The 142,053-nt window shown below is 50.8% G+C and overlaps 2 protein-coding genes across 3 annotated transcripts; one reads left to right on the top strand and one right to left on the bottom strand.

Annotated features, from left to right (window-relative positions):
- Positions 1–20,782: 20,782 nt before the first annotated feature.
- Positions 20,783–34,411, bottom strand: RSPH1 (radial spoke head component 1). Its single transcript, XM_060009770.1, has 9 exons — positions 34,250–34,411; positions 31,656–31,769; positions 31,448–31,553; positions 29,320–29,410; positions 28,482–28,617; positions 24,847–24,918; positions 22,674–22,830; positions 21,759–21,902; positions 20,783–20,955 (listed from the first exon to the last, which is right to left on the bottom strand). Exons 1-9 carry the CDS (start codon positions 34,301–34,303, stop codon positions 20,903–20,905), a joined length of 927 nt encoding a protein of 308 aa, XP_059865753.1. The 5' UTR covers positions 34,304–34,411; the 3' UTR covers positions 20,783–20,902.
- A 16,331-nt stretch (positions 34,412–50,742) lies between these two features.
- SLC37A1 (solute carrier family 37 member 1) lies at positions 50,743–117,814 on the top strand. Of its 2 annotated transcripts, XM_060010276.1 has the most exons (20): positions 50,743–50,853; positions 57,823–58,012; positions 66,353–66,434; positions 74,369–74,501; positions 75,150–75,228; positions 78,843–78,978; positions 80,652–80,728; positions 81,642–81,808; positions 86,575–86,612; positions 92,616–92,696; positions 97,651–97,782; positions 100,993–101,083; positions 102,759–102,821; positions 103,248–103,333; positions 103,836–103,884; positions 104,972–105,045; positions 107,762–107,840; positions 113,389–113,486; positions 117,184–117,248; positions 117,677–117,814. In XM_060010276.1, the coding sequence occupies exons 2-20, from the start codon at positions 57,957–57,959 to the stop codon at positions 117,690–117,692; spliced, it is 1,602 nt and encodes a 533-aa protein (XP_059866259.1). In that variant the 5' UTR covers positions 50,743–50,853; positions 57,823–57,956; the 3' UTR covers positions 117,693–117,814. The 2 variants fall into 2 exon arrangements, with proteins under 2 accessions (XP_059866259.1, XP_059866260.1); XM_060010277.1 differs by lacking the exons at positions 117,184–117,248; positions 117,677–117,814 and adding an exon at positions 116,821–117,172.
- The last annotated feature ends 24,239 nt before the right edge of the window (positions 117,815–142,053 follow it).

Below are 142,053 nucleotides of genomic sequence, written 5' to 3'. Positions count from 1 at the left end.
TCAGTGATGTTGGGACAATAGGGTCGCCATCCGGGGAAGAGAAGGTTGGAGTCGTTCCTCACTCATTGCAAGGAAAAAAAAAAAATCAAAGGTTTAAATGTACAAAGTAAAATTGTAAAAGTACTAGAAGACACCATGTGAGAACTTTTTAAAAGTATCTCAGAGTGGGGGGAAGGCCTTTGTAACCATGACACAGAAATCTGGAACTATAAAAGGCAAAATAGATAAATTCAACTAAAATATTCTTCAAATCTGCTTTAAAAAGCACCTTAAACAAAGTTTAAAAGTACAAACTGGGAAAGTACAAAATTTAAAAGTACTACAAGTGTAACCCTACCCCCAGCCCACCCAGCCTCCTCCCTCTGCACCGCAGGGACCCCGATGCCCTTAGCCATGCTCTGCCTCGCTCTGCTGTTTGCTGTCACTTGTTTGTGTAGACATTGCTTATTTCAAAGGGTGCAACCGTGACCACGTGCCAAGTTCACCGCAAGCCCAGGACCTGGGCAGGGAGTGGCACTCCGTCACCTCTGTGACAGTGATTCACCTGCGAACCTGCTCCATTTATGTGGTCCAGGGTTTCCCAACCTCGGCACTGCTGACACTGGGGAGGGATAATTGCTTCTTGTGGGGGCTGTCCTGTGCATTGTGGACATCCAGCAGCATCCTTGGTCTGGACCCAGTAAGATGCCAGAAGCACCCCTCCTCCCCATGATGATGACCAGAAACGTCTCTGGACATTGCCAAATGTGTCTGGGGGAGCAAAATCACCCCAGTTGAGAACCACTGATGTATCCCCTTCCCAGAGATGCCGAGAGCCCTGTCCCCAGGTGATGACACGTGAAGTCACCCGGGCTCCCCAGGACCCACACACGTGTGCGGGTGGAACCCCTGCTGGGTACACGTGCTATCATGGAGACAAATGCCTTAACCAATAGGTCCCTATCTTGAGCTGAGCAGCTTGTGTTGCTCTGAAGGGCAGGGCTTTGTGCATCACAGGACAGAGGAAGCCCGGGGGTACCTGTGAACAGCTGTGTGAGCCTGGGGGGCTGCACAGAGGGGTGGCCGAGACCACCAGGGGAGAGCTCTGTCAAGTGGGTCTTTCTGTCCGGGTGGCCGAGACCTGGTGACAACCCAGCCTTGTTTCTAGTCTTTTAGTCCATTTGACCGAGACCCCCAACCAAATTCTAGAACTTGAAAGTCTGTTTTTGTTTTTTTTAATTTTTGCTTTATATTGGAGTACAGTTGATTTACAATGTTGTGTTAGTGTCAGGTGTACAGCCAAGTGATTCAGTTATACATGTACATATATCTATTCTTTTTCAGATTCTTCTCCCATATAGGTTGTTACGGAGTATTGAGTCCCCTGTGCTATACAGTAGATGCTCATTGATTTATCTATTTTATATATAGTAGTTATGTATGTTAATCCCAACCTCCTAATTTATTCCACCCCCCACCTTTCCCCTTTGGCAACCATCAGTTTGTTTCCTAAGTCTGTTTGTTTTGTAAATAAGCTCCTTTGTACCGTTTTTTTAGATTCCACGTATACGTGATACTCTATGAAAGTCTGCCATGAACGCCCAATGGCTGTAGTCTTTGGACACAGTGCATGGTCCCAAATCAGAGTAATCTTCTCAATCCCTATCCCGTACTTCCTCCCTCCCCCAGGCCCCAAGGGCCAGCAGACAATGGATACACACAAAATTAATAGAATGGCAAGAAATAGTTTCCAATAACGAAGGAGACGTTAATTATTCAACGTCACCACCAGCATTGTCCGGAGGAATTAAATTGGGTTTGGGAGACCCGGGTTTGAGCTCCGATTCTGTCTTTTACTCATGTGACCTCGGGTACCATTTCTGTGTGTTTTGCGTGCACCACTGTGACCTGGCATTGGGTAACAGCATCCTACCCGCTATTCAGGAGGAAGTGGCACCCTCTTAGCAGTGAGCACTGGGCGGCTGAGCTGGGGTGTCTGTGGAGTTTGCCCATTTCCATGATGCAAATGCTCCTCCCACCGTGGTGGATTCTGAGCCATCATCAACGTTTTAACAGTCGGTTTACAAAATGCCTGAGAATTTCAAAAGCCGCTCTCCTGAGCTGGCGTGAGCCGGCTCCAGCCCACCACTGCTCTGTGGGGAGAGGTCAGGGTTAGTGAGAGGGGCTTCGACGGGCCTGCGGGCACCGTCGCAGCCATGTGCTTCGGGCTGGTGCCCACTTCCTGCTAAAGAAAACAAGCCTCCTTCACAAAGAGGGGGACGGGCAGGAGGAGGGAGCCAGAACAGGAGAGTGAGGAGACCATGGCCCTGGGCTGGGAGGAAAGACTTGGCAGGAGAGCCGGGCCAGGGGGTATCAAATGAGATGCTGTGTGCTGGGCTCTGGACAGACGTTTGGCTCCTAGGATCCCTCCAAGGTTGTGTCTCTTCCGGGTTCCGGGTCCAACCAGCGACTCTGGCGCCTGGACCCTGCCTGGGGGGAGCCCCACCGCTTGCCTGTACCCAGTCTCCCTGTTCAACTGGGCACCACCTGCTTCCACCCGCTCCTGACCTGCTGTCCCCCCTACACACACACGAGAAAACCACACACTTCCTCCAAGGCAAGACAAAGCCTGCACACTCCACGCGCTGAGTAAAGTCTGGGGGGTGGAGATGGCAAACTACCAAAGCTGAACTTGACTTGTAGAGACGTCACAGGTTTTACAGGCTTCTCCATCGCAAAGGGTAGTAGGAACTCAGCTGTGTCGAAAGGTCTTCGCAAGTCTCCGCAGAAAATTTCCAGAATCCTTAGCTTCTCATCCCTGTTTGGTTCCAAGTAAATGCCACTTCCAGCTGTTGAATACCATTTGCTTCTAAAACTGAAGCCCCCCCAAAAGCTAAGAATTAGACACACACACACATACACACACATGATCTCCTCAGTGGAGCAGAGACGTTCTTGGAGAAATCATTCCAAAAATGAATGATCTGGAAATGTCAGATTTCTCCTTCTCCCTCCAAAAGTGTTTCTTTCAACTGGTAACTCATTATCTTTCATTCTGTTCCACTCACAATAAGGTGAGAATCTGTTAGTGCGATAAGCAAAGTGTTTTCCCAAGAAGCTACAGCACATAAATCCCAGAGGAGAAATGCTCTGCGTGAGCTGCAGGTAGGCTCTCCCCCAAAACCCTTCCCAGAAAGGCAGCCCAGCTGATTTTAGCGGTTGAGTCTGGAAAGTACACGTTTTACTGCCTTCAGTGATCCTTGGACCATTTTGCTCTCCTTGCTCGGGGTGCTGACGGAAGGGAGGACCCTCTACCCTGGCTCACGTCGACATTACTAAAAACCGGGGGTCCCAGAGCTTATTATCTGGGAAAACACAACCAGTCTTTGAGGAAAAGCAAGGAACCCTGAATAAGCCATCTATCAGCTTGCTTCTCAAACATGCAGTGGGATGGGCATCACCTGGGCGCGTGTTAGAAGTGCAGCGTCTCAGGCCCCTCACTCACCTGCTGGGTCAGAAGCTGCATTTTGACTCAGTCCCCAGCGGGTCTGCATGAAGTGAACGTGAAGAGGTGCTGTCTGCCTTGAAGAAAATATATTATGTCACGTGCCATGCGAAGATGAAAAGGGACACAGCAGAGAAGGGAACACAGGGATGGTGACACAGCATTTGTGATGGAAAGGTGCCACCACGCCCTGAGCCTCTGAGGTCCCAGTTGACTGCTCTAGCGTCTTCCTAACTAGTCCTCTTCCTTCCTTCCATCCTTCCTCAAGATAAGTGAACCCAAAGAGGACGTGGTGCATGTACACGATGGACTACTACTCAGCCACGAAAAAGCATGAAATAATGCCATTTGCAGCAACGAGGATGGACCTGGAGATGATCATACGAAGTGAAGTAAGTCAGACAGAGAAAGACAAATATCACATGGTATCACTTATATGCGGAAACTAAAAAAACGGTACAAATGAACTTATTTACGAAACAGAAAGAGACTCACAGACATAGAAGACAAACGTATGGTTACCAAAGGGGTGGAGGGATAAATTAGGAGTTTAGGATTAGCAGATACACACTACTATATATAAAATAGATAAACAACAAGGACCCACTGTGTAGCACGGGGGACTATATTCAATATCTTGTAATAACCCGTAATGGAAAAGAATCTGAAAAGAATATATGTGTAACTGAATCACTTTGCGGTACACCTGAAACTAACACAACACTGTAAACCAACTGGACGTCAATAAAAATAAAAGATAAGTGAACCCAGATTTTACCACTAGCGGGAAAGCTTTCTTCCGCCCTTAAGACCTCCTCGGAAGCCTCAGAGTTTATGTGAGATGAACATGGGCATCATCTACATGGGCAGCTGGAGGCCCTGGAGACAGAAACTTAGACTCAGTCCCCGCCGTGCGCAGGACATGCATGGGTGAGCGAGCAATGGGACGTCATCGGGGCGTGCGGGGGTCTGGGGAGCCCCAAGGAGACCGCCTCACCTGATCAAGTCTGAATGGGCACATCTCCAGTGCCCATTCGCCGTTACATAAACGTCATCCCGGTCGTGTCCTCTGGCTCTGCAGCCCAGCCCCACCGAGGAGGCCTGAGCAGCAGCGGGAAGATAGCCAACCAGGAGGCTGGGAGAAAACACTGGTCACTTCATGTGAGCTAGAGATGAAACGAAGCTCAAAAAGAGAGTCGGCCCCCAAATTGAACCCCGGTGAACTGAGTACAGCTGTCCACCCCAGGGGTTATAAAGAAAGAAAAGTGGACCAAGCAGTCCTTGTTCACAGCAGACTGGTTCTCGACTCAGGATGTAAACCCAACGTGGTCCTGGGCCCTGCTGGGTGGATGGACTCATCTTTCAGGAGCAGTGCAGGGGACAGGGGCTTGGTTATCACACCTGACAGTTGCCTGAAGAGGCTCAGGAAGAAGGACACACTGGAATCTGTGGGCTGGATGGGTGGATGAGCTGGGCCAGGCCTGCTCCGGGGCTGGAGAGCTCACCCTGGGCTCTTACCCTGCAAGAATCCAGGCCTCCAGCCACCCTGCCAGCAGGCGCAGGGGACAAGGGAGGGAAGCAGAGCTACGGCCCGGCCAGGACGTCATCTGGGGAGGACATAAATCATCTTGCCATGTCTATGCTTCTTGAGTCTCCTGTTCCATCTCGCTTGTATAGAGCACGGAGCAGGACACTGGAGCTGGGGAACCTCTGTGGACTGTTTGCAGTCATGATTGGCGTGGGTGACGTCAGAGCACGTGAAGTGGCCCAATCTGGTCATTAGGTCACGGTGGTGCAGAGGAGCTAAAAAGAGCACAAGTTTCAAGTCAGAAAACTCTGAGTTAAGCCCACACTTGACACTCACCTACTTTGTGACCTGGAGTCATTTAATTATCTAAACTTCTATTTTCTCACCTAAAAAATGGACATATGTTAGTACCTCCTTCATAGGATCGTTGTGAGGTGAAGCTAACCAATGTTCTTTACATAAAATATTTAGCATAATGCCTAGAACACAGTGATCTCAATTTGTGTTGGAAGCTCTGTTATTTTTTATGTCGTAGCTTCGATTACCAATAAAACCACTCAGGTTTTTGCTAGATTCCCTCCTCCACTCTGGCCCTGTGAGCCTAGATGTGGAGTGTTTAAGGGATATTTGCATGGGGTATTGTGAACCGAGAGGGAAGCAGGACCTAGAGCTTGAGAAAATTGATTTAAATCAATTTTTCTATGCACTTGGATTTAAAAGAATTATATACAAAAAGGTAAAGTAGTCATTTGTTGTAATCAGAAAGTTAGAGCAATTTAGAAGAGAAAATGGCTCCTGAAAAGAGCAAGATGACAACTAACAGTAGCTTCTCCAGAATGCTTTTTATTTTCTTGAATCATTTTCTATTCTTTCAGTTTATGCTTTTAACACTTTATAAGAGGATGAGTAATACCATCTCAGTATTAGGGAAAAGGTGTGGCTTTTCAAGTCAAATACCTCGTAAGTGATGGAGCCCAGGTGAGAAGAGATGGGTACGGGTTTAGAAACATTTAGATCCAGTATCAAAAGTGAAACTGGGTCCTGGAAGTAATTGCTATGGCCCTCGCCTTCTCACCATGAACAATGAGAAGGTTCATCAAAAATATATGAAACAGGTTTTTCTCAGATGTTGGACAACGGGCAGGGCAGCAATTGTCCATCTTACTGACTGAAGAGAGGGTTTCCAGGTCAGAGTACAGAGAGCGAGAACCTAGGTAAGCCCAGTAGGCTGCCTGAGTAGATGAGGAGGGGTGAGAGTTTGTAGAGACAGGGCAGCAGGGATTCACCAGTACCAGACAAGAGAGTGGCACAGAGAGAGCTCCAGGGACATGTGGATGGTAAACTTCAATTATTCAGCAGAGCACTTACTTAAGTCAAATTTCTTGAGATGAAAACTATAATGACTGAGACTTAAAAACACATTGGATAGAACGGCAGAAGAAAAAGATTGGTGAGTACGAGCACATAACAATAAAAACTAACCAAAGTGAAACAGAGAGAAAAATGACCGACAATGAGATGAACAAAGCATTGGTGACTTGTAGGACAATATTGAGCAGGCTAGTACGCGAAGAACTGGAGTCCCTGAAAGGGACAGGGGAAGAAGAAATATTTTTGGAACGCAAGAGCCAAAATGTTTTAAAATCTCATGAAAACGACAAACCCTCAGCCAAGAATCTCAACAAACTCCAAGCACGAGAAATATAATGAAAATTACATGAGAAAAAACTATAATCAGATCATTCAAAACCAGGAATTAGGAGAAATCTTAAAAGCAGAGAGAGTAAAAATAGACAGAACAGACAGAGACACAAAGTTAAGAATAACAGCAGACTTTTTGTCAGAAACAATACAGGTAATGTCGAGCAGCATCTCTAAGTACTGAAGGAAAAAACTGCCAACATAGAGTTCTATACCCAGCGAACACGTGCATCGAAAATAAAGGTGAAACAGAAACTTCTTCAAATATAAAAAGCTAAAGAAATGTATCACCAGTGAACTCACAGGACAAGAAATCTTAAGAAAATTCTTCATCAGAAGGAAAACGATGCCAGATGGAAATCTGAATGTACACAAAGGAATAAAGAGCATCTACAACGTTAACTGCATGGATAAGTATATAATATTTATTCTTATTGTTATTTTTAAGAGACTGTGGGATACATAAACAAAAATAATAACAATGTAGGATGGGGTTTATAATATCTGTAAATTAAAATATAAGACAACAGTAGCCTGGGAAGAGAGAAGTAGAAATAGGGTTCTTATACTACACAAGAACTGGTATACTATCACTTGAAAGCGGAGCGTGAAGAACTAAATATGTGTACTGTAGACCCTAAAACAATGACTAAAAGAGAAGACAAAGATTTATATCTCATAATCCAAGAACAGAGATAAAGGGAACCATAAAAACAATCTAAAAGAAGACAAAAAGGGGGAGAGGGTAATAAAATGACAGTTGGTATTTAAACCTAGTCACATCGATGATACCATTAAACATCAGTAGTCTAAACATACCCATTAAACAGCATAGCTCAACAGATAAGATAAATAATCAAGACCTAACTGTATGCTACCTACGTGAAACCTCTTTTGCCTATCTTTAAAAATTATTAGAAGTAAAAGAATGGAGAAAGATATACCCTGCTAACTCTATTCAGAATAAAGCTGGAATGGCTATATTGATGTTAAACATTTCAGAGCAAAGATTATGGCCAGAGATAAAGAAGGAATTTCATCATCATAATTAATGAGTCAACTCATCCAAAGAATATAGCAACCCCAAACATTTGTACTACAGATAACAGAGCTTCAAAAACTGATAGAACTGCAACTGTGGAAAAATCCACAATTCTAGTCATGGATTTCAATCTCTCTCATAATAATTGATAAAAACTAGTAGATAGAAAATAAGTAAGTACATAGAATTTGGCAACACTATCAACCAACTTGGCCTAATCAATATTTATAGAACACTCCACCAAGCAACAGCAGAATTCACATCTTTTTCAAGTGTGCATGGGCCATTTACTAAGATAGACCATACTCTAGGCTAAAAAACAAGTCTTGGTAAGTTTAATAAAAGTACTCAAGTCATTAAATGTATGTTTTCTTACCAAAAAGGAATTAAATGGAAATTGATAACAGTAAAATATCTAGAATATTTGGAAACTAAATAACCCATCTCTAAATAACGCATGGATTAAAGATGAAATCAAAAGGGTAAATGGAAAGTTTTGAACTGAGTTAAAATGAGAATACGAGGTATCAGAACTTGTTAGATGTCATTAAGGCACGATTTGGAAAGAAATTTATAGCACATTAAATGTCATTCTTAGAAGAGAAGTAAAGTCTAAAACCTATGAGCTTAGCTTCCACCCTAAAAACTAGAAATATAACAGCAAATTAAACCCAACATAAGCCAAAGAAAGGAAATGATATAGATCCAAGGGTTTATCAATGAAATAGAAAACAGAAAAACGAATAGAATCAATGAAAACAAAAGCTGGCTCTTTGAACACATTCAAGAAAATGCATAAGCCTCCAACAGACTAACCAGAGGGAAAAAGAGAGAGAGAAAAGACAAATTACCACTATCAGGAGAGGTGACATCACTACTGAGTTGGCAGATATTAAAAGACAACATTATGGGGCTTCCCTGGTGGTACAGTGGTTGAGAGTCTGCCTGCTAATGCAGGGGACACAGGTTCGAGCCCTGGTCTGGGAAGATCCCACATGCCGCAGAGCAACTAGGCCCGTGAGCCACAACTACTGAGCCTGCGCGTCTGGAGCCTGTGCTCCACAACAAGAGAGGCCACGATAATGAGAGGCTCGCGCACCGCGATGAAGAGTGGCCCCCGCTTGCCACAACTAGAGAAAGCCCTCGCACGGAAACGAAGACACAGCACAGCAAAAAAAAAATAAAATAAATTAATAAAACTCCTACCCCCAACATCTTCTTAAAAAAAAAAAAAAAGAGGAAAATAACAAAGACAACATTATGAACAACTTTGTGCCAACAATTTCCAAAACTTAAATAGAAAATTTCTTAAAGATGCAAACTGTCGAAGCTCAACCAGGAAAAAATAATCTGAACAGTCTTATATCTAATAACAAAATTGAATTTGTAGTTAAAAACCTTTCTACAAAGAAAAGTACAGGTCCAGAAGACTTCACTGGTGAATTCTACCAAACAATGAAGGAAGATGAACAGTCTTATATCTAATAACAAAATTGAATTTGTAGTTAAAAACCTTTCTACAAAGAAAAGTACAGGTCCAAAAGACTTCACTGGTGAATTCTACCAAACAATGAAGGTAGATGAACAGTCTTATATCTAATAACAAAATTGAATTTGTAGTTAAAAACCTTTCCGCAAAGAAAAGTACAGGTCCAGAAGACTTCACTGGTGAATTCTACCAAACAATGAAGGAAGAAATAATACCAATTCTAAACAAACCCTTCCAGAAAATTGAAGAGAAGGGAACGCTCACCAACATATTCTATGAAGCCAGCATTACCTTGATAACAAAACTAGAGAAAGACATTTCAAATCAGAAAACTACAAATAAATATCCCTCATAAACATAGTTGCACAACGTATTAACAAAATTTTAGCAAATCAAATATAACAATATATAAAAAAGGTGATATATCCTGACCAAGTGAGGTTTATCCCAGAAACTGGGTTTATCCCTTTGTTGATGTCCTTATACCCTATTGTTATTCAGTCTAACTTTGCCAGAACCTCTCCCAGCTTTGTATGTGATTTGAGCTGTCATTCAACATAAATGTAATCAATTCCATGAAATCCTACATCTTTTGCAAGATTCAAATTTTCATGTTGCCATCTGTTGGTAATAGACTCGTATTGTATTGTGGAAAATTTGACAATCAGAAAAACTGATTGCCAGAAGTGTGGGCATGATGGTCAAGGGCAGAAAGATGCCGGCACTGACCAGGGCTGGGTGTTGAGTGAGGATGCGTTCTGGAAGTGGCCGCTGCAGTGGCAAATACGGTCAAGGAAGCCAGACCCCTTTTGCTTCACTGTGTAACAGGGGGTCCTAGGAATAAGCATCCCACTCTAAGCCCCACCTCCAACACACTACCTGGCAAGCGGTTGGCTTTCAGGAAGTATTTGTTGAATGAATGAATTGAAAATTATGAGAAATGGCATAAAGAAAAACAAAAGAGTGCTAGGAGATAGGACATTAGGAGGGGCCTAAAAGAGACTGGGTCAAAGAAGGCCTTTGTGAAGAGGTGAATAAGGGTGGTGTGAAATAATAGAAAATATATAAATTGGTCTCTGCTCCCGGCACAGAGCTCCTGAAACCCTAGTCATTTTCTAGGTGATAAGATAAGGTGAACTTGTTGACAGTTTGTCAACAATTAAGACAACTAGACAATTAGAATTTGTTCTTATATTTGGTCTTTGACCGCAGAGCTCCTAAATCCCTTGGAATTTCCTGGGTGATAGGAGTGTCTTTTGTTCTAATGAGGTGACTCTGGGCTCCTGAATGGGGGCTGGTCTCACCAGAAAGACCAAGCCATGATTAGAACCTTGGAATTTTTAGCCCCTTTCTCCTCAACATTCTCCAGAGATGGGACAGGGGCTGGAAACGGAGTTAATAATCGATCATGCCCTTGCGAGGAAGTCTCCATAAAATCCCAACAGTCTGAGGTTTGAGGAGCTCCCAGTTTGTGCATTTGGAGGGTGATGCACCCCAATTCCATGGGGACAGAAGCTTCTGCACTCAGAAACCTCCCAGACCTCGCCTTTGTATCTCCTTATCTGGGTGTTCATCCGTGTCCCCTATCTCATCCTTTAATAAACTGGTAAATGTAAATAAGTGTTTCCCTGAGTTCTATGAGCTGTTCTTGCAAATTACTGCATCCAAAAGGGAGGCAGTCAGGGGAACCTCCGATCTGTAGCCAAGTCGGACAGAAGTTGTGGGTCACCTGGGGACCCACTCCTTGCCATTGGCATCTGAAGTGTGTGGGGGGCAGTCTCGTGGGACTGAGCCCTTAGCCTGTGGGATCTGATGCCATCTCCAGGTAGGTAGTGTCAGAACTGAGTTCAGTCGTAGGACACCAGCTGGGGTCACAGAAGTGCCGGGTGTGGAGAAACCCACACATCCGTGTCAGAAGTGCTGGGAGTGTGGCAGTCATGGAGAGTAAAGGAGAAATGCAGGAGGTAGACGGAGCTTTTCCTAACACGTGTGGCTTTAGAGGGGGCGTGGCAGGGGCTAAAGGGTCAAGATTCAGCAGGTACAAATCAGAGACGGGAGACTCAGACTCCGCTGGTGAGGTACCCTGGTGGCGTTTGTCTCTGTAACTCGCATGATGGCAAAGGAGACAGGGAGCAAACACGTTGCACCCTCTGAACCAGCCCCGCACCCCTGGGTCCACATGCTGCCCGAGGAGAGTGGCTGAAAGATCATGCAGCGTCCAGGGTCTGCAGCCTTGCTGGAGGGTTTCCAGAATTCCTGTGCTGCACGCTCTTTTTAGGTACGGAAATAGATGGTTTTTGCTGGTGAGATTCCATTACTGTAGACATCCAGCAGCAGCTCCATTCACCCTCCATGCCTCTCTTTCTACAATCCTTTCCACCCTCTTTCCCTTCTCTGCTTCCTGCTCATTCACAGCAGCCTCGCTGAGGCCCTCCTCTTCCCCTGTTCCCCTGCCTGCCCACCCCAAACTGGGACCAAACCAAATCAACAATCCAGAACCAGTGTGCAGGCACCTGGCAGGAGAGCCCAGGAAGCTGGACCCCCGGCTAGAGAGGAGGGGTGAGCCAGCATCCAGACCACCCTTCTGGGCTGGCGGAGAGAAGAATGGGTAGAGTAGAGGGGCTTCTCTGAGGTGGGCTCCCAGACACCTCACTCGGGAAGGCAGTTATGCAGGGAAGGGCCCCGGGATGGGCTCCAGCAGAGGGGGCAGCTCTGAGGAGGTGCCCTGGGCTGAGGTCCAGGACACCAGAACCCACGGACAGCCCCGGGTGTCAGAAATCCTGAAATATGAATCACTCACATCTTGAGATCAAGATGAATGTCTTACTCATTTCATTTATGGTAAAGACATTCGGTGAACAAAACTCTCCTCTACCCAGCATTACGCACTGAAGGTTCCAAATTCAGTAAGCTCCTTCCAGACCTAGCCCTCCTGCAGATAACAGGAGATAAACTTTGGAGAAGTTACCAAACAACTATCTGATGCCAATGGAGTGAACAAAAACTGGCCAGGACCTGACAGAGAGCTGCCACCTGGAGAGGAGATATAAGGGTGAGCTTCCATGATTATAACTTTAGCCTGGGGCAGTGGTAGCCACACAGAGTGACTAGATGCCGATAGAAAAGGGCACCTCTCTGATCTGAAGAGCTAGAGGACAGGGCTCAGGGCCACCACAGCTGCTGGAAAGTGAGCAGAAAATCCAGGAGCAGAAAAAGCCAGAAAGGAGGAACCTCAACTTCTGTGGATAAATCTGCCCAAATTAGATCATCAGAATTTCAAACTTCTTCTTGTCAAGGACACTGTCAAGAAAAGAGGCAGGGCTTCCCTGGTGGCGCAGTGGTTGAGAGTCTGCCTGCCGATGCAGGGGACACGGGTTCGTGCCCCGGTCCGGGAAGATCCCACATGCCGTGGAGCGGCTGGGCCCGTGAGCCATGGCCGCTGAGCCTGCGTGTCCGGAGCCTGTGCTCCGCAACGGGAGAGGCCACAACAGTGAGAGGCCCGCGTACAGAAAAAAAAAAAAAAAGAAAAGAGGCCAGCCACAGACGGAAAGCAAACGCGTGTCTGATGAAGGAATTACATCCGGAAGAGATCAAGAACTTCCACAAATCAAAAAATAAGACAAGCCAGTTAAAAACTAGAAAAAATATTGAACAAACATTTCACAAAGAATGTTATGTAAATATCCAATAAGCACACGAATAAATGCTGAGTCGTTAATATTAGCTAAAAAGGACATTAAGGGGAAAAATTGACGAAATTTACATAAGGAGTGGGGATTGGGGGAATCATACCAAATTACATCAAGGTGAAGTTTCCTGATTTGGATAATTCTACTGTGGTTATGTAAGAGAATGTCCTTGTTTCTAAAAAATACACTGAAAAACTTAGACATATCTTACATTCAAATGGTTCTGAAGAAATAGTGTATATATATACTATATACACATGTATACAAATAACAGTATATAATATACTATTATAGTATTAATATACTATTATAGTATATAATATATACTATATATAATATATATAATAGTGTGTATATATATATGAAATAGTATGTGTATAGATATATATAGTATATCTATAGTATATATACTATACTATAGTATATATAGTATAGATACTATATAGATACTATACATTCTATTCTCTTTTTCTGTCTCTAAAGCAAATGGGGCAAAGATGTAAGTAATCAAGTCATTGCTGAGCCAGGTTAAGGAGGATAGGGGAGTTCCTTTTACTATTCTTGCGATGTTTTTGTAAATTTGAAAATACATAAAAATAAATTATAAAAACACTGAGGAAGATGTAATGAAATTTTCAAGGACTAACAGAGTTGTGCCCAAAGGACCAGAAGCCAGCATGAAGAGCTACCACTGGCCAAAGTTGTGTCTGTTTCAGCACGATAAAGAATAAGAATTGTAGTGGATTAAAACACATGGAGTCCATGAAAACCCAGGAGTCCATGATGATGGCTCAGAAAAGAGAGGTCCAGAACAAACTAATCTGTTACCATTTGAAGCATTTATCAAACTAATGTCTTGCTTTTAACATTGGTAATTCAAAGGAAGGAATTAAGTATTTACCCTGCCTTCCCAGGAAGACTGTATTTCATGGGAACCAAATAAATGCACATTTTACAGCCTGATAAATGCAGAAGGAACGGTAGTTAGAAAAACCATTTTTTTAAACCGTAATTGTAGTGGGCTGAATGGTGGCCCCAAAGATAGCAGGTCCTAAACCCTGGAACCTGTGAATGTTACCTCATTCGGAAAAAGGATCTCTGCAGATGTGATTAAAGATTTGGGGATTATCCTAGATCATCCAGGAGAGACCTAAACCTAATCACACGTGTCCTTGCAAGAGAGACAGAGGGAGGTTTGATACAGATGTGAAAGGAGGCATCGACGCGGTGACGTGGCCACGAGTCAAGGGACGTGGGAGCCACCAGAAGCTTGAGCGGCAGGAAGGATCCTCCCCCGGAGCCTCTGAGGGAGCACGGCCCCACCGAGACCTCAGTTTTGAATGTCTGGCCTCCAGAACTGTGGGAGAATAAGTTTTAGTTGTTTAGAGCCACCCAGTTTGTGGTAATTTGTACAGCAGCCCTAGGAATCCAAGACAATAATGAAATTAACTCAGACGAAGGTTATCCACTAGTGTTGAAACTGTCAGGTAAGTGACTGTGGGGAATTGGACAGGCACACAGAGCCAGAATCACACCAGGCACACAACTGAGCAGCAAAGGGGACCAGAGAGGTATCGGCCACTGTGCTGGACCAGGGTCAACCATGACGGCGGGTCAGCCAGGTTCACCACACCTTCTGCTTAACGAAGTGGGGAGTACACACGACCACAAACGGTGAGTCATCACGCCTTTAGCTGTAACTTCTAGAACATAAGAAATATGGGCACAGAAGAACAAGCTAAGAGAATCCAGACACATGGAGAAGGTCAGATAGTCTGCCAGGGAGTGGCTCAGTTTCTTCAAAACCAGTGTTGCTAAAAAAAATTACAAAAAACAAAACCAAAAAACCCCAGCGATGTGAGAGGGACTGTACAAAATAGAGTGTGAAGGGCAGAGGGGATTTATCGTGAATTCAGCTCACCAACCTGGGCCCTTCCAAGACCCTGACTGTGCATTCATGTGGTGACTTTTTTTGTGTAGTTGCGGAAGCGAAGTATTTTAACCATAATCACCTGCGTCCTCCGTCTCTTTTCTCCCGGCTCATTCAGACACGTCCTCACGATGGGGTCACTTGAACAATCAGGGGCATTTTTAGAATCCATTTAAGGGAGCATTGAGTGAGCTGAACTGAGGATAGACTTAGGAGTTTGGGTTTGGTAGAATACATGTATCTGTGTGTGACAGGTTTGCAGTAACTTCCACGTGTAGTTCTGTCATTGCTAGCTGTTCTGGAAAAGCTTCCAGAAACACTCCTGCCAGCCATTTGGATAACTTACCCAGGCTTCTGACACCCCAGGGCGTGGGGTCAAAGGTCAAGTCTCAGGCTGAACTTGTCTGGTGAGTCCAGCACCATAGATGTGGGAGTGGAGAAGGAGTACAGGCTCCAGGCTATGGGAAAGTATTTCAGTCATCAGATGTGCAAAGCTGTAAGGGAGGTTACTACTGATGCCAGATCAAAGCAGAGTATCTCCTGTGGGGAATGTGATGATACAACCCATTCAATTTTTTTTCTTTTTTTTTTTTATTGAAGTATTGGTAATTTACAATGTTGTGCTGGTTTCAAGTATACAGCAAACTGACTCAGTGATATATATATATATATATATATATATATATATATATATATATATATATATTCTTTTTCAGATTCTTCTCCTTTGTAGGTTATTCCAAAATATTGACTACGGTTCCCTGTGCTATACAGTAGGTCCTGGCTGTTTACCTATTTTATATACAGTAGTGTATGTATGTTAATCGCAGCGTATACAATTTTTGAGGGACTCACACGCAGTGGGGTTTATCACAGTGCTTGTTTGAAATGCCAAGCTGGAGCAATTTTGTGAGTAGCAACACGCCCGCAGGGGAAGATAAGCGTTTTGTGCCCCTCGACCATTGGTATTTCATAAACCACGCTCAAGGAACAACTAATTTTCTTGCTAATGTCCCTAGAGAAAACCTTACAAAATTACTGTCGTAAGAAGAGGCAATCAAAGAACATGCCGGCGAAAAAACTGCAGGAAAAGAAATACTAGAGAATTGTATTAGGCAATGAATTAGCAGCAGTAGTCTGACGGTTTTCTAGTTGTGCTATATGTGGATTTGTCACCTTTTAGCTCATAATCATTTTGAAATTTCTCATTCTGAATAAATATTTGCTTCATGTAACTTTATATCCATAGTGCTGTGTGCTGTTTCTTACAGAGGCCCCACGTTCAGGGGCATAACCACCAGATGCGGTGTGTGACCTGGGGCTGGGCAGACCGGCTCCCAAGGACATTTTGGGGTGAACTGGAGACCCTTGCCCTCTGAGTGACTCTGGGAACAGGGGAGGATGGGTGAAGCCGAGCTGGAGAAATGGGAGGCGGGGGCTCCTCCGGAGTTCATGATTTCAGAGCAGTGCGGCCTGAACTGGTGCTGGGAGAGAAAGGCGGGGCCAGGAGGGATCAACGCAGGCAGACCTCAGAGAGACTGCAGGTCTGGTTCCAGATGACAGCAATAAAGCGAACATCGAGGTAAAGCTAGTCACGTGAATTTTTTGGTTTCCCTGTGTATATAAAAGTTACGTTTACACTATACTGCAGTCTATTAAGTGTGCAGTAGCCCTAGAAAAACAATTTATGTTGGTGGGAATGTAAATGGTACAAACATTATGGAGAACAGTACAGAGTTTCCTTAGAAAACTAAAATTAGCAATCCCACACCTGGGCGTATATCCGGAGAAAACCATAATTTGAGAAGATACATGCACCCCAGTGTTCACTGCAGCACTATTTACGATAGCCTGGACATGGAAGCAAACTAAATGTCCATCAACAGACGAATGGATAAAGAAGATGTGGTACATATATACAACAGAATATTACTCAGCCATAAAAAAAAGAACGAATAATGCCGTTTGCAGCAACATGGATGGACCTAGAGATTGTCATACTGAGTGAAGTAAGCCAGACAGAGAAAGACAAATATGATATGCTTTTATCTGGAATCGAAAAAAACTGGTACAAATGAACTTATTTACAGAACAGAAATAGAGTCACAGAGGTGAAAAACAAACGCATGGTTACTGGGGGGAAGGTGGGGGAAAGGGGCAGGGAGGGATAAATTGGGAGGTTGGGATTGACATATACACACCACTACATATAAAACAGATAACTAATAAGGAGGACGAGTATAGCACCGGGAACCAGGGTCCACCATCTAGAGCACAGGGAACTCTGCTCCATACTCTGTAATGAGCTATATGGGAAAAGAATATAAAAAAGAGTGGATACATGTATGTGTATAACTGACTCACTTTGCTGTACAGCAGAAACGAACACAACATTGTAAATCAACTCTACTCCCATAAAATTTTTTAAAAATAAAAATCAGTGTACATACTTTAATTTTAAAATATTTTATTGCTAAAAATTGCTAACCGTCATCTGAGCCTTCCGCAAGTCAAAATCTTGCTGCTGGTGGAGGGTCTTTCTTGGATGTTGACGGCGGCTGGCTGGTCGGGGTGGTGGCTGCTGAAGTTTGGAGCAGCTGTGGCAGTTTTTGAAAGAAGACCCCGATGAAGTTTGCCACGTCAACTGACTCTTCCTTTCACGAATGATTTCTCTGTAGCAGCAGTGCTGTGTGATAGCATTTTGCCCGCAGTAGAACTTCTTTCAAAGTTGGAGTCAATCCCCTCAAATCCTGCAGCTGCCTTATCAACTAAGTTTATGTAACATTCTAAATCCTTTGCTGTCGTTTCAACAGTCTGCACAGCATCTTCACCAGGAGTAAGATTCCGTCTCAAGGAACCACCTTCTTTGCTCATCCATAAGAAGCAACTCTTCAATCGATTAAGTTCTATCATGAAATTGCAGCAATTCAGTCCCATCTTCAGACTCCACTTCTAATTCTACTTCTCTTGCTGTTTCCACCACATCTGCAGTTACTTCCTCCATGAGGTCTTGAAGCCCTCAAAGTCATCCACGAGGGCTGGAATTAACTTCTTCCAAACTCCTGTTAATGTTGATGCTTTGACCTCTTCCCATGAATCACGAATGTTACGAATGGCATCTAGAATGGTGAACCCTTTCCAGAAGGTTTGCGACTTACTTTGCCCAGATCCATCAGAGGAACTATCATCTATGGCAACTACAGCCTTCCGAAATGTATTTCTTAAATAGTAAGACTTGAAAGCTGAAATTACTCCTTAATCCATGGACTGCAGAGTGGATGTTGTGTTAGTAGTCATGAAAACAACGCTAATCTCACTGTACATCTCCATCAGAGCTCTCAGGTGACCAGGTGCCTTGTCAGTGAGCAGTAATATTTTGAAAGGAATCTTTTTCTCTGAGCAGTAGTTCTCAACAGTGGGCTTAAAATATTCAGTAACCCATGTTGTAAACATATGTGCTGTCATCCAGGTTTTGCTGTTGCATTTACAGAGCACAGGCAGAGTAGAATTAGCATAATTCTTAAGGGTCTTAGGATTTTCAGAATGTTAAATGAGCAATGGCTTCAACTGCAAGTCACTAACTGCATTAGCCCCTAATGAGAGAGTCAGCCTGTCCTCTGAAGCTTTGAAGCCAGTCATTGACTTCTCCTCTCTAGCTATGAAACTCCTAGACGGCATCTTCTTCCAATGCAGGCTGTTTTGTCTACGCTGGATAACAGATGTAGCCACCTTCATTAATTACTTAGCTAGACCTTCTGGATAACTTGCTTCAGCTTCCACATCAGCACTTGCTGCTTTATCTCCTACTTCTATGTCAGGAGACGGCTTCTTCCTTAAACCTCATGAACCAACCTCCGCTGGCTTCAAACTTTTCCTCTGCAGCTTCCTCACCTCTTTTAGCCTTCACAGAATTGAAGAGAGTTAGGGCCTGGCTCTAGGTTAGGCTCTGGCTTAAGGGAATATTGTGGCTGGTTTGATCTTCTATCCAGACAAGTAAAACTTTCTCCATACCGGCGATAAAGCTGTCTCGCTTTCTCATCATTCGTGTGTTCACTGGGGCAGCGCTTTTAATCTCCTCCAAGAACTTTTCCTTTGCATCCACAACTTGGCTGTTTGGTGCAAGAGATCTAGGTTTTGGCCTGTGTAGGCTTTCAACATGGCTTCCTCACTAAGCGTCATCATTTCTAGCTTTTGATTTAAAGGGAGAGACATGTGACTCTTATTTCTCTTGAACATTTAGAGACCACTGTAGGGTTATTCAATGGCCTAATTTCAATATTCTTGTGTCTCAGGGAACAGGGAGGCCCAAAGAGAGGGAGAGATGGGACAACAGCCAGTCAGTGGAGCAGTCAGAACACACACAACATTGATCCATTTAGTTGGCCATCTTATATGGGTGCAGCTCATGGTGTCCCAGAACAATGGCAATAGTCATGTCAAAGGTCACTGATCACTGGAATTATCACTCAGCCATAAAAAAAGAATGAAATCATGCCATTGGTAGGAATGGATGGACCTAGAGCTTATCATACTAAGTGAAGTAAGACAGACAGAGAAAGACAAATATCATATGATATCGCTTATATGTGGAATCCAAAAAAATAAGATAAAAATGAATTTATTTACAAAACAGAAACAGACTCCTCACGGACATACAAAACAAACTTATGGTTGCCAAAGGGGAAAGGTCGGGGGAGGGATAAATTAGGAGTTTGGGCTTAGCAGATACACACTACTATACATAAAATAGGTAACCAACAAGGACCTACTGTACAGCACAGGGAACTATACTCGATATTTTGTTATATATATATATATATATATCTGAATCACTTTGCTGTACCCCTGAAACTGACACAATATTGTACATCAACTCTACTTCATTTAAAAAAAAAAAGATCACAGATCAGATCACCACAACAAATATAAAAATAATGAAAAAGTTGGAAATATTGTGAGAATTACCAAAATGTGACCCAGAGACGTGAAGTGAGCAAATGCTCTTGGAAAGATGGTGCCAATAGACTTGCTTGACACAGGGTTACCCCAACCTTCAATCTGTAAAAAAACACAGTATCTGCAAAATGCAATAAAGCAAAACACAATAAAACGAGGTGGGCCCGTACTCAAGGAACTTGGATGTGATGGAGGTGTCAGCCCCCAGCCCACTGAAGAGTGTACACACAGGCCAAAGCCATCTCTGCGGTCAGCCCTGCCCCTCAGCCTTTTGCGGGCACCTCCCGGCAGGGAGCCCCAAAGCCCACGCCGAGATGCCGAAGGCGCAGAACGGATGGGAGCGCCCCCTCCGGCGGCACCTGAGGGTTTCTTACCCAAGCCTGACATGTATTTCTTACGTTGCGTTTTATGAGCATTGCACACAGGAATTCTTATTTTCTAGGTGTTTTCCTGGCTCACTTGAGGGTAATTTGAGAGAGGGACTTCACTATCTAGTCACTCAGCTAACTTAGCCAGAATCCATTTCCATTAACCATCTTCAGCAGAGTTACAGTCCTATGATGTTTTTCTTTCTCCTAGGAGAAAACAGCACTAAAAAAAATCATGGCAAAATAACCTGGTAACTTTTTTTGTTGGCTGCATTGGGTCTTCATTGCTGCACACGGCCTTTCTCTAGTTGCGGCTAGCAGGGGCTGGTGGCTTCTCTTGTTGCGGAGCACGGGCTCTAGGCACGCGGGCTTCATTAATTGTGGCACACAGGCTCCGTAGTTGTGGTGCACAGGCTTAGTTGCTCGGCAGCATGTGGGATCTTCCTGGACAAGGGCTCAAACCCATGTCCCCTGCATTGGCAGGCAGATTCTTTACCACTGTGGAACCAGGGAAGCCCCAACCAGGTAACTTTTAAAGAACTGGAAGCAGAGGCTATTTCATAAACAAAGGATAATGAAGAAATTTATTTGCAACTGTAAAACATCTTAACAAACAACTAAGTAAGAAAGATTAGTGATAGATGAGTAATAACTACCCTGGTAACAGAAGCATCTTTAAGACTCAACCTCCTACCACTCGGGCTTTTGCTTCATCTTAATCCAGCAGCTCTGGCTGTCTGGCTTCCTCTTCTTCAAAATTAACATTTCCTGGGAAGAAAAAGGAAATGTGAGTGTGTTACCTTTTTTCTATTTAAAAATGCATGATTTGCTAGCAGATCTTTTGCAATAGGTATTATAAATATTAAACATTTCTATTTATCAGGCAAAATCATGGAACGTTAAATTTTATCTTATACAGGCTTTTATAGTTTTTCTTTTGGTACCAGTAATAAACTAAGCAAAAGGTTTATTCAGAGTAAATGCTAAGACAAAGAACATCCATGTAAGTGAGAGTAAGGTCCAGCATTATCTTTTGCCTGTGCGCACTCATCAGTGAATAAAATTGCTGGACTATAATTTATAAGTAACACTGTTGAAACTCTGATCTCTGTGGAAGCTGTACTCCACGCTTCCCACCCTCCTCCCACACCCCCGTAAGAGCATTTGTGTATTAATGCTGAAAAATTAAATGGTAAAAGGGTTTAAATTTTGAAGGTGTTTGCTGTATATTATTACACGTGCATTATTATAAAGCGTTATAAAGGTGAAAAGCACGTAGTAAAGTGAAGCCGTGGGATCAATCGACTGGGACCTGCAGCCCGAGGCATGTCGTATTGCTGAAATGCAGATTAGCAAGGACCCAGTTAGAGAGAACATGCATCGCACGGCTGTCCCTACCAGGACACCTAAGAAGGAGCGACATTCCCAGGGCAGGTCCTCTGAGATGTCCCATCCCTCAGGCCTGGCCCAAGGACGGCCTCGGTCAAAGGCAGAGAAAACCCTGCGCCCACCCCGGCGTGCCTGGTGCCTCCTTCCCTCCCGCCCTCCTGGCCCCCAGAGCGCAGGCTCACCCTGCTCTAAGCTGTCGTAGTGGAATTCCTCTCCGTCCTCCCTGCTGGCGTCTCCCTCCTCCTCTCCAGGATGCACTGAATCTAATTCCCCCTCTGACATGTCGTTGGTCAGAGGCTGGACCTCCTCCACCGGCTCTCCCCCGTCTGAGATGGAACAAAGGGAACCGGTATCAGCAGACGCCTTGCCACACCCACCCTGCTGACAGCAGTGCCCGCTTCTCCATCAGGGGACCACCCCCTAACTCAGAGTCACAGCTCCACCCAGGCCTGGCATCTGCTCCCTCATCCCCATCACAGTGATAGGCTCAGGGATGGGCATCACTGCTCTGAAGCGCTAATTCCCAAGGGCTTTTTATTTTAAGTATACAATATATATCCCAAGGGTTTTGATGAGCATTTGGAGAGAGAAGCTCTCTGTTCCCTAGGGTTCTTGAGCGGATTGGGTGGCAATCTGATAAAGTCACTGAGCTTTGGTCGCCAAAGGGAAGAGGATGCTGGCAAGCAGAGCCAGTGCACGGGAGAGAGGACATCCGGGCGCGGAGCCCTGATCCAGCCACACCTGAGGCTCTCACCCCCCCCCCCCCACCGCTCCAGTTGTATGAACCAATGAATTAGTATCAGTATTTTTCCACTTAGGCCAATTGGAACTGGTCTTCAATCACTTGCAACAGAAGGGCTCCTGCCCAGTGTAACCTACCTTCGACACTCCACAGCCCCCTGAGGACTTCTTAGGAAGCCCCCAGCGAGGGTCACAGAGAAACACTGTCCAGATCCCCTTTAGGAAGGACCTGTCATCCCAGCTGCTGTCGGAGCCTTGCCCAGGTCACACCCACCCAATCACTGACCAAGGGGAGGGACTCAGAGCCTGCTTCCCGGGGAGCCCTACTCCATCTGCCCCCCAGGGCCTCCATATACCCTCAGCTCCTGGGGCCTCGCCCTGGCTTGGTCCATCCGCAGCGGGCTGCTCCTGGAGGTGGGGCGGGGTCCACAAGGCCAATTCTGTGATTTTGGTCACTTTCCATTTTGGAACGACAGTTACCGGTGTCTCCTCCTCATCCTCTTCTCCTCTTTCCTAAGTTAAAAAATGTAACTTGACCAACATGCATGGGACATTTAAAGTGAGGGGAGACGAGACAGGTTTTGAATTGCATTGGGGCATTTTTATAACAGGATCCAGTGATCAGAGTAATTGCCAACCCTCCGTAGTATAGTCCAAGGGCTGAAAATGAATCTTGAAAGAACGAGGATGAGACACGAAGGTGAGGGCAAGGCAGTTCCTGTGCTCATTCCGCTGACGGCACAAAAGGCGTAACGCTTCCCAGTTAAGAAATGACCAGGACTAAGCACCCTTTGCAGCCGCTCAGCCACATTTCAGCTCTAAGATTCCTTAAACATAACAGAACAAACACTGAAACTGAGCAGGACCTCGTGGGGCTCCTGGACACCAAAGCCTTTGTGTGCCCCGTTTCTTGTTTTAGGGAATAGGCCCCAGCCTCCATGACCTTCCCTGAGTTCCAAAGGGCAGGTTCAAGCGGTTACTAATCAGGAAAGGGAGGGGATGCAGAGATAAGAGGGGAGGAACCAAGAAACAGTGGTGCAGCCTTGGGGCAGGGTCCTCGTTCTGCCTCAAGGGATACACAAAACAATGTCGCTGAGCCCTTCTGCAGAACTAAAACCCCCAAGAAATGGAAGATGTTCATTTGAAGATGTGCATTTGATGAAACTGGAATGTTTCATCACTACTTGACGAAACATTGTTCATTCCAGAGAGAAGGTCACAGTTTGATAACCTTGAGAAGCTCATCAAGAGACCCCCTGAGGCCAGATTAAAGGAGCGCAGGCCCTGCACACACCCTGATCCTTATCAGCAGCCCCACCCTTGAACCATTGCTATGAAATTCCTCACCAAATTCCACCAGGTTGGGACACACAGTTTTGAGGGCATTAGCCCACTGTGTCCCCCTTTGCCTGGCAAAGCAATAAAGCTGTTCTTTTCTGCTTCACCCAAAACTCTGCCTCTGAGATTTGATTCAGCACAGGTGTACAGAGGCCACGTTTCGGTATCAACATCACTGTAAGAAAAAGCCTAAAAACACACAAAGACATCCATGGAATGACAGGGAAGGGCATAAACCCTGAAGCTCTCGTCTCAAGGATTATGGAGAGAAAAATAAAATGCAGTGGAAGTAGACAAAGTTCATCAGTTCCAAACGTGGAATAATTTATAATAATGAATAATTCCAACAAAGGTTAACAGCCAACATGTGGCAATCTTACCAAGCATATTGGTCTACGTCTCAGTTTTGTAACTATCACAAAACTCCAAAGATTGAACATCAATCTATAAATATGGAAAACTTCACTGTCGCAAAGATGATAATACCTGTGACAAAGAGTGACAGACCCCTGCCTTCCGTTGAGTCACTCAGAAATGCACTGTATTCCTCCATGTCCAAATGTCTGAGTTTCTCCAGGACAGTGGTGCTCAAACTTGAACTGCACCAGAATCCCGTGGAGGGGTTGTTGAAGTCCAGATCGCTGGCCCCAGCCTGAGTTTCTGATTCAGGAAGAATGGGGTGGGGCCCAAAACTCTTCATTTCAAACAGATTCCCAGGTAGGGCCAGAGCTGCAGCAGGGACTGCGCTTTGAGAACCGCCCCCAAGGGTGTCTGCTCTCTCATTGGCTCCTGTGTGATCATGTGACCTCCCCCGCCCTTCAGGCGCTCACTCCTCCAGCTGCTGGGCGTGTTGGCAGCTGGTTGCTCATAACAGAGTTCCTCCCAGGAACTGCCCTCCATCAAAGGAGGCCACATTGTCCAGGTTTCATGCCCCTGTCCACGGGCAGCCCACAGCCGGTGACTGGTCCACATGTGGGTCACAGGTCCTGGCCTCCATTCAGGACACTTTGAAGGGTCATCCCATTTCAGAGCTCCCATGGGGTCCCGTCAGAACCCAGCTTCCCCTTCTGCCCAATCCCCTTTCCTATACTCCCTTAGGGCAATTGGTCCCGACGCAGATCTGTAGGATCAGTATCACCAAGCAGCTCGTTTGCCTATGAACGTAGGAGTGATATAGACTCTGCAACCTACCACATCTGTTAAGCGATATTCCCCGTGCTGTTCACAGCCAATATCAAACACGTACTTTCCAGGGCCAACGGGCTACGAGCAAAGAGAAACCAAGAAATACTTCACTCTTGAGCGTCAACACCCAGTAGAAAGTACAAAATGCTTTATAAATGTGACTTTCATAAAACCTACCCCGAATCATGGAACTGGGGAAAATTCAGTATGGATTAAAGATGCTTTTGTGAACTAATGGCTAATGGAATGCAAAGTATAGGCCCCCTTTTGTTTGTTTTAAAAAAAACTTTAACTACATTTTATCTCTTTATAAAAGTAATGTGTTTATGACAAAAATTTCACTTAGCTGACCTATACAGTCAAACGAGCTAAAAATAGTACTATTGATATTTTTTTTAATTTTACCTAAATATAGTTGATTTACAATATTGTGTTAGAACTACTAATATTTTGATGTAGTCTCTGTAACCTTATTTCTAATACAGAGATTTTTTTTTTAAATAAAAATCTGACCGTAACTACACGTGCTGACTCTTATTCTATCTTTACTTAGAAATAGGGCATGAATGCCCTCCCACATCACAGATATTCTTCCATAACATCAGTTGTCAAGCTGGTATGTTATTTCATCAAAGAATCATAATCTGTTTTACTCACCTACTATTGTTGACATTTGGTATGCTGATACTTTGGCAAAAAAATGCTATGGTGAACATATTCTGAGTTAAATCTTTAGGTCCACCCGTGGCATTTTCCTCGGGGTAAATTTTCAGAAGTTGAATTTCTGGATAAAAGTATGTGTTTATATATATATATATATATATATATATATATATATATATATATATATATATATATATATATATATATTTATATTTATATTTATATTTATATATATATATATATATATTTTTAAACCGGAATAAGGCTCTAATAATTTTCTTTCCCACAACAGCACTTAAGAGCCTCTCGTCCGCAAACCCTTATTTTTTCTGGGCTTAACATTTGTTATACTTTTACATTTTTTATATACATGTAAAAAACAGGACCTCATCCTTTGAAGTCACACCTTTTAAGTTATTAGTAAGGCTGAATTTTTTTTCAACATTTTTGAAATGTAAATCACGTTGATTAAGTGCTTTACAAATTAAATGTTACAAATATCCCAACCCCTTTTGTCAGATAGCTTTTACATTTTCTTTATGGTGCTCTCTAATCTATACTGGCTTATTTTTATCAAGTGAAACCTTTTGGGTTTTCCTTTCTATTTTTGTATAGAAAGTCCTCTTCCTCAATCCAAAGGTCATAAATACTTATTCTTCTATCTGTGACTTTCTTGTTTGCATTTAAATCTTTATTTCTTCTAGTAAGTATCTTCCTCTACATGCTGGAGGACAAACTTTGGTTTTATTTTTTCTCCCAAATGGTCATCAAGCTGTCCTAGCACCATTTCTTTTTTTTTTTTTTTTTTGCGGTACGCAGGCGTCTCACTGTTGTGGCCTCTCCCGTTGCGGAGCACAGGCTCCGGACGCGCAGGCTCAGCGGCCATGGCTCACGGGCCCAGCCGCTCCACGGCATGCGGGACCCTCCCGGACCGGGGCACGAACCTGGGTCCCCTGCATCGGCAGGCGGACTCTCAACCACTGCGCCACCAGGGAAGCCCTCCCAGCACCATTTCTTGACTTCTCCCCACCATGCCTTTTAACTGGAAATGACATCCTTTCAAGTGCTAAATTATTTTATATACTTCGATCTGTCTGTGGACTCTCTAACCTGCTTCACTGATCTATATTTCTCTATCCTAGTATCACACTGTTTTCATTATTGAAGATTTATAGTGTGTTTTCATAACTTGTCAGCAAGGATGTGAACAGGTAATTGTCTGAAGGAAGAAAGTCAAACCAGCAATAAAAGTGTGTAAAGGTGCTGGGCCTCACCGGGAATCAGGGAATTCCACATTAAAACTATGAGATAACATTTTTTACCCACCAGATTTGAAAAGAAAATGTTAAAGACTAATACTATCCAATGTTGATGGAAGAAGTGATGAAGAGACTCCCATAGCCTGCTGACCAGAGTATAAACTGGCTTAGCTTTTCAGGACAATTAGAGTAGCCATCATCATTTAAAGTATCAACACTTGTAGATTTCGCGATTCCAGTAACTAATCTACATAAAAACTTCTGAATACACAAAGAGATAGCTTTTTGGGGGGTATATTTTTGTGTCCTGATATAATGTGGTTCTATTTATGTAATTAAAATCCCCATGCTGGGCTTTCCTGGTGGCGCAGTGGTTGAGAGTCCGCCTGCCGATGCAGGGGACACGGGTTCGTGCCCCGATCCGGGAAGATCCCACATGCCGCGGAGCGGCTGGGCCCGTGAGTCATGGCCGCTGAGCCTGCGCGTCCGGAGCCTGTGCTCCGCAACGGAAGAGGCCACAACAGTGAGAGGCCCGCGTACCGCAAAAAAAAAAAAAAAAAAAATCCCCATGCAGTAACTCTGTATAAGCTGTACGTGTAAGTCTGTGCCTTTGCGATGCTTGAGGTGGGCAGGTGGGATCCAGAGTCTGGGCGTTTCACGGTTGGAACTACGCTCTGGCACGACTTTAAAGTCTTTTTCTAACTAGCAGAACAAAGCCCCACTCTGCTCTTACTCCTCAGATGAGTCTAGGTTCGCAGCATTCATTGGTTCCTCCCAATTAACTCGTATCAAATTCTCTTTCTTCCACCCACCTCCGTGTGCCGAAAACTATCTCATGAGATTTTGCTGGGAGTGACGTATTCCACGTACAGATTTGAGGAGAACGTGCCTACGCTTACAAAGACTAAAAGCAGAGTCTGCGATTAGGGTGTGAATTATATGGAAATGAAAACTGAGTTTTAAGGGTCTGAGGCTGCTTTATTAAATCAGTTAGATGTTCCTCTGTCAAACTCTTAACACCTTTCATTTGCTCAGCAAACTCTTTCTTCGGGGAAAGTTTCTGCTCAACCCCTGATCAAGGCTACATGGCAAATGCAGGGTGGTAGGTAGGTTTCAAATTATTCAGGGTTTCTCTGCATCCCATCAGGGCTCGGGCAACAAGGACAGGTAAGGCCACAGAGTCCTCCAAACAGAAATGACCCATCACGGGTACTGCGAACCGGAAACCTTCAGACCCAAGGCCTCCAGTTCCACCACCACCTGGAGCAGGTGGGTGGGCGTGGGGCTCCAGGGAGGACCTGGTGGGTCTTCCTCCCTGCGGCTCCGGCTGCGGGCCTCCCGGGGGAAAGAAAGTCAAAACACCCACAGGCTCAACTGCAGGAAATGCTCAGTCGTTCCAGACAAATACGTATTTCATATCCGATTTACTCATGAGACCAAGGTCAAGATGCCCCCAGTGCTATAATGATTCCCGCTGCTGGGAGAGAGCATGGATGTTACTGAGATGCAGAGAAACTGGCTGAGCTGCCCCCGCCCCCGCCCTGCCCTCTGTGGGTATCAGTGAGGCTCGGAGCTCAGCACAGCTGCCCTGTTTCCCTATCTGGAGGGGGTGGGAGGGTTTGCCTGGGTTTGTCCTATTTTCTGCTCACACATTTACACAGGCTCGGGGAGGAGGGTGTTGCTTATTTCATTGGCAAACATCGCTGCCCGCTGACTTACATTTTTGTTCAAGAACTTGCCCTGGTACTTGTGGTTCAGGTGGATGAGCTCGGCCGTGCCCTTCTGCTGGCCGTTCACCCAGGTACCCACGTACTTGCTGCCCGTCTCCGCGTAGAAGTAGGTGCCTTGCCCGTGCCTGATGAAGATGAGGACCGCGATGCACTCGGTTCCGTTGCAGTGAAAACCCTTCCAGGTTTATGAGACACACAATTTTTTTTTTTTTTTTTTTTTTTTTGCGGTACGCGGGCCTCTCACTGCTGTGGCCTCTCCCGTTGCGGAGCACAGGCTCCGGATGCGCAGGCTCAGTGGCCATGGCTCACGGGCCCAGCCGCTCCGCGGCACGTGGGATCTTCCCAGACCGGGGCACGAACCCGTGTCCCCTGCATCGGCAGGCGGACTCTCAACCACTGCACCACCAGGGAAGCCCTGAGACACACATTTGAATCAAGGGGGGCCTAGGCTGAGGTGCGCTCACAAGTGGCTTCTATATCTGGGCCCAATCGAAGCACACCTCCTGCTCGCGGTCCCAGCTGAGAGCAGGCATCCCTGCTGGACAGCGGCGGCCTCCTGCCTACCAGCTGGCTGGCGCGTGGAAAAGGCAGGGCTCCTGGGAGCTGCAACTCAGCGCCCAGAAGGTTCTCCTGTGCCCTCCGTGGCCTGGGGCCCTTGGGTGGGTTCCCGGGAACCTGCAGCAGTACCTTGCTCCCACGCTGGCCTTAAAGCCATGAACCATGGGGCAGAGCTGGCCAGTGGGCTCTCCAGTCATGATTCTGTTGCTTAGTCACCGTCATGTGCTCATGACGTGAACTGATCTGCGGGCCCAGGGGGAGCACCGAACCTTTGGTGAGCAAACCACTCCCCGGTGTAGCTGTCATTGTTGACGTAGTAGTACACGCCGTGGCCATGCCTCAGGTCGTCCGCCCACTCCCCTGGAAGGGCCACACAAAAGCAGGGGTCAGGAGGAAACAGCTCCGCCCTTCACCGCTGTCCCTGCCCACTCTGACCCCCCTCCATCCCTGCCTCTCGGCCGGACCGATGGACACCTGGAGTGGGGAGCCGGCGGAGGGAGGCTGAGCCGGGCCTCTGGGGGGACGGGCTGGCAGGTGTATGTACTGGGCCACTTTTTCCCACTTGGCCGGCGGCACAGCAAGGCTTCAAGCCAGGGTTTGCTGCCCTATGGACAGTGGCCCCAGCTCCACACCCCTGCTGCCTCATGCGCGTTCAGTGATCCAGCAACAACTTGAAGCCTCGGTGGTCTATTCTCAGCCACGTGCCGGCATTTCCATCTGTTTCCCACCTCGCACCTGCTCCGGCGCCTGGGGCCGCACCCCCCCCACACCTGTGTGGAGCATCCTCACCAAGTGGCCGCGAGCCGGTCTGCGCCCCTTTCGGCCAAAGCAGCGGCGAAGAAGTCCCACGTTAACGTGGGCTTTGGGCCGGAAGACTGTGGACTTACTGAGCTAAAATGAGTACTTAGCCTCCGACCTCAGAGAGGAAACCCCTGGGCAGTGACTGCGCCCTGCACCCATTAAGGTACAAACCCATAAGGGGACACGACAACTTACAACTGCCTCCAAAGGCGTTTTATATGTTAGCTAATAACCTTCGCAGTAAAAATTCCTTCAACCCCCTACTCTGAGCGCGTATATGTGTATCTCCACATATGCATATATCTTCTTATACATCACATATATAATATATATAAATAGATACGTTGTTCAAATTAGATGAACATCCACGCTGAACTCAAGATGACAATAATGAGATTAGGTTCATCAGAATCTGGAAAGAATTAAATCCTAAATTAGATGGTGTCAAGTTGATTTAAAAAGCAGATGGGTCCTACGTCTGGAGCCAGGCTTCTAAGATTTACGAAACAAAACCAAAGAGAATATTCCATCTCTAGTAGGAACAGCAGTGACACTGTCCACCCAGGTGTCGGACTCCAGCAGAAGCCCTGTTTGAGGATGCCTCGGTTCTGGTTTTATGTGGCCACCAGACCTGCAGCTCCAGCCCACACCCTCAGAGGGTGGAATCCGTGGTAAGAAGCGCCGCTATCGCACAAGCTGCATTGTGGCCCCCCGACGTTTACTGAACACATACGATCCGTCAGGTCTGGTTCTGAGCATCTCACGTGTGTTCACTCCTCTGATCCTCGCACTGCAGGGCAGAAGGCTGAGGCAGGGAGGGATGGGGTCCCCTGAACCAGGTCACACCTACTGTCACACCAGTTCCAGGGTTGGGCTCACAGACCTTCTTGGAAATCTGATGAAAACTAGATAACTTCCCAGAAAAGCAGCCCAGAACATAACCTTTGCACACCGTTGGCGAGGCTCACAGCCCACCCCCGCTCGTCTCTCTCCCTGGGTTAGGAACGGCCGTCACAGATCTTTGGGGTGTGACGTCACACTGTCGTCACACCAGGTGACAATGGTGGGTGGGGCGGCAGTGCGGTTCTTGGAAATAAGGGGACAAGAGTTCCTGAGCCACATAACATTGGCACGTAACGCACTGTGGCAGAGGTAAGAACGCCACGTTAACGAGGCAGAACGCCTCCCAGATCAGAAGCCTTCCGTGAAGGAACCACCATCTAAACCAACAGCGTGCTCATCAGAAGAGGGGCTGGTCAGCAATGGAAGACAGCAAGAACAGCTCCAAGGACACTCTACCACACTGAGCACCAGTTGACCTGGGTCCAACCCACCCCCCGAGGTCCGTGCTCGCCCAGCAGCCTCTCTCAGCGCATGGGCCCCCAGGAGGGAATGTGCAGGCCACAGGGACAGTCACATGTCCCCCTGTGGATCCGTTCACTAATTACAAGGCTCTCTGCTTTCTGCATTAACCCTGTGAACACAGGAACATAGATCGTATTTGTTGAATGACCGGGGAACTTGAAGCTTTCGTGTGTGTCTCAGCAACCCCAAGTCCTCCACAACATGGAAGTCTGCTTTGTGGTAATACTTTACCTTCATATCTTGATCCGTCTGGATAGATAAAAGTGCCTCGACCGTGTTTTTTATTTTTAACGTATTCTCCAATGTACCGCGCACCACTTTTAAATTTGTAGGTCCCCTGAAACACATTGATTATATAATTCATATCAGTCCTGAATTTAATCATTGCTAACAGAGTATTAAATTGGGTAAACCACCCACTCAAGCCACCGATTCTGACCTGGCCGTGCCTTTTACCATATTCATATTTCCCTTCATACGTGTCCCCATTGGGCAGTCTCGCTTTCCCATGTCCATGCCGCTCACCGGCCTCGTTCCGCTCCCCTTCGTATTCCTGGACCGAAGAAAACAAGATGATCACAGTTACCATTTATTAAGCACTAATCAGGGACCTCCCTGGTGGTCCAGTGGGTAAGACTCTGCGCTCCCAAAGCAGCGGACCCGGGTTTGAACCCTGGTTGGGGGACTAGATACTTCATGCTGCAAGGAAGATCCCACGTGCTGAAACGAAGACCCAGCGCAGCCAAAATAAATTTTTTAAAAAATGAATAAAATAAATAAATAAAAGCACTAACTATGTGTTAGGCATTTTATAAATAGTATTCCATTGCCTCCTCCCAATCCTTGGCCTTGTCTTACAGGTGAGGTAGGTACCACACCTGGGTGACATGGAGCATCTGTCCAGGGTCACACAGCTGGCACCTGTCCATGGTGGGACTTTCACTCTCTCCCTCCAATGTATTATGATAATCCTTTACACTGTAAACAAAACTGACCATTTTGAGGAAAATGCGAGGTGCGCCAAGTCGTGTTCTTTATAGGAACACATTTGAAGTAGCATTTGCGGGTGGAACGTGTCCTAAACCCACCTTCCTCCAATAATACAGAACTTAAAATGCAAATCATCCCTGGGGTGACTGTGGCCCGAAGACAGCTTTGACCTTCAAGGATGGTGGGAGAGGGGCGGGGGAGCTGAGGAATAAACTGGGCTCAGTTGTCAACTTGAGTCTCCCAACTCAATTTAGTTTATCTTATTTTTAAACTCCTCATCAAGAGACTTAAGGTTCCAACGCTCATAGCTAAGATCGATAATTAATCTATCTTAAAAGTAAATCAATAAAAAACGTAATACAAGCTTGTCGCTTCCCTATTGTCTCGATCCTTCATGAAATAAACGTTTCTCAAGCACCTAATACATGAGCGTAGAGTGCAAACAATGAATGATGAAATGGCGAGGAGCAATGAAATGAAATGGCGTAGAGCAGTGACTTGCCGTGGCACTGGATCTGGATAGACATTACACGTAAGCTCAGACACGTTCCGTCAAGGGCTTCAGAAACAAACATTTCTGCAGTTCTTGTGCTTTTCTAGCACTGTTTGGCTCAGAAATTCATGCTCAGATGATAAGGCAGAATTTTATAACCTTACAAACTTGTTTCAGGGTTAGTCTACGTCAAAGTGTACAAAAGGCTCCTGCTGCCGCCCCAAAGACCTCTCGATACACCCAGTACTGAGACGCTGGGGTGCCTGAATAGGAAGAGAACCCTTGAACATGACCCCAACTGTGAATCGAACCTGAAAATTATGGACACTAAAAAGTTACAGATCGGTAGGGCCATTTGAGGGGATGAACTAGAAAGCTTACTGGGAAGGTGATGTAGCTTGGGTTCCCCAGAAGCAGACCTTGGAGAGAGATTTTTTTTTTTAAGTGCTCCCAGGAGAAACCAGCAAACGGGGTGCGAAAACAGACGTGAAAGAGGCGGCTGCCAAGCATGGGTGATGTCGGGTGATGTCCCAGACTCAGCCTCATCGCACAGGGGGTTCTGGAGTGTAGATCCCTGCAGTCTGTCCTGCCTTTTAGCACTAGCTGCTGGCTGTCCCGGGATGCGTACATCCTAGGCACTTCCGCCGCTCCCTGCTGGCCAGGTGGCTCCAGTGCACAGAGGTGCTTGTCTTGAGCAGCAAATCAGGCAGAAGCTGGAAGATGGGTGTGCAGAGCTAGTAAAAAAGGTCTGAGCAAGCACACCTATCTCAGCAGGGGTGCTAGATTTTTCAGGTAATTCTGAAACTATTTCAACTCTGTACCCTGCACACACACAGCGGATGAGGTTCCCGACCTGCCAGCCAGGCAATAGTCACCCTCTGGCTTCGGGCAGCACAAATACGCCCACATGGAGCCCAGCTCGCATCACTGAATGTGCATCCCTTACCTCCTCTCCGCTGTCTAAACCAGGAAATATTTCCAACGACCCGGGTCATTTCCAACAAGAGTGAAGAAAGTACATGTGATTACAGGCCTGTATGGTGATACTTCCGGAAGCCTTCGCTGAGCCTGGGACCGCCTTAGCATTTCTTGAAGGCTGCCAGGAAGCAGCTTTCCTCCATCTTCCTTTAATCCTGAGGAGCCAGGCTCCATTACAGAAATAGTTTCAGAATAATATACAAAAATACATTCAAGAATAGTATGGTAGCTTGGGATGACCCAGCCATCCAAGGAAACTGCCTCGATGAAGGGTGACAGCAGGGAAGAGGACGCTTCCAAAGCCTTGGATTTGGAAATCTTTGCCTTTAACGATAGGAGGAATTGGTGGAGGGGGGAGCGAGAAGGGATTCGGCAGGCGGACGTCATAACGTTTCACCTTTCACAGCCATCTTGCAGGACGCAGCGCCCGCTGTGGCCTGCGTGGTCCTTGCTCTTGGCTCGGCCTCCCAGTGGGACTGTGGCTGGCCTCCAGGCCACCCCACTCTCCGAAACCGGCTTCCAAGGGTCCGCGCACCCCTGGGAGCTCCCCCCCCCTTACCCGGAGATCTCACCCCAAGATATTTCTCTCCCTCCTCCTCCAACTCTTCCGAGCCCAGGTCCGACATGATCCCGCCCCAGTCTGGATCCCGGCTGCCGCCTGAGCCTTTCTAGTCGGTAGGTACCAGCTGCCTGCACCGCGTCCGCCGTCGCCACGGAGACGCGGCCAGGCCCGCCTTCCTCCCAACTGGGGCGTAGAAGCCGAAAGGTGGGGGTAGGAGTCACTGTTAACCATCGCATGCTGTCATAGCAACGGGATGCATCCACCAATCGCCGCTTGGGACGGGAGAGAGGCGGGGCCTGGGGCGGGAAGGCGTAGGGAGAAGCCAATGGCAGCCTTCGGGGGCTGTCATAGCAACGAGAAGGGGAGCCTCGGCCAATCGTCGCGCAAGAGGAGGGAGGGGGCGGGGCCTGAGGCGTACTAGGTACCCACCTGCTCGCTAACCTGGACACCACGTGGCTTGCCCCGTTTAACCAGCTGCTGGGTGATGCTGCAACGAGGAGGGGTGCAGGAAGCGCGTCGGGCCAGTCCTCTTGAGGCCTTCACCCCTGCCTAGGGCTGGGCACTGCCCCTTCCCAGCCCCGGCCACTGGTTCCTCGGATCCCTCGGCAGGCCCTCTTCACCTTTCTGAGCTCTCTTCTGATCCTTCGGTGTTGGCGGTCCACAGAGATGTGTTCTTCGAGATCTTTTCTCGTGTTTGTAAACATCTCCTCCTGACTCAAGGAGTCAGCTCCGACCTACTAGCAGATGCAATCTACACTGATGCCCGTCAGGGTTTGATGCCTCTCCTCCACCCTAGGTGTGAGTCCAGCCCCCTGGGGTTCCCATATGGAGCTCGCTCCCTCACACACGCCTAGACAGTCACTCACACGCGCACACATACACCTGCACATGGACACTCACTCCCACTCGTTAATGGGCCCCTCCTCCTAGCTTCCCTCCGGTCATCTGACCCTCGGCCTGCCCAGGGCCCCTCATGATCTCCTTCCCAACTCGTCTGTCACCAGCCCTGATCCCAGCCTGTAAGTTCTAGCAGTGGTCTCTAATTCAGCCTCTCTATCTCCAGCCTTTGGTACTCTTCACCACCTCACGTTCCTCCTCTACTCTGAAGCCCAAATGCAGACCAGCCTTATCCACTGGCGTTCAGTCCCTCCATGTTCAAGCCCTAAGTCATCCTCTCAGCCTCACAGCACACCATCCCCTTCTTATACTGGTTTAGATGCTTCAGACAAAAGAAAACCACAGGCACTTGCCCAAGTACATCCTTCACTTCCCCACTTCTATGCCTCTGCCCGTGCCAGACCCTCCCTGGAAAGTCTTCCTTCCCCCAGCCCTGCCTATCAACAGTCATAGCCATTCATCAAAGACTGGATAAGAGACCACTTCCAGAAAAAGCTCCAAATTCATGATAAGGGTGCCCTCGTGGAGGAAGAGGGGAATGGGGCTTAGAGAAAGAGGAAAGCACTTCAGCTCTGTATCATCTATCTGGCTATCATCCATCCATCTACCTATATATGTTAAAGGTCTGAGTGTGACAACATGCAAAATTTAATTTTAAGTAGTGAGTTTTTATTAGTATATAATAACCATATTTCTCTGTATTTTTAACTTTCTGCTCTAAATGTTGGACACCTTCCTCCAGTTTCTATTGATCCTTCAAGTTAGCTGTGCTCACTGTGTCTCTCTTAATTCCCATCGTACCTTTAGCCATCTTCATCAAACACACAAGACAAGTTCTGTCTCATGTGACGGTCATCTGGGTATCAGGAGCCATGCCGCCCTCATCTTCGTTTCCCCCTCAGCACCTCATGTTCTGCACACAGTGGATGTTCAACCAAGCCACGGAAATCCAGTCCATGTGGGCCTTTAGATCCCCTGGTGAGATGGAAATGTTTCTCCTTTATCACTTTTACTTAAAAGAATCTCTGTTTTGTGTGTGGAAGTAAACAAACACCACCCAATGAGAACAAGCAAAGACTATTTATTCGCGGCTTGCTATAGCAAGGGACTCAGCCACCATCACTTGCATTTCGGCAGAGACTCAAAGGCAGGCAGAGGAGTGGGAAAGCTTTATAGTGGGAAAAAGGAAAGGGGTTGGTGCCCTGACTGCAGGCTGTGGGTGTGGGAAAGCTGCCGGAGGGCTCACGAGAACCGAGACAGCCCGTGTGTTTGGTTACAGTAAAAATTCAGCTTTCTCTGGTTGGTCCTAAGGGGGAAGGGGGGGGCAAAAATTAGGGTGCCTCTCAGTTATAATCAAGTCCTGGCCATTTGGAGCCCATTGTTAAAGGGGTTATTGTTTGTTAGTGGATCAGCTAGTAGAGCTAGCGACTGACTTCCTGCCAGTCTGGCCTACAGTAGGCTGGCTTCTTGCGATGGCTACTGTAGATAGTGGGTTGGTTTCCTGGGCTTTGTCGCTGCAACTTGTGGGTCAGAGTTCTATTTCTATATATGGTTTGGCCATCGTACATTTGTATATCTAATTTTAACGTGTTTTTGCAAATTATACAAATAACTGTGTTTCATCTTAAATCTAAATATTGTATGGTGCTCTTAGCTGCTTTTGAGATTTAATACCTTCAACAATAACCCCAACTTTTTGTTTATTTAAATCTAATATTTAAGTATTTTAAAAAATTGATCTAAATGGAGGGAAAACAGGTCTTAAAGTCATCATCATTTAGTGGAAATATTACTCCCCTAGAGCCAGAATGCCCAATGTCAAATTCTGGGTTCCCATGGCCTATTCGCTTTGGTGACCTCCGGCAACTCACCTGCCCTGAGCCTCAGTTTCCTATTCTGTAAACTGAGGGGAATAAACCCTTCCAAACTCGAAGAGCTGCCCTGGGGATCAAAAATGGTACCTTATTAATGTATCGTTATTTATTATGATAGCTATATAATGCCATCAATGAAGATCTAACAAAGAAATCACATATCGTTAATAGAAAGTTCTCCTCGCACCCACCCACCCCCCTCCCAGGTGTGTCATGTGATGTTGCTGGGGTATGGGGAGATGGGGGAGGGTAGCAGTGCCTGAGGAAACACAAAGGCCAAATCCATGAGGTGAACGGCTGAATAATCAACAGATCTTCCAGAAGACACACAGCATGCCAACGTTTCCCTCTGAAACAACAGCATAATGGAAGGTTGCAATCTCAACCGCATCTCAGGCCCAAATCCATCACTTACCGAAAAAAGAAACAATGTACAGGCAAATTAACACACAAGACCCTACAATTATATTGTTTGTTAGTTGCAAAGAGAAAAAGATTGTAAACACCCCAAATTAACAGTTTTTCTTGTGGGAAAAAGTGGGGACTTTAGAAGGACCGATGACTATGGTTTTCTTCTTTATACTTGTCAGTTGCCACATTTACTACAGTGGGGTGTGTCTTTTTATAATAATACCTCAAAATATTTTAAATATTAGAGATCTGGAATGGTAATACAATCAAGAATATGCAACCAGATGTTAGCTTTTTTGCATATAAAAATAAATGTCAGGAATTCAATTTTCAAATTTTCTCTACAAATGCCAGTGAGTAATGTTTGCTAAGTTCTGACTCTGTGCTGGCAGTGTTTGAAGAGTTTTATATATGAATTATCTTAACAAATCCTCACTGTCATTTCTCCATTGTACAGCTAAGGAAACGGAGCCACAGAGAGGTAAAGACATTGCTCAAAATCACACAGCCAGTGGGACTCAAATCATGCCATTTGACCCAAGCTATTGCTGTAAATCACTACACTCTACTGCCCCCCCCCCAGATCTCTGATTTAAAGGAATAACTATGCTCTTCTGGGAGTGACTTTAACCATCTACCAAGCAGAGAACCACTGGCTCAAAGAGCCTTCGATTAAAAGACTCAGAAAGTGGTTTAAGCACACCCTGCCCTGGATCACATCATAAGCAGCTGGGTGCCTAGCCATTGAATTATTAGATCCTAAAATTTACAACTGGATTTATGGCTTATGCAAATTAGTCAGAATCCTCCCCACCCACCAAATCTTTCAGTCAATCCATAGTAATTTCATTACCCTGCAGGTTTAACAATCGTCCAAATAAGGCAAGATCAGGTAAACACCAGGACCGGCCTCCCAGCCTCCTGCAGCACAGAGCCCAGAAACTCCTTCCAGAAAGAGGCTGCTCCCCGCTCACGGCAGGTAGGAAGCCCCACCTACCCTCTCCCTATGAGACCTGCGTAGTCCAGAAAGACCTCATTCGGCCAGCCTGATGCCGGGCAGCCCCAAACTCCCTGACCCTTAAGCCCCACGTGACACGCAAGTACTTGGTGATCACAGAAGCAGCGATTTCAAAATCCGAAGGCCTGCGAAACTGTGGCATAGCTCATCCTCCTTTCCCGGAGACAAAAAGGTGAGGCCTCACTAGGAGGAGTTTCTTCACTGGAAAAAGGAGGAAATCCTACTTCTCAACCTTGACAGGGAGGCACTTCCCCTACTCCCCCAGCCGGCCCTTCCCATCACCCCCCGGGAGGGGGTTCCCATCCTCTCCCCTCCCCCTCCCCCTCCCCCCCCACCGCAGGGAGCGTGCGCAGATGAGCCCTCCGTGGAGAAGGGAGGGGCGAGGCGGCAGGGCTTCAGGTGAGCCGCGGAGGTGAAGGGCCACGGTTCCTCCCAGCTCCATTCCCCCAGGCAGAAATTATCTTCTTGCTTTTCTTAAATATAAATGAGACCCTCCTCTCTCTACTTCTCCCATCTCCGCCAAAAGAAGGGGTGAAGGACACCCGATCCGTGGTTCTGCCCAGAGGGGCTGGGGATAGTGGCTTGGGCTTCTACGGTGGGACCGCCCCGGGGGAGGAAGGTGACTTGGAGGCCTCCTGGGGGTCCGCTTCCCGTGTTCCACAGCTTTCTGACCCACCTCCGAGCTGGGTCGGGGCTGCCTGGCCGTTGCCATGGCGACTGGCTGAGGCCCTGAGCCTGTCCCTTCTGGACCGTGGAGGACAAGGCAGAGGGGGGTCGGCAAAGTGCAAACAGGGTTGTTTCTGTGTTTGTTTACAAACTGCTCAGATAAAAAGGAGGGACTTTCAACAAAAGGAATTCAGGCCCATCTTCGGTGTGGAAATGTGTGGTTGTTTATTAAAATACTTGTGTTCTTGAGAATGGAACTATTTTTTATATATATATATATATATATATATATGTATATATATATATATACGCACAATTATAAACATACACTTTTAGGTATATCTATAGGTAGATACAAAAACACAGGCCTTGTAACTTCTTTTTTAAAATGGAGTTTTTATGGCATTTAGTGGGTAGGAGTCAGACCCAGGTTTGAAATCCTAGCTCTGTTTGCTTCTTTCTGAAGCCAATTTACCCATCTGTAAAACGGAGGTAATAGTTCACTGCCCTTTTAGGGCTGTTGTGAGGTCTAAATAAGATGTTTATAATGAGCTTAGCACGGGCCTAGCACACAATAAAACATCTAGTAAATATTAGCTATTACTAATAATTGTATTATTGTTACTCCGCACTTAGTAAATGTTAGCTATTATTGTTAATAATTACACTGTGGTTACTCACATAGTAACCAAGCACGTTCTGTCTATCCATGGGTCTTTGGGGAAGTTCTGACGTCAGGTTGTCTTGGTAATTTTCAATTGTGTCTTCCCGGAGAGGATCAGATTGCCAAAGATGTTTCAACCAGGTAATCGTGACAATCAGAAGTTAGTCTGTGAAAAACAGATTATGTTTAATGCTTATATCCATTAGCACTGATACACATGAGGATGGGAAGAGACCGAAGTTTCTAGAAAGATATTGACGAGTAGATTCTTACGTAAAAGGAACTCTTTTAACTGTTTGATGTTATGTCTCTTATAAAAGTGACAACTGACAAGGAGGAAATAAACAGATACACACACCCCTACACACCTACGTGAGGTATGCGGTTTCATGGAAGGATATTGAGAATGCTATAGTCCAGAAAGGAAGTAAATTCTTTTCCATCCAGGTAGTGGGATTATTCAGTAATTCAGCAGCAGCAGTGGGCGGACGGGTTCATGCAGTCAGGCAGGGTGGAGCCAGGAGACATCAGGAAGTTGGGCCAGCTCGAGTTTATGTTAGGCAGCAACTTGAGGGCACAGACTGTGCTCACCTGTGCTCACCTGTGCTCCCCTCACCACCCCCCCCCCATAGCAGTGCCTGGCACATAGTAAGCCCTCAATCAAAGAAGCTTGTGATCGTGGTGTTAGGTAGCATTTTGTAACAGAGTTGTACTTTATGCAACACTTGGGAAAGAAAAAAAAAGGTAAAGTATATCAATTTCTCATTCTTTTTTTCTTCTATCTTGTTTTTTTTATTCTCCTTAAATCAGATTCCATTTTCCAGGGGCTCTCTCAGTACGTCAGGTAAATAACTATGTCTTAGTGTGTGCTGGGTCCCTGGTCATATACTAGGGGTTATGAGGAAATGAGGGAAGAAAAAGTACAGACCCATTTGGGGCAAGTTTGACATTAATCCATGCTATTTAAAAAATTACCCAAACTATGATATCTGATGGCTACATGTTAGTGCCTCAACCTAGAATGGATGTCCTTTCCGACTAGTGGATAGGAAGGTTGCTTCTGTGTTTGATATTACCTGTCACCTTGCTCTGGCCAGTGGTAGAGGTGGTGGGAGAGCCCATGGTACAAGGGGCTGCACCTTCTAGGCCTAAGGATGGAGCAGTCTCTCTGAGCAAGGAGCAGGTGGGGAGGCTGCAGGCCGCTCTTCCCAGAGTCGGGCTTACCCTACCCAACCTTCAGGAGGTCGTAAGGACCAAATAAGACGGTGAGGATGAGAATGCTCTGGAAACGGCAGATGCTGGAGAAACGTAATGTGTAAGTTGAACTCACATTTTTAATTCACTGATTGTACAATATTTGATGCAAACAGAAGAATACACGTTCATATGTGTCAGTGATGTAGCAAAGTCACACACAAATACCCGGGAACCTACTTCCCCAGATAAAGAAATGAATAAAGAAATAAAGAGAATCACCACGGACATCTGAGTGCAGAGATCTCTGTCCACACCTCAAATCCAACTCTGTAGAATTTGGTTATAGAGAATGAAGAGTTACTGGGCCGGTGGGAAGGAACCTTAAGACTAAATATCTACTACCACATTGCCTTTTAGAACGGCCGGCCTGGGCCTGCTCCCTCCAGCAGAGTGACCGATTCCTGCTGCTGCCTGGTCTGCTGTAAGTCATTTCTCTTCTTTGCTAATTTGCTGGGCAAAACAGCGACTCCCCGTGCCTTTACTTTGTACTTCCTTGATGATTTGTGAAGATAAGCACTTTTCCCTAAGGCTCGTTCTCCATCTACATTAGCTGTTGTTAACTATTTAGATCACTTTTCTCCAGGACACCCTCAGAGATGCGTGTATGTCGTGCTCTCTTTCTGAAATGCAAGACCTACCTGGGTCTTGTTTCTCTACCTGGGGAATAGTTCTTCAACTTTACCCAGACGTCACCTCCTGGGGACGCCTTTGCCGGCTGCTTCAGGCCCCTCTGACCATCCCTCTGGCTGTGCCTGTTGCCCTCCTTGCATAGTTGTGACTTGTGTTTCGGGGTCAGCCTCCCTAAGGGTCCCAGGGCCTTGACCCCTGCAGTCTAGCGCAGAGCCTAGGCTCGGATTATTAAAAATTACTAAACGCTCTTGGCAAATTGGGGAAATACAGTAAAGTACAAAGAAGAAAGTAAAGAGGACCACTAACCCCACCTCCCAGAGAGAGGTGCCCCTGCTGGCATGTGGTGCGCGTCCTCCCGGGCTTTTTGAATGGGTACATATAATGTGTGTGCTTAATTGAAGTCGTTTTATTTATCACTTACCATTATGGGGTGACATGTCCAAACTTCTTCAAAAGTGTTTAAAAGATTGAAAAGTATGTCACCTTAAGGATATACCAAAATTATCTTGACTCAATCAAGATTTGATAAAAGAATGAATGGGAATGTTTAATACAAGTTTGAAGGATGTAGGGGGCGTTACCTAAGGAAATTGTACTCCATTGTGTTACTAAGAAAATACCGTTTCAGGTGTCTTTTCTGGGTACCTCATTCCCCCCTGCTCTGGGATGACCCCCTGAGGGGTCCTTTCTCAGCTCTGGGTGTTGGCCTCTCCTCTGTGGCTCTGGCGTACCTGCTTGTCTGTATGTACAGGCCCAGAGGGACCTTTAAAGTACAGTCCCTTGGTTTATAACACGTATTTTACCAAACCACACCTAGGCTGAAAAGTACTGAGCCTTGCTGAAGACCGTATAAAAATATTCCAACTTGGTTATCCTATTTATCTGCACTAGCTCAGCTGAGGGGTGACTCCCTAGTTGATGGACCGGTTTCCTATTTCCCTTTCCCCGACCTGCTATGACCTTATAGGCTTAAAACTAGGAGGAATTTACAGCGCATGGGCTCGGGCAACACGTGAGCTCCAGAGGGGAGCTCCGCTGCCAGAACACTTGGCCGATGGCAGCAACAGTCCCTGCATCCGGTGCCAGCCTCTCTAGCAGCCCCGCTGGAGTCAAGGCTCTCGGGCGCCCTCCAGCGACCACTCCCCTCACCCCAATACAGAAGAAAAGCAAGAAAGCGCTCAACTGGAAAAACTGCCAGGGCCCTGGAAGCAGGGACCTTTGCCCACCTGTCTTCCACGAGCAGTTCGCCAAGGACCGCCCTCGCAAATGGCAGATGCCTCAAGGGTTAGGTGTTATCATCGGACTCACAAAGCTCCTCTCCCCCAAATGCGTCCCACCTCGGGTATCACGGGGTCTAAAATCCTACCGCTAACAAGCCGCTGCCTAGGCTAAGCACGTCGTTCCATCTTTTTCTTTTTAACATTAACGTTTATTTTTATTGTTTGAAAATACACGGCTTTGTCCTTTTTGTGCCTCTTCTCACAGCCCAGAGGCAACTGCTTCCCACTCTTAGCCTTTTCTCCACGTTTCCAAAGACGATGAGTGCACCGCGACTGTACTGTCCAGCTTAGACCTCTTGCTCTGCAGACGAGATCTAGCTCTCTGACGTCCCCGAGGATAGTTCTAAGTGCTGTTAAGGCTGCTGCCTGAGCTTTTCCCATCCAGGAGGAGAGCCTTGGGTCGGGACAGAAGGGGTGACTCACAGAATACGTGAGTCAACTAGGGTCGAATCAAGAGATCTGCAGCCCGAGGCAGCCGGAGGCCTGGCCGTCTCCTCTCTGGGCCCCTGGGGACCCAGCAGACCTGCTCCTCCATCCTTGGTCAGGCTACGGCTCCTTGGTGTGTGGACTCTTGTCTGCCTGGATGTGCTTCTAGTGCGAGGCTCTTCATTCGGTTCTTTACCAACAACATTAGCAATGGAACCAAAAATCTCCCCAGCTCACCAGTTGAGCGCCCCATACTGCTAAAATTCTTGCTTTTTGATCAGTGGAGATCAAATGAAACGCCTTCACGGTCAGGAAACGCGTTCCGTTTCCTTATCTCTCTAATAATATTGCATGCTTTTCTGCTTTCTAAGCTGGAGGCATTTTCACGAGCTCTGAAGCCCAGTATCCTCAAAGCTCCCTACAGGGAGCCATCGGCCCGCTTCCGCCCTCCCCAGGCAATGTCTGCTCCACCCTGGATGCACACGCCTCGTGGTTTTCCTGCAGAGACAGAGCTTCTGGGCAGAAGGTCCTTTTCTCCAGTCTTATTTCTCCTTGCAATGCCCAGCACTAGCACAGAGCTTGTTTGCGCGTAGTAGGTTTGCATTCCTAGTGCCTCTCTACCATGGATGACCCAACCCTCCAGCAGGTGTCAGAGTTACCTCTTTCTTAAGACCAGGGAACAGGAGTGAGTCTTCCCTGCGAGTTGGGGGCCGCGAAAGCCAACCCTTCCAAGTGGAGCTGTCCACCTGTCTGTCCTCTCTCAGCGCCGCTGGGGCTCACGGACACGCTTCCACCACCTCTCAGATGGGCGCTGAGAGAAGTTCATTGTCTCATGACCCTCTGTCTTGTCTCCAGGCCATACCTGCTGTCCCCTCCCCAGGGTTCCCAATAGTTCCCCGGAACCCTCTCCATTTCCCCAAAACACCTCCTTCTTCACTTTCACAACTGACTCCCTTCTGCGACAAAGGGGACAGAGGGAGGAACCCTCCCCTCGTACCAGCCCACCGGCAAAGTGACGGCTCTCTCCCCTTTTTCCATCGTCTCTTCTCCAACCCGAGGCTCATTCCTCCTCACATGTTCTGGATTCGTCGTCTTTCCGCCTCTGGAGGGACATGTGTCATTCAAGCACGCAGCTCCCTTTCCTGGACGTGTGGACACCCACCCTCCCTTCTGGCTGCTCTGGGACCTGGGCCTCCCGTGAGAAGGGGCTAATTTCCAGGTCTGGGGCAGGAGGTGCATGGGATGAGCTTGTGAGGACATCTTGTCACCCTAGAAAGCAAGGACACTATCAAAGGTACCCGGGTCACGTCAGAAGGACTCACTGGCCAATGCGATTCAACAAGGAGAGTAACTGGAATGGATGCAAATACAGCAACTGTGGCTCAGGCCACTCGTGCGGAGAATAAAAAAGCAGAACAAAGGAAAACTCACGGCTAACTTTTGAAGAATAGTAGAAAGTCAACTCATTACTTTGACAAGTGGCAAATAAAGGAATTCCACGTGTATCCTGCCTCTCCCATATGAGCCGGCTTCAGAGTTAACTAAGTAACTGATGAGGGGAAGTTTCTCTTTATAGAAGTAGGCTAGCAAATAAAAAGGAAACAATGAAATTATGATGTCCATTTCACAACTACGAATTCTACTTCTAATGAATTAATGAACTTAGGCAAGGAACGTCTAAGTACGGCAGAAGATGACCAGATACCAGGTGCCTCACTGGCTTGAATCGTCCGGAATCTGATCAAGCCTCGGGAGCTCCTTGCCAATTTCAGGTAGTACAGGAAGTACATAAAGAATATGTTCGACCCCATCACAACGATGCAAAGCGTAGGAGACTCTGCAGGAAGAACGGCCTGGCCTCCGTGACAACAGCAAGAAACTGCTTAGGACAAAGAGGCAGGGGGATCTCCAGATGGAGAGATCTAGGAGACACATCAGACAATACATGTGTGGACTGTCTGGGTCCCCATCCGAACATACACTGACAGAGTGAGACCATTTATACAGCTCTCAGGGGAGTGAGAACACGGGCTGGGGATTTGATGCTATTATGGAATTATTCTTGCTTGGGGAGCCCTGATGACGGTAGAGTGATTATGTTGAAAACTGTATCTTTTAGAGATACACACTGAAACTTTACAGGTGAAATATAACGTCTGGGATTTTCTGCAAAATATCCTGGGAGAGGAAGTGGGTCAAGACAGAGGAAACAAAATCGGTGGCACATTGATGAAGCCAGGCAGTGGGTACCTGGGGCTTCATTATAAGGTTCTCTCGACTTCTGTCTACGCTTGAAAATGCACATGCACTTCCCTGGTGGTCCAGTGGGTAAGACTCCGCACTCCCAATGCAGGGGGCCCGGGTTCGATCCCTGGAGGGAGAACTAGATCCCCCATGCACGCCGCAACTAAGACCCGGCACAGAAAGAGAGAAAGAAAGAAAGAGAGAAAGAGAGAGAGAAAGAGAGAAAGAAAGAAAGAAAGAAAGAAAGAAAATGTCCTTGCGTTTAAGAAATGTCCTTCCTCCCTGAGTCCTTCTCCAGCTTTGGGCCCTTCACTTCTCCCCAGCGCAGCCAACCTTCCTGAAATGGTTTTCTGCTCTCCTTCCTCACCCCCACCCAGGCCTCTGCCACCCCCCACCCAGGAAGCTTCACGACCTCCAGGGTGAGGCCAGCAGACAATGACTTCCTTGCAACCTCCAGCTCCACGCCCGCTCCCTCCCCATCAGCAAACACTGCCTTGCTGCGGCTTCCTGGACATCACACTCTCTGGCTTTTCCCTCTGCTCCATCCACAGCTTCCAGGCCCTCCTCCCTGCCTGGCCCTTGGATACTGGCACCCCTGGGGGCTCAGCCCTAGTCTCCGGCCCCGGGCAAGCTTTCTCCTCCCCTGCTGTCTGTACCAGGCCTCTCTCACCCACCTAGGATTCTTCCAGAGACTCCAGACTCACACATCCAACCCCAGTTAACAGCCCACGGGAACCAAACGCTCAACAAGTATAAATTAATTCCTTGCCCGCACCCTGCCCCTCAAGTCTGCCTGTCCTTCGTCTGTCACCTCGCTCCACGAAGATGCCGCCATCCAGCTCGCTGCCCAAGCCAGACAGCTGGGTGTCATCCCAGCTCTGTCTTCTGCTTCCTCTCACCTCTTGGGCCTTCCTTAAGTCTGTGCTCCCAGACAACCATCCTCGGGCTGGATTGCTGCCAGGGTCCTCAGCCTCCCCCCTCCCTTTCCCTGCTCCGTCCCCGCTCCCCATACCAGCCTGCGGGCTCGTGTCCACGCTGTGCCCCCTCTGCACAGACCATGTCCCTTCTCTTCCCCGAGCGCTTGGCCAACTCCTTGTATGCTGCTGAGATGTCACCTCCTGTGACCATCAAGTCTGGGTCAGGTGACCCTCTTTTGCACCCCATGTCCCCTACTGCACTGTGTGACACAGTGCTGTGATGATCGCTGGTGACCTGTCGTCTGACCTCTCCACTAGCTGGGAGCTCTTGGCGGGGAAGGACCACATCTGTCCTGGGCTGCACTGTGTCAGGGGGGCTCCCCCGGCCTCCGCCCCCCTCCTAGATCAGGGCAGTTGGAAGGCAGGAGGGGAAGTGGGGCTGCGGACTCCCTGCTTCTTCCCCGCTGCCGCTTCTCTACCAAAGTGCCGCCCTGGTCCAGGGGGTCCCTCTATAGCCTCAGCGCCCTGGGTTCCAGTAATGGCCCACTTCCCTGGCCTCTTCAGGCCTCGGGTGCCCACTTCCTGCTGCCTCTGGCCTGGGAGTGCCTTCTCCACCACCTGCTCAGACTTATTTAGCCTCGTAGTGGGTTAAATAATGTCCCCCTCCGGCCCCGCCCTGCCCCGCCCCACAAACTCATGTCCCTCCCTGAAGCTCTGAACATGACCTTACTTGGGAATAGGATCATTGCGGATACAGTCAGTTCCGTTGAAGTCCTCCTGGAGTAGGGTACAGCCTAAATCCAACATGACTGGTGTCCTTACAAGAGGAGGGGGACACAGAGACACAGACACACGGAGAGATGATGTGAACACAGACAGGCCAGGTGACGACAGAGGCCTATTAGAGCGATGCACCTACAAGCTAAGAAACACCCAGGATTGCCAGCGATGCCGCAAGCTGAGAGAAGGGCACGAAACCCATTCTCCCCTGGAGGCTTCAGAAGGAGCACGGCCCCGCCAGCATCTTGATCTAGACCTGTGGCCTCCAGACCTGTGAGACCATAAACGTCCATTGTCTTAAGCCCCCCAGTCTGAGGTCTTTAGTTATGGCCGCCCCAGGATATGAACCCAAGTCCCTTCCACTCTTGCCGCAAGCCTCTTGCTCTGTGGATTCTGCAAAGGCAAGGCCCCAGTTGACTGAGGCCTCAGCGCCTGGCACACTCTGGCCCTGGTAGGCACCCAAGACACATCTGTCGGATAAGAGTGAATGTGCCTCTCATTTGGTCTGTTCCTCTTGTTCTGAAATAAAAATCAAAATAAATTCAAAGCAAGCGTGGAAGTCTCGAGTTAAAGCAGAGGCCCGGCCAGGCAGGTGTGCTGAGCGGGCAGCCCCAGGTCTGGGCACCCTGGACTCATCTCTCTGGAACCCTGGCCATGGGCTGTGGCAGCGGCAGCCTGAGGGCACACCTCCACCGGTCCCCACGCTGTGTCATGAGTTCGAAAAGCTGGATATGAAAAGTTCAACTGGGTTGGAAATTCATTTATTGATTCGCACAAGAAATGTCAACATTACACCTAGAAAGAAAAGGAAGAGTGTCAGATTCTTAAAAATAATTTCAACTTTTGTGAAATTTGTGTGATTGTAAAAAAGACTTTAAAGTTATCATCTACCTGCGCCAAGAAAGAGTGTCCAGAGTGACATCCCAGCTGTGCTCCGTCCTGAGCTTGTATGCAGTCATTTCAAGCATAACACCTGATACGATCATCAAAGCAATCACACGTTTTCGTTTCAAAATGTGAACCGTTTTATTTGGAGATTTCATAGAAATTTACTAACTTCCTTAATTCATTTTTAGGTGTTTCTTACAATCATACGAAAGATTAATATAGAAACTAATATTTTCTAAAAGATTAATACTTTAATCTTTGTAAAATTCATAGATGAATATTTTCGGCAAGTGTTATGTAGACCACCTCAGGTCCGTCTGGTTTTCCCCGGTGTGCCATACAAACATCATCGTTTTCTAGGTGAGAAATGGCGTGGAAACGTGGAGCATCCCCGTGCTGGGTCCTTCCGCACCTGTTCATGCACTTGGCAAACGTGGATGCGACCTTCTGAGTAGGGCAAGGCCCCGAGAACCCCTCCAGTCCCAGGCTAGGGGCCAGGAGATAGATTTAGAAATAACCAGTACCAGTTGGGTGTGCTAAGTCAGGAGCAAGAGGTATCTACAGTGCCCTGGGAAAGGAACAGACAAACACCTGACCTGGGTCTCGAAGTCTGAGCTCATTAGGAAGAGCCGGGGTCTGGAGGGCTAAGGCAGAAATAGCCACTCAACGTGTGAGAAAGTCCTGGAAACTAAAAGAGCGGTCCTGAGCTTTGGTCGTGAAGTCGAGAGTGGGTTAGGGTCTTGTTTTCCAGCTACTAAGGACTGAGGCTCTTTCCTGATCCGGAGGGGGATCTCGAAGGGCTCTCATCAGGAAAGCCAGGGTCCCATCTGCTTTAGGAGGGCAATGTGAAGGGCTGGAGGAGTGGATTCGGGAGGGGAGAGCTTGCAGGCAGGGAGGTTGACGCTCAGGGAGAGAGGAGGAGCCCGGAGCAGAGCCTGGGGTGGCTGCAGAGCAGGGTAATCTGGAGAGAGAGGTGTGCCAGGCTGGGCAGGCTTGCATCACCATGAAAGGAGAGTTAGGGAAGGGAGGGAGGAGGACTGTGAGAGAGGAGGTCTGCGGAAAGAGACCTCGCCAGGGGGAGGGAGGAATCAGGAGGCGCGGGCCACCTCCCTTGCAGGATGAGGGGCCGGCAGCCATCCTGCGGCTGAACCTCAAGGCTACAGTGAGGCTGGCCAGTCTCCTTCCTGCACTGAGAACGCTTCTCAAAGGCCTACAGAAGCGATGCATTCGACACCCAACTTAGCCAACGGGAAAGGATAGCAGGGTGTCCCCAAGCGCAGGCCTGGCAGGAGGTGGGTACCTGCCAGGAGGCTGTGCACACTCTCCTTCTGACCTCTTTGGGCAGTTACTGCCAGGCCTTGGATTGGTTTTATTTATTAACATCTTTATTGGAGTATAACTGCTTTACAATGGTGTTAGTTTCTGCTTTATAACAAAGTGAATCAGCTATACATATACATATATTCCCATATCCCCTCCCTCTTGCGTCTCCCTCCCACCCTCCTTATCCCACTCCTCTAGGTGGTCACAAAGCACCGAGCTGATCTCCCTGTGCTATGCGGCTGCTTCCCACTAGCCATCTATTTTACATTTGGTAGTGTATATATCCATGCCACTCTCTCACTTGGTCCCAGCTTACCCTTGCCCCTCCCTGTGTCAAGTCCATTCTCTACGTCAGCGTCTTTATTCCTGCTTGGATTGGTTTTAACTTTAAGCATTGTTTTAACAAGGGGGAGACTTCTTCCTGCAATTTCTTCTGCAAAACATGCTTTCTGCCTCACTGGGCCCTTCCAGGGAGGTGCTTTCCCGGGAGCTGGGCACCTGGGCTGGATTTAGATGCCATGTGTCTACCGCGGGTGCTTTGCAGGTACCCCAGGAAAATAATCAGGCTTGTGCGGGGCGGTGCCCGGTCACTTTTTGGCAAGAAGTGAGCGTGGGATTCGCGAACACTGTTCCTGGGTGAGGTGGGAAGCCTGTTATGGTACCGGGGAGGGTCCGTCTGGTTCAGGAGCCTGAGACCCAGTGCGGTTCTCCAGCACAGCCACGTGAGGGGCGTGTCACACACACACACACACACACACACACAGGTGTGATCAAAGATGGTTCACCACAGCCGATTGTGGGCCCCATTTTCACTTAATACGAGGCTAGTCTCATGAGTCTGACCCCTGAGAGGAGGTAATAAGAATAATGTCCAGGAGACCAAGGCTGGCCCCCTTTAGTGCCGGTCCTTTCTCGGGAAGCCCGGCTCCGCTGCTGTCCGGGAGGACTTACCTTGAGGACAAAGGGTCCTTGGGGAGCTCTTCTTTGGTCACTTTCGAACTCAAGCCCGGGCGCCCGCAGGCAGGTGCAAGGAGCGGGGACCGCGGGGAGGAGTCCTGAGCGGTGGTGGCCCGGGGTCTCCTCGTGGCGGCGTCCCCGCCCGGCCTCCCCGGGGCTGGCTGGGCCTCCGGGTGCGCTCCGGGGCCGCGGGAGGACCGGCGAGGGGATGAGGGGGAGGGGCCGAGCCGCCGCCGCCGCCGCCACCGCCCGGCCGGGCGCCCCGCTGCCTCAGGAAAGTGAAAGGGCCGCCGGGGCCTCCGCGCGCCGCCCCAGGAAGTCGCGAGCAGGAAGCGCCGGCGGCGCCCGGGCCGGGCAGCGGGGCGCCGGCCTGGGGGCGCAGGTGAGACGCGGGGACCGGGAGGGGGCCGGTGGGGAGCGGGCGGCGCGGGGACCCCCTCCCCACCGCCCGCGCCGGCCGGGCCGCGGGACTCGGGCGCCGCGGCCGAGCGACACCTGCCAGCGCGGGCGACGGGCGGGGAGGCCGGGGGTCCCTGCGCCGGGCGCGCGTCTTTGTGCTCGTCCGGGGCGGAGGCGTCCAGCGGGCCCCGGGCCCGGGGCGGCCCTTGCAGCGGGCGGGGGCGGGGCTGGAGGAGCGGCCGGGCGCCCCCGGACCCGGCGAGCGGACCCCGGGGGAGCCCGTGCCGGGCCGGCAGCCGCCCAGCGGAGCCCCGGACGGGGGCGAGCCCAGCCGTCCTCCGGGCCTTCTCCCCGGCCGGGCGACCGCGGTGACAGCCCAGCCCGGGGCTCGAGAGGGGAGCCCCGCGCGGGGTGGGCGGCGCGGCGGGACGTGGGTGTGCCCGCCAGTCCTCCTCCGGGACGGGCCGCCGGGGAGGAGCCGACGCCAAAGCCGGCGGGAGGCTCGGAGCGCCGGCTCCCTGGGCCTTCGGCTTGTTCGTCTGAGCAGCTGGTTCCCGGAGCCTGTGAGCCTCCTGGAGGGATTTGACTGGACTCAAACCCCGGAAAGTCACCCGGCTTCGGGGCCCCAACCGTCAGGCTCTTTTTTCCAACACCCCCCAGCCGCCGGCCCTCCCAGCCTCTGCAGCCACGCTGCTGATCCTGGGGACCTGGCGACCTAGGACTGCGACCAGGATCCTGGAAGGCCCCTCTGCACACCGCCAGGTTTGGATTTCTCCGGGTGGAATTCCAAAGCCCGCCTTCCCTTTATTCTCCCTGAGCTTTCTGTCTGGAAAGTGCCCACCTGCCCTTGAATCTGAATTGTGTGAGGATGTTCGAGTTGGTAACTAGATTAGATCTCCCCCTCCCCCCATGGCTCCTTCTTTAATGTCTTTTAAGGTCAACCTTGAGAACCCAGGGCTCTAGACCTCCAGTGTCTCACCATGTGGTTTTGGAACGGCATTTGCATGTTCTGTGTTGTACCCGCCACCTTGAGGTTCTGTTTGTTGGTGGGAGAAAGTGGTACAGGTAGAGGATTCCTTTTTGTATTTAAGCCCAGGAAAGAAATACTGGCTATTGTCATTAATTTTTAATATTGCTTACAGCCTTTAAAGCACAGACCATACAAAGTGTTTTCTCTGAAAAGGAAGTTGTGTTTCTCTCTCTCTCTCTCTCTCTCTCTCTCTCTCTCTCTCACTTGTTTGGGGAACATGCATTCCCCCCACCCCCTGCATTTGCCTTAAAATAAGATCTACTTTGAAAAACCTTGCCTTTAAGTAGATTCTTTAACATGCGCCTGGGGCTGCTTTGATTACTGACCACAGTGCTTCAGTTGTGGGAAGACCCTTTCAGTGTTACGCGCATCGTTGCTTTTGAGACTCATTTTCGTCTCCAGCGAGTACGAACTGTTCCCCAGGTAGTGTGCTGAGGGTTGGGCTCCAGAATGTGTATTGCCCTCAGGTCATCCCATTTTATAGTTATGTAGTTTATAGAGTAGGTTGGGCACTTCCGGAACATGGGTATAAAAATGTATATTTTAGATTGTAAGACAGATGCTCTAATGGGGTGTTTCTGAAGTTGCTATCTTTAACAGTAGAATGAAACTGGGTATTCTGACACTTTTCCCTACTGGAGTGGTGAGTTCCAAGGGTGCCTATTAAGAGCCGTTTTTTTTAAAAGTAGTTTTCTTTTTTATGTGCTTGGATTATGTGCCAAAAACGGGGCTTAAACCAAGTGATCTGCTCCAGTTCTGCCGCCCTCTCTTTGGAGGAGACCTGCCCAGAGGAAGCAGGTTGGAGGGAGGAGGGCACTGAGGGAAACTGGACCAACCTGAATTTGCCCCACAGCGTCCAGCCAACCCAGATCAGCCTCCGGGCCTCTTCCTCAACAAGGCAGTGGGGCTCACAGGAGAGCACGGAATTTGTCACTGGTGACCTTGGCGGTCTTGACTGGCTGTCGCTGGAATGATTTTCAGTGGGCACCGTCCAGGCTTTGGAGGAAGGGGCCTCATTAAATAGAGCTCTTAATGTCCTACGTGTAAAATCTCTATGTTTACACATCTTAATTGCACTTACAGTGAAAACTTATAGCGCTTGAGTTCACCCATTTTACAGAGGGGTAAGAACCATGGTTTTAAACGGAAATCAAGATTTTTTTTTTTCCTCCTGACTTTTCCAGTGTCTTCTGGATTTCTTTTTTTTTTAACATCCTACAGGTTTTACCAGAATTGAATTGAGGTTCATTGATTAGTCGATGTAATAGATGGCAATAGAATATTTCCAGATGAGCTGTAGGTACCTAGGGAAGCAGCATCTGGACAGAGGAGGAAAGTTGACTCTGACCATCCCTTTCCAGGTGCTATAAAACTTAGCCCAAATCCTTTACTCTAAAGGAGTCACTCAAAGATTGTTTCTCAAAGTATATTTAGGCCCAAACAGGAGTCCACTCATTCTGAGCAGAATTTTAGTAAAATGGTTTTTTTAAATATAGAGATTTGAGCAAAAACATTGCGAAGCACTTGTGGAGCTTGGTTCAGCGCATCTCCTGACCGCTCGCTCTGTGCTGGGTTCTGAACCAGGGGATGGGGACCAGGTGGCTGCCTGCAGCGCTGGGCCTTCCTCCCTGATTTCTACTGAGACGACACCAGCTGCTGTTTACGGAGCATCTCCTCCCCACCGGGCTCTGTGCTGAGGGCTGTCCATAGATCACTCATTGCATCTTTATAACAACCCTAAGTAGGTACCATCATCCCTATTTTCTAGCTGGGGAAGGTGAGGGAGCAGAAAGCCGGTGGCGTGCCTGGGATTACCCAGCCCAGGGTCAGCTGTCGGGGCAGGTGGCACTCTGGTGGGATGAAGAGCTGCGGCTGTGACATAGTTAGGGCCCCGGTGGGGTGTGGGTGCAGGCCGAGTGGCCGGGCTGGCTGTCCAGAGCAAAGCTGTAGTCCCCCTGGCTGGAGCAGAGGGGCCTCAGCGCCTCACTGAGAGGAGATGGGGGGAGCGGGGAGGGTGGGAGAGCTTGGCAAGGTGCATTTTGAAAACTCACTCTGGAGGGAGAGCGGGAATGAACACGGGAAAACTCTTTTAATCTGGAAGACACAGGCGCTGAGGAAGAGTTGAGGTCTTCTGAATCAGAACTACTTGCTATTACTTATCTGTTCTCTCAAGGAAGTTGTTTAAAGACACTGAATACATTTCAGCTTTAACTCGAGATGAATGTTTAGTCAAAAGTCGCTTTCTTGGACACCGTTATATAACCTGTGACTTTTCGATAAGCATTGAGGCGGAGCAGTGCGTGCTTCCGCATGCACTGTGTGCTGTGTGATTTAATGCATGGGTCCCAAAGATTCCTTGTCACCGAACATAGGAGAAAAACTGAAGAATGGCACGAGTCGTGAGGTTGGCTTTGGGGCAGGAGACCAGGCCTCCCTGCGCCTTCCTTCCCGTCTGGCTCTGCCTTCAGCCCTGACTGCAGAATGGGGCCATTTTCCAAGGCCTCTGAGGTGACCACAGGTGTGAGAAACGAGGTGGCACAGACGAGCTGAAGTTCACTCCCACGGCATTCGTGCATTTAGACTCCATTGCAAAGCCACAGTCAGATGATGGGCTTCATGACCTGCCACCTTGTCCAGGCCTATGTTCCTCTCTGTTACTGGCTCAGACGTAGCCCAGGACACAGCTTGGGGGAATGGAGCACGGCCAGTTCCCTGGCACCCTGGTGGTGGAGCACCTGGTGCGACCACTGGGCACATATGGGTCTCCTGTGAATATGAATGTTAGCTCTGCAGAGTACTGTGATTGGGAGTGAACAGGTTGATCTCAGGAGGGCTTCCAGATAAAGAGGAATTCAGTGGTTCTTTCTTTTTTTTTTTTCCCACTGTCCATCTGTTTATTATTTTTTTAACATCTTTATTGGAGTATAATTGCTTTACAATGGTGTGTTAGTTTCTGCTTTATAACAAAGTGAATCAGTTATACATATACATATGTCCCCATATCTCCTCCCTCTTGCGTCTCCCTCCCTCCCACCTTCCCTATCCCACCCCTCCAGGCAAAGCACCGAGCTGATCTCCCTGTGCTGTGCGAGCTGATCTCCCTGTGCTATGCGGCTGCTTCCCACTAGCTATCTATTTTACGTTTGGTAGTGTATATATGTCCATGCCACTCTCTCACTTTGTCACAGCTTACCCTTCCCCCTCACCATATGCTCGAGTCCATTCTCTAGTAGGTCTGTGTCTTTATTCCCGTCTTACCCCTAGGTACTTCATGACCTTTTTTTTTTTTTTCCTTAGATTCCATGTATATGTGTTAGCATACGGTATTTGTTTTTCACTTTCTGACTTACTTCACTCTGTATGACAGACTATAGGTCCATCCACCTCACTGCAAATAACTCAATTTCGTTTCTTTTTATGGTTGACTAATACTCCATTGTATATATGTGCCACATCTTCTTTATCCATTCATTTGTTGATGGACACTTAGTTTGCTTCCGTGTCCTGGCTATTGTAAATAGAGCCACAATGAACATTTTGGTACATGACTCCTTTTGAATTATGGTTTTCTCAGGGTATATGCCTAGTAGTGGGATTGCTGGGTCATATGGTAGTTCTATTTGTAGTTTTTTAAGGAACCTCCATACTGTTCTCCATTAGTGGCTGTACCAATCCACATTCCCACCAGCAGTGCAAGAATGTTCCCTTTTCTCCACACCCTCTCCAGCATTTATTGTTTCTAGATTTTTTGAGGATGACCATTCTGACCAGTGTGAGATGATATCTCATTGTAGTTTTGATTTGCATTTCTCTAATGATAAATGATGTTGAGCATTCTTTCATGTGTTTGTTGGCAATCTGTATATCTTCTTTGGAGAAATGTCTGTTTAGGTCTTCTGCCCATTTTTGGATTGGTTGTTTATTTTTTTGTTATTGAGCTGCATGAGCTGCTTATAAATTTTGGAGATTAATCCTTTGTCAGTTGCTTCATTTGCAAATATTTTCTCCCATTCTGAGGGTCGTCTTTTAGTCTTGTTTATGGTTTCCTTTGCTGTGCAAAAGCTTTGAAGTTTCATTATGTCCCACTTGTTTATTTTTGGTTTTATTTCCATTACTCTAGGAGGTGGGTCAAAAAGGATCTTGCTGTGATTTATGTCATAGAGCATTCTGCCTATGTTTTCCTCTAAGGGTTTGATAGTGTCTGGCCTTACATTTAGGTCTTTAATCCATTTTGAGTTTATTTTTGTGTGTGATGATAGGGAGTGTTCTAATTTCATACTTTTACATGTACCTGTCCATTTTCCCAGCACCGCTTATTGAAGAGGCTGTCTTTTCTCCACTGTATATTCTTCCCTCCTTTATCAAAGATAAGGTGACCATATGTGCATGGGTTTATCTCTGGGCTTTCTATCCTGTTCCATTCATCTATCTTTCTGTTTTTGTGCCAGTACCATACTGTCTTGATTTCTGTAGCTTTGTAGTATAGTCTGAAGTCAGCGAGACTGATTCCTCCAGCTCCGTTTTTCGTTCTCAAGATTGCTTTGGCTATTCCGGGTCTTTTGTGTTTCCATACAAATTGTGAAATTTTTTGTTCTAGTTTTGTGAAAAGTACCAGTGGTAGTTTGATAGGGATTGCATTGAATCTGTAGTAGAGTACAGATTCTGGGTAGTAGAGTCATTTTCACAATGTTGATTCTTCCAATCCAAGAACAGGGTATATCTCTCCATTTATTTGTATCATCTTTAATTTCTTTCATCAGTGTCTTATAATTTTCTGCATACAGGTCTTTTATCTCCTTAGGTAGGTTTATTCCTAGATATTTTATTCTTTTTGTTGCAATGGTAAGTGGGAGTGTTTTCTTAATTTCACTCTCAGATTTTTCATCATTAGTGTATAAAAATGCCAGAGATTTCTGTGCATTAATTTTGTATCCTGCTACTTTACCAAATTCATTGATTAGCTCTAGTAGTTTTCTGCTGGCATCTTTAGGATTCTGTATGTATAGTATCATGTCATCTGCAAACAGTGACAGCTTTACTTCTTCTTTTCCAATTTGGATTCCTTTTATTTCTTTTTCTTCTCTGATTGCTGTGGCTAAAACTTCCAAAACTATGTTGAATAATAGTGGTGAGAGTGGACAACCTTGTCTTGTTCCTGATCTTAGTGGAAATGGTTTCAGTTTTTCACCATTGAGGACGATGTTGGCTGTGGGTTTGTCATATATGCCCTTTATTATGTTGAGGAAACTTCCCTCTATGCCTACTGTCTGCAGGGTTTTTAATCATAAATGGGTGTTGAATTTGTCAAAAGCTTTCTCTGCATCTATTGAGATGATCATATGGTTTTTCTCCTTCAATTTGTTAATATAGTGTATCACGTTGATTGATTTGCGTAACATTGAAGAATCCTTGCATTCCTGGGATGAACCCCACTTAATCATGGTGTATGATCCTTTTACTGTGCTGTTGGATTCTGTTTGCTAGTATTTTGTTGAAGATTTTTGCATCTATGTTCATCAGTGATATTGGCCTGTAGTTTTCTTTCTTTGTGACATCTTTGTCTGGTTTTGGTATCAGGATGATGGTGGCCTCGTAGAATGAGTTTGGGAGTGTTCCTCCCTCTGCTGTATTTTGGAAGAGTTTGAGAAGGATAGCTGTTAGCTCTTCTGTAATCAGTGGTTCTTTCTTACACATCATGTGAAGTTCATTTCAGTGACCTTTGAACAAGCTGCCCCCCACCCCACCCGAGGACGGATGCTCTACCCCTACCTGGTGGCTCTCATGGTGGGAGCGCCCTGTTGCAGGGAAGTCCAGCTCTGCTGTGGGCTGGGTGGCCACACCACGTGCGGTTACTTCTGCCAGGGCCTCCGATGGTGCCATTGTCAGAACACTTGACTTTTCCACCCCTCCTTCTCTTTATAGAGAGCCGAGCCTCTGCTGGAAGGAAGAGGGGAGGTGAGACCCCACAGGACACCCCTGCATGCTTCCCAGGATTAAGAACCTATTTATGAAGCATCTTATTTCGTGACCGAAGCTCCACGGTCAGTGAGACGTAAATGGCCCCACTTCCCCCCGGCATTCGCTTCATCGTCTCGTTCTCCAGGGATCAGTGGTAAGTCCTTGGGCACGGTGCGTCCGTGCAGCCAGTGCCCCCTGCCCCCAGTTTCATGATAAAACGCACGTGGATGACCAGCCTCCCCAGAACTGTTGAATGGTTTATTGGTGGTGGAAGCGGTGACCAGGAACACGGCTGAGCTGTCCATCTTTGGTTCTGACAGTGACAGACAGACTGAAAACCTTCGAGGTTTTCAGTGGTTTCTGGTCCACTGAAGATAATCCTGGCCCCCACCCACAGAAAAATGACCACTGACTACTGGCAGGGTAATAAAAGGGCTGTGGGTGAAATAAGTATATTAACTCTGAGCTTAGTGAGTGGCCTCGCTGGGTCAGGACTTTCAGAGAGAAAATGAAACCTGAACAAGTTACACGCAGATCACTTTGTGTTCTGAGAGCACCTGGTGTGCTCTGAGAAGCTCTCTCACAGGAGATTCGTGAGTCCCACACTCCCTGGAGCAGGCGGATGGTGAGGGCGGAGTGCAGAGCGGGGCTGTCTAGTCTCTAACCCACACTCTCAGTGGGTTTTCTCCCCTGCTGACCTCTGTTGGGAAGGAAGAATTGTTCCTCTCCCCTCTTAGGTTGAATGACTGGGGGCATGTGAATGAAACGGACAGAAAAACAGATTCACAAGAGAAAAGACAGATTTAACCACGTATGTGTGGGAGTTCACAGAAAAACGTGACTCCAGGGGGCCTTAGAATTTGGGGATTGTATGCCATCTTAATAGGGGAAGAGGGGCAAGAGAAGGGCGCTTTTGGGAGAACAGGTAACTTTTTGGAAAGGTAGATGTGCCCTTAGGAGACTAGCTGAGAGCTAGGATACCGTTGTGCCAGTGTCTGTTTAGGTGTGACGTGGACACGTCCCGTTTCTGGCATTAGGACTCAGTCTCTCCTGGCTGCTCCCAGGGGAGGATGTATGACAGCTGAGTTCTTTCTCAGAGGCTCTGCTTTTAGGCAGATAAGCGATTTCAGGACTCACGCGTCTTCTGCTCAAAATAACACTGATGCTGCAGCCGCGTGTTCTGAATCCCTTCAGCTCCGTCTCACTGGCGCACTCTTGGCCTCCGCGCCTTTTGCAGCGTCTCAGGCCCAGGCTGGTGGGTGGAGCGCCCACAGGATCTCAGGTGTGACTTCAGACATCTGGCTCTTGCCACAGCAGTTCGCTTGTCCACTCGTCTCCCGTCTACTGCTAATCTAGCCACAAGTGGTTCCCTTTTAGTTAGCGGGTGTTTATCTTTCCCTTGTTTTGAAACTTTATTTTGATACAATTTCAAACTCACAGAAGAAAATAAGCATGTTACCAGGAGCTCCTGTAGAACTCTTATAATCACAAATTCTGTTTTTTTTTTTTTAAGGCTGAGACCTACAGAGATAGAAAGGTGCTTCTCACACTTAGTGTGCCTGGGAATCACCTGAAACATGTTAAAATGCAGATTCTGACGCAGTAGATCTGGGTGGTGACTGAGTCTTCATTTCCCAGGTGATGCGGTGCTTTGCGTCCATAGACCACACTGTGAGTTGTAAGAAGATAGCGTATTTGTCTTCATTTCTATTCCATCTCTACCTCCAACTTGCTCTTTGACCTTGAAAGGTTATTTAACCTTTCTAGATCTCAGCTTCCTTAGCTGTAAAAGAAGAGAATTAGCTTTTCTTCTAACATTCCTGCGAAGGACATTTTTTCTGTTTTTCTACCCAGCATGCGTTGCCTCTTCCTCACAGCACTTTGATTTCCTTTGGGGAATAGACTTCCCTCCTTTGTGTGCAGGTGTGATAGGTAGGTGAGTCTCAGGATTTTCCATCCCGTTATGGCAGCCCCGTGACCTTCCGCCAGAGCCCAGGTCCAGCAGGAGGCAGGAGAGGACCTAAGGTGGGCTACGGGCCTCTCTCTTCTGGGACTTTCCATCTTGAGTTGAGTGAACCTAGGGCAGAGGAAATGGTGAATCGCCTCTGGTCCAGCCGTGGGGGGCCAGGTTCAACTGGCAGACAAATTCTTAACATTTGTCCTCATTTGCTTCTCCCCCTACTTTCTCTCATCTCTCTCTCTCTCTCTCTCTGTGTGTGTGTGTGTGTGTGTGTGTGTGTGTGTGTGTGTGTGTGTGTGTGTGTGTGTGTGTGTGTGTGTGTGTGTGTGTAGATGTACGTATACACACACACACATTTTTTCCTGAACCATTTGAAAGCAAGTTAAAGACATTATGCCCTTTTATTTCTAAATACTTCAGTATGTACTTCCTGTGAACAAGACATTTTCATATAACTGCACACAAAGATCAAAACAAGCAAGTTTAACAGTTATAATGCTATTATCTAATCCACAGTCCATACTCAAAATTATATCAAATGTCCAATAATGTCTTTTATAGATTTTTTTCCCTGGGCCAGGATCTCGCCTGGGGCCCCACTTTGCATTTGGTTGTCCTGTGGGTTTAGTCGACTTTAATTTGGAGCTGTTTCTTGGCTGTCCTTTGTCTTTCATGAGCTTGCCATTTAGGAAGGATACAAGCCACTTATCTTATGGACCGTCCCTTGTTGTGTGTGTGTCTGGCATTTCTTCATGGTTAGGTTCAGATTATGCATCTTTGTCAGGAATAACACAGAAGAGAGACAGCTTCTCGCTGATGGTAAAGGAGTTACGAATATTGGTGGCGGGGGAGGAGGGACAGAATGAACCATGTGGTGTTGGGTTGGAATTAAAGATATCAAGAAGAACTGGAGAGGAAGTAGGGGGAGAAATGTGTGTGTGTGTGGTGTGTGTGTATGTAGTAGGTGTGTGTGTGTGGTGTGTATGTATGGGGGGGTGTCGTGTGTGTGTGTATGTAAAATGCCCTCTCTCTGCCCGCTGAGGGGCCCTGGGAACAGTAACACCCGGCAGCAGTGAGCACACCCGGTGCTGCATCTCAGTTTCTCTGTAACGTTTTCCACCGAAGGAGCCAGTCAGGCATCCTTGGAGGCTGGGTCAGCACTGGGCAGAGAAAGTGAGATGAGCCTGGAATATCTTGTGCCAAGAAATAAGGAAGTGCTTAAAAATGAAGGGGCGCTCACTGGCCCAATCTGGGATGAGATTTGAAATAAACGATACCAGTAATGGATTATAGCCCATTGAATAAAACAAGCATCCAGTGAGTCCATTCTGCTCTAACTAAATAACGCATAAATGGGAGGAAGGAAAGCTCCTTCCTGCGGTACAACGCCAGCCGCTAAGTAGGGCAGGAGCGTCCACGCTGGAGCGTCGCCCCCTGAAACCATCAGGGCTGCTTGGCTTAGGCAAGGATCATCGATGGACACACACGACGGGGGGAAGGTTGGAGGAACAGGATATCTAGGTAACCTCAAAGTACGTACCCACAAACTCCTTATTGACTACTAGAGGGAAAAACTGTAGCTCCTCTGAGGGGCGACCACGCAGAAAGCCCCTAAACCAGGCGGTCAGTGATAACGTCACTGACGTCGTGGCCCTCCTTGAGGGTGCTCTGGAGAGACACGGTAGGCCTCGTTTCCTTGTTCCCAAATGAGGGATGTCTGCTTACTAATTTCTGTGCCAAACGATACCGTTCAGTGACTCGTCTAAAGAACTTTTTACTTATTTGCATATGACCGAGATAAATAACACTCAGGTAAGGCAACAATATTCTCCCTCGAGTCTCTGAATTGTCTGGGAATGCCTGCAGCATTCTAGAACATCGCTGAGGAAGCTTTGAAGGTGCCTCGCTGAGATAGGCTTTTTTTGCTAGAAACTTGGGGTTAACCCAAACACTATTCTTGTAGTATTGGTGCATACAGAGAATGCTATCATTGTTACAGAAGGTAAGTGGAACACTGATGAAGTAAAGGTTTAAATAATTCATTTTTAATTGTATTTGCTTAATATTCATAAGCCTAAATGTAACACAAAGCAGAAATTGAAGCATCGGATTATATTCGTATCCTGGCGCCGCTATAACAAGTCCACAAACTGGGTGGCTTAAAAGAACAGAAATTGGGGCTTCCCTGGTGGCGCAGTGGTTGGGAGTCCGCCTGCCGATGCAGGGGACGCGGGTTTGTGCCCCGGTCCGGGAAGATCCCACATGCTGCGGAGCGGCTGGGCCCGTGAGCCATGGCCGCTGAGCCTGCGCGTCCGGAGCCTGTGCTCCGCAATGGGAGAGGCCACAGCAGTGAGAGGCTCGCGTACCACAAAAAAAAGAAAAAAAAAAAAAAGAACAGAAATTAATTTTCTCGTGGTTCTGGAAGGCAGATGTCTGAGATCAAGGTGTCGGTAGGGCCATACTCCCATGGAAGGCTCAAGGGAAGCACGCTTCCTTGCCTCTTCCCGTTTCTGGCGGCTGCTGGCGGTCCTAGTTTTCCTTGTCCAGCTCTACCTGCATCACCACGTGGCCTTCCTCCCTGTCTGTCTCTGTGTCTCCCCCTGGCCTTTTATAAGGACACGGAGCTGGATTTAGGATCTTAGTGGATTTTAGGTCGTACGTGAGTTAAGTATGACCTCAACGTAACTAATTAACCTCTGCAAGACCCGATTTCCAAATGAGGCCACATTCTAAAATTTATGGTGGACATCAATTTTTGGGGGGACAGTATTCAACCCACTGCAAGATGGATAAAAGGAAACAAATATCATCCAAAGTCCTTGCTTCACAAGTGATAAAGGAAGAGGGTGGACGAGGATAGAATTACAAAATGAGAAAGGGCTTCTGGAGGATTGTTTAATCCCCATAACCCAGGATAACCCTGCAGAAGTAAAAAGTCTGCTCGCTCGCCCGGACGGGGGTATTGCCATGGCCGCTAGGAAGGCACCAGCCCCACAGTGGTTTAAAAGTGACCAGTGGGGCTGTGTTTAGGCCTTCCAGAAGTGGAAAGCTCAGCCTCTAGCTGCTGGGTCTTCCCCTCTCCTCAAATGCTACGTAATAAGATGAGGAAGGAGAGAGGAAGGATTTGAAAACAGAGGGAGTAGAGTTGGCCTGATCCTGGCGAAATGAAAGATCGGGTTCCTCTTTAGGCGACATACATTCTGTGTGTGTCTAGGAAACTCCCGGTTTGCAGGGTAGGTTGACCCTTTGCCCTGATTCTGCAGAGCAGGTTCCCTCCGAGAACCCTGCTAACTGGCAGGCCAGTACTCTTCCCAAAGGACCTGATTCATCAAGGTGTTTCACCTCCACCCAAAACTGAACTGAAAATGTCTGGAGGCAGGTTCTCCACTCTGTAGCCCTCGGTGTTCTCGGGGCTTTCATGGTTGTGCTCCAGCGTGTGGCATCCCCCAGCACGGGGCGGTCATGGGAACCACTTCCACCCCTGCAGGCTCTGGGCAGGTGAGCATCCCATGCAAGACCGCCCGCTAGACAAGAAGGCGAGGGCCCGGGAATGGCTGCTGGGTTCCAATAACCTGGACAGCTTGACAGCCTAGGAACGAATGCAGGTGTGTTAGGGCCCCAGGGGTCTTCAGACCTGATCGAGGCATATGGACGAGCTCGTTATTTCGGGGTTTATTTATTCTATTTAATAAATATATTAAATGCACTTAATAAAACTAGAATATTTATAAGTGGAATGTTCTGGGTAGAGAGTGGAGACCATGAACCTGAGGCCCATTTTCCTTTTAAATTTATTTATTTGATTTTTGGCTGCTTTGGGTCTTTGTTGCTGTGCACGGGCTTTCTCTAGTTGGCGGCGAGTGGGGGCTACTCTTCGTTGTGGTGCGCGGGCTTCTCATTGCGGTGGCTTCTCTTGTTGTGGAGCACGGGCTCTAGGCACGCGGGCTTCAGTAGTTGTGGCACGACGGCTCAGTAGTTGTGGCTTGCGGGCTCAGTAGTTGTGGCTCACGGGCTCTAGAGCACAGGCTCAGTAGTTGTGGTGCACGGGCTCAGTTGCTCCGCGATGTGTGGGATCTTCCCGGACCAGGGCTCGAACCCGTGTCGCTGCATTGGCAGGTGGATTCCTAACCACTGCGCCACCAGGGAAGCCCCCCCAAGGCCCATTTAAGTAGACCTGCTCTTTCCAAATCCTTGTGAGCTGGGTGATGATGAAATTCAGAGTCTCCTGGCCAATGGCACACCTGTAAGCTGGTTGTGTGTAGCATCCTTGAGGGCTCCAAATCCTCTCAGACTCTGATTTGGGAGGGGCTGGAGGTAACTCAGACTGAGTATTTTCTTACTCCTTGTGGAGATGGGAAAAGGGAGCTCTGTACCCAGATGGGGGCCGATCGGGGTCCCCCACAGTCCACACTAGCCCTAGCAAGTGGGCATCAAGCAACCAATGGGTCTAGCTATGGGCTGGAAATTCGGGTGTTGAAAGTTCCAGTGGCCTAGAACCTTCATAAGTGGTGCAGAGGAGCAGGGGGTGGGATGCGGAGAGCTTCCAGCAAGGAGTTGAGAGACCTCCACCCCCTACCAAAATGGATGACTTTCAGAAACACGAGGACAAAAGCCTAGACTTTTGTCACAGGTCCACTGTACTTGCATAGTCTGTGTTCTTTGCGATAGACGACACACTCACTGGGTTTTAGTTTCACTTTTTTCCTACCTGCTCATTGGCAGGGGCTGGAAGAGAAAAGTCCCAGGAAAACCATCAGTCAGTGTTTCCTTGATGAAGTGGGCGTGCTGTGCCCTCGCTAAGCGCAGGTGTTCCGGAGGTTGACGGTTTGAGTCCCACGGTACTACCAAGCCTTTTTCCCACCTGAAATATGACCTTTTGTTAAAACGCTGGCAATATTTATTTGACTCCTGCCTTTTCTGGTGGCCAGGGAGCCAGACGCCCTCAGGAGTCTTCGTGTTAGTCCAGAAAGCTACCCTTGAGAAGTAAATCACAACATTGGAAACGTGGGTGGGAGACAGGAGGAAGGTCCTCTCCTCATCGAGGGCCTTGAATGAGCCGCCTCCCCGGGGGCCGTGGCCCCCCCTGCGGCCCCTGTCTGTTCTGTCGCCCCTGCCTCCGCCTTGGGTCATTACGGGTTTAAGCCCGCACGCAGTTGGAAGGTGATTGGCCTTTGCAGACCAGAACAGGACGGGTTCTTCAGGGGTAGGGGCCCCAAGGACTTTATCCTCCTGACCCGTTGTCTTCCCCGAAGGGCCGCTTTTCTATAGGGTGGTTCAAACATTTAGAACCACATTTAGACTTCTTGCTAAAGTATCTTCTTGTCTGTAGTCTCCATACACCTCAGCACTTCCTCTCGAACTGCTTTTCTCATAAACCAAGCGCAGCAGCAGGGCTTTGGGCCACTAGTTTTTATGCCGTTGGCCTTATTCATAGCTTGTCAGCGTCACTGAGTTGTTCTCACTGAGGCCGGTGAAATAGTTATATTTCCGCCTTGCTGTGTCCTTCTAAAAAGTAAAAAATAAATATGATCTTAAATGCCCAGGGTAGCGGGCTTATAAGTCGCTTGCAGTTGATTCCGTTACGCACTAAATCATCATTCCTTTTTGTCTGCTTTGTAAACCCATGTGTACATCTGTGTCCCAGGTTTCTCTTTGGTTAGTTTTTCTCATGATGGTTTAAATAGTTTCAATTAACAAAGTAAAAGTGGCACATTTTTAAAATATTGTAGGGGTGTTATAAACAGGATTGATCTTTGATGTAGGACTAAGTAAAAAAAATACAGCATAAGGAAATTTAAGAATCCCGTTGCAATGGATTCTTAATGCACCTTTTTTTTTTTAATTGAAGTATGGTTGGTTTACAAGGTTGTGTTTAATTTCTGCGGTACGGCAAAGTGATACATGTGTGTGTTCGTTATACATGTATATGTTCATTTTCATATTCTTTTCCATCATGGATTATCCCAGGATATTGACTATAGTTGCCTGTGCCCTACAGTAGGACCTTGTTGTCTATCCATTCTCTATGTAGTAGTTTGCATCTACTGATCCCAAACTCCCAGTCCAGCCCTCCCGTCCGCTTCCCTCCCCCTCGGCAACCACAAGTCTGTTCTCTATGTCTGTGAGTCTGTTTCTGTTTTGCAGATAGGTTCACTTGTGTCATATTTTAGATTCCACATATAAGTGATAGCATATGGTATTTGTCTTTCGCCTTCTGACTCACTTCACTTCGTATGATCATCTCTAGGCCCATCCATGTTGCTGCAAACGGCATTGTTACATTCTGTCTTAGGGATGGGTAATACTCCATTGCATATACGCACCACATCTCGTTTATCCATTCACCTGTCGATGGGCGTTGAGGCTGTTTCCACGTCTTGGCTATTGTAACTAGTGCTGCTGTGAACAAACAGAAGGTGCATGTATCTTTTCGAATTACGGTTTTGTCTGGGTGTACGCCCAGGAGTGGGGTTGCTGGATCATACGGCATCTTATATTATTTTATGTCATCCCTGCCACTGTTTTGTGTTTCAGGTACAGAGCCTTCATTTTTATTTTGACATTTTTGCTGTATGCAAGTTTTCACTTATCTCGAAAGCCTATCAGCATAGTTAAGGTAAGAAATCATTAACAGCACCCGATGTCATTTCCTGCCTGTAATCTCTGTAAGGAACTAGTGAGCCGGTTGGGGGGAAGGGGAGTTTGGGGGAGAGCAGTAAGATAAATGGAGAAAATGGATTGTTGAGAAGCAAGGTACTTTGCTGCTTTGGTTTTTAGTTTCTCTTTTCTGAAATTAATAGCTTTAAAATGGTTTTGGGATTTATAATTTCAGAGGTGGTATACTTTCGGTTATATTCGTTGACTGTCCCAGAATTCTAAAGCTTAATTACATATCTATTCTGTCTTGTGTGAACTTTCCCTCCGAATATATCCAGTCTAAAAATGTTCCCCAGATTGCTTCTACGGTCATTAGCCTTTGATCCTAAGTCTGGCAGTGGTGGTGTTTCTCCATTATTCTTAGAACACTGAGTTCCTGTGTGAGTGATGGGTGGGCAGGAAGTTATTAAGCAGGCATTTAACTCGACTTGGGGAAAAGAAGATTAAAGGAGACAGTCCTACGTAGTAGCCAGTTGTAACCTGGGGAAAAGCAGAGTCGTTTTCTTACTCTCACTGGAATGACGTCATTTTGCCTGCAGACCGTCAGCTGGCTTGAATGGCTGCTGAGCCTTTATCATAGAAGGGACGAGGAAATCGTCCAGGGCCAAAGGTAGTTCATTTACAGCCCGACTACCCCTCCGTCACTTTCTCCTCTTTGGCCGGGACGCAGGTCCAGGACTGTGACTCCACTGACCTTTGTAGTCCTGCCTCCTCTGCTCCCCGGGTCGGGGGGAGGAGGGGCCGACTGCTGGACAGCTGTCGTCTCGCGCTCCCGGCCGGTGGCAGAGGCAGTGCCGAGGCTGTTGCTTCTCTGGACGGTTCTGTGTTCCCCGGTCTCCAGCAACTCCCAGTGGGCGTGAAACACCATCCCTCTACTCCAAGGACCCTAGAATTCCTCGACCCCTAGTAAGCAGGCATTTCCCTGGCCCTTCCGGTCGCTTGCAAACTTCTCCCTTTTTTAATGTACGAAGTTTGAATAACTATGGCAATCTTTGCAGACCTTTTATAATGCAGTTTTCAAAACAGAGCAAAGGATGGGACAGGAGAGGGTGGGCCGTCCTCCACTTGACCAGTGTCTCTAATATCAGTACCAAGGACCAACCCGCCCCTGTCAACTTAAATACTACTAATTCCTGCCTTCCTGGTTAGGGAAGTACACAAATGACTCAAGAGAAAGGCAAGTTATGAAAAGGGAGGAGACCGTTGAAGGGACCTGAGGGAGTGCCTAGAACTGAAGGAGCCGGCGGGGTCGGGAGCCTTCCTGCGGCTCCGATGGATCCTGCAAGGCCGGGCGAGGGTCCTGGGGCCAGTCCTGGCCTGCTGGGGGCGTCGCGGTGCAGCAGCAGCCTGGCAGGCGCGGGGCCCGTGTTGGGACCGAGGCAGCATGCTGAGGGGGGCTGGCCACTGGAGGGTCTCCTTCTGGTGGCCACGAGGGTCCCCATTTAGCCAGGAAGGGATGCGGCATTGTTCCAGGCCACTCTCGCGGCTTCCCCGTCGGGGGCTTGGGGCTTAGTGATGAGGGGTCCGGCTCTTAGTTAAGTTTTCATCAGTCACGGTGACTGCCGCTGGCTGAGCCCCGCGCCTGACAAGGTACGTGCCTCCCTTATTTAATCTCATCGTCACGGCCGTCCTGTGCGTGTCCTTTTGAGGAAACTGAGACTCAGGGGCCTAATTCCTCTGGGCAGGCCAGGGCCACCTCAAGTGAATTCCACAGGGTCGGGCTGACTCCAGGGTCCCTGCCCTTACCCTCCCTGCCACGGGTCTCTAGGGCAGGTGTAAGAAGCTGGGTACAGTCGCAGCATCACACCCAGATTTTCTTCAACACGCAGGTTGTCTGACTTAGCACCTTAGACGTGCCTGGATGTGTGGATTGGCCTAACGCAGAACCCCGGGGCTTCTTTGCCTTCTGAGATAGATCAGATGTCACACTCCATACGATAAGTTACTTTGCAATGCCTTGTGCTGTATTTAGCTCATCTTATTTATAAAACTAGAAGTAGTAACGGTGCTGTTGACCCGGGAACAGCCTGAATTATCTGTAACCTACATTTATTAGCACATCATGAGCAAAACGAAATTAAAATACATTTGCGCACCTGGAACTGATCGCCAGGGGTGATGAATCCTAAAGTGATTCGTATTCTTTAATGTCACTTCCAGGGACGTGACATGTCGTGGTGGCACGAGGCTACTCTGTTTAGACTTAGTTTAACCACTGATGAAACCTTTCGTTTTTCTCTGATTTTCGTGTATAGCAAAAAGGAAAAATAAGTGACAGTGATGAAAACAGGGCTGGGAGGAGGTGGGGTTACAACCCCGCTGTCTTCTGAGAGCGGCTCCAGTACTAGCCCTGCCTCTTAACTGGAGGCCGATGGACAGGTGGGGCCTGCACACTGCCCGAGGGACACTCTGGGGGGCTCTTCCCTGGCCCCCCACCCCCGGGCTGGGCCAGAACAAAAGCCTGAAAGCAGAGGGTTCTCGGGGAGGGCCTGAGCTGCAGGGGATCCAAGGTCCCCGAGGGGAGCCGTCACATTGACCGGTCTGAGTGTGAATGTCCAGCCCTCTCTGCACACACGGGACCCAGGAAAAGAAAGCCGTGAAATCCTCAGTGGCGGACAGAAAACAAAGCCTGAAAGGCTGGAAGTGCGTACCTTGGCTTTGGGTGGGAAACTTGCTATCTGGAAAGTTCTACCATTCCCAGTATTCGTATTTAAATAGGACACAACCCCAATGAAAATCTCAGCAATGTCTTTTTTAACTGAATAAAATAATCTTAGAGTTTATGTGAAAAGAATGACCAAGAATTAATTACCAAGGAAAGTGTGGAAAAGGGAACATTTTTTAAGCTACTATAATCAAATTATTATGGTATTGCATGAGGATAGACAAAGAGGCGCGTAGAAAAATATAGAAAATACTGTGGAAACATACAGTAGAATGGCTGACAGAGGTGACGGGAAAAGTATAGTTCATCTAATAAATGGTGTTGACACAACTGCAGATTCATCTGGAAGAAATAAAGTTGAACCCCTATCTTATAAAGAATAGATGGATGGATTAAAGATTTAAATGTAAAAAATTAAAAGTAAAACTCCAAGAACAAGATGATGTCCCTCTTAGGGATATGAAGTTGGGAAATCCAAAGGAATGATGGACGGAGGGGGTGAAGAGGCAGTTCACAGACAAGGGATATAGGGATATACCACTTTATACCCACAAAGTGGCAAAACCCCTAAAAGAGTAATAGCCCCTGTTGCTGGCAGTGATGGCGGGAGAAGACTTTCAGGTACGGGTGATAGAGATGTGAAGTGTTACGGCCTTTTGGAAAGCATCTGGGTAACACCTGTTGAAATTAAAAACGCTTGTCCTTCAGTCCTGCTTCTGGGAATCTTGTCCATAAGAATGGAAGCGCCAGCCCTTAGGAGTATTTGCATAGGCATCTTTTTTGTAGCATTGTCTGCAATTTTTTTTTTAAAGGAAAGAAATAAAACGTGGCTATTCTGTGAACTTACTCAGCAGCTGAAAGTGTGGATAAATTGTGGCACACCCATATTCCGATATGTGCAACCACTTAAAAGAATTCATTGGAGCCAAACCAGTCGACTCAGAAAGATTCCCAGCAGGTATTTTTGAGTCAGAAGAGTCAAGGTGGACATAAGTCCGTGTAGAATGATCCCATTTAAAAAAAAAAGACAGTGACCCGAAAGCTTCCCTGTGTACTTCTGTACACCTTTGTGAGTGGGTGTACCTTTGCATATGCAGGCGTGTGTCTGGTCCATTTTCACGTGGCTCCTGTGCACTGACCACCTCCTGGGTGCTGGGGCCCAGGTTGTCTGTTCTTCCTGTTTTGAGCGCTGTCTCATCCACTCTTGCTGCCGTAACAAAATACCATCCACTGGGTGGCTGTAGCCAGCAGACATTTGTTGCTCACAGTTCTGAAGGCTGGACATCCCAGGTCAGGGTGGGTGCAGCAGGGTCAGTTTCTGGTGAGGGCCCTCTTCCAGCTTGCACACGGCCGCTTCCTTGTAGCTTTACTTGGTGGAAGGTTGAGGAGCTCTCTGGGGTCTGTTTAAAAGAGCACTAATCCCATTCATGAGGGCTCCACCCTCATGACCTAATCACCTGCTAAAGGCCCTACCTCCTAGTACCATCACCTCGGGGGTTAGGTTTCAACACGTGAATTTGGTGGGAACACCAGCCTTCAGAGCATAGCGGGCGCCAGAGCTTTCATTTCGCTTCTAGGACTTCTTTTGCATAATGCTTTGGAGAGTTCTTTTAACCGAGAGCTTTATAAAAGGAGTCTAAAGGACTAGTTAAAATAAAAGGACCCACACAACCTAATGAACCCTAGAAAATTTACTACACATATACATTCTGTATAGATTATGGACACACGCATGCACGTACGTGCGCACCCACGACACTCCGTGTGTCGTTCAGAGGTGAAGTGAAGCTGACACAGCCCCCCTCCTCCTGATGAGGCCCGAATCCCCGGCTCTCAGTCTCCTGCCCCTCTCAGCATCTTCTGGACCCCTTCCCCACTCCCACAGGCAACGAGCAGCTCGCTGTAGCCTTGGCCAGAGAACCGAAGAGCCCATGTTTTTGGAATGAATGAGCGCATGAAGAGTTTCTCAGGGTGAAACTGCTCAAGTTCAGAGTTTAGCGCGTAGAGTCTTCATTAATGTACATTTATGTAAATACATTGGCGCCTAAGGGACTGCACGGGCCGGCGTGTGTGGAGCTTACGGGGAACATGTCTCCTGCAGCTCCAGCTGCCCAGTGCTGGGGGTGGAGGACGCTAGAGAGGGGATCTGTAGGTGGGAGGTAAGTGCACACCCCCGTGTCTCTGCCCCTCCCCCCCACATGGTGCTTCGTGACGTCATGGCTGTTTTCTGCATCCTTCCATGATGTCCACACCTGTCTTCTCTCACTCCCCACCCACCCACCCCACCCCCCGCCCACCTTCCCATCACTCTGGCGTCTTGCGGTTTATTGTGTTGGTGCCGTTCCTTTGTGTATTACACAGACATTTCTAAACACTTAGGAGCCCCGTGCACCTGGAATGTTCCATTCTGCTCTTCCCCCTTGGCGTTTCACAGCCGTATTTCTCGGCTGCCACATTGTCTTTTGAATGATCGACTTTTAATCACTGCCTGGTGTATTTTGATTCATTTTATGTGTTATCTGTTGATATAACCACACGAGGCCTGCTAGAAGTCCAATGCGTTATCCATTGCGCCACCCATTGCGCCACAGAGCCAGTTTATGTGTTATCTGTTGAAAGGCACATGTGTAAGAAATTTGCAAAGGAGACTGCTTTTATGAAAGCAAAGGACTAGCTCCCCACCCCCAAAATGATTTTATATCATGGTAAGGATCAGTTCACCTGGTGAGTTTTCTTTCTGACAAACTAAGTTTATCTTAGTTTCATTAATCCTTAATTTTCCTGCAAACACCAGGTTTGGGGAATAAAACTCATTGGAAAGTTAAAATACGGCAGAGTCTTATTAAAAGCTAACATGTGGTCGTTTAATATCCTCAGAACTCTTTATGCTCAAGTAATGTCAAGCCTTTTATTGCTTTTGCTTCAGCTTCTCAGCGGGGTGGGCTGGAGATTGCATTTCTCATATGAAGGAGGAGGTCTGGGGAGAGAAGGGAGCTGAATGAGATTAGGGCCAGCTGCAGGCCCTGGGGTGCCCCTGTGTGGGTGGACCCCAAACACACAGCTGCCAGTCGCTGAGCCTTTCTGGGCGAGGGACCCGGAGAGGAGCTCTCTGCACACACCTCCACATGCCCGTCTTTACAGCAGTGCCGACGGGCCGTGCTGTGCCGGCTTCTTAAGAGGCTGTGGGGAGTCCCCGTGAGCCAGCCGAGGTTGGAAACTGGGACAGCAGCACCAGGATCCCGGCTCGGAGCCCGTCTCCCTGACCGGTACCTCTCATCCCGGGACAAACCAAAACAGAAAACCTCTTCTGCTTGTTAATGCAACAAAAAGGGATGATTTCTAATCCTTTATATCCCCCGTGCATGGTGAAGGAGGATGTGGACCTGCCAGTGGGAGCCTCGTCCATAATGGTCCTCTTCCCAGGCTTCCGTGTAAGGCGTGTGTTAGGAACCCCACGCCAGCCCCGCTCGAGGGTCCCCCTCAGCCCATGGGGGTCCTTGTGTCCTGCCTGTGGCTCCCTTACTGAAAGGTGAATGGACAGCATCCGTGGTGCCTGCAGGCCCGGCTGGCTTCCAAGAGAAGCAGCAGAGAAAGGTGGGCGGACGCCCCTGACTTCTGAAGGCAAAGAGGAGAAGGAAATGATCACATCAGGCGGGTGGGGAAGTGCTGGCAATCCAGCTTTATGCAGAGAGGCAGGGCTCCCCCGTGTCCCCGTCCCAAATTCACAGCCACGTCCGCAGTTTCTCAGGCGGGCAGGGAAGGGGCTCGGAGGATCCCAGGATGGCAGCGCCCGGCCTCCACCACCGGGGAGTGGGAGCTCGGCGGAGGAAAGCTGTCTGCAGAGTGTTACTTTGAGTTTGGAAAGCGGAACCTCGGCTAGTTTTAGCGGAACCTTGTGTTTAAATTACAGCAGAGCAGCCCAGGGATGATGACAAAGCCACGTAACCACAGAGTGGCTGGGTCCCGTGTGCCAGGCCGGGTCTCGGGGGCACGTGTCCGTGTAAAATCAGGTATCCCGCCGTGGCTGACCACAGCCCTAGCAAGGCGGCCTTTTAAAGGAGATCGGCCTCTTTAGTGACCCCTCCTGAAGAGGCGGGGTACCCACAACGCGAAGGGGGTGGACAGGCCTCCTGGCTGCCCCCCGCACTGGTGGACTGGGGTGCAGCTCCCTGCCCGCTGCCCTGTGTCTTGACCCCGGGGTAGATGCTCCTTCCGGGGCCAGCCTTCCTCACAGCCCCCCAGGCCCAGCCTCTCTCAGGTCGCAGCTCACTAAAGGCCGCCCCTTCAGGACCTCTGCTCCCCTGAGGGCCACCTCCTTGACCTTGAGGACGCCTCCTTTCTGCCCTCGCTCACACCTGATGGATTGGTTCATCTGAGCCCCGTGTAGCGGAAACCCCAGAAAGCGCCCAGCAGGGGAGAAGTGGGAGCCGGGGGCCACCTGGGAGGGGACACGTGGTGGCACCGCAGGCGCATGGAGTCCTGTCTGCTGCCCCTTGTGTTTTAAGTCACCTGTTACTCAGGTCCCCATACCAGGACGGCCCCAGCTGCCCTGCGGCACTCTTCTGGAAGTGTGGGTGCCTCCTTAAGGAGCACCTTGAGCTAGTTTTGGGCGGGGTGTCGTGGGGGTTGACATGTGATTTGCACATAGTAAAGTGCACAGATCTGCGGTGTCTAGCCTAGCAAATGTTTACACGCTCACCCGGGAAATCATCACGCAGGTTAAGGTCTGGTCCCGTCACTGTTTCCCTTCCCTAGGTGATGAACGTCACCTGGATTTATTCATTTCCCTCCTCCGGAGCTTCGTAAACAGAGTCCTCCCATATGTGCTCCTTTGTGTCAGGCTTACTTTGTTTCGAGATTCATCCTCGTCCTCGTGTGGACCTGTAACTTGTAGTCAATGATATAAGTCCAGCAGGATGAATCCCTTCTTCCGTTCTGGGCAGGTGGGCCCCCATGCTGCCCGGCTGCTCTGAGCAGTCGTCTCTGGGTGGCCCGGTACAGGCTGTGTCCGCTGTGTCTGTGCTCAGGAGGAGACGGCCGCTAGGGAGCTGGAGGAACCGTCCTCGTTGGCAGGCACTCTGTGGGTCCCCTAGACACACCGCCCCAGAGGTGCCGTATCCCCCTAGAACGCAGTCACCCTAGGACAGCTGTAAGGAGAGGGGCGGCTGAGCCCCACCTGAGTGCACTCTCTCTCTCTCTGGCTTCTGTCCTCCCCGTGGATGTCCCAGGGTGAGCTGCACAGCTACTGCACGGCTTCATATGAGGGGGAGGTCGGATTCCACAGCCAGAGCCCAAAAGCCGGGGACACCCCCGCTCAGCAGCTCCCAGACAACGGGACCGACTGTGGCTGGGCCCCATTTGGTGAGTTCTCCGTCCGTGCCCCTGCTTTCGTCCCGTGACTGAAGCTGGCCATCCCCGCGGGCCTCCTCCACAGGTGGCAGTCCCCGCGCCGGCTGGCTGATCTCAGCAGCGGTGACGATGCTGTCAGATGCAGCTGCGCTTCCAGGTGCGAACTAACCTCTCCTCCCAGCAAACCAGCCTCGCACCTTCAGGTGCTGCACGTTTCCCGTGCCCGCGTGCAGGGGTGTCGCTCAGTGGTCAGATCTGCTGCAGGTCATCTGCAGGTTGCATTTGTCCAAGCTGGAAGTTAGGACTTACAGAGAATAAGCTGTGGGTGGAGAGAAGAGAGCAATCTCAGAGCTGTGGTGTGGGGCTGGCCTGGGGGGCCCGAACCAAAGCCGGGGTAACATGTGAAACAGAACAGAACCCACAAGCTCACCGCCAGCAATGGGGATTTGACCTGATGGGAGTAACGTTTATGTAGCGATTATTGGAAACATGGTGGCTTGATTTCCAGTTGCTGTATTTTCTGTGTTCCCTTCTGAGGACGCCGCCCAGACGTAGAGAGCAGAGGTCTCGTACGTCATTGTACCTCTCCCGGCCATAAATTGGTGTTTAGTGAAAAGTAAACAATACCCTCCTTTTCCTGTTGCTTTTCGCCCCACGTAGATCAGGACAACTTCCAGCAGCTGCTCGGCGCCCTGGACTACTCCTTCCTGTGTGCGTACGCTGTTGGCATGTACCTGAGGTAGGTCTGGCTAAGACTGCAAGACCCAGGTGGTCCGCTGGGTGCAGAGCGCAGCTCAGGTACGGCTGAAGACGCGGCCCCGCCCGCAGGTGGCTGGTCCTCCGGTCTCTCCTCAGAGACAAGGGTGAGGTGGAAGCCAGCACACGGCCCGGGTGTCCTGCAGATCGGGCAGACTGTCCTCGGACGGCTTTCCTGGCCCCGGGGTTGGATGCACCGTGAGCCCTGCCGGGACCCGGTCTCTCAGGAGCAGGGCCCTGGCAGCTCCCCACCCGGTGAGCACGGCAGAGCCTCCTCTTCTCTGGTTTCAGGGGCCGCCGTCTCTTTCCTAACCCCGCCTGGCATCAGAGCAGTTCCCACAGCGGGTGCTTGGCGTGTCCACCTGGATGGCCCGCTAGGCCGGAACAGAGCCTCCCCTGAGTGCCAGAGGCCGTCCTGCCTGGCGGTGGGAGGTGTGGACCCCAGAGGCACGTTGCTGGGATTCGATCCCGGCTTGACGGCCCGCTTGGGTGGCTTTGGACAAGTTACCGCACCTCCTTGGGCCTCAGTTTCCCCTTCGCAAAATGGGGGAAACAGTAGTTCCTAACTCACAGGAGTGTGGTGAGGTTTAACTGAGTTAATACGTGCAGAATGCTCAGAACAGGGCCTGGCCCGTGCTGTGTTCCCAGTGCCTGTTACATACGATCGTTAGCCCATTCTTTTTTTTTTGCGGTACATGGGCCTCTCACTGCTGTGGCCTCTCCCGTTGCGGAGCACAGCCTCCGGACGCGCAGGCTCAGCGGCCATGGCTCACGGGCCCAGCCGCTCCGCGGCACGTGGGATCCTCCCGGACTGGGGCACGAACCCGTGTCCCCTGCATCGACAGGCGGACTCTCAACCACTGCGCCACCAGGGAAGCCCCGTTAACCCATTGTTGATCCAGTTCTGAATTGGCCTAGGGAGGTGGTAAACACTAGTGGGTAATAACAGGACGTGCAGTTGGCCGGTTAAAAACTACTGCTACTGTGTCAGTCCAGCCAGGCTTAACAGGAAAAACAAAACAAAACTTACAGGGACTAAGGCCTTTAGTCCAAAGAGGGCTTTGTTCAGAGACACAGAGTTTCAGAGCTTTGGGAATCTCTGGAATCCCTGTAAACGTTTACCTTCTTCCCTGAGATCCACCCAGACTGTGTTATCACCGAGACCTGGACCCCGTCCCCAGCTCAGGACCGTCTGGTGTCTGGTACCCAGACAGGCGGTTTCTGCTGCTGGAGTGGCTGTCGCCCCTTTGTTGAACTTGCACATCTGCATGGAGCTGCAGGGCTTGTCCGAGTGCGGAATGCATAACACGGATGCAGCGCAGAACGGGAGCCCAGCTGCGGAGAAGGACAGCGTAAGCCTCAGGCGCCTCAGGGCGTGGGCTGCGACCGGGCTGCCAGCCGCATTCCATCCTGCGGTCAAATATTTACGTTCTAAAAACCGCAGTTTTACTGGACACCAATCATCAATAATATAAAAAGACCCCAAGGTTGGAGTGTGTTTTTCTCAGTCACTAGAAAACACTAGTTAAAGGTGGTTCTCAGCTGGGAGTGATGTTGTCTGCTGGGAAGCATTTAGCCATATCTGGAGACAGTGTTGGTCATCTCAGCTGGAGAACGGGGTGCTACTGGCATCTAGTGGGCAGAGACCGGGGGTGCCGCTAAGTGCGCTACAGGACACAAGACAGCCCCTCGCCACAAAGAATTACCCGGCCCCACATGCGAGTGTGCTGAGGCTAAGAAACCTGGTTTGAATAAAGTGGTTTCATTATTGCTTATTTATTGGCAAAGATCGTTCTTCATGCAACTCGCCAACGAAGGTTCTTATTAAATAATTTTATTGTGAAATAGCATTATGTATTTCATAATAACCTAATGGGAAATCCACAGTGGCCTCGTGACGGGGATGAGGGTGTACCCTGCTTCCTCGCATGCTTCCTCGCATGGCTTCTTAGGGACATCGTGACACGTTGCTAGTGAGATGGATGGTGTTAGCGTGGCAGGTAACTCAGACGTGGTGGCACCTTCGCTAACCCAGGTCATCGCTGGCAGGTTCAGGCAGGTGTGGCGTGGCCTTTATTACCTGTAGGAGCCTGATACGACGTGGAATGCTGTCCATTCCGTTAGGCCTTTTCTTTAAAACTTGAAAATAGAGACCAAGTTGAGTCCCATATGGTCTAGTAAGACTAGAGGACGTTTGTAAGCCCCGGTCGATGGTACTAGCTTGCAGGAGGCCCGTCTGACTCTGGCACTTACTCCGTGACCTTGGGCAGCTCAGCCAGCTCCTCTGGGACATGCCCCCGCTTCTCTGAAGTCAGCAGGATGAAGTGGATAATTCCTTTAGCTCTCGAATGCTCTCGAGTTTGTATGTGATCAGTTTCTACTCAGCTTAAAATTGGACCTGAATGCTGTTTACAACTTTAAATTACTTTCTCTGCTTTAGTGTTTAATAGTTCATCTGCGTGATACTAGGTTGATCTTTTTTTTTTTCTTTGGTAAATTCTGAAGGAAGATCTCGCTGGGGTATTTGTTCTTGAGATGAAAGACCAGAATTTTGGAGCTGGTTCCCAGGGTCCTGTTCACAGGCAGGCAGGCAGGCGTCATCCTTCATTACGTTTCATATCTATCTGACTCCTAGAATGATTACGTGGAAGGAAACGAGACCCACAGAGTGTATGTAGAGATTGCAGAAGGCTCACAGTCGTTTGTGGTTGTTCTCCAGCTCTTTATTCACTTAAGTCACAGTGTCAAGCTGTGTGACACAGTGCCGTGTCCTACAAGGCAGTGAAGGACGTATTTCACATGGCACTGGGTAGTGAGGTGTGATGGTGGCAAAGGCCTGTTGAATGTATGTCCCGTATGAAACGAGATTTTCACCCTCCCCGGCAGCCCTGGAGCTGTTTGGTTGAGCACCCACTACCTTGCCAGGCACTTAACCGAATTTATCTCGTTGGAGCACCCAGGCAGCTCTAGGAAGCAATTCTCCAGAGAGATGAGCTCTTCATGGCGTCACGTTGCTGTTCAGAGGGAGCCTGGAGGCTTTGCCCCACGTTTCAGACTTTACCTTAAGGAAAAGGCTCTGTCTTTAAACCAGATCACGGTGCTCGTGGCCAGAGGGTCGTTGGCAAGAGCGCCTCTGGCCTGGCCGCCGATGCAGCGGCTTGATGCCAGCCCGAGGGCCAAGAGACGTGCTCAAGGTCACAGGGGACCCCTTTTCGTATTTGTCTACAGTTCGACAGTTAAACGTGGTTCTCTTAAAAATATACGTTCACTGACTGTTGTTTATATAAAACAGGATTAGCCAGCAGGACAAGGCTTTGGTTTTGTTTTTTTCATTGGCAGGCATCATATATGTCAGAGTGTCTCAGTTTTATTATTTGACAGTGACTTTTGTTAGAAAGTCTTAAAAGGTGTTGCCAGTTTCTGGTTAATAAATGCTCCGTTGAAAAATGATTGTGATTAAAATTTACTGGAAATTGGAGTGCTTTCGAGTTCTAAAAGCTCAGAGCAGGAAAGCACCCAGCAGGGAGTCGCTGGGCCATTTACATCATGGGTGTGTTTGTCTTCTCACATTTGTCTTTCTGTTTTCTCTGTCCCCAGTGGCATAATAGGGGAGCGCCTGCCCATTAGGTATTACCTGACTTTTGGAATGGTGGCCAGCGGTGCTTTCACTGCCCTGTTTGGGGTAGGGTATTTCTACAACATCCACAGTTTTGGATTCTACGTGGTGACCCAGGTAAGGTCTGGTCCACGGCTCACCACGTATGGGATTTCCGTGATGAGCCGGACGGGGTGTTAATGTCACGGGTCCCAGGTTCTGCCAGGAGAGGACATGGCAGGTGGCGGGAGTGGGCGCAGCACTGCGTCCTGGCTGAGGCCAGGGTCAGCGCCATGGCAGGTGGCGGGAGTGGGCGCAGCACTGCATCCTGGCTGAGGCCAGGGTCAGCGCCATGGCAGGTGGCGGGAGGGGGCGCAGAACTGCGTCCTGGCTGAGGTCAGGGTCAGCGCCATGGCAGGTGGTGGGAGGGGGCGCAGCACTGCGTCCTGGCTGAGGCCAGGGTCAGCGCTGGCACATCCAGCCCCTTTTCTCTCCTCTGCTCTGAAATTCCAGCAGCCGGGAAGTGTTTCTTAGTTTCAGGAGTTGCCGCCTGAAGAATCCTACTTGTCGGTACCCCGGCAGGGGGCTTGAGGCATGAAGCCCTTCTGAGTCCTTCTGCCTTAATTTGGGCTCATTTGAGATGTTCTGTCTTGGGTCAGACTTGACCGCTCTGGGGTTGGGGGAATGAGGGGCGTGGGGAGGGGAGGAGGTTGAGGGGACTTGGGGATTGTCGGGGGGCAGTCAGCGGGGGGCGGGGGCGGAGGGGGCGGGGGAAAGGCCAGGGCCTAAGGGTGCTGCAGGGGAGTGAGGGCCAGACGAGCATGCGGCCTGGCCCTTCCTGCGGGGCTCAGTGCTTCCAGGAACTCCTGGATCTGCCCCTCCCCACAGCCCTGTGGATAATATTAGCTAGAAATGGAAAATGACTTGAAACGATGACGCTCAGCTTCCGAGGCTCCCCAGACACAGCCCAGGGAGATGTGGCAAGGTCATCAGAGCACATCGTGTGTAATTTGCTTTTAAAATTTTCACCATAGGACTCGAAAGAGTTTGGCTGTTTTCATTACCAAAGCAATGCACACTTTATGGTGATACAGAAAATCGGAGAGAAGGAAAAAACCTGTTTCCCAGAGTCCCAGCACGTTCCAGGAGGGAAGGCTGAGCCTGGCTGGCCCTGAGGCCGGACCAGCGGCTCCCAGTCGGCCTCTGGAGGCTGGTCCTTCCCGGGGGCAGTTGGAGGAGGCTGCCCTGAGGCCCCTGAGACTAAGGCAGAGCCAGTTGCTGATACACTTCCTGAATCCCTTCTTCAAACAAGAGCTCGGGGCGCTCTTGGCAAGTTGGAGAAATCACTTCTCTAGGCACTAGTCAAGGTTCTGCTCCCTTCGGTGGTTAGCAACAGTACCTTCCTCGTGACACAAGAAGGGAAAGCGTGCAATTCACAAGCCGCCCTTATGGTATCATCACAGTTCTATAAAAAGGAGAGGGCTTTTCTCTTTGCATAAAGTTTTAGCTTGGAAAGAGAACGGACAGCTTGGCCCCAAGCTGTTGACAGTGGTTCATCTCCGAGCAAGAGATTTTCTTTTCTTTTTTTTCTCTACTTACTCCAAAATTTTCACAATAGGCACGTACGACTCTCGTGGTAAGATATATGCGTATATTGTTAAAATACACGTCTGGCTGTCGAGGCTCATATCGAATCGGGTTCTGCCCCTTCCTTTTGTGAGAGTCCCCGCTGGGCGCCCAAACCCCTGAGGCCAGGCTCGCGGGTGTGGGTGTCCCCCCTCAGCGGTCTCTTCCTTTGCCCTCTGTCACAGATCGTCAACGGACTGGTACAGACCACCGGCTGGCCCAGCGTTGTCACCTGCCTCGGCAACTGGTTTGGCAAAGGGAGGTAAGGAAGGCAGCCCTGCTTCCAGCAGCGTTTGTTTTCAGAAGATTCTGATGAAAACCAGACCGTTTTTCTTTAGATTCATTACAGAAAAAAACACGTCAGTCTACTGTATGAAATAAGATGACTGAAACCTCTGGGTCTTGAGGGTCTAAGATTCAGGCAGGCCTCTGTTTCAGGAGATGCCACCCCCGTTGTGGGCAGGGTGGAGTCTGGGTCATCTGCGCAGCCAGCCAGCAGCCCGGGCCTCACCTGGCCTCCCGGGAAGCTGGGAGAAATGCAGTCAGGGCCTTGCCCCAGGCCTTTCGAAGCAGAAGCTACATTTTCACAGGACTGTAAGGCACAGGGAAGTGTGACCTGTCCAGGTCACCCAGGGCCTGGTAGCAGAGCTGTACCCAGTCTCCGGTTACCTCACTGCGGTCAGATTCCATCGTAACGTCTGTGTGACAGGCAGCACGGCCGGGCCCACGGTTAGGAAGTGGTCGAAGATGCCGCACAAGATGGGGAAACTAAAACAGGAAACTCACTCCTCCAGCCTTACTTAGCCTCGTTCGTCTGGCAGGTTCTTCAACGTGAACTTTGGTTAATGGGGTATTTCATCAAATGATCGTATTTAGATTGCAAAGGCACAAATTTAAATTTGGGGCCTTCCAAGAATTCTAGGAAAAGGCCTCTTTCTTCTTTTAGTCATAGAATGAATAAGCTCAGAGACATGTAATTATGCAGCCGGAGGTAAGTGAAGATACTGTCCTCTCGTGAACACCCCTGGTCCCCAGCCTTGCAGAGGTGGTGTGTTGCGCTGCCTGTTTACTTCCCCACCAGCTCTTACGCTGTGCAGGCACTGTTGTAACCTCACGTACTGATCCGTGTAAGCCCCGAGACATCATTTGCCCCCTTGTGTTTTGCTGTGTTGCAGGCGAGGTTTGATCATGGGGGTCTGGAATTCCCACACGTCTGTGGGCAACATTCTGGGGTCCTTGATCGCTGGCTACTGGGTGTCCACGTGCTGGGGCCTGTCCTTCGTCGTGCCTGGGGCCATCGTGGCAGCCATGGGGATAGTGTGCTTTCTCTTTCTCATTGAACGTAAGTACCGGTGGGTGATGACCTCTCCCCGGGAGGGCTTTGCGGGGTTGCGGGGGGGGGGGGGGCGGCGAGTTTAGGAGAAGAGGCTGCTGCTGCTTCATCGCAGGCAGGGATGGGGTTGTCCGGCTCTCCCTTGCCAGGAAGACTTCCTTCTTAGGTATAGGCTTCCCTGATGAGCCGCTGCTCTCCTGGTCTTGCTGGATTTTCTGCTGTTTCCTGATTTCTGGAGTAACCAGTGTTGACACTCCTCCCGCCCTGTCCTCTGGCCCCACGGCACTGGGCATGCGTGGTCTTCTGCCACGCCGCCCGCTGCCCAGCCCACGTGGCTACACCTGCTCACGTCCGTCCTGCTGCCACAAACTGAAATGGGCCTCACCAGCCTGTGTGCCTTCTGATAAGATACAGGCTTGCCAATGTTTTCAAGCCATGACGTGACTTAAGATCATATACCTTAATTAGGTAGTGTTGTACCAGAAAATCCAAGCCTTTGGTCCATCCTAGACTCAATCCCAGGCTTTTGTTTTAACTGAATTTTAAATTAATTTTTTGAATAGAAATCGGCAGGACAAGCATTGCTGACAATTACACTAATGACAGAGAAGCAGGTGCTCCCTTAGCTGGTACGCGTCAGGGTGCTCCAAGCCCGCGAGCTGTTCTGATGAGCTATATCTCGCGTTTGCCTCTTTGATTTGTCTTAAAGCAAAAGGAGATCGTGTGGCACTAGATGGCTCCCGCTGTCAGCCCGCAGGTAGGGCTGCTCCGGAGTCAGATGACCTCATCCCTGGGAAGCGCCAACTATAGCTTCAGCTTTGCGTTCGGAGTTGCGTTGCCGGTTTTATCTTCCAAAAGGTTAAGGCGCTGTGAAGTTTCTCACTTCTTTTTGCTTGTTGCTAATGCTAACCTTTTCATTTTTAAAATAACCGCCGTTTAGTGGAGCACACGTCAGGCTCTCAGGCCAGCGTTGTGCTGTCAGTGAAGAAGGAAGCCACGGTTAGATGAGGAATCAGACGCCCCCCTCCCCTGGGTGTGAGCAGAGGGCACGGGGTTGCTCAGCTCCCATCTTCACCGTTTTCTCCAGGGGCCCAGTAAGCTTTTAGCAACATCTCGAAATGGCCCAAACAAGTGAATCGTTAGACAGATGGGGGCGCGGGGGGAGGGTGGGTATTGTGACTTCCTTGCCGACGTGCCGACCTGCGGCATCAACTGTCGCTTGTGTGTCACCGGAGATCCAGGAAGGATCGTCGTGTCACCTGGACTCTCCAGGGGCTGCTTCCACACCGTCACCTGGACAAGGATGCGCTTCCTCTATGTTAGTGCAGGGACACCCCCCACCCCCGCCCCCGCGTGCCTTCGGCCTGAGGTCCAGAGTCCACGGTGGCTTTTATTCTCTTCCTCAACTGATAAAGGGGCGGCTCTGGGGAAAGGGGCGGAGTGACAAGGAGCGGAGGGCCTGGCAGTGGACGGGAACTTGTTTGCTGGCCCAGCCAGGGCTCTCAGCGCCAACACCGTTCAGCTCAGTCATCGTGGGCGGGGCAGGATTTCCAAGAACGCGGAAGCCCTGGTTTGGTCGTTTATAATAAAACGAGAGCGTCCTCGCACTGAGCCGCCGCTCCTGTAGCTTCCAAGGGGGCGCGAGGCCGGGGGTCTCTCCTGGAGTTGCTTTCCCGCCTCTGGCCGTCCTCTCACCCCCTCTCCTGTTTCCATGGTGACCGTGGGGCTCTGCCTCCCTCCCTCCCAACCCCACCCCCGCCCCGCCCTGGCCCACTCTGGGATGAGATGCACTCGCTCAGCTTCCCCCAGGCCCGTAAGGTGTTCCTGGGAGATGTCCTGGTACTGACTCAGGGAACAGATGAGCACTCGTGCCCCCTCCTTGGCCTGTGCGGAGGCGGCCCCAGCGGGCACTGAGGACGGACGGGGCCCTGGGGGGCCACGGGCCGCCGGGAGGGCGCTGTGGGCTGAAGTCCGGGCCACAGAGGCCGTTCTCCCCTCCTCCCTCAGCCCATCGCATTCCCCTGGGCCGTGTCGGTTCTTTTCACCTGGAGTCTTAGCCTTTAGCTGTTAGGTGTCCAAGGTAAACATGGTCAGGGTTGTGCAGGATCGTCCGTTGAGTTCCGTGCCCCCATTCTTCATGAGGCCGCCAAAGATTTCCTCCCACTGGGCCTCCTTTCCTGCCCTCACCCCTGCGCTCCCCTCCCGCTGTCCCCATGGCTGGGGCGGGGCTCTCTGGTGTCCCGCGAGCATCGCTCAGTCACCTGGTCCTCGCTCTCTCCGCCGTGGGCCGGTCACCTTTCCCCGGGACTGGCCGGCTTTGTCCGACCGCCCGCGGCTGCTGCTTTCCTTGCCTGGCCTCCGCCCAGCTCACCAGGGCCCAGCTTGTGCGGCCGGGGGCACCTTCCGGACTTGGCGTTTCTCCACCTTCTCGCTGAACGTCTTCCTCTTGAGCTCGGGCTCTGGAGGCACTGCTCTGCGCACATGACTTGGACAGGACGCCCGCCGACCGTGCCTCTGACACTTTCCTCTGGGGGCGGCTCCTGCAGCCGACCTCACGGGAGGAGGCGTTTCTGTGGCCCCCTAACCCTCCCACGCTGGGACCCGGCACCCAGGGCCCCCTGTCCACGAGTGTCTCAGCGAAAGGAGAGAAGCCGGTTCGCAGGCTCAGACACCCTTACTCCTCCTCGCGCAGCCCGAGCCGGGCCCTTGTGAACAAGGCCTCTCCTCCTGGGCCCGACGTCACCTGTCAGCCTGAGGCCACCGCAGGCACAGGCCTGTTGCTCTAACAGACCCTCCACGGCGGAACGAGAATCAGACCGCCGGGCCCTCTCTGCTGAGAGGATTGGTACCTGTACTCCCCCTGGTAACAAGGAGGTGGTGTCCGCATGAGTGATGATGAAAGCCAGCTGCAAGCAGTGACCAGCACATCCTGTGTCCGAGAGCAGAACACTGCAGAGAGGAGAGACCGGATCCACGTGCGTCTCGGTGGCTTACTTCCGCTCCCTCCCGCTCCCTAATCCCCTACTGCAGGGTGGGCGGGAAAGCCCCAGGAGCGCCCCTTCTCGTGACCAGCAGCGAGGGACCGGCTCGGCCCTGTTCCCCCTTCCTGCCGGGGCTGGGCCCAAGGGACAGGGCACCCCATCCACAGGCCCCTCCAGGGCTGCCTGGGAAGCTGCCCTCAGACGTGTCCCAGCCAAGGGTCACTGGTACTAATGTCCTGCAGGGTGAAAGCCCAGGAAAAGCCACGTCCTGGGGACCAGCCGCACCCCATGGAGACTGACCCTGGGGCTCACAGCACAGCTGGGGAAAGCCACGGGCTGGGGAACTGCTGATGTCACTGCACATCCCCAGGGCCATCGGGACCATCAGGGCTCCCCAGGCCCACCCTCCGCAGAGGGCGGCGGGGAGGAGCCCCCAGCCCAGGAGCACATGTGGTCCAGGGGCCCCTCCGCGGTGTCACCCTCTATCTCGCGGGAGGGAACGCCGCTGTGGGAAGTTGAAAGCCCTGTGGCTCGGTTTGTGTTTCAGGGTGGTTAAACTGTCTCACCAAAACTTATAAAAAAAGACCCGGGTTCTGGGTGATGGGGAAGGAGCAAAGCTGTTACAAGGCGGCTGTCTAGATTCTCAAGAAGTGGAGTTCGCTGGCCAGGGCGACTCGTGGCCCTGAGCCCGGCTCTCGTTCCCGGGTCACACCAGCGTGATCTTAAAGTACGAAGATGAAGAAAGCCTCGCTTCTGGTTCTGTCCGCTTCCACATGTCCTTCCCTCTGTCGACAAAAAGTTAAGCAGTGGATCTAAGAAAACAATGGGACATTTTATTCAAGCTGAATTTGAGGATTGTAACCCGGGAAGAGCATCTCAGAAAGCTCTGAGGACTGTTCCACCCATGAGAAGTCAAGACACAGTTATGTAAGGTTTCTGAGACAGAGGGATTATCGACAGTTTACATAATCCAGGTCTAAGAGGCATCGTGGTGGGTCGCGTGGTCCCTTACGGGATCAGTAAGGAATGTTTAAGGAGTTGTCCTGTGGATGCTGGGGGAACGTTGCTCCTCTAGGCTGCACAGGTATTCCTGCTCGTGGGGGAGGTTGGGTTGATGCCTCCTGTGGATACACGATGCACGGTGCGCGGCAGAGGACGCCCAAGGGCAGAGAAGCATTTTGATGTGCACGTGTTTCTTGTTCTGCCGTAAAACGCGAATTTTATTTCACACCTCCTTGCATTTAGGCAAAAGGCATTTTGTTCTATTTCAAGGTCGATGTTTTGTGCCCGCTAATTTTCCTTCTAGTTAATTCCATAACATTAAATGACTCATCCCAAACGTTATTCAGAGCCCCGCTACTCTGATCTGCGGGTCATGTTTTTCTAGTTCCTTCTGATACTTACGTCCTTTGCATGTACCTTACACGGCTCGTCACCATAGTGTATTTAAGCTCTGCTTATTTTTACTTGTAAACTATTTTCCATGTTGCAAAGCAGCCTTCATATTCGTGACGATTTACGTTTGTCGGTGCTGGTTTCGTACCCTCCCGGCTTCGGTGCGTGGGGATCAGGCAGTCACGGGGCCCGCGTGAGGGAAGGGGCACGTGTGGGTTCTTGCGGGGGTGGCCGAGCTGCGCCCTCACCCCACCAAACGTGCTGCCTCGTGCATTGTCTTTTTCTGAAATTGTTGCTGATGTAGTAACAGCATCAGAGGGTGCCTTGCTTTGGTTTACGTTCTTGTGTCGGAGGAAGCAGCCAGCCCTGGTTCACTCTGTTCCGTGTTTGGTGTTTCAGATCCGAAGGACGTCGCCTGCTCTTCCTCCCCGGCCACGGTAAGGACGTGCTCCCTGCTTCTCGTGTCCTCAGTGTGCTGTGATGATGACTGTCACCAGCCTGGCCCTTCCTGTCCTGTCAGTGGGTAACAAAGTGTGGACAGAGGTCCTGCCCTGAAAATACGGGCAGTTTTAGAAAAAGATTAATCATAATGATAACAACCAAAACCAGACGAGGAGCTTGGTGCAGTCTGGGTTAGGGACTCAGAGAGCGACCAGGAGCTGGGGACCGGCCGGGCCTCACGAGGAGCAGGGACATCATACTTTTCCTGGGCGGGTGTGACTACAGGCTGACGCAAAGCTAAGCTGGCTGACGTCACTTGAACCTGGCGTCCACACCTGGCAGGTGGCCCGCTAGGACCGCCCAGCACCAGGACCACATTCCCTGAGTCCTTGTCACTGCTTACCGCCCCTGACCTGCTCACGCCCAGCTGCTGAGCAACCCGGCGGTCTTCGCGGCCCTGGAAGGGCGCTTGCCCCGCCGGCGTCCGCGGAGGTCTCTGCCTACCCCCAGGTAACTAACTCTAGGAGCTGCCCAGGCCAGCTCCCCGCCCCTGGCCTTCGGCTTGCCCTCTCTCCTGTGTCGCTCCCAGCAGGGGTGTCGCCCTTGCACCCGGTTTCCTGCTTAACCTTAGGGTAGACCCCCCGAGTCGTGCTCCCTGACTTCCCTCTCCCGGCTCCCCTCCTGTCCTCTGGCCTCCACCGCTCTGCCAAAGCCACCCGCCAGGGCCCCCAGCAGCACGGTCTGGCCGCACGTGGTCAGCGCTCTGGCCTCACCCCTGACCTGTCACCAGCGTGTGATGCGGTGGTCTCCTCCCTCCATGAGATGCTCCCTTTGGGGGCTCGTAACATGCTCTCCTGCTTCTCTGGTAACATGCAGAGCTCTTTGCTGGCCCTACTCTGGCAGACCCCCAAACATGGGAGCCCCCCCCGGCCCGGTCCTTGGCCCCTTCTCCCCTCTTCCTGCTCTCACCGTAGGAGATCCCACGTGGGCCTGGGGCTTTCAGCATCCTCACGGCACCTCTGTGTGCGTTGATGTGCAGTCCCCAGCGTGGTCCTCTGCCCTGAGCTCCGTGGTCATAGGTCACACTGCCCACCCGACATCCCCACAGAGGCGTCTGGGTGTCTTCCCAGACTTAACATGACCAGAATGTTCTCTTTATTTCACCCCGTAAACTTGCTAGGCCCCTGGCATTCCCCGTGTCAGTCAGAGAACCGCTGTCCGCCCGTTGGACAGGCTGGATTCCGAGGACTCGTCCCAACTCCTCCTTCCATCAGCCCCGTGGCCCATCCATCCCCAGGCCCGTCAGCTCTGTGTGTGTGTGTGTGTGTGTGTGTGTGTGTGTGTATGCGTGCACGTGCACATGTGTGTGTGGAGTCATCCTTGTGCACAGCTTCAGACGTACGGGAAAGCGTACCTGTGCTAGAGGCGTTCCTGCACTTGTGTGTGTGACCTGGGGCCCAAGCTGTGTCGTCTTCCCCCGCTGAATCCTCCCTGACAGCTCACTGAGCCTCCCCAGGGTACATGGGGTAGGGTGGCCCACGGAGCTGGGGTTCCTCTTCCTCTTTCTTCCTCACAGGGGTCAGTCAGAGGGAGAGATTGGACTGATTTCTGGGGGCGTTTCATCAGCTTCTGCCACAGCCCCAAAGTTCTCTTTCCCACAGGAACTCTACTCACTTCCTGTAGGGCCCTGGAGAGACCGGTGTCACAGGGCCTTCTCGAGGGGCCCCAGAGCCTGGGGAAGTGAGGGCAAGCTGGGCTGGTTCTCTGTTCGCTCTGTCCGTTTGCACCTCCCCCCTATCGTAAGCAGAGCTTCCGTGCAAAGCCGGATGCGCTTGCAAGACATCTCACAGGTGCTGACTTCTAAGTGGAGCCGTGTCCTGGGAATTTCCCATCTGAAGGTGTTATTTTCAGCATCAAGTTCTTCTCCTTTCCAGTTCTTTAAAGTTTTCATTATGGAAATTTTAAAACACGTAAAAAGGTAAAAAGAATAGTATCATGAACCCGCATGTGCCCATCACCCTGCCAGTCTTATTTCATCAGTACCCCTTCTAATACTCCCTCCGTCTCCTCATGATTTATTTTGTAAGCAAATACCAATCATCATATTATTTTGTCTCCAACTATTTCAGTATATGTTTCTAAACTCTAAGGACTCTTTTATTAAAAACAAACAAACAACAAAAAACATTACTGGGGCTTCCCTGGTGGCGCAGTGGTTGAGAGTCTGCCTGCCGATGCAGGGGACACGGGTTCGTGCCCCGGTCCGGGAAGATCCCACGTGCCGCGGAGCGGCTGGGCCCGTGAGCCATGGCCGCTGAGCCTACGCATCTGGAGCCTGTGCTCCGCGACGGGAGAGGCCACAGCAGTGAGAGGCCCACGTACCGCAAAAAAAAAAAAAAAGAAAAAAAAGTTACTATACCATTAGCACATCTAGAGACCAACAGTAAAGAATAGAAAAAAAAAAATAGAGATAGTCAATTAAGCCTGACAACTGAAAAAACACACAACCTCAAAGTTGTGAGTAATGTTTATTCAGGGACCTTACTGAGGACTGTAGCCCAGGAGACAGCCTCTCCGTAGCTCTGAGGAACTGTTCCAAAGAGCTGAGGTAGGAGCCAGGATATATAGGAGCTTTTGCTGAAAAAAAAAGGCCATGTAGTCAAACATCGAGAAAGATTACTGTTAATCACAAAAAGCAGACATCTCAAGTTAATGATTTTATTGCTTGTCTCTATAGGAAGATGCAGGGGTCTGGGCTCATTGAAATTATTCCTTAGATACGCATCTTAACGATCTAGGGCCAGTATCCAGTTTCTCTCCTTCCTGAATTCCCCTCAGGGCACACAGTTGGGAGGGGCTGAGGTGGGGACTGCAGCGGCTGATAGCTTCGTGGCAGCAACATTCTTTGTTTACTGAAATGGCAGGCAACATTTTTTGTCCACAAGCCAAAATTTGTTCTTCGAAAAGATCAACAAAATTGACAATCCTTTCGACTGACCAGGAAAAAAAGATTCAAATTACCAAAATCTGGAATGAGAGAGGGGACGTTACTGCCAACTTCACAGAAAGAAAAAGAATTATAAAGGAATACTATGAACAACTGTATGCTAACAAGTTAGATAACTTAGAATAAGTGGGAAAATTCCTAGAAAGATGTAAACTACCAAAACTGACTCAAGAGATAGAAAATCTGAATACACCTATAACAAGGAAAGAAACTGAATTATTAATTTAAAAATTGACTACAAAGAAAATTCCAGGACTAGATGGCTTCATTGGTGAATTCTGTCAGACATTTAAAGAAAAATTAGCACCAACTATTCACAAACTCTTCCAAAAAATAAGAGAACACTCCCCATTCACTCTCTGAGGTATTATCCTGATAACGTAAGGAGACATCACAAGAAAACTAGAGACCAATCTCTCTTATGAATGTGCATGCAAAACTCAACAAAATACTAACCCAGCAACGTATAAAAAGGATTAAATATCATGATCAAATGGGATTTATTCCAGGAATATACAGTTGGTTTAACATCTGAAAATCAGTTAATGTAATACTCCACATGAATAGCATACAGGACAAAAACCACAGGGTCCTTTCAGTAGAAGCAGAAAAAGCATTCGACAAAATCCAGCACCCCTTCCTAATGCAACACTCAGCAACCTAGGACCGGAAAGGAACTGCCTCCACCAGATAAAGACTATCAAAAGCCACAGCTGGGCTTCCCTGGTGGCGCAGTGGTTGAGAGTCCGCCTGCCGATGCAGGGGACACGGGTTCGTGCCCCGGTCCGGGAAGATCCCCCATGCCGCGGAGCGGCTGGGCCCGTGAGCCATGGCCGCTGAGCCTGCGCATCTGGAGCCTGTCCTCCGCAACGGGAGAGGCCACGACAGTGAGAGGCCCGAGTACCGCAGAAAAAAAAAAAAAAAAAGCCATAGCTAACGTCATACTTAATGGTGAAAGCTTGGACGCTTTCCCTGTAACGTCAGGCACAAGACAAAAGATACCTGCTCTCACCATTTCTACTTAACGTTGTACAGGAGGTTCTAGCCAGAGCATTTAGGCAAGAAAGTGAAATAAGAGACGTGCAGATCGGACAAGAAGAAGTAAAAGTGCCTCTGTTAGCAGATGACGTGATCTTGTATATAGAAAATCCCAAGGAGTCCACCAAAAACCTATTCGAGCTAATTAAAAAATTAGCCAGGTTGCAGGATACAAGATCAGTGTATAAACATCAGTTCTATTTCTATACGTTAGCCATGAACAATCCAAAAACGAAAATAAAAACACTTCATTAACAGCAGCATCAAAAGGAATAAAACACTCAGGGATAAATTTAACCAAGGAAGCACAAGACTGATACACTGCAAACTACAAAACATTGTCGAAAGAAGTTAAAGAAGACCTAAATAAATGAACAGGCGCCCTGTGTTCACCGACAGGAAGACTTAATACTGTCAAGATGGCAGGATTGCCCCAAATCGATCTACGAATTCAGTGTAATCTATATCGAAACCCCAGCTGGCTTCTTGGCAGAAATTGACAAGCCGATCCCTGATTTCATATGAAAATTTAAGGAATCCCGAGAGGCCAAAGGAATCCTGAAAAAGAACCAAGTTCCCAATTTCAAAACATATTACAAAGCTGCAGTATTCAAGACTCTGTATTACTGTCGTAAGGGTAGACATACAGATCAATGGAATAGAACTGAATTCAGAAATTAAACCCTCATACTTACGGTCGGTTGTTTTTTGACAAGGCGCTAGGACCATTCAGTGGGGAAAGGATAATCTTTTTAACATGTGGTGCTGGGACAGCTGGGTATCCACAGGCAAAGAGTGAATTGGGAACTGTTTGTCACGGCGTACACAACATTTAAATGCATCAAAGACCTAAATGTGAGAGCTAAAACTATAAAACTCCTAGAAGAAAATATAGGAGGACATCTTCATGACCTTGGATTAAGCAAAGCCTTCTTAGATATGACACCAAAAGCACAAGGGGTGGAAGGAAAAATAGATAAATTGGACTTCACTGAATTTAAAGCTTTTATGCTTCAAAGGGTACCATCAAGAAAGTGAAAATACAACCCAAAGAATGGGAGACAATATGTGCAAATCATATATCTGATGAAAGACTTGTATCTAGAATACATAAAGAACACTTCGAACTCGGTAATAAAAAGACAAGCTAGTTTAAAAAGGGGCAAAGGATCTGAAGAGACATTTTGCCAGAGAAGATAAATACATGGCCAGTAAGCACATGAAAAGGTGTTTAGCTTCATTGGCCATCAGGGAAGTGTAATCAAAATCACAACATCACAAATTCAGACCCACTAAGATGGCTAGAATCGAAAAGACAGATAATAGTAAACTGGAACCCTCATACACTGCTGGTGGGGATGTTAAAATGGTGCAACCACTTTGGAAAACAGTCTGGCAATTCCTCAAAAGGTGAAGCATAGAGTCACCATATGACCCAGCAATTTCACTCCTAGGTATATCCAAGAGAAATTAAAACATACGTTCATTGTACAGACACACACACACGCGCGCGCGCACCCCATGGCTCCAGTGGTCGAGCTCTGTCTTGTCCGGCAAGCCATGCTCTCCTTCTGTATGGAGGGTGTTTTGTTCCTTCTGAATCCATCTGCTGTTGTAGGAAGTGACTGTGTTTTTCACTGGTTAGAGGAAAAGTCGTTTAGAAATGTCAAAGCCGTTAAGGAGAGTTGAGTTGCATTCATCGGCAGTTTTACGTTTCTTTATTCCTCGGTCTTGGATTATTCTTCAGGAAAGGCTTTGATTTTCACCCTCCGTTATCTGAGGGTCTGGAGCCTTGAGATTAAACGGATTAGCCTTTGTTTTGTTTTAATCATTTGTCTTATTTTCCCTTGATAGCATTTTTGTGAAGATATTTCGTGTCCTTGCTGCAGTGAGTCTAGGTGTAATTTCTGTCCGTTGATTCGGTAATTGCTCTAACTACATTTTTTTCTCCCAGCATCCAAAAAGCTACGAGAACGGCACGCACAGATTCCGGCCACAGAAGCAAGCGCTAACCGAGGAGAGGAGCAAATCTCTGGTGAGTTGCACACGAGGCCGCTTGGCAGGAAGGCAGGAAGGCAGAGTCCTGCCTCAGCGACATTTGTCGCAGACATCCAGGGTCTTGTATTTCTTCAGTTTGCCTTTGTTAGTTTGTGAATCCAATTTGTAAGCGATTCATTCATCCGACAGCTGTCTGCAGCATTCAGGGTTGCAGCACCGGTGCCACGGACATCAGTCCCAGTGTCCTGTGGAACTCACATCCTGGGGCGGGACGCGTGTGGGGTAGAGAGAAAACCAGCAGCAGACAGAGCCACCCAGAGGACTGAGCAGGCACTAATTCAGGCCTGGTGTTGGGCGCTTCCCGAAGCTGGTGGCTTTGCGTGGAGCTGTCAGGGAGGTGAGGGGTGAGTCTGCACCCACGTGGCCCAAGGGGGTTTCAGGTGGAGAGAGCGTAGGTGGTCTGGGAATGAGAGCGACCCGAAGGCAACATAGAAAGTCGACCTCCAGCCCTCCACCCCTTCACAAGTGGGGAGGCCAGGATGCAGTCCAGGGCTCTTCCCCAGCGCTGGGCTCACCCTCCCCTCTCCTTTCAAGATGCAGTCAGCCTCGTATCCACAGATGCGAACCCGCCCATACGAGGGCTGACTGTACTGAGCCGTTGTACGTGAGGCACTTGAGCATCTGCAGACTTTGGTCTCCGCGGGGGATCCCTGGGACCAACCCCCTGCAGATCCCGGGTACCAAGGGATGACTGTCCTTCCAAGAAATTCCTCCCATTGCTTCTGCCTAGCTGACCGCATGGAGCCGCAAGGGCACTTTAGGTTTGGTTTTAATTCTTGAAAGTATAAGATATTCTCTTTTCTTTTTAAATCAGTTAGCTTAAAGGATAAATGTGCTAAACAGGCTTCTTACTGTTTTTTCTTTAGTGCCCAAGGAAGTTATTTCTGGTGGTTGAAATAATGGAAGAGGGAAGCATGGTGTCTCATACATCTTGGTTCTTAGATCTTAGTGAAATTCAACTGAAATGCTTTAAAATCTCTACTCACTTCTGAGTTTGCATCAGAAGCAGGTGTCTTCGATTGGGCTGCTGTAACAGAAATACCCTAGACTGGGTGGCTTAAACAGTAAACATTTACTTCTCGCATTTCAAACATTTGTTTCTGGAGGCTGGGAAGTCCCAGATCAAGGCACCAGCAGGTCTGATGTCTGGTGAGAGGCTTCTTCCTGGCTGGTAGGCAGCCGCCTTCTCTGTGGATCCTCAGGTGAAAGAGCAGGGAGAGAAGCAAGTTCTCTGCGGTCTCTTCCTACAAGGGTATTAATCCCATCATGCGGACTCCACCCACATGGCCTCATTACCTCCCAAAGACCCCACCTCCTAATACCATCATATTAGAGATGGGGGTTCAACATACAGATTTTGGGGGAACACAAATGTCAGTCCACAGCATCAGGTCTTAATCAATGTCCAAATGGCTATAATTCCTCTCCGCTTGTTACTGAAGACTTATCTTTTCTCTGTGTTCTAATGTAGTTACTGACCAGTAAGGCTAGCGCTCTCTTCTGAGCATAACTTCCCTCTTCCTTTTTTCTGTTCCTTCTATTAAAGTCTATTTACTAACATGTCACCAAAGAGACAGTTACATATTTAGACGCCCCCGTAGGTCCTGTTTCAGGCCCGGCCACACCACAGGCTGACTTTGATGTGGACATGACCGGGCAGGTGTTGGCCGCAGTGGACGGGTGTCCCCTTTCAGCTGGCCCCTGCGCGCTAACCAGGCTTTGTGTGGTCCCCGCCCTTCCGTAGAGTGGAGAGCTCACGTGCTGGAGGTGGCTCCTGGGTCAGCAGGCAGGATGTCCCACACGTTTGGCAAGACACCCTGGTGTCACCTTTCCCCGAGTGACCTGGCTCAGATCCATGGGTTCGGAGTGGAGCCTTACCCAGGACCCTGATCACCACTGCTTTTCACCTGGGACTGCTTAATTCCCTTCTATGCCAGGCATGGTTCTTAGACTTTGTGGGGAAATACGTAAAGAAGGGGGTGGGCAAGGAAGAGAATGTGAACAAAGAGAACGAGGCTCCGGGGTCTCTCGCCACGCGGCGGACCTGCGTCCAGCCCTCGTGGGCGTTTACCATGTCGTCTTGGGGGTGTCGACCTCTGTCGTCTTTGTAGTCACATGTCCTTCATGTCATCCTTGGCCTGAGGGTCTTTATCTTTTTTCTTTTTAAATGCTTTCCATTTTGTGTTCTTATTTTTTATTTTTATTTATTTTTGTTTATCTTTTTTAAGAATTTATTTTCTTTGACATATAGTTGAATTACGACGTCGTGTTAGTTTCTGCTGTACAGCAAAGTGACTCAGTTATACATACATGTATATTCTTTTTCATATTCTTTTCCATTATGGTTTATCACAGGATATTGACTAGAGTACCCTGTGCTCTACAGGAGGACCTTGTTGTTTATCCATTCTCTATATACCAGTTTCCACCTGCTAACCCCAACCTCCCAGTCCAACCCTCTCCCACCCCTCTGAGGGCCTTTCTGATTGGCTGTGGCTCAGCGGCCACTTCAGGACCGCTGAGCGGGTGTTCTGATGCTGAAGGTTTCTCCACCCAGCGTGCCAGTGCGACTCCATCTGAGGCCAGCACGCGGTGAGGCAGGGCTGAGCCGTCATTCGTGCAAACGCCCCGTGTGCGTTTGCTCTATCACACGGAGCCCTTTCACTCTGTGCATGTATAAACCTCAGAGGAGGGTCCCCAGCTGAATAAGCCCCCAGCCCCCTGAGGGCTCCCCATCCCAGCAGATCCCCCGGGGGCTCCAGGCACACCGCTTCCCCTGCCCTGTCCGCCCAGCAGGTCCCTGTTGGCTCCGAGGAAGAGGCAGCCTTGCTCTCCTGATTTGCTTTGGAAAACCCGCCATGACCTCACGCATCCCTCTGTCTCCTCCAGACACTGCAAAAGACTGGACTTGGGTGGCTGGGACGGCCCCCACCCCCCAGACTGTGCATAAAGGATGAGCAGGTGTGGGCAGGAGGCCCATCCTCAACGAAGACAGGGCCTTCCCTGCCTGCCTGAGGGGCTGCTCGTGGCTTAGAGCAGACGGGCTGGACCAGGGCTTTAAACCAGCCCAGCTTACAGAGCAAGGAAGGGCCAGGTGCTGACCCAGGGCTGTGACCTGGTGGGTTTCTGTTCTGGACCTGCAATTACTACTGTCCTGGCTGAGCAGAGTCTCTTGACTTTCTTTTTTCTCTTTATCTGGCTGTATTTCATGGTCTACCAGTCGGACCACTTAGTGTTAAAAAAGTCTGTCCTGTGGTTCTCAGCCTGGACTACACATCGGGCTCTCCTGGGGCCTGCCCCTGGGACTGCTGTATTCGGTCTGGGGTGCAGCCTGGGCACTGGGGTCTCCCAGAGCCCCCAGGAGATGCCAGGGTTGAGAACTAAAGACTTCATCTCCTACACTGGACAGCCGGCGTAATTCGCGGGAGAAAACTTTATTTCCAAACGCAAATCATAGTTCTCAGTTTTCATGTGCCTTTGCGGAGTGGTCGTCAGGAGGATGTTCTGTGTCCTGAAACATCAGAGCACGTGGTTACCTGCGACCATGTTCACCAAAGGCCGGTTCTCAATGCCTGAGTCGTGGCGGGCGCTGGGCTTCTCGGTGATGCAGCCCTTGCTGCCCGAGAGCTGAGGCGCTGCGTGCTCACTGCCCGTAGGGCTGCGGTTGCTGTAACCTGCCAGCCTGTTGCCCAATTTCTGTCTTTCACCGGAAGAGAATTCTAATATCAAGAGTGGGATACCTCAATGGAGTGTCATTTTTTTTTAATTTAACTGCATTTTTAAATCTAACTCGTGTAGATTATAGTGAGATAAGTACAATAAAACCTATTTAGTTTTGTGGTAAGTCCAATATACATAGAAACATTGCTTTTTCAATCCTTGACCTGTATAGTGCACTCATGAAGGACACTTTTAGATCATCCTTGCTCTGACTTGATATCCCGCCCAGAGTTGAGGACCACAGTTCTTTGTTTTAATGAAGATAAACCTTTTTTTTTTTTTTTTCTTTTTTTTTTGCGGTACGCAGGCCTCTCACTGTTGTGGTCTCTCCCGTTGCGGAGCACAGGCTCCGGATGCACAGGCTCAGCGGCCATGGCTCACGGGCCCAGCCGCTCCGCGGCATGTGGGATCTTCCCGGACCGGGGCACAAACCCGCGTCCCCTGCGTCGGCAGGCGGACTCTGAACCACTGCGCCACCAGGGAAGCCCTAATGAAGATAAACTTTGTCCTTTAGGGATGTCTGGAATCAGAATTTATGAAATAGTGGAATTTGTTTATGAATTTTAAAATAATATTGTTTTTGATCATGTATGTCCTTTGTGAACTCCTTAAAAAATACAGGATCATGGAAAGAATTTATCGACATTTCATACAAATTACATGTAATTCTACCATTCAGTGATAACCATTGTCGGTTTAGAATTTAGCTTCTTTCTTCCTATAAATAGATCCTTTAGTTACCTACTTACAGAGGTACATATTTAAACATTCTTTGAGATCGTGATGAAAATGTGCTTTTGAATGATGTCTTATTACTTAATGTATCATAAGCACCTTCCTATGTCATCAAATCTCACAAACATTTTTTTTTACAACCGCAAGATATTTATATGGATGTACTTTAGCAATTTTTCTCAATGATGGTGTGACATTAATGTTATCATATAAGTATTTTTCCACTTCCCAAATTATTTTTCACAGAGTCCTAGAATTGTTGGGTCAAAGGATAGGATTTTGTGTGTTTTTAGTTAGTATTTCCCAAAACCACGTGAATGTTAATGGTCATAAAGCAATGGCCACAGTGCAGATGTCACCCAAGGCGTTCCCCAAGGCCTTTAGTGGGGCAGCTTACCACACCTCAACCAAGCAGACTACCTGGTGACACCTTTTCTTTTCTTTTCTTTTATCGTTTCTACGGGATCTGTCTCCAGGACCCAGAGATGCAGTGCTTACTGCTGTCGGATGGAAAGCGCTCCGGCCACCAGAACCACGTGGTCGTTCTCCCGGCAGACGGCGGCGGCGGCATCGCGGCCATCAGCTTCGTAGGCGCCTTGAAAATTCCCGTGAGTTACACGTGTCCAGGAGAGTTTCAAAAGGGGGCATTTATGCTCCCTATGAACAGAAACCGGCCTATTGATAACCAAGCTTAAAAAGAGAAATCCGTGATTCTCCGGATCACATAATCCATAAATTAGAAATCCATAGCATGAACCAGAAGTTGCAGACAGGTCAGCTCAGGAACGAATAAGGCTGCAGAGTTGTGTTAGCCTCTTACTAGTTATAAAATATATTGTACGTGTATAGTATGTATACGAAATTCATGGGCTCCCTCAGCAGAGCATCTGGGGAGCCATGCGGAGGACCCTGAGGAGCTGTGTTCTGCTGACGGGGAGCCGTGGAGGGTGCTGAAGACAGAGCCAGGAACAGAGGCAGGATGAGAGGAGGGAACACACCCCGCCCCTGGGGGCCGGCATGGACGGCCCCATGGGCCACACTCAGAAACACCTGGGCTCCTGCCCTTGGGTCCTATCCAGGGGAACAGACGTGGGTCTCATACAGCAAGATCGCTTCCCTCACGCTGGCCTCTGGGAAAACCAGCAGAGAGAACCCAGAAGCTCCGTAGCGCCTGTGTGGGAGCTGGAAACTAAATGGTACACCCAGAGCCTTAGAATCACGGCCCAGAAACGAAAGAACTGAGAACTTCGGCTGTAGAACAGAAACTTCTGCCAGTGCCCAGATGAAACTGGGCTGTGGAGGACCCTGTTGCCGGTTTCCTGCCAGAAGAGAATGTTGAAGGCCAGGCCTGGACATCTCTGTGGGCTGGCCAGAGGACATGCTGGTTCTAAATTAAAAAGTTATTTTTTAAATGTTGCTAATAACAACAAGTAACTTTTCTGTTGTACCTTATTGTGTAGCCACCTCAAATACTTTTGCTAAAAAGTAGGGTGCACGCTATAAGTAGAAGTGGGGTGGTGGAGAGAACAGGCTTCAGAGCCCTGGCCTGGCCTGACCTGGCCCTGCTGCAGACGAGCTGGGTGTGCCTGGCAAGGGTGTTAACCACTCTGGGCCTCCATTTCCTCACTGTAATACAGGCTCAGGACCTGAATTACTACTTAATGCTGTTCTGGGGATCAAATGAGATCATTAACTACACAGTAAGCACAACGCCAGGCACATGGTAAGCATGCAGTACCCCACCCACACACACCCTCATACTGGGTCTGACTGTGAAAACATAACTTGCTTAATTTCAAAGGCACTGCCATGAATTGCATATTGTGTGCTTTGCCTAGTTTCGAGGGATGTTCGTAACTATGCAGTATAACCTGGGAGGAGCAGGGGAGGGAGTCAGTACCTTAGTGTTACCTGATTTCTCACTCAAATTTCCCAAGTGATATCTGGACTTACTGTCTCACAAGGGCCACCTCTTTGTAAACGCAGACATAAGATGGAACACAAACAAGCGTTTCACAGTAGCCGTGAGACTCCAAACCTCAGTGTCCTCACTGAGATCTACGTCTCCCTTTTGGGTGTTAACCAAACTCCAGTTCTGCTGCTTGCCCTCGAAAATCAATACTCGAGAGGCAAGTGTTGGTTAGAACGGAAAGTCGCTTTAACCAGAAAAGCTGACAGCCGGGGAGAAGGCGGACTCATGTCCCCAAAACCACCTCCAAAGATTCTGCTTGGCCATGAACGTTTTTAAAGAGAAAAGGAGAAGAAATCCCAGTTAATCATTGAGATAAGGGGTCAGAGTTGTCACCATCCCCCAGTGTGTGCAGGCTTGTGTGCAGGCTTGTTGACTTCTTGTGATCTTTCTTTAGATGCTATCTTGTTCACAGGCTTATGGACAGGGAAGCTAAGGAAGAGATCTGGTCATCCATTGATGTTAATTACTTATTCTTCATTTTTACTTCTTTGATCTAGGAAAGAACCAACAGGTTAGGCAAGGTATTGTGTAATCAAAAGATTTGACAGGTGTGCTTAGGCCAGAGACACGTAGACCATGGGGGTGCCTGGTTTAAGGTTAGTTACAGTACAGCTCTGCTAAAGTGACAAGAGAAGGGGCATCTCCTGCAGAGAGCTCTTTCCTTCCAAAAGCTGCTGACAGATCTCCCTTGTCAGAACATCATCCCATTTCTGTGAGTTCATGGGGGAAGGTCCATCTTCTATAACTTCTTCATGCTGACATAGGATGCCATATTCTCAGAGTGGGAGAAGTTGACATGCAGCACCTCTCTGCTGACAATTTTAGTTGCCTGCTTATTATGTGCATGGGCAGAACAAGCTACAGTTATTGGGTTGGCCAAAAAGTTCGTTCAGGTTTTTCCATAACACCTTATGGAAAGACCCAAATGAATTTTTTGGTCAACCCAATATTCTGATGCCCACAAAGACAGAGATTATTATGTGCAGTAGTGTTAATCCCATTCTCTTGAGGCCAGTTCTCAGAACTCTGCTAACCGTAGGTCCAGTACAGCTGAAGACGCAGCAGCTGTGTCATGGCTACAGTCTGGTCACCACGCAGTCAGCTTTCGCCTCTGGTGGCAGTTACAGTATCTGTAAAACAACTCGGGAATGTGCATCAGTTACTGAAAGATTCTGTGACTCTGTTCTCCTGGTTACTAGCAGCTCAAGCCTATTCCCTTGTGACTCAGGGAGGCCTGGGAGACTTCAGCTTCTCTACAAACAAGAGGCAGGGGCATGCAGGGGCCTTTGTACTTGGACGGGGAGGGGGCGTTGCAGGGTTCTGCCTGGTTCCGTGGGTGTTTCCCCAACACCCACTAGCTTGCTTAGTCCCAGGCAGGCGGAGGTAGCCTGTGTATCTTACAGGATGGTAGGAATCGTTTGTGCTGTGTGTTTCCAGATCTCTGTCCTTTGCAGTGATTTCAGTTTTAGGGGAAAAGAAATAGCCAGTAAATACTCAGTAACTAGATGACCCTGCACGACGTCTGTGCCCTTTGAGAACCCCTTTACTAGCTAAGTTCCAGAGAGATATGGTGTGAGAATTAAACCAGTAGTATTTTTATTGACTCTGATCTGATGTAAAGACATTGAACTTCAACCTTAAAAGGTAAGAGTCCGTATCGGTCAGTTCTCCAGTTACCTCACGTCCTCCACAGCAGTACAGTATCCGTGCATCTGGAGGTGCTGAAACCAGACCCAGGACGTGGGCTGTTTTCATGGGAATGAAGTGCTGTGCAATTCTATTGCATATTTCAGCAAACCCGCTGGGTCCACTTTCGGGGTGAACCCCTGCTCTCTCTCTCTTTCAGGGCGTGATAGAGTTCTCTCTGTGTCTCCTGTTTGCCAAGTTGGTCAGCTATACCTTCCTCTTCTGGCTTCCACTGTACATCACAAATGTAGGTGAGTACGTGTTGCTGGCGTCACAGCTGGGAAGTTCTGTGCGGGGTCTGTGATCGGGACTCCCTTTTATCCACTGGTGTCTATAGTCTTGGAAAGGAAAGGGATGCATGATGCTTTTGAATCAAACAACATGATTAGTAGAAATGTACAGACAAAAAGAATTCAGACAGCGACGTTTCATTGCCGTAATGGTAACCTGTATGGGGTTTAAAGGGTTGACACGGTATATCCCAGCTTGGCTACAAATTCCATGGGGTTCTTCCTATCTGGGGCAGCATACTTTTAATGTAGGCTGCGTCGGACTTTGGGTCACAGCAGCTGGTGAACAGGAGCAGAGGCCTGAGGGATCTGAGATAAGAAAGGCTGAGTAACTGGCCTGGAAATTGCTTCCTGGAGATGAGCTCCAATTCTGGGGAGCAGACAGTTTGTCTCGCATTTCCAGTCCAGCAGGCGCTGAAGCCGGAAATTCTGACAGAGCAGACTCGCCCCGCAGTGACGCCCACTCTCTGTCCCGTGCGCTCACGCACGGGAAGATGGGCAGGGACCAGCAGCTCCTCCGGGGAGAGGTCCTGTGCAGGGGCCGCAGCCGCGGCTAAATGGGGACAGGGATGGTCAAGGAGGGCCCCGAGCTCTGGGCCCCGGGGTCAGGGAGTGTGAGGACAAAGTGAAGAAACCAGGGTCCCCCGGAGGAGCGGGCTCTAGCGAACGTGGAAAGAGGAGACATTTGGGACATGGGGGCTCCAGAGCACAGACCAGTAACTCCCGGCAGTGTCGTAGGAGCAGCAGAGGTGGATGTGAGCCCGAGGCCGGAGGGCGGAGTTTCTCGGGGATGGACGTTGTGGAGGCGGCGAGGGGGCCACCCCGTGTTAGCAGGGAGCTTCCTTCCCGGGCCAGCGACCTCCACTCGTTACCGCAGGCAAGGCGCACACAGTGTAGACACGTGGGTGCCTGATAGGCCGGCCCTGCGCCTTCCACCCCAGCGGTCTCCTGTGACTGCGAGGGGCTCACATCGTGAGTTACCGGCGTTTACCGTCCGAGGGATTGTTTGAAAAGAGCAGAGCTCCCGGTGTGTGCCGTTAGGGCCTCTAGGAAGGGCAGGACCTGATTCACAGTCCGGAGGCTCCACCTCCAGGCGCTGGCCAGCCGGAATCCAGCTGGAAGCCCAGGCTAAGTCCAGCGACGGGTCCTGAGCTGAGCGTGAGGACACCTCGGTCTCCTCCTCTGGAGGAGAAGGTTCCAGCCGCCTCCGGCCTGAAAGCTGGGGGTCCTGTGGTCCGTGTCCAGGGCGCTCTTGCGGCCAGCCCCTTCCCCAGGTGGTGCCCCACAGCCCCTGCCTCGCCTTCGGGCCGTGTCTGACTTCACGGCTGCCCCGAGGGGGACCCAGAGCAAAGGCTGGGTGTTGCTTGGACGGAGCCAGGGGAATCCGCACCTTTAGGTGAAGAGTGTTCGGTTTCCATCCTTTCTGTGTGTCTGCCCACAGAGCGGACTCCTTCTTCCTTCTCCTCTGTACTTACTGCCTTGACACTAATCTGATAGCGGATCTCATTGCTGCCTAATCTGATAGCGGATCTCATTGCTGCCTGGTTTAAATCATGCTTCTGAAACAAAGAGCGTGGTGTGAGCTCGCACGCTGCTGCGACGTGCTTGCGGTGACGCTCTGCTGTCACGTTAATAGATCACCTCGATGTCAAGAAGGCCGGGGAGCTCTCCACCTTGTTTGATGTGGGCGGGATCTTCGGTGAGTTCATTTTTGTTCTACTTTGACTGAAGCCTTCACCGCCGCAGTGCTGCGTGAACGCCCGTGGCCCGCGCGCTCTTGGAGTGGACTTCCACCCAGGAGGCCCCCGAGCCAGGCCTCTGAGGGCAGGTCCCTCCCCATCCTGGGCCGTGAGCGGTGCTCCCTGGGGACCAGGGCACGCCTCATGTGGGCGACAGACGGGCGGTGTCAGGACCCTCACAGGCAAAGGGGCTTTGAGGCCAGCCTGAAAGCTGACCCCTAGACCTGGGTGCCCTCGGGTCACGGGTCAGCAGCGCTGAGGCGGCTTCCTGCTTACGGGCTGTGGAAACGGGTCTAGAGGGGAGGTCGTTCTCTTCTTGCCGCTGCTGCAACACGGGTCCTGCCCTGGCCACACACGCCCCTCAGGACCCTCCCTCTCCCTTGCAGGTGGGATCCTGGCAGGTGTGATCTCCGATCGACTGGAGAAGAGGGCCTCCACCTGCGGCCTCATGCTGCTACTCGCAGCCCCGACGGTGAGACCAGCCCCCAACCTCGTCAGGGCACCCGCGCCTCTGGAAACAGCTTCTCTGTCTTCCCCGCAGCACACACGCCAGCTTCCCGGGCCCCCTCCTCTCAGGGCTCTGGTTTCTGGGAACGGGCATCACCTCAACCCCAATCAGTGCCCTGGTGTTCGGGACAGACAGCCTGGGAGGGGACACGGAGCTCAGGGGGAGCTGCCTCAAACCCAGGCCCCTCCCCTGGGAGCTCAGAGTGGGGCCACCCCCCTGGGTTCCCAGCTCACAGGGTGATCAGACCCTGTGTGTCTGGGACAAGCCTGGGGGCAGTTGGCCGAGCACTCTGGCTGCCTGTCTCTGGGTAGCCTGCCAGGGCGGCGTGGCCTTCCTTCCTTTGTAGGGGTTTCCACGGTCTGGTTGGCTGCCTGAGAATCACTTTTCAGAAATACGCATTCCTGGGTGATCTCTCAGCTAGTCGTAGTAAACCTTTGTCTTTCTCTGGTTTTGACACCGTTCACAGCTCTACGTGTTCTCTGCCATCAGCAAAATGGGTCTAGAAGCCACCATCGGTGAGTCTATGAGGCCTTTCTTTACTTTCACACACATTTTTTTTTTGTCCACACAGCCTTGTGAAATGAAACTTAAAAATCAACAAAGAAGCAGTTTGTGCGACGTAGCTACAATTGTCCCTGTGTCCCTCTTTGGGGGATGGGGGGGCAGATGGGAGGGGCCCATAGAGACTTCTGCTCCCAGACCTGAGGCCTCAGGTTTAAGGGCCAGCGTGGGAGGGTGCAGGCCCCTGGGCTTGGGGCGGTGAGAAGCTCTGGGCGCCCAGTGCAGGAGGCACTCAGAGAAGCCGCACGTGCCCCGGAAGGCAGCAGGCGGGGCTGCGGAGACCTGCACCCCCAGCATCACCAGCCCAGGGGCACCGTCCCCTCTTAGCTGCTCTGTCAGCTGCCATTCTGGGCACGGTTGCTATTTTTAACTTCCTGCAAGGAGCGCTATCAAATTATGGCTCTGACGCTGAGTAACTACGTCTTCTGTTGTCACGTGACAGCAGTGGGGATTAGCAGGGACCCCGTTAAAAGTTATCCACAGGGCAGGTTCCTGATTCAAGGAGACCATGGAGTTTCCTGGGACCCCTCGGTCCAGAAGCTTCCACACGGAGGAATGCGAACCAGGGGATGGTCTGGGAAAGTGAGCCCAGGGGACAGGTTATGAGCTCGGTGGTCCCGCCCATGCGGAGCTGGGCTGTGCAGCTGTGGGTGCAGAGAGGAAGCCCTGTCTGCTGCAGGCTGGTGGTGGCATCCAGGCGCTCACCCGCGTCACGTCTGTGCCCGGGTGCCGGTGCTCTCAGTTCCTCTTGGCTTTTGACAATACCGCTGCCCATCACGTTTGAGTAGGCGGGGACCAGGTCCTCTGAACGGCGCTTGGATCTTTGGGAAGTGTGATTGGACTTAGAGACATCTCAGGGCAAGTTTGAAGGAAGATGTTTGTGACGCTTGCCCCAGCAGTGGCCACTCCCCACACCAGCCTGCGTCCCGACCCGTGTGTGATGCCGGGATGCCCACCTAGGAGTAGCTAAGACGGTAGAGGCTCTCCCGCAGGGCCCTGTTCTGCTGGCTGAACCCCCCTCCCGGTTTCTGTTTCCCGCAGCCATGCTGCTCCTCAGCGGGGCCCTGGTCAGCGGGCCGTACGCACTGATCACAACCGCCGTCTCCGCCGACCTGGTGAGTGAGGGCAGCTCAGCGCAGAGCCGGGGCCAGGTGCTGCCCGGGGCGGCCGCTCCGTCCATCATGACCCAGTGGTCTCTGTTAGTAAAACGGTCTGTTTCTATAAGCACTCTTTTGCAGATGACCAGTAAGGATGCCAAGAGTCTTCTGAAGCAAATAAGGGGACATGGCAGTCCCGTCCCATAAACAAGTGGGCTGAGATGGCCTGAGGCCCGAGGTCCGAAGCCAGCAACTGGCTCGCTCCTCCGAGCTGCCCTGGCAGCCCCGGAGGCTGGTGGCCGTGTGCCCCAGAGCCCCGCCCACCCCGGCTGCCCCCTCTGTGCCCAGCCCCCTGCTGGTCTTGAGGACTTTAGGGACAAGCCCAGTGGGGTCCTGGCCCTGGGAGGACACACTCCGGGTAGTAGGCCAACATGGTAAAGAAATGGTTCCGGTACAGGGTGGTGAATGCTACGGCAGGGCCACCCAGGGCCTTGGAATCCACGGGGGCTCCTGACCAGTTCTCCCTGGAGGGGAGGCTTCTTACAGATAACATCTGACTGTCGACCTTAGGGCCCCTGAGAGAGCAGGGCTGTCTCATCCACCTGATAGGAAAGACAGTCAATTTCGTGCAGGGGCCACGTGCGGACATCTGAAGGACACACTGCACTGAAATACAAAATCCCCTGTTAGAAGGTAGTTTCCATAAATAAACGGGAGAGAAGAGGCAGGTGTCCTGCACAGAAGGGTTTATGCAGGTCCTCTGCCCTGGGGGAGGGAGAGCACCTCCCCTTTCCTACGGGGCAGGCTGTGCACAGGGATGTCCTCCCACAGAGGGCAGCGTGGGGAGGGGGAAATAGAGTAACTTCTCAGGGGAGAAACCTGACAGCCACGCCTCCACCAGGGGTCACTGCATTGATGCACGGATGCCGGGTAAGCGGTGACGAGCGCGGCCCTTCACGCCCGTGGTCCCCCTCCCAGAACCCACACCCCATCCAATCACAAGAAACGAGGAAAGTCCCAGAAATAAAGTCTGAGAAGCTGTCACAGCCACGAGGAGCCCCAGGAGACACAAGGACTAAATGTTGTTCAGTGTCCTGGGTGGGATCCTGGGACAGAGAGAGATTAAATTGGACACGAGGTGAAAACCCAGGGGTCTGAATCCAGTGTAGATTTTCACGGGTACTGCACGGTAGTGGGTCACCCATCGCGATGAACACGGCCGGAAGGTGTAAGGTGTTAACACAGGGGAAGGTGGCAGCAGGCTCTCTCTTTGCAAATTTTCCGTGACTCTAAGACTATTCTAAAATTAAAAGCGTATTTAAAATCGCGAGCAGTTCCCCAGAAGTGGTTTACAGACTTGTGGGCAGGGCGGCCGGGCGTCTCAGCCATGTGGTCCTGCGTCCCCTCCCCCAGCCAGCTCCCGAGTGCCCTTGAACTTGCCTGCCAGCTCCAGTGGCCCCCTCTTCACTTCGGCGTCTCTCAAGTCCTTTCTGCATCAGACCCAGAACCCACCAGCCTCCAGCTCACTCTCCCGTTTAGAAACCACAGCAAGCCCATGTCTCTGCAGTCCCCACGCCTGCTCCCGCGTCCCCTTCTCTCAGGGCCGCGGGCGGTGCGTCTGCCTGGCCCTCGGCCCTCGTAGAGCCACCAGCCTGCCCTCACGCACTGTCCTCAGCATCCCAGGCTCTTTGCTTCCAGGCAGAACCAGAAGTCGTGTCCTGACAGGGGAGCAGAAGAGGAAGGAGGGGGTGCTTTTCTCTTCCTCGTCCCCACGAGGGCTCTGGCCCACCCTCACGTTGACAGACGGCTCCTAAAACTGCCTTTACAAAGCGTGTCCAAGCTCCTGTCTGTGTGAGCACAGAGAATTCGGGAAGGGTGTACACCGGCCCAGCAGCGTGTTTGCCCTCATGGAGTTAGAGGCGGAGGAGGGACTTTCACAGATTCCGGAAGACGTGGATCCTGGGGGATTAACTCGTCGTGTGTGTGTGTGTGTGTGTGTGTGTGTGTGTGTGTGTGTGTGTGCTTTATTTTATGCTGTAGATGTCTGCGTACACACACAAGCACTTGTATTTTACAAGCTTTGGTTTATTTGTACAGTTTTAGGCTTCCAGGCACTATTTTTCCTGCTTTATTTTTTCCTTTTATTGTCCTCAGTTTGTGATTTTTTTCCCCCCAAGCCTGTACTTGTGCTTTCTGAAAACCAGAGGTCCTGTTGGTTTTTCATTTAGGACTTGTGCCCCCTCCGTTGGTTTCTTGGGTCCTGCCCTGTTACCCGTCCCCGGGCACTTGCCACTAATTAGACACTGCAATGGCGTCTCAGCCACGGCACAGAAAGCCCCAGGCAGACTCGCGGACGCAGGCGTTAGCCCTGGTACAGCTTAGGGACCGGACGAACACCATATTCATCTTTTCATTTTCCACGCTGGCCGATACGGTGCCTCGGTGATAGTGCCGAGGAAAGATTTGCTTACTGAAGAGAATTCTAAGACCTTTTTCAAACTAGAATATATTTGGACAAGTATTTCTGATGAGTTCTTACTATGGAAAGCACTTGAAACTTTGCATCTTTTTCCAAGGTGAGATTGGGATGGAACAGAACTTAAATTTTCTGATGGAAATACCCGTTTTGCTTTGCAAAGGGATTTGGGTGAATTGTCGTAGAGGAGGTGTAGGTTTATTTCTGCCTCTGCTGTTGCTGGGACGTGTTTCACATTTGTGTCTCCCTCTCTTCTAGGGGACTCATAAAAGTCTGAAGGGAAACTCCCACGCCCTGGCCACCGTGACCGCCATCATTGACGGCACTGGGTCTGTAGGTATGTGGACGCTTTTAGCCCATCACTGTGGCCCTAGGGGAGACACATGGTCACATCCTAGTTAACAGCCGCCCAGGGTTCCAGCTGCCTTGGTGATGTCAGGATCAGCTGGCCTTAAACTGTGAGCAGGTCAAAAGCGCGTGCAAACCCAGAGCAAACAGGCGGCTGGCCCTGCCTATCCTCTTTGGTCGGTTGGTTCCAGAGGAGACCTGCGCACGTGGCTGGCAAAAGCAGGTTTCCTCGGTCTGAAAGGAGGTGGACCCAGGTTTCCTTCCAAGCCGGTGGTGGGCAGACTATGGCCCACGGGCCTCTGGGCCACTGAGTGTTTCTCACAGTCGTTTCAAGGGAGATAGGATCTTATTTCAATATAAATGACAGGTGAACTGGTGGGTCTCGTGGCGCACAAGACTCCGAGTGTTACCAGCCCCGTTAAGGATCTTGGAGAGAATGCAGCAGCATATTCCAGAGGGAAAAAGGAGCAACTCACGGCTCTGAGCTGGGCCGATGGGAGCTGGTAAACAGCAAGCCTGTCTGACTGATCCGTGAGTCAGAAGGCTGACAGCAACGTCCATGACCTTTGTTGAGCCTCTTGGGAGGAGCACACAGACCGGGACCCCTCCCGCCAAGCCCCCAGAGCTGCCTGCCCCGGGCTGCTGCGTCGGTGAGGGCCCCTTTCTGGAGACACGGGGACTGGAGCCGGGAGGTGGGCTGGAGTGGCCCCGCTGGCTGTTGCGGATGTGTCACCTGCTGCCCCAGGCCCCTGGAGTAGGGGGACACTGAGAGAGAGGGCAGGCCAGGTGGGGCGGGGCCCTGGGGGTCTGGAGCACCCTTGTAGCAGTAAACCAAGCGCTTGCCGGACAAAAGCGGCTCTGCAAGCACAGTTCCACCCAATACTGGCCTCTCCTTGGGCCCTCCTCGGTCCACCCTGTCTGGGGCGTGCGGACCCCTCCCTGCCCAGGCTCAGGGCCTCTCCCCGCTGGCCCGCCCTCCTCTGGAGCACCGTCCACCTGTCTGCTCTGTACTGTCCTCTCTCCCTGCACCTGAATGGAAGCCCCAGGAGGACAGGAGTTTGTTTCGTTCTCGGTTGTACTCTGAGCCCCGGGACGGTGCCTGGGATGGAGCAGGCACTCAGTAAGTGGGTGAGGAAGGGATTGCCCGGTGGCTCTAAGACGGGAGATCGCAGGTGGGCGGGGCGGTCTCCCATCCAGGCTGTCGGGTTCGAAGATGAGGGGCCGGGTAGCAGAGGCCTCAGCCTGCACGGCTCACTGGGACAGGGCCGCACTGTGATACTGGTCTCACCACCCTGATGTTCTCGGTGAGAACATCCCCTCGGGGGCGCCTCCTGGGAGCCGGGGTACAGGTCTGGGGTTAGGGAGGTCGGGCAGGGGGCCGTGCCGGGTGACGGGTGTCCGCGGTCTGCCAGCACGCCCCCCCGGGCTCACATGGCCCCTGAGAAGTTTCCCACAGCCTGGAAGATGCGCTGTCGGGAGACCCCTGGGCTGAGCACGGCTCTGAGGGGCTGTGTGACCCGGCCGCATCCTCTCTACCTCCTGTCCACAGAGGCCTCTGTCTGAGTCAGTCCAGCGCCCACTGTGACACCCTTTTCTGAAAGCAAATTGAGAGCTTGGCCGGCAGCCCTGATTGCATTTTAAAGCAGAAGATGGGGGGTTAAAAAGAAGGAAATTATGAAGTAGCCTAAAGAACACATTTCTCTTGATCTTCTCAAAACAAGAGGGAAGCAGAAGTTCTTGGCCCAGGGTAGAGACTCTGCGTCTCTAATTGGGGGCAGGCTCTGAGCTGCAGGAGGAACCAAAGCCCAGCTCTGGACACCTGTCACCCCTCACAGAAGGAGGGCAGAGGCTAACTCAGACCATCCCTGGCCTCTGCACTCGCTGCTGGTCCTGCATCCTGGGTCTGGCTGAGCCTCGGACTCCACGGGCTCTGGCAACCCCAGTGCACCAGGACAGAGGAGGTGGTCACCATGGAAACGGCAGGCAGGCGCGTCCACCACTGTGTCTCCCCCACTGTTTCTCTGCTTAAGTGCTGCCCAAGTAGATGGAAGCAAAGCCAGGCTCAGGCAGAGATGCACACCGTTCCAGCAGAAGTTCTGTTCACAAGGGCGTTTACCCTGATGTGTTTATTAAATGTTGTAAATGTTGGTTCCAACGGAGACAGAGCTCGACTAATTGTGAACAAGCTGGTGCCTTCTCTCAATTCACCAGAGCCAGACGGTTGCAGGGACACCAGTTCATGTGTTTGGTGCGTTCACGGGGTTGAGAACTGCATCCCGGTGGCCTGCAAGGCTGGCTGTTTCTTTATGTTTATGCAGGGCGATTAAATAGAGCCCTGAATTTCTTCAAGTTAATTTTTATTTTCTCAAAGTAACACACAGTGTTACTTTAGAAACCAGATAGTAGTCTTAGAAACGTATTATAATGCAAAGTGACAGTCCCCTGCCCACGCCCCCTCCGCCGCCTCTTTCTAGAAGCCATCGCTTTCGACCATTCTGTCCCGTCTTCCCCACATGCACAGTCACACCTCCCTTGATCCATCACCTTCTCTGCTGTCCTCCTGGTGAGGAAGCTGGGGCCCCTGCTCCCCACAGCCCCTCCTCTCGTCCTCCCCAGCCATCCTGACTGCTTGACGTCGCTCACTCTTGAGCCCAGAAATAAACTTCACCTATTACACCCTTAATATGCACGTTTTTGGTTTTCCCCAAAGTAACAAACGTCCTGTTTTCCCTTTTGTTTACTGTTCTGTCTCGGCTGTTCCTTCCTCTCCAGCGTGGCCGGCAGCCTGCGAGGGGCCCTGCAGCCACGTGACCCCTGTGCTCTGCCTAGGACACGGCTCTCATCCCAGAGCTGCTTGTACTGCCCTCCTGCAAGCCCCTTTCATGTCTTGGCCACGGTGGACCCCTGTTTCCTAGACCCCGTGTTTACTTCTCCTCTTTGGTGGAAAACGTCTCCTAGTAGCTTCCGAGGAATGGTTTGCAGGAGGCAGATTTGAGGGCCTGGGAGTCTGTGGGGTCTGGATTCGGTTCTCTCCCTTGGGTATAGAATTCTAGCCGAGAGTCCCTTTCCTCCAGAATTCTAGTGTCTTCTAGCTCCCGCTGTCACCACAGAGAAGCCCGTTGTCACCCTCAGCCCAGGCCTCCACCTCTGACCTCTGGTCTTTCCTCTTGGAGGCCCCCAGGCTCACTTTACCTCTGCAGCCTCTTTGCATCCCCCATGCCCCGGGCACCTGGGGCCCACCCAGCCTGGAAACACATGCCCTGCATCCCTGGGAAAGTGTGCTGTGTTTTCTCTTTGACGAGTCTCCTCTCCTGTTCTTGTCTTCCTAGAAAACCCATTAGTTGGATGTTTCACTTTCTGGATTCATCCTTCAATTTTCTTTTTTCCTTTTGCCTGACGACGTCTTTGTTCTCCTCTACTTTCTCCAAGATGTTCTCGGCTTTCCTTCCCAACTTCCGTGCTGAACTTTTAATTTCAGGCATCACCATGTTACATTCATTAGTGTCATCCTGCCCTTTCAGTGCATCCTGTTCTTCTTGGACGCAGTGTTGTGAGATTGAATGCTGTGAAATTGCTGAAGCTGGGTGGTTTTCAGACACAAAAGTGGGAGTTTCGCATGATTCAACTTCTTTTTCTGTTAGTTCTCCGAGGGTATGACATTTTCCGGGGAATGTTCTTCCCCACGGTTTCTTTATTTCCTCCAGATTCCCCCTCCTCCCGGCTTGTCTGCTTTCACGTTGAGGCTTTTTCCTCTACACGGGTGAACCTTGGCCATCCCATCATATATTCATATTTAAGACGGAGCCACTAAGAACTCGTCAGAAGCCCTTTCTGCACGGGGCGCATGTCAACTGCTGGTCTTCGGGGTCCGACTGGGGTCTGGAGGAGGAGACCCGCCCCCCCAGGACCCACAGGGGTGTGACCTCACGGCCAGCATTCTTGCCACTGGGAGGCAAGGTTAAGCTTCTGCTCTCCTGGGGTGTGGGTGTGGGGGGGTGATCACTGAGTAGTGATGCTGAGGAGGAGAAACCCGGGGTCAGAGGGGCCGGAGGGTCGTATCTCACCGTTCATTACAGAAGAGTCTCAGCCAGATCCCGTGTCCTCCTACCGCCCCTCTGCCCCTGCCTCGTGCACTTGGGCAGTCTGGCTCTGAGCTGGGAGTCCCCGGCCCCTTCTCGTGAGCAAGGAAAACCATGCCAGTCACGCCCCTTAAATCCCATCCTCAAAAGCAGTGCCTTCTCTCATCCACCCGTCTCCTTGTGGGTTTCATTTTGTTTAACTCAGTTATGGTTCATCCTGGGGTGTTCGGCAGGGAAGAGAGAAACACGTGTGAACAATGCACGTTGACCTGGAGCCCTTCTGTGACTTTCAGAAAACACAATTGCTTCTCCGATTATAAAAGTAGTAAGCGCTCTTTGTGAACCCTTAACACTAGCACGTCTGACGTAGGAAAGACCCTCATCAACCTCTCTCTCAGAGGTTAAAGCTCAGTCAGGAACTTGGTGGGAATTCTCCACGCTTCTGCCTGTTCCGAGCCACTGAGCCATCCTCCACGCGTTTCATAACTTATTCCAGTCTCTCTTAGGAAAATAAACAACTGCTGCAACAAACATTCTTAAACAGATATTTCTGGATATTTTGAGGAATATTTGCTTTCTTTTGTTTTATCATTTTTTTAAAAATTATTTTGACATAATTTGAGACTTACAAAAAGGTTTCAAAAATAGTACAAAGAAATCACATTTGCTTTATCATTCCCTCTCCCTCCCTCCCTCTCTCTTTTCTCTGTCTCTGTACGTACACACCACACACGGGCACATATGCATACACACGAGTGTATAGTTATGAATACACACGTGCATGTTTTTTCCCAAACCACTTAAGAGTAAATCGCAGACATGCTGCCCCTTTTACCAATAGCTATGTATTCAGCGTGTATTCCCCCCAAACCAGGAATTCCTGGTATAGCCACAGTACAATGATCAGAATCAGGAAGTTAACAGTGATACAGTTAACATCTACGAACCTTATTCATATTTAACCAAATATTTTTATAGCATAAGAATGTCTAAGGTTGTGCATTAGGTTCTGACTGCTTTATAATAATTTTTTAATGGGATTGTTGGGTCAAAAGAATGGATATTGTAAAGTGAGGACACATTTTTAGATTTGCCTCCAAAAACAGCTTGGACCAAACCTGCCTTCACCAGTACAAGTACCAGGCTTTTTTATCCCTGATCAGTCTGACAGGTGAGAGTGAGATTTTAGCGTTTAATGTGGTTTTTCTTTTTTGGGGTCATGCTCCGTGGCTTGCAGGATCTTAGTTCCCCAACCAGGGATCGAACCCACTTCCTGAAGTGGAAGCTTGACGTCTTAACCACTGGACCGCCAGGGAAGTCCCCTTAACGTGCTTTTTTAAGTTAGGAGTAAGGTGTCGAGCACCTTCCTGTGTATTTACTGGGCCTGGGTGTTTTGGGTAGTCACGTTCCAGAGTTTTCTGCACACAGCACCACGCGTGTCCCTTTGCCTCGTTCCAGGAGCAGCGCTGGGCCCACTGCTGGCCGGGCTCCTCTCCCCGTCGGGGTGGAGCAACGTGTTCTACATGCTGGTGTTTGCAGACGCCTGTGCCTTAGTGGTGAGTCATCTTGCTTTCCAGCCAGGCAGCTTTCACGAGTGTCTCTGCGGCTGTCAGCCACACACCGGGGGCACTTTTTCCTGCGGACTCCTGCGGCTCTTGGCAGAGTTTGGGCCGGTGACAGACCCCTAAATGTTCGTGGTCCTAGGCCCTTTCTCTGGTTTAAACAGATGTCCGAAGCAGCAGCGGGTGGTTTCCAGCAGGTTGGGAAAGAGGCCGAGAGGGGGCTGGTGTGGGCCTCGGGCGGGTTCTTGAGCCCCTCTGCTCCGAAGCACCCGTCTGTGCAGTGGGCAGAATAACGGCACAAGGGGCGGGATTTACTGTGGGGGTTAAAGGGGACGGTGCCCTTAACTGGCCTCCTACCCGGTGCCGTGACTGCTCCCACACCCCTCCTGCCCCCAGCTGGCCGCACTGGGGAAGCAGCTGGTTCCCGCACCCAAACTGTTCTAGAGTTCAGAACAGGAGCCGGGGCCGCCCATGCAGCACTGAGCACTGCGGTCTCTGCGCCCCGCGTCTGTCCCCTCCTGCATGCGAAAGTCGGAGGCTTTCCCCGGGATGGAGAAGGCCGGTCCCGACGGCACAGCCCTGCAGCGGCCACCTGCAAGAGTGGCCACCGCGCCTCCCCGACTGGTCACCCCGCGCAGGGGCCCAGGCCTGAAGCCACCGTCTCCTCTCGCATCACCCGGAAAACCGAATGTTGATCCCATTACAAATGAGTTGAGGATCTTGGAAATATCAACTCCATCAATTAAATGAAACCTTTATGTTTTCATTCCCGGAAGCCCTAAGACACAGCTCCCCCCATTTCATACAGAATCAAATACCGACTCTCAACTTATGAACCTGTTAGGTGTTAAAAGCAGCTCTTCAATTAAGTCCCCAGATCATTTCCGCCAAGTAGCAGTGACACTTCCATCGTTATGGCTGTTTAAGGCTGAAAACACTTCAATTTCAGAAATACCAGGTAATATATACACTAAACTTCCTTTTAAAGCACAGCTAAACTCGTAAGAGAGGAAAGGCTATCCCCAGGACCCCAGAATGTAAAGATAACTAAAATAAGTACCCAGGCTGATGCTGGAGCAGCCAGGGTGAGTCGTCGGTCTCAGGAATTGAGGGGCTGGGTGGTTATGCCTCCCCTCCCACAGCCCTGGGACTAAGGCGCGGTGCTGGGCTGGCCCAGGGTGCGGAGCTGGAAGTGGAGACCCCTCGTCAAGGCCGGACCGTCGGGGGTCCCTGCGTGTGGTGAAAGCATGCACGTTTGCACACTGGCACAGAAGACAGCCAGGATGTGTGCCGTCTCAGCGCACACGCCAGCCTGGGGGCACGTCTGCCCTGAGAACCTTTAGCCATGGACCTGCTTACAGTAACCTTCCATTTTTTAACTTAGCATTATGTAAATATGTAACACCTACAAAAAATTAAGTTGGTTCTAGGGTGGTGATGTACCTGGTTCTTCGGCAGAAGCAAATCCCAAACCATGTGAGAGGAACAGAGTTCACCCCCCGCCGCGTGGGGCCTCTAACACCCAGCTGCAGACGAGCTCACACTCCCAAATCAGGAAACAGTAGGGAACGGCCCGCTGTGATGCAGTGACAGGCACAACACACAGACCCCCAAACGGCAGGTAAAAGGGTTATCGCACAAACCGTCAAAATAAACACTTGTAACATTACTAAGATGATCATACTGAGTGAAGTAAGTCAGAAAGGGAAAGGCAAATACCATATGATGTCACCTGTATGTGGAATCTAAAATATGACGCAAATGAACCATCTGCAAAACAGAAACAAACTCGCAGACATAGAGAACAGACTCTGGTAGCCAAGGGGGAGGGGAAGTGGGGGAGGGAAGGGTCGGGAGTTTGGGGTCAGCAGATGCAAGCGATTATACAGAGGATGGATAAGCAACAAGGACCTACTGTAGCGCACAGGGAACTAGATCCAACCTGCAGGGATAAACCGTAGTGGAAAAGAATGTGAAAAAAGATTGTCTCTGTGTATAACTGAGTCACTTGTCTGTACAGCAGAGATGGGCGCTACACTGGAAATCAACCAGACTCCAGTTTAAAAAAGATGAAAAAAAATGACTAAAGATGGCAAAGAAGGAACTGAATTCACGTGCAAAGAACAAGACCTAAAAAAGACGGAGCTGGTGACATACAGGTGTAAGGAAATCATCCAGAATGAGCCCAGAAAGGGGAAGATGGAAAATACTAGGGAGCAGGTAGAGAGTGGAGGCTCAGAGGAGACGGCCCGGCACCGTCCAGCAGGAGTCCCAGAGGAAGAAACTGGAGCACCTGAGGTCGAAGCAGTCGTTGAAGAGAAAAGAGCTGGGAGTGAGGGGTGTGGGAGAGGACCCCACCGGGTCTGCAGTCACCAGCGGACGGCAGACTGGCTTGGAAACCCCGACTCCAGTTACTTACAGGAAACACACCTGAAATGTCAGAAAGGACGAGAGGGAAAACGCATAACAGGCAAACAATAACTGCGAGCCCGCGGCACCGGCTAGGTCAGATGAGAGACTCCAGCCAAAATCGCTGCAGGAGAGCGAGCGAGGACAGCCAGCAGACGGCTCCGTGGTTCCACTGAGGACAGTCTTTTCAGCCTTAAAGACCAGACACGGGCTTCCCTGGTGGCGCAGTGGTTGAGAGTCCGCCTGCCGATGCAGGGGACGCGGGTTCGTGCCCCAGTCTGGGAGGATCCCACATGCCGCGGAGCGGCTGGGCCCGTGAGCCATGGCCGCTGAGCCTGCGCATCCGGAGCCTGTGCTCCGCAACGGGAGAGGCCACAACAGTGAGAGGCCCGCTTACCGCAAAAAAAAAAAAAAAGACCAGACATGCCTCTTCTCTTCTGGGGTCTGTAGGCCAGTTTCACCTCCTTCCACGTCTGAGGCTGGACCTCCACGAACCCGGCAGGTGACTCTGGGGGCCTGCGGACTGTCTGGCTGTCCTGCTCTCCGAGCCCCGGGCCTTCCCCTCTCCCTCTGACCCCCGTCACACGGGCCTGCAGCCACCTGGGCGGGCTCTGGGGCCGAGGCCCTCTCCCTGCTGGGCAGTGCACACAGACGGCTGCTTTTGTCACGTCTGAGAAGTTGGTGGGGTGACCAGCAGGCCCTGAGGCGGCAGGGCCGGGGCTCTCGCAGAAGCTACCCCGTGGAACAGGGCTGCTCCAAGGGTAGGCGGGCAGCCTCCGGTGCTGCTGGCTGCGGACCCTCGCCTGGTCCTCCATTACCCTGGTCTCCCCCAGTGTCACCGTGACCATGGGTCACCTTGTCCTCACTCTCTTTTTCCCATTTGGACACTTTATGACTGGACTGGTTTCATTTTAAACAGACATCCTTCTGGCTGGAATCTGTCCTAAGGGCGTTATTCCCAGGAGCACGGCCTCCGCAGTGACACACGGGACTCGGTGCCCAGCAGCCCTAACCTGGGACCCGGCCCGTGGGCAGCTGTGCGGGGCACTCCCACCGCTCTGCTTGAGGCTTTTAAGTTCTTTACGTTCTGAGGAAGAGGCCCCTCCGTGGGCAGCTGGTCCCCCGCGCCCCACGGGAGAGCCGCAGACACGGTGAACTTGAGCGCCCGCTGGGTTGGGCTCCCGGGGGGCGGGGCTGCTCGGGCACCTTCCCGCTGCCAGCAGGGCACCACCCGCAGGGTCTCCCAGCAGTAACTGTGGCCTTGTCTTTGCTCTGGGTGCAGTTCCTGCTCCGCCTCATACACAAGGAGCTGAGCTGCCCGGGGTCGGCGACGGGAAACCAAGCTCTGTAAGTGCGCCCTGCCCCCTGCGCCCCTCAGCCTCTGAGCGCCAGCCCGGCCTGTCTGCCGCCACACCTGCTTCTCCTAAAAGACCACAGCTCACCCGTGGTCCCTGGCACTGCACGCCTCATTCACGCTCATTTTTCCTTTCCTAATCAATACCTGGTGTGGGTGCGATCCCGGCAACCTCTCCTCAAAATGGAGGGGAACAATGTGCGGGAAATTCGCCTCTTTTCTGCTCTTTGGGCTGCAGCTTTCAGACAAACGTAGCAGCTCCCAGGCTCGCCTGGCTCTGCTCCCGCTTCCTGTGTCCTCTCCCCTTTTCTGTCCCCAAGGCCTCGGGACAGGAAGGGAGAAGCTCCAGGCTCTGCGCTTTGGGCGTGAATTGAGCGCTGCAGGCTGGGAGACCAGCTGCTGTTTCACCCTCCTCTTGCAGGTTTAAGGAGCACTGACCCCTCGAGTCCCGTGGAGGGAGGCTGGGCCAGTCCTTCACAAACTGTCTTTCAAGGAAGAGTTCAAATAAAGGATCCTGTGTTGAAAAGAGTGATTTACCCTTGCCTTTTGCACATTCACCTGGGAAAGGCACACAGGCCACTTTGAGAAATCCTGGTACTGTGTCGGCCGGGCCGTGGAGCAGCTCGTGGGCGGTGCTGGCTGCCGCCCGCCGAGCCCCACGAGCTGGCACCTCGGGGCGCCGGGTGGCCCCTCTGCATCCTGAGTGGCAGCGCCGGGACTGGTGTGCAGCGCCCAGGGGAGCCTCGGTCTCTCTCAGGTATTTCAGCGCGGGACGTCCAAGTGGGTGGAGCTCAGATGGCAGGAACGTGCCGGGGGACAGTCAGGATGCTGCAGGCAGTCGGGGTGCGGACCGCAGAGACACCTCTGCAAGGACAGAGCTGACACCTGCGTCAAAACCAAGACAGAGCTCAGACCCATCATGTCACCCAAAAGATGTCCCCAGCACTTCCCCCTGCTCTGCACCCACCCGGAAACGGTCCAGGGTGGACTGCGGTGAAGCCGTCAAAGCCTGTGGACAGACTGGAGGACAGACGGCCGCCCCGGAACCCCGGGGGTTGCCGTCACCGGAGCCCCAAGGGCCCCGAAGCCACTGGCCCCGGGTGGGGTCGCGGGGAGGACGCGGCGAGGCCGGGCCCCCAGCCCAGCCCTGTGTCTCCCCCCATGACGCCACGCGCAGACCTGGGCCTGTCCTCGGTGACACAGCACTGGAGCGGATTTATTTGCTGAAATGGGTGACGTGTTACAGAAGCTTAGGGAACATACGTGGCATCTTGTCGTTGATTCAGACAAGCTCCGATTGTTCTCTAACCACTTGTTTCCTCGGGTGTTGCCTCTCGGCTGTTGACCTTTGAAATAAAACGTTTAAAAGAAAAACCAACTCAGGCAGAATGTCGGTTATTTCTGCTCACGTCTCCATTACATTCAAAAAAGAAAACTTCCAAATAGAGCTTCGCGCTCTTGCTTTTCTCAGGGTCGGACACAGTCCGTGGTTTTGCAGCTGGAAGCAGAGACCGTTTCCAGCAGCGAGGGGGTCACCTGCTTGTGGACAAGTCCCCAGTCTACACAGAAGGTCGTGCCCAGGCCCCAGCAAACCCAGCGGCTGGATGTTTGTAAATCATGTGATGCAAGGAATACCCCAAGGTTTGTCCTTGACCATGAAATGTCACACCGGCAGGAGCAGGGCTGCACTTGAAAACTGCACAGTTCAGGGCAGGCTTTCAGACGTCCTTCTCAGAACAGGCATCTTCTAAGGTGACACACGTCTTTGTCAGACAGGGTGCCGAGTGTTAACACCTGTGCACTGAAAGGCAGGCTGTCCCTGGGGCCGTGGTCAGGGTCTGGCCGTAGACCACGGCCGTCTTGTTGTCCCCGCTCTCCAGTGGCGGGCAGGCGAGGTGAGGGCCCTTCTGAGCACACTGGTCCTCACAGGGAGCTTGCTTTTTTTGTTAACCGCAGTTACTTACACACTTAGAAAGCTTCCTCCTACTAAAGGTAAAATTTCCATCGACGCTAAGTGGATCCCATACGGTTTCGCACACACGGTTCACTCAGCCTCATCCTTCTGTCCGTCCGGCATCCTGTGTTTCATCCTCTGCCTCTGGCCCACACGTCCTCATTCTCCCTCCCTGCCCTTGGCTGTAAGCATCCTTCTCGCCCGGCCTCCAGGGATCGTGGTGGCCTGAGTTTGTCTGTGCCCTGCAGGCTGCGGCCCCCTTGCTACCATACAGCCTCTGTCCTTTTTTCGTTACTAAATTGCATCAACAAGGGCAGGAAAAGACTCAGAGCTCCCGCCTGAGAGCACAGTTCTGTCTGGGGCCTGAGCTGCTCAGATGCCCAGGTGAGGTCTTGAGTTGACCCAATTCAATTTTGCACCTTCCCCGAAGAATAGCTACCCTCTGTTGTGGTTCAGCAACAGAAAGCTTTTCAGGAGGCGATCGTTGTTTTTCCCAACCCAGGGCACTAAGGTATTAGAAGAAAATCTTCCACAACCCACAGAGGAAGAGGGGCGGCCATCCTGAGCCTGCAAAGGGACAGCAAACAGCGCCCTTGTGGGGGAGAGTGGACCCCTTTAGAAAAGGAGGTTCACACACGGCTATTTTCTAAAGCAGCCTGGCTGAAGCCTTCTCTATCCGTGAATGGAAGATTTCATCCTGACTTTTAAGGAAAAAAGTATACGATTTCAGTATAAAAATACATCATCGTTTCATTCCGCGCAGTAGCTGGGATAATATCCTTCTGCAAGTAGCCAGCCGTGGTGCCTACGTGCTCGTATTCATATGGAAATGTAACTCTGCCCTTCTTGAATGTATATGTCAGTAAGATTTTCCTATTCCAATCCATAAAAAATGCCCAGGATGATTGAAATGCAAGCTTGCGACAGGGGCAGTGAAGGAGCCAGGGGCGGGGCTACAGCCCTCCAATCACAGATGAAAGAGAAACTGGTCCTAGAAACTCGCCATGATAAAGAGCCCCCTCCGATCACCAGCTTGTAAAATCCAGTAAGAATAAATTATTGGAAAAAATGAACTGGAAAAAGAATATGTCATAACTTTTTATCATTAGATTCAATACACATACAAGCACTCTGCCGCGTTGCTGTAGGAGTCTGTGAACGCCGACTCCCCTCTCTGCTCACCCTTTTTAAAAATGTTATTGGAGTAGAGTTGATTTACAGCAGTGCGTTAGTTTCAGGTGTACAGCAAAGCGATTCAGTTATACATGCACATACGTTCATTCTTCTTCAGGTTCTTTTCCCATATGGGTCATTACAGAATATTGAGTAGAGTTCCCTGTGCTCTACAGTAGGATCTTGTTGGCTGTCTATTTTATATATAGTCGTGTGTGTATGTGAATCCCAAACTCCTAATTCATCCCTCCCCCCCCCCCCCCGCAACCCACGTTTCCCCTTCAGTAACCATCCATTTGTTTTCGAAATCTGCTCATCTTATCGTGACCTGTAACCAGTGACCCACCAGACACACCCGGAATAGGAGGGAAGCTTGCAGGGCAGGGAGCTGCGTGGCTGCCCCCCCATCCCGGGGATGGGGGCTCCAGGGTGGATGGCTTGGAGGCTGGCTGTGGGGGCGCAGGGGCTGCTGTGAGTGACCCACACTGTGCGTCACGTGGAGTGTCCCCAAGGAGCGTCAGCCTGGCTTCCGGGGCGCCCCAGGGCTGCCAGGCTGGGGAGTGCCGGCAGCTCCTCTGCTCACTGGCCGGGCTGCAGGCGTCTGTTTCTCCAACCAGAGCCCAGTGTCAAACGAACACATGGGCCCCTTGTTCAAAAGTCAGAAGAAAGTGCTGTTCAAAGTACTAGAATATGAAACGTTTTCCCTCTTCCCTGGGGAGGGGCGGTAGGAGACGGGATCACGGGACCGCTGAGGATCCAGTCCTACAGCCCCTTAACACTGCCCCGCCGGACTTCACTACAAACCACAGATCCAGAGAGAACACCCTGCAGGACTCAACACAGCAACGGCAGAGCAGTAAACCCAAGCACAGGCCCCGTGGCTGCGGCGGCCGTAGCCCGTGAAGCCATCATGGCGACGCCGCTGCCCGACGCAGGCTTAGACAGGACCTGCAGGCCAGACGGGGAGCCCGGGGCCAGAGTCAGCCGGAGGGGGCTCGCGTGCTCTCCCTGCCACTGTGCGGCCCCTGCACGTCGTGCAGCCCGTTCGGGTTAGGGTGGCCTGTGGGCGTCCTCCTGTAGGGTGTCTGAAAGGTCCCCCCACCCCCCACCCCAGGAACGGACACGGGTTCTGGGCTCATCCTGTTACCGATCAGGGTTCTTGGCCTCCTTAACCAATAGAAGTTGATCAGAGGCCAGACGAGAAATGCAGGCAGGGCTTTCCTGGGGCCCCTGCTGCAGCAGGCGGGATCGGCAGCAAACCCCAGGTTCCCTTGCTTGCCTGCTCCCCGAGTGGGGGGCGAGCTGTTCCTTACATGGGGTGAGGGGAGGGGTGTGTCCAGGGGTCAGGCCGGAAGGGCAACTTAGGTGGTCTGCCCACCCCTTAGGTGGTGGTGTGTGTAGGGGGCACGCGCAGTGGTGTGTGCAGGGGGCCTGTGCAGTGGTGTGTGCAGGGGGCCTGTGCAGTGGTGTGTGCAGGGGGCCTGCGCAGTGCCCCGCCTTTGCTCTTGGCTCTGCAGAAGTGGCACTGGCTTTTGGTCTTTTTATATCTTGCTGTCATTAATTTGCCCCAGCTGTGCGTGCACGCAGTTATTTTTAGTCCCTTATACTTTCTTTGTATTCTGTTGCTTGAGAAGACGTTTGTCCAGGTGCAAGCCCTGCAGCAAAGGGTCCCGAGTCCCAGCCTGTCTCAGTCCTTCCAGGTGCTGGGCTGGCCTGCCTCTCCAGCTGAGCCAGTCAGTTCCTTTCAAGTCACCCTTTCACCAGTCAGCCTGGTGTCACTGTCCCCTGAAGGCTCAGCCTTCCTGATATGCTTCTAAGGAAGCGTGGTTAGGTGTCCCCATCCCCGGCCTGTTCCCACCTGGCCCCTGCCGAGGGCGCTAACTGACTGGGGCCACTTTACCAAGGCCCATGGGAGCGGGGCCCCGAGGGCAGTGCCACCGCCACAGGGACGGGGTTCCACGCCAGGAGCCGGACTCCCCCACACCCCAAATAAAGCACAGGAGCTGGCACCCTAGACCCGCACAAAGCCCGACCCTGAAACTGATGAGTCACCGTCCCAGCTGAGGTGCTTCCGTGACAGGGCAGGAGCGTCACCTCCAAACTCACTGCAAGCCAAATGGGGACCTTGTGACATCTTGACAGATGTCAAGATGTCAGGCTCCGCTGAGCCATTGCAGGGGGTACCCCACGGGCAGAGCCGGGCCGTGTCCCGCAGCTCAGAAGGCGGGCAGGCTGCTAGAGGTTTGCCCCTTTTGATGGGCTCATCCCCCCTTTCCTTTTCAGTCGGATGTCTGGGTACCTGTGTCCTAAACACACCATTTCCTCTCCTCTTCCCATTGGTTTTACTTATTGATGATTTCCCAACAGCACCAAATGGCTTACCGTCCGGCCGGGACACATCACACATGCGTGTTAAGTGTGCACGGGTCCACCAGTGTTTAAAATAGATCGATTTAGACTATTTTTACTACTTTGAGTCAAACTAAACCTACAACCAAAAACAGATAACCCTGGCCAAAACATATCTTTGTGTGTCGTAGTCGACGTGACTGAGGTCCCCACGTGGGTTGCATTTGCACCAGAAAAGCCGGGTGTTTGGGGGCCGCAGGAGAAGCAGGTGGCTTGCTCCAGAGGACAAGGGCTACAGCATCCTCTCCACAACGTGTCTGACCCCAAAAGGCTGAGGCCAGTACTGCCTTCCCTCTACCCCTAAGCGAGAACCAGCCCCGTTCCAGGGGAGCCCCTCACCCCTTCATGTACAACTCATCAATGATTGTAACTTCACAGCCATGTAGCAGGGATCCAGGGCAAAAGGTGGAGGGTTACCCCTACCCTGGAGAGGGCCCCGGGCCTCCCTGCCCTTCAAAGTCAACATTATTCTGACCTTACCAGGTTTCCTGTACTGCCGCGAGTGAGGGTGTGTTTCCTGTCGTGTGTCGGCGGCCCCCGGGCACCTGCGCTGGCCTCTTGAGAGCTTTTGCCCGTTTTCCTGTTGGGCTGCTGGCCTTCTTCTTTCTGCCCGGCAGAGTACCTCCTGGAGCTGGTCCCCGTCTCTGATGGTTGGTTTTCCGCTTGGCTGGTGTGTGTCTGTGTGTGTCGTGTGTGCGTGTGCATGTGTAGTCCCCTACTGGTTCTGTGTGTCTGTTGGAACCCTGACCTGTACAATGTCTTCCTCTCTTGTCTTCAGGTTTTAAGGGGACATGTCTTATTTTTATAATCAGAACAAGTAATAAAGTTAATTTTGAAAGTAGGGGTAACACTAGGGAGAAAGTAAAGACCACTGTTGTGGGTTGTGGTCTCCCGGGCCAGCTGTGTTTCAGCACGTCCTCCCAGGGGCTGCAGCAGCGGCAGCAGGGCTGTGGAGCCTAGGACCCTGCCACACCCTCAGGGACATCAGATGTCACCAACTGCACAAGCGCTGCGTTCAGAACCCCCGGCCGGGAAGCCACACCTGTGAAGACACCTCTCGGGTGCCTGGAGTCATGACTTCAAACCCGATTGGTAGACCGGTGTCATTCTTTCATCCAACACACGTGTCTCCCGGTGCTGGAGAAAACCAGCGACAGGCAGGGTGAGTGCAGCCCCTGCCTCGTGGGGTTGGTTCTGTGGGACATAGACCAGAGCAGCAGACAGACCAGCAGTGCCGCGTCGGGGGGCCAGTTCCAGGAGAAACTAAACCAGCATGAGGGGACAGGAGGGAAGAGGTTATTTTACGTCGGGTGGTCGTCTTTGAGGAAGGGGTAGTTGAGCAGAGGACTCAGTGACGGGATGGAGTGAGCCGTCCAGGGAGCCGGGCAAGCTGGCAGGACGGTCAGCGGGCACCACGCACAGTGGGCGCTGCCTTAACCAGGACTGGCAGGGCCAGGGAAGGAGGGAGGGAGGTGCAGGGGGAGGCGGGGAAGGGGGACGGGATCCCCGGTGGGTGAAGGGGCGGGTGGTAGGGGGACTGAGGACCTGATGGAAGGACAGTGCTGCACGGTCCGGACGGGCAGAGGAGGTGGTCAGCGGGCCTCAGAGCGGAGACTCGGGAGGTCTGCCGATCCTGGCACAGCAAGGCTGAGGCTGTGGTGGCGGAAATGGGGGCTGACATGGGGGGAGGCGGGCCAAGCTGGGCAGCTGGCGATCGGGAGACAGGGGTTAGAGACGGAGGGGCAGCAGGAAAGCCGAGCTGGGTGAAGCGCAGCAGAGGCTCGACGTGGGCGCAAGTCACAAGCTCGGAGCTGACAGACGCCACTTGACGATGGAGGACGCTGAGACCCAGAGAGAGGCCCGGTGGAGACCAGCCCAGGCCTGCCGGCCGCTGGTCTGAGCTCCGCCCACCGTCCCTTATAAATGCCGAGGCCAGCAGACCTCTGGCGGCCAGTACCCCTGGAGACGCCCTTGTCTTTACAGCACCCCTTCCGGCTACCGCGACTCATGCCTCCCAACCCATGGGACCGCCCATGCTCCAGGGGTCCCGGCCCCTGACAGACCACCAGGGGCTCCCCCCCCAGCCAAGGGGCTGGAGGGCTCACGGGACCTGCAGGCCTGAGGGTCTGAAAGGCCCAGACCCCTGTTATGTGTTTTCTTTTGTTCTGATTTAATAGAACCCAGATCTGTTGCTGCCACCAGAGGGCCTCCCTGCGCTGAGTCACAGAAGGACCTGTGGAAGTACGGCCACGTCCCTGGGGGGCTCCTCTGCAGGGGCTCCCTGGGCCCCCAGCCAAGCCCCCAGGCTTCCCTCAAGGGCTGGGTTTTCAGAGGGTCCCTTTGCTTCACTGTCACATTTAATGTGGTACAGGAAACCGGAGGGCAGGTGTCAGATGGCCAGCCTGGCAAGGGGAAAGTTGGACCTGCAGGCGGTGGGGAGGGGTTGGGCCCAGTGCAGCCGGGGGAGGGGGGCGGAGGGGGGCCTGGGAGGCAGGGGGATGGGGCCAGGGGAGGCACCGACCTTGTCAAGCTCAGCTCCACCGTGGGCGGGGGGGGGGGGGGGGGGGAAGCTCCATCACGTTCAGTCGCCACCCCCTCCTCCCGACACTCGTGAGGCCCCGCCTTCCCCTTCGTTTAATAAAATAACGAAGGGCCGAGGTCTAGACAGGTTGACTGCTCAAAGCTCCCTGAGCCAGGTTAGCATCCACGTTTCTGCCCGCAGCTTACCGTCCGTCTGTCCTTCCCCAGAGAGGCTGGAGCAAACCAGCAAAATCCTTGTGATTTTGTTTTATGGTCTTTTTTTTTTTAATACTTCTTATTAAGGGAATTTTCATGTCTACATGAAATGGACAAGATAACGTAATAAGCTCCTCACTCCCGTCCCCGGCCTCAACAGCCATCCCGGCACGTTTCCTGTTTCCTCTCCACCTGTGCACTTTCATTTTCCTCTTATAATGTTACATATCTTTGGGTAAAATCTGGAATCATATCATGGCACGCAAACACCTTCACTGGCTTCACCAGCCATTTGCTCAGCTCTCTTCTGTAGGAGCAAAGACCAGACGCTGATCTCCACTGTCCAGACAAAGTCACTGACGGCCCGAGAGCCTGAGCAACTTCCCACAGCACGTCCGCAAGATTCAGAGCTGGGAGCCCTGGGGACACGGGTCCTGCTGGTGACCTGACCCCAAGGGCAAGGAGTGAGCCCCACCGACGTGGTGGTGTCACCTCTGCAGATGACCACACATGTGCCACCTGGACCAAAGCAGAAGGGTGACGACACACGTGCCGAGTAACTAGATCCTCCCCTTACCTCCTCGGCCACAAGATTTCATAAATCCCATCGCCTGGGGTTGAAAAGGAAGAGAAATGAGTAAGAAACTCAAGATACCACTAAGTTCATTTTTAGAAACTGCAGCATGAAATGAGAAATGAGTGTCTCTAGAATACCAAGTAGGGGAAATGATAAATTATGCCTCCAAATCATATGAAATGCCAGGAAACCGTCCAAGTACCCGTGACTCAGAGGGGCCTGGGGGCGGGATTTGATGGGACCGTGAACCACTGCAGGACTTGTTGCAACTCAGCAAACAATCGATGGTGTTAAACGACGTCCTCCAGGGAAGATCAGCTCTCTCTCCACCAAAGCAAACGCAGCGTGAGGAACAGTGGTGGCTCAGTACTTCTAGGGCTCCCGAGTCACGTGGGAACAAAACTTCAGGCCTGGGCTTCCCTGGTGGCGCAGTGGTTGAGAGTCCGCCTGCCGATGCAGGGGACGCGGGTTCGTGCCGCCAGTCCGGGAAGATCCCACATGCCGCGGAGCGGCTGGGCCCGTGAGCCGCGGCCGCTGAGCCTGCGCGTCCGGAGCCTGTGCTCCGCAACGGGAGAGGCCACAACAGTGAGAGGCCCGCGTACCACAAAAAAATAAAAAAGAAAAGAAAAACTTCAGGCCTGTTCCCTGAGCTAGGACCCGTGGAGGGACCCCCAAAGGGCTTTCAGGTATATGGCCGGGTGTGTGCCAGGGTTTACCCAACCCCGAGAGCTGAGTCACCACACCTCAGACACCACCCTGTGTGCGGCCAGCACGACCCGGAGCAGGGGCTGGACCATGTGTGCTCACCCTGACCACCCTGGCAAGCCCGCCCGCAGGGCTCATCCTCCCGGCCCTGAAACTACATCAAGCAGGCTTGTAATGCGTCTGTTCCCCTGGAGTCCCTAAAAGTCCTCCTGCTTCTTTAGTCCTCTGCGGCAGTCATTCGCATTTTCTGCCAAATATTCTCGCCCCTTCCAAGCACATGCAGCCATTGTGATGCCAGCCCCCTGCCTGTTCGGCCAACATGTCGTGAGAGGGGTGACACGTGTCCCTTCTGGGCTGAAGCATTTAACTGCCCGAGTGTGACCCCCCAGAGCAGTTTTCCCTCTGCCCTTGTGGCTGGTGACTTTGAGATGCTGGCTGCTCTGTGAGCCTGGCTTAGATGTGAGCAGAGCCCCTGACAGGCCCAGGGGCGGGGTCCCCGCTGCGAAACCTACACAGCTGAGGGGCTAGCAGGAGGGCCGTGCAGAGACCATCATCAGAGGCGAGAAGAGGGTCATTCCTGGTGGGCTTGGTCACTCATTTAGTAAAACTGTCACCTGTGACCCGTGGGAAGCAGGTCCTCCACCTTAGGACACCGTAGCTCTAGGGGACACGGTTGGAAATTGGATTTTAGCATGTGTGGGTTTAGTTGCTGTTGGAAAGACACTATACAAAAAGATGAGCTCAGAAAATAATTCTCTGGTTTGTAAGCGGGATGAAAGGCAGAGAGTCAACACACTGAGGAACTCGCAGGGCTGGAGAGAAGCTACTGATTCTCAAGCCCCAACGGCCAAGTGGCGAACCCGAGAAATGCCTGAAGCGGCAGCTGCGCGAACCTCAGGCGTTTCCACGGGTGAGATCAGGGCACGGCCTCGCGTCCGTTCCTAAAACCTCTCCGTGGATCAAGGCGACTCCCAGGGAGTCATTCCATTCCAGGTGGACACAAGCCAAGAGAAGGTCGTGTCCCCCATGTCGGCTCGTAGGCTCAGAGACCACAGCCATCTCTCCACCATCGGGGTAAAAGGACGATCCCCCAGAGAGACTACAAACCAGGAGGAAAACAGCCATTGCTCGTCATGTGCGGTAGCTACACTGCACGAAGTCGCTGTGAACCCAGAATTAGCAAAACCATTGCTCCACAGGGGAAAAACGCAGGGTCAGGGTCCTGCGAGCCTCAGGCCACTACATTTTCATCAGTCAATGAGCCTCTCTGGTGACTAGACAGCTCATTTCATACGTGTTGTGGATTCTTTAACGCTGAGCCCACGCCAGCAGCCCCGTAACTCACTCCTGTAATGAAGCTCATCTCGCACATGTGTTTTCTCCGGGGAGGCACGTCCCAGCCTTCCTGCACTTAGGACACTAGACAGCCCTTCCCGCTGTGCTTGGGGCCATTTAAAAAGCAAAATCACCAGCAAAGAGCACAAAAATGTGAAAAACGTGGCGCTACATAGGCCCTGGAAAGAATGCTGGTTTGCAGCACGAGCTGAAACAAGCAGGCAGAGTCACCCTGTCACCCTCAGCTGGGGACTTGCACATCCGGCCCCCCAGATCCTTTGCCTCTCTGTGCATGTCAGAAAAGGCCCCTAAATTCCTCGAGTATTGATTCGAGGTTACAAATAAATTTTCTCGAGTAGATGAATTTAAAAACAGAATCTGCGAATAACGAGGACCAGCTGTGGTTGAGACTGATGGGAACTTAAACATACCCTGTTCTCATAGGAGCAGACAGGCTAGGAGAGCAGCTCAGCCCCCAGCAGGGCGGTTCCCCCGCGTCCAGTTCAGACGTGACCGAAGACAGCAACAGCAAAGGGAAAACACCCACGGGGCAGAGCCACAGCCAGAGCACGGTGGACGGGGCTCTTCCCACCCCACCGGGATTCCAGGATGGCGCAGAGCTGGGACTCCTGTGTGCCTGTCCTCCCGGCCCCGTCCAATGGGTGTGAGGGTCTCTGTCATCCAAGCCCAGTTCTGACATTTTATATGGAATGTGGAGGGGCTAATTTGCCTTTTCATCCAGATCTCTGACCCCATGGGAACCGCTGGGCATCACCCCCAATGCAGAGACCCCCCACACACACACAATACCCAGAGAGCCGGAGAGTTTTGTGCAGGACTGAACAGGAGCTGGGGGTGGTGCGGGCAGAGCTATTTCCAATGTGAGGAGAGGGAACCTTGGGCAGTGGAGCGGATGCGTGGGCATCAGTGCTACTCACCATGGCCTCGGTTCTCTCCACTAGGCACCCAGCCGGGCTCCCAGGGAGCAGACCCTGAGATGGAGCTGAGCACGTAGGATATTTGTCAGGAGGTCCCTTGGGATCGAAGCCGTGGTGGAAAGGAGGGGCAGAGAAGGACGTGGCAAAGGGCGCTGTGGAGCTGCTGTGCAGATCAGACCACAGCCTTGGGCAAGAACCGCCCTCAGGTCCGGGACGGCGGGCCGGGTCCTCCTGCTGGGCTGCTGGCTGCCTCCCCGCTGCCGATGCCCCCTGCTGCCCAGAGAGCCTCTCTTTCTGCTCACTCGTGTCTACCCACCAAGGCCCCCACTTACACCTCCTTGTTCCTCCCCTCACGTCCCCCTTCCCCACCTGTTCAGCTGGCCAAGTCCTTCCCCATCACTCGTGAATTCCAGTACCTTCTAAGATTGGGGCTGCCTCTCCTTCCACACAGAGCGGAGGACCAGGTGGGCCCAAAGCTCTGCCCATGGGGAGAACTTTCCCTCTCCCTGGAGCAACCTGAGAGAGGCTGTCGTGTGGCAGCCGTGCTGCCTTGGCTGGGATGGACCCACCCCTGAACTGGGCGGGGCTTCTCCTCCTGTATCTGCTCCCCGGGAGTGTTTTTCATTTACTATCTTGACCAGGGTCAGGGGCATTTCCAGAGGCTTCCACCTGTCATGTCCCACTGTGATTGTTTTTACCCCCCAGAGACTAAAGACCCAGAGCGAGCTTGCTCCAAGTTTGTCCTAATTATAATCTGGGCTTGGGGGACGTGACCATAGGGGGTCAGAGACCCAGTGGACCCACTGTAAGCCAGTCCTTGGCCATGACCACCTATAATTACTACCTGGCTTCTATATACCCGCCCCCACAGGGGGCCACTGTGGACCTCTGGGTCCTTAGGTACCAAAGTAAACTCTAACCTATGTCTAGCGATCCTTAAAATGTTTGGAGACCCCCCCATACACAAGGGAATGGCTGCAAGCCATTGTAACAAGCTCGCGTGTTATATGGTCCATTCCCCTAGGGACCCAGGCTTCTCAGGTCTGGAAAGAGGGCAAAGGATCATAACTCTTTAATGGGGCAGCTGTTCTTACCCTCCAGATAGCCATCCTTGCTTTTGTCTCATGGTCTGCGCTGAGTGGTCCCCTTGTTGGCTGCGTGGACATTTTGCCCCTGAGGATGCTATACTCTATTAACCATTTCAGAGGTCTGCAGGTTGCCCTACCGACCCTTCTGCTCTCTGCAGTGATTCTGTCCAGCTGTGTTCTGTGGGTCCTCACCCACACCTGATCCTACGGTTTTCATGTCTTTGTCTCTGGGGCTCTTGGTGAGCCTGGTTATCACGGCCCCTCCTCCGGTGAGCCTGTTCCACAGACGAGGCCACTACTGACTTCTTCGTGAGGCTGGTTCTCGTCTCACCGACGCATTTCATGTGCCTATTGTCAATGGTGTGACCTGCAGGACTTCCCAAGGAAAAGAAGCATCTCGTAGGTTTGGGGCTCACACAGGTTACGCATTCCAGCCAGGTGTGTTAACATCTCCCGCTATCGTTGCATTTGTAGATCTTTCTACTTATTTTCATTCTGTCAATTTTTTATATATATTTTGGTAACATGTTATTAAGTGCATACAAATTTAGAATTGCTATATCTTCCTGGTGAATCAAAGTATCCCCCTTTGTCATTCGAAAATGGGTGTTTCTAGTGATTTTAATCTTGAAGTCAATTTTGTCTGAAATTAGTATATATACACTAGTTTTCTTTTTGTGAGTATTTGCCTGGCATGTTTTTTTTTCATTATTTTGTTTTAAGCCATCTTTATCCTTACTTTTTAGATACTGTGGGATGCAACAAAGCAGCGTCTAGAGAAACATTTTGGGTCTTGAATGGCTTTCTTCAATGAGAAAAATTCTTAACCGATATTTCTTCGATATTGCTTCTGCCAATTCTTTTTTTCCCATTCCTTTTCAGACTCCTGTAAATATTTACAAAACCTTCTCACAGTAGCCTTTATGTCTTTTCCCTCCTATTTTGTATGTTCGGTCCTGTGTCTCTCCTTGCTTTATTCTGGATGTTTGCTTTTAACCTGTTTCAGATTCACTCGTTTTCTCATGAGGTAATGGAACATTCTGTTAAACCAATCTATTGAGTTTTTATTTCAATAATTGTATATCGCTATTCTCAAATTTGTATTTGGTTATTTCCATTTATGTTATATCATTTTTTATAGTTTTCAATTCTCACTCACTTTAACATTTTACCTGGTTAATTCCAATATGTAGAGCCCCTGAGGGTCTGTCTAATTTCATTGTCCTTTGTTTCTGCTGGTTCTTGTCAATACTATCTTTTCTCTTAGTGTGTTCGGTTATTCTAGATTTTGTACTGGACAATGCACTTGGAGCAAAAAGATTTTATAGAAATAATTGATGAAAATATTTTTGTCTGAGAACTTTTTGTGACTGCCAGGCTCCTGGTTATATTAGCAATCTGGAATCGTTTTAATCTAATTGTAATAAGTGAGATTTTCTGAGACATCCTATGTCTGAAAACTGGACTGAACTTTTCGTGAAGGCTTGTTTATTTCCAATTCACTTTTTTTCCCTTAGGTGTAACACTTTGGGGTCCCAACCCAAAGAAGAAGGCTTGATAAGACCCCCAAACTTGGAGGACCTTGAACTCTAAATGTCATCCTGTCTTACTATGGGATGGTAGAAGGCACTGCTCAACTTCTCAGTGGCCTCTTCCATGATTGGCAAACACTCTTAGTAGAAAAACTGCCCCAGAAGCTGGGTTCATCTTTCCAAATTTTGATCTTCTCCCTGACGTTGGCCTCGTGGTTTTCACTGTCTTATTAGTCCATCAGTAGTCAAGAATTTTTTTCAGATATTTTGTTCAAATATATCTTGCTGTCCTCAGAGGGAGGGTTGGTCCAAGTTGCTTAGGTCAGTATTCCTGGAAGCACAAGTCTTTACACTGTTGTTCTCAGCATAAATTTAACAATTCACTCTTCTGACACCAAGAGATCAAAGCTTCAAAGATGCTCAGTTTGTCATCCTGACTACGTCACTCTATACTCTGAATACAAATGGGAAAAACAAATACAGTCAGACTTTGTACGAAGTTCAGAAGCTCGAGGACAAGCTGACCTAGCACTCTAAGTAGGTTGCATTTCCAAGTTCACCTGTCAGGGGGTTGCCTAGATTTCAGAGTGTGTGTTCCCATGCAGGACAACCAGCCCACAAGAGCCCCGACGTGGGGCTGAGCCACTGAGGCCTCGTGAATTCTGGGTCACAGGATCAGAGGTGCAGATGGGAGGAAAACTACAGGAGCCAGAGATGGGACCGCCTCCCTGTCTGCCAAGTAGGAGGAGGGCCCAGGAGAAGATGTTTAATAGGCTCACTCTGCCTTTGGTGTTTGCCCACCTCTCTGCGCTCTGAGCACCCAGCCTCCAGGCACCCTGTGCTTTCCTGGGGTCTCCAGTGCCCTGTGCCTTCCTGGGGTCCCCAGCGCCCTCTGCCTCCCTGGGGTCCCCAGCGCCCTGTGCCTTCCTGGGGTCCCCACTGCGCACTGGAGAGCCTCACCCATCCTGACTCCCACCCACCCTGCTCCACGCTCCCAGTTCATCTCATCCTTTTCCCTCATCATAAAATCTCAAACTCCTCCTTTGCAGCCGTCTCAGCTCATAGCTGACAGAGGGAGGAATCCGCTCAGACCAATTCCAAGTCTGTGAAGAGGCACCTGGTACAGTTTCAGGCAGCAGAGGTAACAGAGTGGACAGAACGCTTGCAGAGAAAGTTGGTGACATTATCTGGGGGGGAGACAATAGGAGAGACAGTCACTGAGGTGCCCTACTTTAACTATTCAATTCCCTTAATTAGGTCCTACTTTTCCAGAACTTTCTCTCCCTCCAATTCTGAATCCTAGGGATATTCCAAGTCTGGTTATTTTTTCAGCTGCTCCAGGGCAGAGCAGTGTCTGCCTTGTATCAAAGGGGACCCGTGACGGGGAGACAGCGAATGGGAGAGGTCAGGGGCCGCCCTGAGGCTTCTGGAGCTATTTGTGTTAATAAACCAGGCGTCTGTAAGGCTGGGATTATCTGGAGTCGTTTTTTAGGTTTTTGCCCTGACTGAATCAAATTTGATTTACACGCTACAGTGTTGCTGCTGGGGTTTTGGGGGGGGGGGTGTTTCTTATTATTATCAGTTTACAAACAATCAAAGTCAAGCTTTTATTCCTGGCAGGTTTCGGTTGCCTACGCTTTATTTAGTGGACATTTCTATTGTGCTCAGTTTTTCTAGAAAACAGAAAACCTGCCTGGTTTTGTTGCAACCACAAGAGGAGCTCACGCTGTAAGCAGGTGGAGGGTCGTTGGAGCACCTGAGCGGTTTACAACTCTTTCCTGAGGGCCAAGCTTGGCCCCTACCCCCTACATGATCAGCGTGGCTTTTCCCCATTTACAGGTAAAGGAATGAGGCTCCTGGAAGCCAGCCTCCCTGCAGGTCACGGCTGCCGCCCAGGGCCCTCCCCCGCCAGCTCTACAGCACTGCGTGCATTTCTCTGCAAACTTTATTCTTATGGTTTACAGGGGTGTCTGATCAAAGTGTCTGTAGCAGAAAACCACATTCACAAAGGGGCTATTTTTGGACAACAAAACTTGGAATTGTTTTTTCCAAAGGGACTTCTCTGGGCTTTCCAGGGATGAGGGGACATTTGACATTCATGACCCACTGCAGGTCTGGGCAGAGTTTACTCCCTGACAGTTTGGTGTTTGAAAACGACACGGCAGACTCTAGAAGAACGGAAGACGTCACGTGGACAGAGGCCGCGTACGCAGTGCCCGTGCCTGTGCTTCCAGCGGGCATGGCCTCATGACTGACCTCGCTTTGGACTCCCTCTGAGGTCTAGCCCGGCCAGCATGACCTCTGGGGTCCCACGAGGGGCTGGCTCCGTAGGCACCCCCAGAACAGCCCTTCTGTGGCAAAGCTTGTCCCAACGCTGACCCATCCCTGAAGGTAACAGAACTAAGGCCCGAGCTGAAAGGGATTTGAGGAGCTTCCGATGCGGAAGCTGATTAAATGATTTGCTCAGAATCCCAAGGAAACCGGGAGCAGAGCCAGGACAAGACTTCCCGCCATCCACTGCTCCACCCGTCCAGCCCACCTCGCCTCCTCACCGTGCCAAAGCTGGGTGTGATCTCCCTCACACACACGTGCACTCATACATGCACTCGTCCGTGGCCAAGGTCATCTCTGCATTGTTCACTAATCATTTTTCTACCTCCATCAATATGTATCATTCTGACCAGGGACGTTATCTTTCTCCTGCCAGGTATGCTATCCTACTCTGCAGTACGATCAAGGGTGTAATACTGGCCAGCACGCATTACGAGTGCCCAGATGAAACGAATGCTGTTTTGTCAACAAGAAGCAGCAAAGCTCACTGAATGATGGCAGTTAAAGTAACAGAGGGCCCAAGATGAAACAAGCACGGCACAGGAAGTGAGAGCAGGGAACATACTCGAAAGCGTTTAAGCCAACTGCAAACTCCAAGCTTCCAAACTTCTCTTCAATCTTTGACAGCTTGATAGGTAAAGGATGGGACTCCTGGTGACTTGGAGGATGTCTTCACGTGCCCATCAGCGCATGTAGGTCCCAGTGGATTCCTTATTCCCAGCCTTCGCCCTGTCTCTGTATGGTTTGTCCACTGGATCTGAAAAGCCCTTGACATTGCCCCACGTTGCAAACATTGACAAGTTTTTGCCACAGTTGTTGATTTTTTTCTAGGTATCCTGGAAATGCACCCAGAATGGGGATCCCAGTGGTCCGTGGTGGCCGGCCTCTGTAGGACAGGGCAGACGGTGGGCAGGCTCTTTCCGCCCGGGGCTTCCTGGCAATTGTAGAAAAGAGGGTCCAGGAAGAACCTGTAGGGTGGCAACAGCACTTCCGGCCCCTCACGCCAAGAGACCAACAGGCAGAGAAAGGTATCGCCATGCGGCCAGGATAACTGACCTTGATGGTCATGTGGCTGTAGGGCTGGTGACGTGTAAAAATGTGGTTGGTACCCATCTAATCCCCTGGGGCATCTTTGTTCTCCTATGTTCAGTTCAAATGGTCAATGGACAAGCACAGCGAACGCAGCCTGGTGAGGGGATGGTGACCCTCAAGGGTGACTGGCTGGCTTCCCTGAGCTGGCTACCTACACCTGTGTGCGGTGGTGGAGAGAGGTGTGTCCAGAGGCGGCTATGCCACGATGGCCAGCGTCTGAAGGATCATCTGACTGTGCTGCCAGCTGCCAACCTGCTTTGCTCCCTGCCCGGTCCCGGCCCATTCTGAGCCCGTCTCTCCAGCTTCTCCTCAATTCCGTGCATTCATTATTCAGTGAGGGTGGGTTTCTGTTGTGTCCAAGCAAGAATCCAGGCTGGCACCCACGCTTGGCACACCAGGCAGGTACCCAACGGCACACACTCTTTTAACCACAGATGCTCTTGTTGACGTCTGAAGTAATTGGCCCTGTTTTTCCTTCCAGGCTGCAGCCCAACCGGAAGATCACCGTGAATATCTTTGACCCCTCAGTGCATTTATTAAAGAGAAATTGGGCACGTACGAGCCTTCTGGTGGCGGATTATTTTTCTCATCCGAAAGAGGGGAACTGGGGAACTCCCTGGTGGTCCAGTGGTTAGAACTCCGCGCTTTCACTGCTGAGGGCACGGGTTCAATCCCTGGTCGAGGAACTGAGGTCCCACAAGCCACACGGTGCGGGCAAAAAACAAAAACCAAAGAAAGAGGGAAGCTGACAGCGTCTGTTAAAAGGGGAGGATCAGACAGTGTCCGAACTGCTTTCCACACACAAACTGTCACTCCACTCACGACCCCCTGCAGCTCCCACCCTCTGGTGGATCCTGGGACCAAGGCTCGCATGTTTGCCACAGATATTACCTCTTGAAAAACTGTCACAAAGGAGACTTAAGGAGTTAGTTTCTGATTTAACTGGGTATCGCCCTGGGGAGTCTCTCTGTAGGGTCCCCAGGCCACCATCCCCTCCCACAGGCACCAGGGTGCCCTTCACATCAGACAGCAACCCCTTCGTGTGCTCACTTCCCTTCTTGTCATGGTGGGTCCAGAAAAACAAACGTTTTAGGTTCAGTGGTTATCTTCAAGCAGCAGGGCCTCACACCCAGACAGGACCTCATCGAGGACTCAGGAGGGCACAGAGCAAGAATCTCAAATGGGCCCCTTTTGCCTTTCCGATTTTTTTTTATAAAGATTCTTTTTGATGTGGACCATTTTTTAAACTCTTTATTGAATTTGTTACAATATTGCTTCTGTTTTATGTTTTGGTTTTTTGGCCACGAGGCACGTGGGATCTTAGCTCCCCAGCCAGGGATCGAACCCGCACCCCTTGCCTTGGAAGGCAAAGTCTTAACCACTGGACCGCCAGGGAAGTCCCTCTCTCAGACTTCTAAAACTGGAAACTTCTGCCCCTTGTCCTGTGAGGAGCGGCGCCTGCCTCGTCCCCGCTGCCAGCAGGACACCTCGTCCACTGCTCTCTCAGCATCTCTGCTGAGACTTAACTTGTCCCAGGGGTGCCTGCGGTGGGAACACCCAACGTGAGTGGGATTCATGCCAAGCAGGTATTCTAGAAAGTCCCCACCTTTGTCCACAGGCATCTAAAGATGAAGATGGACGAGGCCATGCTCACTGGAATAATTGCCAACTTGAGTTGACTTAACTCACAGTTACCTGGAAAATGGCGCCCGAGCGCACAGCTGGGCCCTTTGAGCTGAATCCTCGTTTCTCGTCCCAGTACTTTCATGTTCTGTGTAACGCTAAGGAAAAGTCTGATCTCCATCCCTACTTCGAAAATATTACAAGGCACTGGCTCTGGCAGCAGAAAAAGGCTGGAAATAGCAGATCTCAGGCATTAATGTAAACATCTGTTCCAAAGCGCATTATCTTCCATATGGACGAGTGAGAGCATGTCCAGAAATGTAAACCATCTCTTTTGTATTAGTATTGCAATGAATGCAATTAAAAGCTAAAAATAGGAAAATGTCTACCATTAAGACACAAAGACATTTCAAAAGGCGACTGTTGGGGCTTCCCTGGTGGCGCAGGGGTTGAGAGTCCGCCTGCCGATGCAGAGGACACGGGTTCGTGCCCCGGTCCGGGAAGATCCCACATGCCGCGGAGCGGCTGGGCCCGTGAGCCATGGCCGCTGAGCCTGCGCGTCCGGAGGCTGTGCTCCGCAACGGGAGAGGCCACAACAGTGAGAGGCCCGCGTACCGCAAAAAAAAATAAATAAATAACAAAAAAATAACACTGCGGGACGAAGGCATAGGCGTACATATGGTGCCTTGGCCAGTTTGCTGTCGCCCTTCACGAGAGCATTGCCCACAGGTCTCAGGTGCAGGATTCAGCCATCGTGACATGCCTGCTCCTGATGAAGACGTGACTCCCCTCCACACCTCCCCCAAACCCGTTCTGAGTCCAACGCCTGGACTCAGGACAGGACTGGTCACCGCCCTGTTGGAAACACCAGCTGGCATCTGCCGGTCTCCCTGGTCATCCTGGGGGAGGAGGAATCTCAGTCCCCAGTGAGATGTGCCTCTTGTCACCTCATGGAAGCTGGTTTCATCTTCTACCTCCCAGACATCACTGCCTTTACTCACTCATTCCTCGAAAAAAAAAAGAAAAAGTAATTCTACTATGTGTGTGACATCACGCTGGCTGCCATGCAGATGACCGAGGTGAATAAGGCATAGTCCCAGCCCTGGAGGAGTGTACAGCCCGCTGGGGATGGGACGTGATTGGAGTCAGGGACACCGCAGGGAGAAGTCCTGAGGCTTAACGCCTCCCCGCGGCCCTGCTGAGTCAGGTCCCCACGGCTCAACTCACTGACTCAAGTTCCCGTCGACTGCGTTCCCAGCGCGAGCCATGCCTCAACGTGTGGGGTCTTAAAAGTACTATCTATTCTATTTTGATTAAGCGTCTGTCATCTGCATTTCCACTTTGGGACAAGCTGTCAGTCACTGCTTCCCTGCAACGCACGTGGAGATGCGCAGGCTAATTTAGGGGCAACTGGAGGATGACTCACATAGAAGAACTGGTGAGAGCTCGCCTGTTAGAGGAGCTGTCGAGATGGGGGGCATGCGTCCCTTTATAACCTCCCCGTACGCCCATCACACACCCTACCCTCGCCTGGGGTTGTCAGCCCCCTGGATAATCCTGATCAAGAGGCAAAGAGGATGGGGGCTTCCCACGGAGCCTGGCTGTGGACGCCGGGCCCGCGTTTCCTCACCAGCAACACACACCCCGCCCCCTGCACCAGCCAGTCCCAGCCACAAAACCCTTGGCACCGAAACAGTTGGATTCTGGCTTTGCAGCAATCAGGAAACTCTGCGCAATAGTTCTCAGCACCCACCCAGGTGCTGTTTGAAAAATACATCTGCCCAGGCCCACCCTCAGAGATGCTGATTCCCTTAGTCTAGGGGGGGCCCAGTCATCAGCATTTTTTAAAAAACTCCTCAGCGGATACCCAAGGGCACCCGGAGTTGAGAGCCCCGCTCGGCTGGAGGAACTTTTCTGCACTGAGGACTCAGAGCCCTAACGAAGGGTCTTCTTTCTCCTGGACTCGGCCTGAACCCAGCTCTGGAGCACATCCCTCAAAGCGCCTTTGCTTGGATTAAAGTAGTGACTTCTGAAATTCCTGAACTGCTCTCGCCTATTTCACATGAAAAGCTATCATTTCTTTTCCAAAACAATGGAGTAAAATGGCCGTTTTTTGTATCTACCGATTTATAAGGTGACATTTTGTATAAAACAGACACCCATACTAGTCATAAAATTAACCTGAAACTACAGTCTTCTCCAGAGCTGGGGTCCAGGACGTGGTAAGCGTCGGGATTACGTTCCACAGCCCGCTGCCGCGTCAAGGGAGCCTGGTTCGTACTCACTGTGGTCTAAGCTCCTGCAGACCCTGCAGACTCCTGGTCCAGGGATCAGGCCTCCCAGTTCTGCAAGGAGGCAAGACACAGACCGGCACGGCCTCAGTCCCATGGCGGAGAAGCTGCTGTGATGTTCACAACTTTCCTAACATAGACAAGGCCGGGTCTTGAAGCGGAAAGGAGTCGATGTCACGTCTTCGAGCTGAGCTAGACTATGTATTCAACCTGGAAGGCCGCTGACGCTCGTGGCATGGACATTTTTGGTGCTAAGACTGAGATATTCCCTTCTATCCCAGGAGAAGACTTCTCCACGCCCCCTAATTATTTGTTTCTCTTCTTTCTTTTTTTGGTTCATGTTATTCATGGATAATGGTCAACCTTCATTATGATCGTGGCACTGGTCACAGGTTGACCCAGAGGGAGAGGAAGGCCGAACCACGTTACCTATGGACAGGTCCCCAGCACAGACATGCTGTGCCTCCCTTCCCATCATCCTCCCCAGACAGTACTTGACCCCGAAGGAAAAGAGTTGACAGGGCTGCCCCTGTTACTCCCGCAGACTGGCTGCCCCCATCCCGACGTCGGACACCAGCTTCCGTTCCCTCCCGTCCCCTTTGGGCTCTCGGACAGTTATTGCGGTGCTAACACCCCAACGTCTTCCCTTCACTGTTAGAGCTTCTCCACTTTACATGCAGCTGCCTCCTGGAGGGAAGTTCCGTAACTCCTTCATCTTCCAGAAGCGCCCATTAAACTCCTGCTGCACACAGTACGCTCTGGGGAGCCCCACTCCCACCCACTCACCCCTCGTCCACAGCAACACAACCAGGCTTGCTGTGTAGACCAAGGTGGTTGTGCCGTCCACAGCGGTGCCGCCAGAGGGTTGAGTGGGGCTGAAACCCAGCTCATCTCCCAGTGTGGTCCCAGAGTTGGCACAGGACGCTGCAAAGGGGCACCCTTGACCTCCACCAGCGAGTCTAGACTCCTGAGTTTATTGGAGCGGGAACAGAACTAGAGGCGGGGACTCGGCCTGACCGTGGAGCTGGGGCCTCGGTCTCCTCCTGCCCTCGGGCTGGGATTTGCACCATCAGCTTCCCCAATTCTCAGACGGCCGTCCCGGGCCTCCAGTTTGCAGACGGTGGGTCCTAGGACTTCTCAGCCTCCCTCATCATGGAAGCCAGCTCCTTAGAATAAGTTTATATGTATCTGGTTCTCTGGAGAACGCTGATGAGTCCGGCCACAACACCTGGATTCTGTCCAGTGTGTCTGTGCCCTGAGTCTGCCCTGCACCCCCTGAAGAGGACCCCACACAGGGCGGGACCCCGAGGGGCCCGTCCGTCTCTCTTGCTGCACGTGCAGGAGCAGAAGGGCCCTCATCTGGAAGCAGCTGTCACACCCACTCCCTCGCGGTAGTCTAAGTGGATTGTCGCCAGGTGGGGGGACAGCAGGAGCACCTCCACTTCTCCAGCTCAGCCTTCATGGACCGTCAACAAAACAGACCCAACCAAGGACAGAAAGACTGGCCGGGGAATTGCCCATCTCTGGGGCCATCGGGACAGAAACCCAGGGCAGCCGAGTGCCTAGCCAACACGGCGTGACACACAAGAGTGAGTCCAGGGCAGGGGATTCCCCAGTCAACCCTGTCCTGAAAGGCAAGAAGAGCCCGAGCCGCCTCTGCTGTGGAGTCTGTTCTGCCCTCAAGAGGTGGGGGAGGGACGAGAGAAGGGAATAAAACAGGTTGTGATTGTGGCCACTCGCAGGGCTGGACAGCCTCCCTGGGCTGAGGCAAGGTGGGTAGCCTTGAGGGGCTGCCTGCACAGCCCCGCTTCCCACCCAGAATTTACACCTATGTCCTGGTAACGCCCTTAACCCTGTACATCAGGAGATGGAAGGGAAGCAGGTCACTGTGGCCCAAGAGTGTGATTGGACGGGAGACGTCCCCTGGGCAATGACTTGTCCTCTCACCCCATCCAGGAAGAGCAGGGTTGGAATGTGTGTGTGTGTGTGTGTGTGTGTGTGTGTGTGTGTGTTTGAAAATGCACACCTGTGTTGAGAAGGGACAGAAACTCCTCCGTTGGGCTCAGAGAGAGAGCTGCCTGCGTCTCCTCGGGAAGCGCTTTCTCTTGAACGCAGCCGGTGGGCCCCGGAGGGCAGCCCACCCTCCCTCTCCCACTGTAGCTCAGAGCAACTCAAAGGGTGAGGCATCCTCCCCTGTACCAGAGGGGAGGGCTGGCCCCCACCCTGTGGCCCCATTTCTGCGCGTGCAGCACCTCACTCTCCTTCCTCTCCCACACAGAAGCTTGCAGCCGCCTCTGCCTGGTATCTTCCCTCCTGCCAAAGTCACCCCCTCCCTGGAGCCCTGATGTCACCCCAACACATCTGCTTTGGTAAAGAGGTGTCAACCGCAGCACTTGCCACCCCCGGAGCCCATGCAAGGACCTCTGCACCCCGTCATGCTCAGGTCCACGCTCGGACCACAAGGCTCCTCCCTCCCAGGCCCGGGTTGGGCCCCTGGTCCCAGCAGACACAGGCTTGTTAGACAATGGCTCACCGGTTCGGTCTGTGCCTTCTCTCCGACTTGCGTTCTCCCACAGACCCCACAGGCATGCCCTTAAGTAGCCCCCCTGAACTCGAGGGATCCTCAGAGTTTCTCTTCCCTTGTGCCCAGGAGCCCAAAGCAACTCCAAGCTCATCTGCCCCCTTCACTTCCCCTCCAGGCGCTCTTCCCCCGGCCTCCACGGAGCCAGGCCTGGGCTCAGGGGCAGGACCCCTCCTGTCCCACCCCCAGGGCTGTGTACCTGTGGGCAGTTCTTTCACTTCCTGGCCTCCGGTTCCCTGATCGTAAAGGAGGATGAGAATGAGGTTTGAAAGGTACATAAAATCCCTAACGCAGACAGGTATATAATAGGTACTCGAAAAATGTGTTTCTTTCTCCATCAGCTCCCCTCTCTGCCACCCCAGTGAATCTTCCTAAACTACCACCCTGCTGTGTCCACCCCCTAGATTTATAGGTTGAAGCCCTAACTTCCCAG

The sequence above is a fragment of the Delphinus delphis genome, chromosome 4 (assembly GCF_949987515.2).
Source record: "Delphinus delphis chromosome 4, mDelDel1.2, whole genome shotgun sequence".
Lineage (NCBI taxonomy): Eukaryota > Metazoa > Chordata > Mammalia > Artiodactyla > Delphinidae > Delphinus > Delphinus delphis.
The sequence above is the reverse complement of the archived record's forward strand: the minus strand, read 5'-3'. Positions and strand labels throughout refer to the sequence as shown.

Excerpts from the sequence above, each read along its gene's own strand:
- SLC37A1 (XM_060010276.1), top strand. The coding sequence starts at position 57,957 with ATGGCCCCACTTCCCCCCGGCATTCGCTTCATCGTCTCGTTCTCCAGG. Across the intron at positions 97,783-100,992 it reads TAGGCGCCTTGAAAATTCCC|GGCGTGATAGAGTTCTCTCT; the intron begins GTGAGTTACACG and ends TCTCTCTTTCAG. Across the intron at positions 102,822-103,247 it reads TGATGTGGGCGGGATCTTCG|GTGGGATCCTGGCAGGTGTG; the intron begins GTGAGTTCATTT and ends TCTCCCTTGCAG.
- RSPH1 (XM_060009770.1), bottom strand. The coding sequence starts at position 34,303 with ATGTCGGACCTGGGCTCGGAAGAGTTGGAGGAGGAGGGAGAGAAATAT. Across the intron at positions 22,831-24,846 it reads AATATCGCTTAACAGATGTG|GAAAGAGGAGAAGAGGATGA; the intron begins GTAGGTTGCAGA and ends TTTTTAACTTAG. Across the intron at positions 21,903-22,673 it reads CGAGGCCCCAGGAGCTGAGG|ACGGGGGAGAGCCGGTGGAG; the intron begins GTATATGGAGGC and ends GTTCCATCTCAG.